A 144179-nucleotide genomic window follows, 5' to 3' on the forward strand; every position below is an offset into this window, starting at 1 on the left:
TCAAACCTTTTTATTTTTGCTATATTGCATGTAAAGCCAAACAGCAATTTTGCTTTTGCTTTTTGCTAACACTTTAATGTTATGGACCTTTAAAACCAACAACGCACAAATATTGTAAACCTTTAAAACCAACAACGCACAAATATTATAAACCTTTAAAACCAACAACTCACAAATATTGTAAACCTTTAAAATAGCAACACACAAATATTGTGGACCTTTAAAACCAACAAACCCCAAATATTATAAACCTTTAAAACCAACAACACACAAACATTATGGACCTTAAAACCAACAACACACAAATATTGTGGACCTAAACCAACAACACAAATAATATGAAACTTTCACCATTTTCAGGCAGTGGCATGTTCAATGTCGGTGATGGGTTTTGGGGAGTCAGTGATGGGCCTGACAGGGCTTGATGAGCCATGGCTCGCCAAGGGGATAGCTGTGGGGCTGGTGCTGTTGTTGTTAGGTAAAGTGGCGTTAATGATAAGAGCCTTGAAAACTTGGCTTAATGCATGTGCTATATTGTTGTTCTAGATTTGCCTTTTCAGTCTGCGCAGGCTAATTTGAGATGACACTTTCTGCCTAGTCTGGAGTTTTGTTTTAAAGAGACTTCCTTTGAAGGAAAAATTCCTTAAAAGTGGAAAGTGTCATCTTACACAGGCTTATCTGGGACGACATTTTACACACATGCATTAAGCCCTGTATTTCCAAAACGAGGCTTATACACAGTGACCCCGCGTTTATCCGGATCTCGATAGTCTGGAAATATCGCGATCAGGACGAAAGTCAAGGGGAACGGATGTATTATGCAGTTTTTTGCCCTGTTAAGTCCAGAATCTCTCGTTACGGATCCGAACGTAAATTTCGCAACACTGATCTGTGTATTTAGCTGTAATTATGTCTCGTTAATCCAGATGCTTCTCAGAATGGGGGCTTAATCGCTCACTGGCCATATTAACAAAAGCCCAATCACTGAGGCGTGAAGTATTGTTGTTTTAGGCTTAATTAACAACCCGTTGTTTAAACAAAAGCGCGATCACCGAGGCGTGAATTATTATTTTGTTTAGGGGTGATAGCTAATAGGCGTGTCCAAACATGATTTGACTTTGACTTTAAACTTAAATTGATGTCGGCATAACACAATTCATCTTAAATGACACAATGATTTACTTTAATGTCTTTATTGAGCTGAACACTTGACCAATTTAGACGCTGATTACAATCGGACCATCATCATGCGTGAAAAGTTGTGCTAGGATTATTTTAGCAATCCATTTAAAACACACTGAACGTTACATGTTGCTATTTTAATCTTTTCAACATTCAGTTGTATGAGACAGGTTATAAATAAAGATATTAAAACAGTATCGCATTTTATATTTATGCCCCCCTTCGAAGAAGAGGGGGTATATTGTTTTGCACATCGGTCGGTCCGTCGGTCGGTCCACCGAATGGTTTCTGGATGATAACTCAAGATCGCTTACGCCTAGGATCATGAAACTTCATAGGTACATGAATCATGTCTCGCAGATGACCCCTATTGATTTTCAGGTCACTAGGTCAAAGATCAAGGTCACAGTGACTCAAAACAGTAAAACGGTTTCCGGATGATAACTCAAGAATGCTTAAGCCTAGGATCATGAAACTTCATAGTTACATTGATAATGACTAGCAGATGACTCCTATTGATTTTCAGGTCACTAGGTCAAAGGTCAAGGTCACAGTGACTCGAAATAGTAAAATAATTTCCGGATGATAACTCAAGAATGTTTACGCCTAGGATCATGAACTTCATTGGTACATTTATCATGACTGGCAGATGACCCCTATTGATTTTCAGGTCACTAGGTCAAAGGTCAAGGTCACAGTGACAAAAAACGTATTTACACAATGACTGCCACTACAACTGACAGCCCATATTTCATTCATTGTATGTGTGTGTCCAAAAACTTTAACCTTGGTTAAAGTTTGATAACTTTTGCAATATTGAAGATAGCAACTTCATATTTGGCATGCATGTGTATCTCACTGAGCTGCACATTTTGAGTGGTGGAAAGTCAAGGTCAAGGTCATCCTTCAAGGTCAAAGGTCAAATATCATTGTATTTTTCTTTCCTAAAACTTTAATCCATTTACGCCTAGTGGACTCTCCCATCCATCTAAATTGGATCAATTTATCATGACTGGCATATGACCCTATTTGATTTTCAGGTCACTAGGTCAAAGGTCAAGGTCACAGTGACAAAAAATGTATTAACACAATGGCTTCTACTACAACTGACAGCCCATATGGGGGACATGCATGTTTTACAAACAGCCCTTGTTTATTTTCATTTGCCTTCGACATCCTTGATTTGTAACTCTGTGACGTCACCAGCTTACAGCTGGCTTTCCACCCATGGCAACGTCTTTTCACTGCGGCAGTATCACACAAGATACACGCAGTCCTCATGGAAAGTGTATACAGCAACAAAATATTGACTCAATACTAAGCTATTAATGCTTAACTCAGTGTTTGATTGTAACATGCACAAAGCTTTATGTCATGTGTTTACATGTACATGTACTAAAATTTGGTTACGCATTTTTGTATTTACATTGTTTAACAACATTGGATTTTTTAAACTAAATAAATTTCTGGGCAACAAGAAATTATCATTCTTGATGCGAAATAAGTATTCAAATGTACATAAACATAATGTTTATGTCATAAGGTAAATATTTAACTCTTGAAATGGCACTGGTTCTATAATCCAGAAGATTCGTTAATCCGGAAATTTGTGCCAGAACAGACGTGTCCTGATAAACGCGGGGTCACTGTAAACAGTTTAACATTTGGGTCTGAAAAAACAAACATATTTCTCGAATGGAATATTAAAACATTGATTGCTGGAATCTATAATATCCGTTTTGCTGCTTTCTTTGCTAAGTATAATAATTGTGTTCCTTAAGTAATCTGCTAAAAAACAAGTGTGCTAGGATGTTTCAACCAGGTAAGGTTTTTTAACAGTAAAAGTTACATGTCTACAGACGGTCAAAATGTTTAACTTTATACAAATCTTGGATGTTATCAATAAAGTAAACTAAGTAAGTTTGGTACAGTTATTTCTTGTCGTCTTTTTCCTTTTATTAGACTAGTTATTAGTTCAGGTAACAACTAGATTTGATGACGACTATTATTAGATTTTTATTTATTGGATATTTATTATGTTATCAAATACACTGGTTCCTGGTTATAAAAAGACTGGTATCCTGCTAATAACGTTAATGTTATTTTTTGCACCATTTTGGAAATTTGGCCAAGGCCCTTTATGGTAAAAATACTTCAAAATTGAGAATAAGTGTGTTTGATAATATATTTACTTAAGTTCAACATATAGAGCTGCATATGTAAATTAACTACCCCCGGTAATGTTGCATTTCATTTACAAATTTGTGTGTATGTGTGTGTGTGGAAACCTTCAATTGGGAATTTTAGACAGTAATTTGGGAAATATAATTTTTTTGACATCTAGACTGGGGTAGAATTAATAACAGCCCCAAATATTACCCCCAAAACCTCACTGCACTTTCAGGTATCAATGTTGCTGGTGTGAAGTGGGTGATCCGACTTCAACTGGTTCTGCTGGTCGTGTTGGTCCTGTCAATGCTAGATTTCTTTGTAGGCTCTTTTGTGCACACTAATCCAGGTAAGAATTCTTGTTAAAGTTTTTGTGGAAATGTGAACAAATGTGTTTGTTTTTCAATGAAACAATAACTTCGTGATAAGTATACCATTTGTAGATTGAAATATTCTTATTTTGAACTTAATAATCCTTAGCTCCTTTATTGTCCGCTACCGGTTTCACCGGAGGGGAATTATGGTTTGCGCACTGTGTGTCCGTGAGTCCATCAGTCTGTGAGTCTGTCACACTTTTCTGGATCCTGCGATAACTTTTAAAGTTCTTAATATTTTTTCATGAAACTTGAAACATGGATAGATGGCAATAAGGACATTATGCACGTCATTTCATTTTGTTCCTATTTCAAAAATTCTGGTTGCTATGGTTTATTTTTTTATATATATTTCTGACAATGGTGGAGCCAGTAGGGGACATATATTGCTTGGAAATAGTCTTGTTTTACTTGGGTCTTATGAGAATTCACATATTGACAGAAGATTAGAGGTCTATTTAGTGAAACGACAATACATGTAGCCATGAATTTCGTTGATGTTTGTTTTGATGCTTGTAAGTTTGCAGAAAAAACTATTTTCACTTGATTGGAAATAGATTTGGAGGTTGTATTAAAGGAATAGATATGGTGTCCACATTGCAGCAAGGAGCATCTGGTTTATGTACTCGCTCTGCAGATTTTTCCATAGACTCTGGTTCTTCATAGGAAATGGACTCAATGGAATGCGGATTAGCTTCCTTTGAAAATACATTACATGTATACAGTGCTCCAGATAACATGCGTAAAGGCGTAAAAAGGAATTAAATTTCTTAAATAATGATTTAGATTTAAAATCTTTGCGTTAAGTTACGCATTGAAAAAATAAAACACGAATTCAAAATTTTCGAACGTGCGTAAAACTTCCAGTAGCAAATTATATACGGTAAACATTTCATCCCGGTTCTGACTCGTCTAGGCGCTCAATTAAAACTACAACTATAAGTTAACGTCACTCAAGCGTTTGCTGTGAGGAAGAGCCACACCTAAGAACGGTCAAAAGGCCAAACGGTCTCGATTCTGTTCTCCTAGTATTGCAGGCGAGTCATTACTGTTTATTGTACCTTTTTAATTTCCCTTATCGTAATTTTTATACACAAGTAATATACTGTATACCTATCCAAAATGTCATTAAAATTTAATGTTAAATATAGTTTTTGACATGACTTTAATGGCGACCAAAAGGCCATTATGACCTAAGCCGAAGTGTCAGTGACCCATTCTATACATAGATGGTGACGTCACTTCGTTATTGTCACCTCTATGCTAAGACGCATCACATTCCCCTGATTTTGGGATTTGTGCTCACGCCAAAAAAGTTCTGCGTAGGAATGAATATTTCTCTATAATAAGAAAAACGGTGTTAAATATGTGTTTAAAATGGAATTTTGTTTAAAGAAATGTTATTTAGTATGTTTAAATGCGATTTTGTATCTCAATTAAGACTGCTAGCGATTTTCAGAAGCACGATTACTTGACTTACTTTCGCTTTTACTTTTCACTTGTAAAGGAAGTGCTACCCACAATTCCTTGCGCGTTAGTACACAGGTCAGTAAGACCGGTGTGTACACAATGGTCAGTGACCGTTTTACATAGAAATCAAAATGGCCGACCGAAGCGTGGAAGGCAAAAAAGCCATTTCAGTGTCAAAAGTCCACGCTGCATGCATTCTTTCAATTAGATTCAAATACCCAAAGCATGGTTTCGTCAATAATTGATGAATTTATAAGCTCTTGCGTAAATGACTCAATTTTTTGATGTGTCAAAAACAATGAATAAACAATTATTTTGTAATATATTGTTAAGAATTGATTTTATAAATACACGTAAAATAAGAATTAAGTTTTAAAATAGGGAGTAAATAAGAATTAGACCCAAATTTTATCTGGAGCTCTGCATGTATATACCATTTTGGGGGGCTCAACATGGAATTAAATTGTCTTGAATGGCAAAAATACAAAAATAATCACTTGTAAGCAAAAAATAAAAAAATTAAAAATAAAATTTGTTGGGTTTAGTGGTGTGCCACTCGTGAAAATATCATTTTCTACGATCACTCATGAATTACAATCTAAATTCCACCAAATCCAGCAAATATCCTCAATATAAGGGTCTTTTATGTAATTGGGCCAAAGTACATCGGGTCAAACTTAATTTCAGCTGATGGAGTGACAGGCTACCACGAGATAAATCTACGTAACAATTCTGGGCCCGACTTCCTCCCTGGAGAGTCGTTCTTCTCCATTTTTGGGCTGTTTTTCTCGACTGTTACGGGAATCCTGGCGGGAATCAACATGAGTGGAGATCTACGCGACCCGTACCACAACATTCCACGCGGGACTTTGTCCTCTCTAGGAGTCTGGTAGGCATTTAAATGAGCCTCTTGTTTGCGAATGAGGCCTTTGCAAGTACTTAAAGTGTGTGTTCCCAGATAAGCATGTGCAGTCCATACAGGCTAATGTGGGACAACAGATTCCGCAAAACTCAGGATTTTTATGTCCCCCACTATAGTAGTGGGGGACATATTGTTTTTGCCCTGTCTGTTGGTTGGTCTGTTGGTTGGTTTGCGCCAACTTTAACATTTGCAATAACTTTTGCAATATTGAAGATAGCAACTTGATATTTGGCATGCATATGTATCTCATGGAGCTGCACATTTTGAGTGATGAAAGGTCAAGGTCATCCTTCAAGATCAAAGGTCAAATATATGGGTCAAAAATGCAAATTTAATGTACACTTTTGCAATATTTCAATATTCAAGATAGCAACTTGATATTTGGCATGCATGTGTATCTCATGGAGCTGCACATTTTGAGTGGTGAAAGGTCAAGGTCATCCTTCAAGGTCAGAGGTCAAATATATGTGGCCAAACTCGCTCATTTTATGAGTACTTTTGCAATATTGAAGATAGCAGCTTGATATTTGGCATGCATGTGTATCTCATGGAGCTGCACATTTTGAGTGGTGAAAGGTCAAGGTCATCCTTCAAGGTCAAACGTCATATATGGGGACATAGTGTTTCACAAACACATCTTGTTGTGTAGAAGAAACTTGCTTAAAATAATTTTTTTATGAAGCGGAAAGTGTTGTTTGTGATAAGCCTGTGCAGACTTCACAGGCTTTTGACATGACATTTTACGTACATGCCTTAAGCCCTGTTTTCCCAGAGCAAGGCTCAAATTATTCTAATATTTCTCTGATATATTTTCAAAGATCAATTTTACCAAAGATCTGATAAGGTCTAAAATTATAAACACAGCCAATGTTTTTTTTCACTTATAGGGGAATGGTGGCGGGGCCTGTCCAAAGGGGAAAAAATGCGTCGTTTTTTTGGAAAAGGGGAAAATTAAAAATTCAGTTGTTTATATGTAATGATATTTATTATATTAATACACATGTTTGTATGAATATAATATTCACAACTGAATGTGTTTGTCCTTTTTCTTAAAATAAAAATATATATCAATGATTTTTTCAACATTAGTTTCAGACAGTTCAGCCTTCATGCACAGTCTCAGTTTTCTTAGCCATTTTGAGTCTAATTGGGATCTTTTAAATCGATAAAATGGCAAATTTGAGCATTTTTTATCAATAAAATGGACCAAATTGGAATGATTTTATCAACAAATATTGACACAGTATAGATACATAAGGCCTTTTCCTGGCCATTTTGGGAGAAAAATGCAATTAATGTGAAAAGTCCACTGATTTGGGAAAAACTATTTAATACAACTCTTTATAATAATTCTAATAATTCAAAATAATATAAATTATAGTTATATACTTTGTTAGTTGTTTATGAAATAAATTTGAGATATATTTATCATGATTATGAGACTGTTCTTTCTAAAAAAAAAATAATTTTTTTTTTATTTTTATTTTTATTTCTGGAGGGGATTTTTTTTACAAAATGGGGGGAAAATATATACTCTTTTTTGGGGGGAATGGGGCCGAATATCGGCCCCGAAATTGCCATAAAAAACACTGACAGGCAATGTCATATGACATGCATTATAATTCTCTCATATGTTTTTAACGATCAATTTTACAAAAGATCAGATGAGGCCCATACACCACAGGAAAGGTCACATGACATGTGACTACAAAATTTTGGTGCATGTTTACACTTACAATTTAAAAAATTACCATTGATTCACTTATGTTAGTTGTCAATATGGGCATAAGTATGCGCACTTTATGCTGCTAAACCAGCTTGCCTTGGACAAACGTCGGTAGGTTAATGCATGACGGAAACACAGTTGAATATGGCAAAAAAAGAGAAAATTAACACAAATTGCTAAACTTCTATCCATAAAAATGCAGCTGTTAATAGGTTTGTTTTTGTTTTTCAGTACAATGCTGTATATCTTTATGGCGATGGTTCTAGGGGCAACCTGTACACGTTCATACCTCCAGACAGACTACATGATATCTGAAAAGGTTAGATTATCACTGGGCTTTTATTATAAATATGTCAATCAAATATCAAGCATTCATTTGTCTTAACTTTTTTAAAATGTGCATCATTTTTAGTTTTTATTGTTTGCGCAGAGTTTTAGTTTAAATGACCAACTTATAATTCATGGCAGTGAATTAAGTCGTTTTATGTTTCATCAAATAGACAAATTATGCATAGATAAAAGCCATAATGTCTCTTTTGTTTAGAATGTTTTTAAAACAACTGGTCTTTTTTAGCAAAATTATACATATTTTCACTACTGAAACATTTTAAATTTATGACTGAGTATGTATTTCTTGAAAGGATAATGTCTGCAAAAGATGATTTAATATAGACCTTTGGAATCTAAGATATTTTATACATTTAAATGTTTCCAAGAAAGTTAACATTTGTCTTGAAGATTCTTGGTATTTTATATTAACCCTTTCCCACTCAAAAGCAAAGTGAAAATGGCTATCTGCAACCAGCATAAAACCAGAACAGCCTGCGAGAAGCTTGCAGGCTTTTCAGGTTTTATGCTGTTTGGTGCTCATCATTATCATAGGGTTGGAAATGAAGCCTTTAAAACTTAAATCTAGTAAGAGAGGTCTATAATTGAATTTGGTTTTCTAAGAGACTTTGAACGTGTAAAAGTGCGTCTCTTAGTGGTAAAGGGGTTAAGACAGATTCTAGAACACTTAGTGTTGTGTGCACAAACAATTCTTTTCTTTGATTGGCAGGTGTCTATCACCGGCTTTGTGTGGCTAGCAGGTCTGTACATATCATCAGTATCATCCTGTATGGGTAGCCTGTATGGTCCACCGAGAATTCTTCAGACAATCGCTAATGAAAACGTCATCCCTGTCATTCGTGTGCTAGGCAATGGGGTAAGCATTAAACCTTGGCTAAGTTTTAACCAATATTTTCCTGAAAGCAATCACTAAACTATTTGTCAATGAAAGAAGAAGCAGGGAATATCTCATGTCTTTATTCTTGCCGATTACATAACTGTGAAATTGTTCTTTTAAACTCAACAAGAGCCCTCTAAAGTTGTAATTTTCATGCTCTTTCTTTCAGCGTGGTCCAAACAAAGTTCCCATCTATTCACTGGTCGTGATAACACTAGTGGCCCTTCTCTTCATTCTGATTGGTGACGTGAACTCGCTGGCACCCATTGTCACCACCACCTTCATGATGTCCTACACAGCGGTCAACTACGCCTACTTTGCCCTCGCTATGAGCTATGACCGGCGGCAGGAGCGCGACCTGCGATACCAGGTATGACGAAATTACCTTATATATTCAACTTTTGAGAAAATGTTCTCTTAACGAAACCAACAATTTCTTGGCGTGGCCAAATTATCAATTTATTAATTAATTTATCCAGACGATATTCCTTGTAGTTGCATTGGAAAATTAATCCCAAGGCCCAAATGTCAATTATAAATTAAACCTTCTGGTTAATTGTCTGAACTCTTCCTATTTATTGCATACTTTAGTATTTGATGGGTATATAACCAGTCACTTTTTGTATAAAATTAGTTCGGATAGAACATAATAGACAGTCTAAGATATAGCATTGACAAAATCTTGTTGGCGCAGACTAGGCCGGTTTTGGGTCTCGCATGTATCTTGTTGATTAGAATATTTTGTTAATGTTGAATAGAAAAAACTAAATTCAATGAATAGTTTTTCGAGTTTTGTGTGCTTTATTATTCCATTGAATTACGGTACACAGGAGAAACGGCGCCGTCAGTCTGACCCTGTGTCAGCGCGGTTGCCGGGTTACGGTTCCGTGAACGTCAGGTCAGCGCCATACAGAGACTCATTCCAGACGATGAGGAACGATCTGGATAAACTGTTTCCAGAAAGATTGCGCCATCATGGTTAGATTTTTTTGTAAAATAAATGCGTGAGATAGACTATAAAAATGCATTAAATAAAACGTAGACAAAGTAAAATGAAAAATTAGATATGGTGTAGGTTTCTATTCATCATCATCATTATTGTATATATTAATGCATGTATGTAAGGTATTGTTTTATTTATATGTAAGAGCCCTTCTGCCTAAACTTGATTTTTGGTAAGAAGTGACTTTCTTTAAATGGAAAATATCAAAATAAGAGGAAAGTGTCATCCCTGATTTCCTTGTGCGGGCACAGGCTCATTTGGAACGACACTTTTTCAGGCTTTTAACCCCGTTTTTTCAGAGCGAGGCACACATGCACGTGAGGTATCGCAAAATGTGTATATATTTATTTAAGGCGGAGTAGAGCAAATCCCTCAGCCCCAGCAAGTGTCACTGACGGAGCCTGATTTTGACGCCAGAAAAAGGTCAAAGTCGTTGGACAACAACTCAGAGGCTGGTGATGCCTCGCAGGTGCTATTGGGAAAAGAGGGTGGTATGTAACCTTTTTGTATATGGAAGACTGATTGTCTAATTAATCTGTCCTGGTTAACCAGCATATTACAGAAAAAGGGTAAATAGGTTAACTGACTGTTGCAATAAGACTGAGATACTTTAGAATGTGGGAAAATTTCCACTAAAAAAACAATCAAGATTTATGCACAACTCTCTTGATTTAATTTCTTAGAATCTCAAAATAGTTGGCAATAAGACAGGCCAATAGACCATACTGAATAGTATTAGCTCACCTTATGTTTATACGTATAAAAATAGTGTTTAAAAAATCTCCCAAAGCATTAGTTGTATTTGAGCCAAGATATTTGGTCATTAGCATCATGTACGGGTTCTGTACCAAGGTTGTTTCAATTATGCCTCTGGAATCAAGACTTTCCACACCACAGAGGCTCATATTCTATTTATAGATTTTTTGTAGAAAAAAAGACAAAATTTGGTCAAAGTAAAAATAATAGGAAAAAAAATCAGCTAAGATCAATCTAGTATGTGAATTTAGGTGAGTGATTCAGGGCCATGATTACTTCTTGTTTCTTCATTACCATACTTTATCAGGTATGATGCACACTCATTTTTTTTATGCTAAACATGGCATCGTTTTTATATATTTAGGATATCACAATGATTTTTTACAAATAAGCAGTCAGAATAGTGCTCTCAATATATAATGTGCACCAACTTGTGAAATTGAATTTTAGGGGGTTACAACTGCGCGTTATAGGTGTTAAAGTATAGTATTTCTTCATCAGATCCCAGACATGCGCCAAACATGGAGATCACCAAACAGCCAAGGTCCTGGTACAGCTTTCTTTGCAACAGATGGCTGTCACTGTTTGGGGTGAGTTAGTTTAGTTTAATCCTATACATTTAAGCTCGTGACATTGACAGCATAATGCTTATTAAAACACTCTGCTTGTTAAAACACTCTCAAGTCCGTGTCTTGGGTAGAACCAGTACTTGGTGTATTTTTGCTGAGGTCTAAAGAATGCTCCAACAATGGGTATTAGATCGATGACCTCGAAGCGGACACCATATCCACTTATGGTCTCACTCTTTAGTCTAGTGTTTTGGGTGAGTTCTTCGTGAATATTGCCATGTCAGGGCTCCACATTTAATGCCCAGACCACAAACAAGATGGCGACGTCCATGGAGAGACAGGTATTTTAACGCTAATCATTTTCTTGCTTATATGGCTGGAAAGTGAGCGGCGTTTCAACATTTAATAAAAATAATAATGGGTATAACACGGCGAAAATTATTTGTCTCAGCATGAACGTCGCCGTCTGGTTTGTTTATTGATTACCCCCTCTGACAAACACTTTCAAAAAAATCTTTTTGCTGAAACCTTTTCTGAAGAACACCTATCAAACTACAAAAAAGGATCGTTTAAAAAATGCGAGTATTAACTGCATTCTTTCTTGACGCTGGATAAAGTGTGATGCCTCAGTAGTAAATCATGTTAATACACAAGTGTATATATTTCATTCTCACCCTGGAGATTTTATTTGTCCTCTACCGGGTGTTTGCACTCCGTCTGTCTGTCAGACCGTCACACTTTTTCTGGATCCTGCGATAACTTTAAAAGTTCTTCATATTTTTTTATGAAACTTGAAACATGGATTGATGGCAATATGGAGATAATGCACATTATTTCATTTTGTTCCTACGTCAAGAATTCTGGTTGCTATGGCAACAAATAAAAAATATAAAAAAACTGACAATGGTGGAGTTTCACCGTAGGGGACCATATTGCTTGGCAATCTGTTGTTGTTAATATAATTAAATATATTTATCAAGAACGATATGGTTCTCACTTTTCTTTACAGACTGTGGTTTGCCTAGTGATCATGTTTGCAACCCAGTGGATTTACGCCCTTGTGGAATTCGTTGTGGCATTCATCATCTATGTCTATATTGGGCAGGCGAACCCAGGGTATTTTCCAGGTATGTCAGAACTTGCAACAAAGAAAATATGTTGACTTAACATATTTATCCCTGTAAATAGATGCTAAAGGCATACTTAGTTTCAAAATGGTCTTTGCCTATTTATACCATGTTAAAGCGATGCCATTTAAAACCCCTGAAACCTTTTAGTAAATTTGGTGCTGATGCCAGTAAGCTGTGTTGGTAGAGTGCTGGGCTATCAGTCTGGGAATAGCTAGCTCACATTCAGGTCCTGGCAACATACTTGTAGATAGGTGATGACATTATTTCTGCAACATTTCTCCCTCCCCCACCCCCTAAAAAAAACAACAAAAAAACAACAACAACAAACAAACCCAAAACATTCCTATTTTTATAGGCAGTTGTCAATTACTGCCTGGAATGTGTTCTCTTTGAAGGACTTTTTAAGGGCAAGCTTTCTCAGTTGTTTGAGCACAGGACTACATATCAAAGAATAGCAGGTTTGTTTGAGCGCAGGACTGCATATCAAAGAATAGCAGGTTTGTTTGAGCGCAGGACTACATATCAAAGAATAGCAGGTTTGTTTGAACGCAGGACTGCATATCAAAGAATAGCAGGTTTGTTTGAGCGCAGGACTACATATCAAAGAATAGCAGGTTTGTTTGAGCGCAGGACTACATATCAAAGAATAGCAGGTTTGTTTGAACGCAGGACTGCATATCAAAGAATAGCAGGTTTGATCCTTTGCCCGGCCACATACCTTTCATTGGTATTGGTCATTAAATCATTTCTACGGCCATTCTCTCCCTAGCTCCTATACAATTAGGGCAGTTTTTACTTACTGGTATAAGTATGTGCACTGAGTACTGGTAAGCCAGCTCGCCCCGGAGAAGTGTGAGTTGGCTTTAACAGACCGCTGAAAGAAAACTTTCTGCTTTTATGATTTTTTTTGGTTTAAAGAAAGATTCTTCTTCTCTAAAATCCTGTTAAGGTAGAAACTGCACAGGCTAATCTGTGACACACATGCATTAAACCCTATTGTCCCACAACAAAGCTTATAAGAATAAGTATCAAGCATTTCTAGCATTTTTTGGTGCAAAACAAAATGGTCGAGAGCCCACCTTAACAGGATTTTAGTTTCAAGCAGAGTCTTTCTGTACACAAAAAAAATCCATAAAGAGGTATGTTATGTCACTGATTAGCCTGTGCCAACTGCACAGGCCTATCTGGTATGACACTTTATGCACATGCATTAAGCCCCATTTTTCTAGAGTGGGGCTTTTATTGTACTCCTGCTGCAATATTCTTGCTACTCTGTTTCAGGAATTGCTGAATTTAACTTCTATACCTGGATCAAAGGTGGACTACAGCGCTGTATCAGGTACTATAAACCAAGGGAAATCCCTACTTTAGTTGAATTGCTATCTAAATTCTAATCGATTTCTGCTTACACAATGATGGATGTTAATTTTTGTTTTCAAGTTTTTACTTGAATAAAAACAAAATGTTTACAGACTTAAACATTTTATAGAATTAGACTTATGATGATGAAGAATTGTCGTAATATACAATGTAGCAAAATGGAACAAAAAAAGGTAAAAAAATTGCAGAGGTCACCGTGGCGTAGTGTAGATGGTGCCCAGCGATTCAGAGGTCACAGGTTTGAGCCCCACTTGGAGTGTTCTTTCGATTGCGCTCAAAGACACCAAGTACTGGTTAAAGTCCCAGGAAACTTAAGAGCGTTTCAATAAGCCTGAGGCTTTCCATGCAGTTGAGCTAAAAAAAATGGCTTTGACTAAAAAGTAAACTTTGCATATGTATAAATCATTACAAACTCTGTCAAACTCAGAAATGTAACAGCAACACTTAAAGATAGAAATAAACAAGCAAATTCGTTGAATTGATATCCCCCGCCATTATACTTCTGGACACAAACGTTTTCTGGATGGATGGACAACACCAACATGCATCATCCTCTTTTATATACTCATACCAAGTTTTTATGAAATCCTTCAAAGCACTTCCAAGATATGGCTCCGGACACACAAAAAAGCATTTTATAAGATACAAAGGGCCATAACTCTGTTATAATCCGATGGTGTACAATGCAATTTGGCGCGCATCATGGTCTTATCCTTATATATACTCATACCAAGTTTCAAGGAAATCCCCCTAAGCACTTCCAAGACATGGCTCCGGACACAAAAGTGCCGGACAGAAGGACGGACGGACGGATGGACAGACAATGCCAAAACAATATCCCTCCGCCTATGGCAGGGATAATAAATCCATCTTTACTGATTGAAATGGGTGAGATATTTTAAATCTCATGTTATCTTTATTTTCAAACTCCAGTGGGAAGGACAGCCAAGAGGAGATAATCGTGGCTCCGTCTACGCCCGCAGTTACCACCCTTGCAGCTCAGCTGACCGAGGACAACGAGGACTTTGCCACCAGGGGGCGCTACCACCAGTCAGAGGTTGTCAGGGGAGAAAACTTTGACGATTATGAGGATGACGACCATTAATCATGATTTTGTATAGAAAAATAATTAAGTTCCGAAATTGTCCTGAAGCTTTAATGTTTTTAAAGAGGAGGCTGTGCATGGTGACACCTTTGATGATTATGAAGACGACAAGAATTGATAGAGATTATTTAAATTTTTAAAGAAGGAATAATTTTGGTCCTAAAACGCCTTGAAACATGTAAGTTTGAAGTACTTGGTCTAGGTAGATAACTTTGATGATTATTAAGACGATGAGCACTGGTCAAGGTTTTCAATAGAAATAATAATTTTGGTCTTAACCCGTTACCACTTTTCATGCATTTATAGTCCCTAAAAAAGTTATATTTAATTTAAGACCATTCTTACGAAGTTCAAGTTTTTAAGGCTTCATCTCCAAAAATTAGATACTGATGAGCAGCAAACAGCATAAAACCTGAGCAGACTGCGAGTTTTTTGCAGGCTGTTCTGGTTTTATGCTGTTTGCAAATAGCCATTTTTACTTTGCTTCTAAGTGGAAAAGGGTTAAAACATCCTAGAACTTTTATGTTGTAAGAACTTTGTAAACAGACCAGTGTGTGTATGTGACAGGTACAAACAATCTTTATTCAATCATGAATGTGAAGATAACATTTTTACAATGACTTCGATTTCTTTTAATTAATCTTCTATGAGAGAAATATATATATACAATAGAAGGCAATGAATATCGTTTCTGGACTTAAGTTGAGATTGAAAGTTTGAAAGATGAACATTTATCACACTGCTTGTTGTTTTACATGCATTTACAGACATATAAATTGCTGTGTCAGAACCCATGCTGAATGTGTCAATACAAGCTTTGCATATGGTTGCATTTAATTTGGTTGATGAAAAAAGTTATTACCATGTAATGCAAAGTTACATATGAACTTGAAAAGTGATGAAAGTTAGAAGTTTGCCTTTTTGCTGTGTGCTGTAGAGTACTCTGGGTTCTATTGCATATTTTACACAATATTTGGGGTTTTGTTAAGTTGGGAATGATACATTTGATTTCAGGTACATTGACATTATGTTTGCGTATCATTTTGGAATGTTTTCCATTTAGGGCAAAGTATAAATTATTTCATCAATCATACTAAACAACATTGGTGTTGTTTGAAACTGAAATTATTTTAAAATGTAAATATTGTTGTTGTATTAGGGCAATCAAAATGGGTTATTTGTTTAAGGTTTACTGAGACTTCAACAGACTTGTTTTGTAAAATAAGAATTATTATATATCAAATCTGTTTGAGGATAAGCTACGGATCATTTATGGTGTATTTGTGCAATAGAAGCTTTTGCAATGTATGCTTTTACCGTACATTTAAGAAATAATCCACGGGTAACCGTTGGTTATTGCGGTAATAACCAACGGTATGGAGTTCCGATGCGTAGGAATTAAACCACGAGGGCGTAGCCGTGGATTATTTCGATTCTAACAGGATTTCATTAATAAGTTATCCGCAATTAAAGGTTATAAATGAGAATTATATTAACCGAACGTCCTCCACTTTTCCGCGAAAACGTGACGTCACCACAACAATGACAATCAAATGACGTCCTCTTCATTCATAAAATGTGCACGGACAATCAAAGTGATGTCACTTTAAACAACTGTTGGTATATCGGGGTAATAACCAACGGTAGTTTTTCATCTTTGTATATAGAAAACAAGTCACGTGCCGTGGTAGAATCTATAATAAATGACCCAAGGGACCATACATTTTCCTAAGGGGGGCGTTTATTAGAAGTTAAAAGGATGACATCATTTTATATATACATTCACCCCAATTAGAAAATTATAAGAATTTGACTGTGTAGCTCATTATTAAAACATTTCAGTCCAAGATTTACCTTGTGTTTGTGTTTGCATTGACTTTTAATGCACAGAAATGCATAAAGTAATTTGAATGTATTTTTGAAAAATAAATGGAGGGGTCCGTTTATGAGAGAGTATATGGTATATTACGAGACATGAGCTTTAATCTAATGTATGTTTATGTTTATCAAAAACATTACAGTTTTTGTTCTTGGACACTGTGCATTTTCATGTGCAGCAAAACATTCAGATTTGATTCACTATTTTCTTTAAAGGTTTATGATCAAAATTCAGAACTATTTTCATAAGTGTTGTGAGCATGTTTTGTGTGCAAACTTCACACGCTTGGAGTTGATGACTTACTATTTTTGATAGTTTGCATGCAAATCCACTTATGGAGCAAAACATACACACACATGATACAAATGAATCTATATTTTGTCAATAGTCTTAACTAATTAAAATAGCTAGTAAAAAAGTAGATAATATATTTTGGTTTATCTGGGATTAAAACCCAGGACCTTTGGAAGAAAAAGCAATCACAGCAAACACTTCTTTATCATTTAAAAGTGAAACTGATACCCATTTTTGTACTCGACACATTTTCAAAATAATCCATGCAAAGGCTTGGTCGGAAGTAATCTTTCACTTGCTTTGATGATAATTATTTTGAAAATCGGCATTGTACCATATTGTAAAGAACTCCCTTTTTTGGAATATAAATTGATTCCCAAATTTACTTTTTTAGCTTATATCTGTTAAAGATTTAATTATTTCATTTACTTAGAAAGAGAAAATAAATTACGATTAACTCACAACATAGCTGAATACCAGAATGTTATATTGACAAATCAACATTAATACAGTGAACATATTTTTTTAATAAAGATTTAAGAATATCATGTAGATATTAAGTATTACAGAAGTGTAGGTTTCTTTTCAATTTAAATTGTGTATATTACTATTTTAAACATTGTGTTGTGCGGGTCTGTGCAATTTGCCATTGTGTTGTGTTCATTGATGATTATATTTGCATTTAACCATAACTTCAATTCCAGCATTTAATGTGATAAACTGTTTGGTTGACAACATAGCCATCAACGTTTTAGACGTGTAACTTGTCAAGTAGTAAATGCTGTAATTTTCTAGAAGTTGAAGCATATAGCTATAAGAAGAGTTATTTTCCTTTGGAAATCCCAAAGAACTACCAGTTTCCATATGCCTTTAATGATTGTTTAAAAAAAAATCTTGTTATACCTCTTAATAGATATTATAATCTTAAAGCATTTTTCCATGTTAAACATCCATATACTATCCAATCAACAATTTGCAGTAACATCTTCCCTGGCTTGTTAACATTATTTTATCTGCTGTTTACACTGAATTGAATATATTTTAGCCGCGCTCTGGGAAAAGGGGGTTTAATGCATTTGAGTAAAGTGTCGTCCAAGATTAGCCTGTGCAGTCCACACAGGCTTATTAGGGACGACACTTTCCGCCTTTATGGTATTTTTTGTTAAAAGATCTAGTTTAGGTGGAAATGTGTCGTCCCTGATTAGCCTTTTGCCGACTGCCCAGGCTTATCTGAAACGACACTTTATGCACATGCATGAAACCCTCTTTTTACAGAGCACAGCCCAGTTTTAGCTCCTCTGTTTTTCGTAGAAAACCCGAGGTATTGTCATAGCTAGCTGGTCCGCCGTCCACGTCGTGCTAAAACCTTAACATCGGCTCTAAAATCAAAGTGCTTCCACCTACAACTTTGAAACTTCATAAGTAGCTGCACCTTGACGAGTTCTACATGCCACACCCATTTTTTGGTCACTAGGTCAAAGGTCAAGGTCACTTTCACCTCTAAAAAAAAAAAAAAATTAAAACTGCACCCGCAGCCGCGCGTTGGCACCTGCTTTGCAATGCTCTTGTTATATTTTAGCGCAATTCTCATAATGTCAGTGAATGAATTTACAATTCCAATATCAAACATCATATTCATTCCTGTTAAAAATTCAGCGTTCTAGTGATTATATTTCATTATTTCTTTTTTAAATGTGGACGTAGAGGTATGATAAATAGAACATGAGATGCGTTTGTCAGAAACACAATGCCTCCTAATGCGCCGCTTTGATTTTATTTTTTTTACCTTGAAGAATGTCCTTGACCTTTCACCACTCAAAATGTGCAGCTCTATGAGATACACATGCATGCCAAATATCAAGTTGCTATCATAAAAATTGCAAAAGTTATGACCAAGGTTAAAGTTTTGTGACACATACAATTAAAGACACATACAATGACAGACAGGCCAAAAACAATATACCCCCGATCATTCGATCCGGGGGCATAAAAACAGGTTAATGCATTATCTCTGTGTAGTATATAAGGCTGTGCATGAATCAATCAACAGTCAGCAAGCCTCTCTGATCTTTTATTATAAGCCTCAACTGATATATTACACAACAGGGAAGTAACCTGATATTCTCTATCCCTTTCGCTCTCAGAGGCAAAGTGAAAATGGCCATGTGCAAACATCATAAAACCAAACAGTCTGCGAGTAACTCGCAGTCTGTTCAGGTTTTGTGCTGTTTGTTGCTCATCAGTATCTAAGGGTTGAAAATAAGCTTTTAAAACTTGAATCTGGTCAGAAAGGTCTTTAATTAAATTGAACTTTCTACATGTACGCGACTAAATACACGAAAATATGCGTATCTAAGTGGTAAAGGGCTATGAATTAGTCTGCATAATCAGTCACTGTTTCAATACTACTGGGTTTATCCTTGTGCTAAAATGTTATGATTGTGTTGATATGAATTGAATTCTATTTATGCATCTATATTTAAAGTTAGTCTGGGTATATTCAGTTTCAATATCCCATGTTTTTGTCTTTTGAAACTTGGTGATTTAATAAAAGCAACCTTTTTACAAGAGTTTTTGTCTCTGATTGCATGGTTAACATTTTGCCACATTGCTCAATGGGGTATATTTAATTAAATGTACATTGTGGGGAATTGAATTGTAATTAATTATTAATTAACCCTTTACCACTGAGATACTTATTTTCCGCATTTGTAGACCCTTAGAAAGCTATATTTAATTTAACCTTTCTTACAAGATTTTTAAGTTTCTAAGGCTTCATCTCCAAACTTTGCATCTGCTTTTTACCAGATCTGATTATAAGTATGATGGCCCATTGTTATCATTATCTATTGCCAGTATAATTCACTTGTTCTTACATACCAGTAAATGTGAATGTAAATTTCAATATTTCATTCAAACAGTGTCAGAAACGCTATAAGTGGTATTAGAATCAATACAAATTGTAGTCCTTCTAACCAAAGTCCCATTTCATAGTTGTTGTATCATGTTATTATGGTTTTAGTTGTTTGATAAGTTGTTGTTATTGTTGTTACTATATTAAACATAAAATGACAATTACAAAAAATTACAATTTTATTTTACAAAGTTTTATGTATGTTGGACATTATTTTAGAATAAAAATGGACAAAATCATGATTTGCACTTTTTTCATTCATTTTCGAAAGTCCATAGCTTTGTAAATGGTCTGACAATATTTATCACAAATCTAACATCAACATTCATATAGCACATTACACTATCTGACAATCGCATACAACTGAAGCACTAACATGTTAAAATGTTACCTTTTAAATTTTTTACATTGTGTAGGTTGAATCAAGTTACAGCAATAGATAGCCAAAAAATTATGATATATGCAAACCAGAGGCTCATAGAAAGGCTATTATCTCCCTTTTGAGTTGAATTGTGTCTATTTTTGTCTGGTGAATGAAAAAAAAAAGTTACACAGGCACGTTGTTGCTAAGACATGTTTCAGTTTGTCTGGTCTGATCCTAATCCACAACCCTTCGAAAGATATTGAAGCATTGTGATCTGTCATAGAATGATAAAAAATAAACACATTGTCCCGGTCTACTTAAATGGTCGATCCCAATATGCTCTTTCTGCTACGAGTCATCCTTCTTTTCACTGGACCTTAAACAGAAAGAGAATACAGAAATTTATAGAAGCTGGTCTTCTAATCCACGAAATATGGTATGATTGTTTTATATACATGATTATAATTATTATGTTGTGTCTTGTGAAACAATTTATTCATTTATATTCCAGAAATATGTTCAAAAATATTCTTTTTGCAGTGTTCTCCAGAAGCACCAGCTACTTTCCCAAAAAATATTAATTCAAAACGGCTCAAAAACCCTTATTTTAGTGCTTAGTCACTGGCTACTTTGAAAATCTAACTGATTGCTAAAATGTTTATAGAGAACACTGCTTTATTTTTATACTTGAGTCTAAGAATTGGTTGGAGAATACTAGCCCTGTACTGGCCATCATCACTCACCCCGTGGCACCTGTGATGGAAGTCTTGACTTCATTGAAAATCTCTTTCGTTAAATCCACTGTCTCGTTGGGATAGCACAATGCAGCTGCAGTAAGAATTGCAAACGTACTGATACCTAGTTTCTTCACTACACTGCCTGGAACCAAAATCCGAAAATTATGTCAATTCAGTTATCCAGTTGGTCCTTAACAAAAGGGTGCAGCATCCTGCTAAATTGGACCCCCACCTATGCCCATGTAAATCAAATATTTTAGCAAAATTTATATAATTCATGCTTAATTAAAAATATGCCCCATGGATGATGTAATAAAGTGCGGTTAGGTGCCCTTTTAACTCTTTCAGTGCTGGAACTGAATTTTGAAGGCCTTTGCAAACAGTTTGGATCAAGATAAGACGCCACAGAATGTGGCGTCTCATCAGGATCAAATCTGTTTGCTATTCTATGTAATAGTATTCTTTGAAAAAAAATGAAGATAATGCTAATTTTAGAAATTCAGCAGACGACATTCTAGCAGACGACAAATTTCCCAGCATGCAAAGGGTTAACATAAGAGCATCCTGCTCATCAAAAATCTTAGTTAAAGCACTCATTCAGTACAGGAGACTTGTTGCAGGTAGTAGTTATAAAAGGTTAAAAACCTACAAGTAACCATCCTTGAAAAAAGCATGTACACAGAAAATTGTTTGCTTGGAATTTCCATGTTTCTTCAAATACTACACTGCCTGAAAATGAGAAATTTATATCCTTATTTACATTTACTGGAGGCATATTGCATTTAATTGTTTTTGTTTAAATGCTATTCATTGCATTCACAAAAGTCTATCCATAGAACTTTAGAAAGATAGATATAATTATTGCAAAATTTACATTATCACATTTGTGCAAAAAAGGGTAAAAAATGTATTTGACAAGTTTAAGAAAAGCAGTGAATTCTTAATGATTTGTTTCTAATGCAACAAAGCATGTTTACACTTTGCATGTAATACACTATTATTTATACTTTTATCAATTGTTTCCCTTGTGTAATACAACCATTTTAAATATTGGTGTCTTAAACGTGTTTAAGCAATGTTATTTTTTGTTTAAGTTTTGGGGCAACATTTGGCCATTTTTCAACTTACAAAAAGTATATATTTTTAACTAATTACTGCCTACATTTCCTAATGGAATGATGACCAAACTGATTTTTATACCAGGGCCCGTATTCACCAACAGATTCTTAGACTTAAGAATAAAGAATAGACTTAGAACCAAGAAAAATGTGTTCAGTGTTTGAATATACACAGGCCTCCACTGGTGATTATGTCATTAACACAATGTTCTATATGAATAATAATATAGATAGAAATGTTAACTGCAAAGTTTGACTCAAAATTAAAGAAATTATTGAATATTTTAATTTAAAGAAATTTCTTTATTCTTAGACTTTAGTCTAAGAATTGTTTGGTGAATACGGACCCGGGCAAATCATAAAGTCAAAGTCAACTCTTATGAACTGAAACTTAAAAAAAAAGTATGCTTAAAACATTTATTCTTAATTTGATAGCATTTGTAAGCAAAAATACTACTAAATTTCTTAATTCAAGTACACAAGACCAAAATGTTTAACAATCTTAAGGGCTCCATCCCCAAACAGTGAAAAAGCACTCTAAAGGTAATATTTTGAATGTTCATCATTTGCCAATTTTTATTTGCATAAAGTCATTAATGTCAAAGATATCACTTCCATCAGCCATGTTCAGGATGCAACATCATTTTTGACTTACTTAAAATATTTTGTGATTTGAAAGGATGCAGTCAGAACTCTTTTTTTGGTTGCAAATTGGAAATCACTCCAATGTTACTTACAAAAGGGACATAACTCTAATGTTACTTACAAAAGGAACATAACTCTTATGTTTCTTACAAAAGGGACATCACTCCAATGTTACTTACAAAAGAGACATCACTCCACTGTTACTTACTTCTGTATCCCAGAAGGATTCCTGCCAGACCTGAGGCTGCTACGACCGATATCTTCGGGACGTTCACACCGTCATCTCCCTTCAATTTGGATATTGTGTCTGTAAATATGAACCAGTTTCATTAACATGGGTATTAAATGTTACTAGTAATAAAAAACTTATATGTTTTCCTTGAAAGGTTAAGAAACTTGTTTTTTAATAACAATGCCAGATTTTTTTCTTCTAAAATCTGTCTTTTTGAATCTCTTGGCATTTGCTTTTCCACCAGGATGTCTTTATAATGCCAATGTTACTACCAAGCATGCTGTTCAACATATATTACATTCTCAAAGGCACTTTGCGTAGAATATAAACAATACCATAGGCATTTGAAGGTATAGTAAATATTGCCCCCAAAGGAGAGTGATTACTACCAAGGAAGAGGGAAGCAATATTTACTATACATTAATACATGTCTAGGATATTTGTTTTATCCTCTGGAACAACCATGTATTTAAAAAAAACATTAGTATTTTTTATAAGAAAATTATAAAGTTATCAACATTGATTTTTTACAAATGTTTAACTAAGGGGCTATCTATTATTCGCTTCAACGGAATTGTCAGAAAACTCGTGTTACTTTTTTAGCCCCAAGCAAGGGGTATAAAAAAAAGTATAGCCAAATCGGAAAAAATCAAATTCAAACGCCACGGTATGTTCAAATTATGCAGCAATTGGTATATGAAAATTTAAAACGGGGAAAGTCATGCGAGGTATAATTAACATAAAACTTTCTTCCCAAGGAAAAAGTTTCTATGACGTTCGATAATCATGACTTATGCCCCTTTAACTTAAATATATGCACCTCGTTTTGGGATAATTCTGGAATAATGGGGCTTTATGCATGTGCACAAAGTGTCCTCCCAGATTTGCCTGTGGATTCTAAGGCTCATCCAAGACGACAATTCCCGCTTTTAAAATGAGTTTAAGCGTAAAGTGTTGTATCAGATTAGCCTAAGCACATGCATTAAATGCTATTTTCCTAGAGCTAGGCTAATATATACATGTATATAATTATCGTAAAGACTGGGCCATAACATTGGCATTTTTACATTCAGTGTGTGCCTTTCCAATATCCATTTTCTCCTTAATCTTGTCTGTGGTTTCCTGAAACATAAAAAAAAAACGATGAATAGAAATTCAGTTTCTCTCCTTTCACTTTTATGGCACACAAGATGCATAATCAAACTACCAGCATAATTTAAAGCCAATCATACACTGATAGCGGGTTTCATATTTTTACATTAAAAAAAATAATAATAAGGGCTTCCACGAGAAAAAAAGTACAGGGATCTTCTGAAATGGGGCAGAGCAGTTAACAATGGGGCAGAGCAGTTAACAAGACTAGGGTAAATGTTTGAGACTGGTTAAATGTTCTAGGGTTAATATCAACTACACGTATATGTCAGGCAGTTTAACTTTGTTTATTTTCATATCTTAATTATCATGATGAGCCGCTCTCTATAAAAGGGGCTTAATGCTTGTGTGTAAAGTGTTGTCCCAGGGAGTACACTTTCTGCCTAGAATGGCTTTTTGTTCAGAAAAGAGTTCCTTTAAATAAAACATTCCATAAAAGTAGAAAATGTCCCCCATGATAAGCCTGAGCTGACTGCACAGGCTAATATCTGACTGCAGAGGCTAATATCAGACAACACTTTCCACGCATGACTGCACAGGCTAATATCGGACAAGACTTTCAACGCATGACTGCACAGGCTAATATCTGACTGCAGAGGCTAATATCGGACAACACTTTCCACGCATGACTGCACAGGCTAATATCGGACAAGACTTTTAATGCATGACTGCACAGGCTAATATCTGACTGCACAGGCTAATATCTGACTGTGCAGGCATAAATCGGACAACACTTTCCACGCATGACTGCACAGGCTAATATCGGACAAGACTTTCATCGCATGACTGCACAGGCTAATATCTGACTGCGCAGGCTAATATCGGACAACACTTTCCACGCATGACTGCACAGGCTAATATCTGACTGCACAGGCTAATATCTGACTGCGCAGGCTAATATCGGACAACACTTTCCACGCATGCATTTAACCCTGTTTTCTCAGACAGCAAATCATATTTAATCATTACCTTCTGTGAATCCAGCCAGCCCCATACAGCTGTTCTTACAGAGGAAATACCACTGCGCAACATGCCAATCTCCTCTGGTACCAGTTGAACCGATGCTGGCTTGGGCACTTGGTATATTGGTAACTGAAAAACATGTTACAATTGAGAATAACTTCAACCAATCAGAAAGTGAACAAAAAAAATGCTTAAAAATCAATTTTAGAAGTTGTTGTTTCGGAGAATAGAAAGGCTGTCTTGTGGCCTGCTGAATTATTATTGATTGCAAATAGCGCCAGTCTTACTTAAGCAACCAAGTGAATCATATCAATAAAATTGGATAGAGCACACTTGTTTTCTTTATAATTCACTCCTGTGAATTAATAAAATATTGATCATCAACAATATCTATATAACAAACAATACAAGAAAACAAAACAATGTCACAAGCAAGTAACTGACTTTTATTGTCATACAAATCTATCTAGAAAGAAACACACACAATAAAAATACATGTGTAGTGCTTATATTGAAAAGAAACAAACAAACAAATAATGCCCTTAGAACCAAAATTAAATAATACAAAAAACAACAAGTTATTTGTAGGAGAGTAAATAAAGATATAAGAACAACTAAAACTAATTACCAATATTTTAAAAAGTTTCATCAAGTTTCATTTCATCATATGTTCACTTCGTTATAGTCTTAGGGAAGATACAAATGTTCAAATACAGCTCTAAACAAGAGCTGTCTCCATTGGATGACATACGCCCCCAAAAAACGCTTTGATAGTTATGTAAACCAGCTAAATATCAGAACAAATTTTTGAAACCTTAATGCCGACCCTAACTTCAATGTCATGGCCACAGGTGTCAAGATTTGTGTGCGTATAGAAAGGCCCTGTCTAAATAAAGATGCATACTAAATATGAAGGTTACATCATGATGTTTGGTGACAATCAGATGACAATTACTAGAGTAATAGAGCGGAAACGCAATTTTTTTTATCATTCAAGAGCCATAACTCAGAAGTGTCTGCGTAAATTTGGCTCATTATTGAACTTAACTTAGGTTTAATTGCCTTGCACATTTTCATGAAGTGTGGCAAAGATCCTATGACATATGCTTGAGTTATTGAGCGGAAATGAGAAAAAACGCAATTGTTCGATGATTCAAGGGCCGTAACTCAAGAATGTCTTCGTCAATTTGGCCAATTATTGAACTTGACCTAGATGTTATTGCCTTACACATTTTCATGAAGTATAGTGAAGATCTTATGACATTGGCAAGAGTAATTGAGCGGAAACGAGAAAAAAATTATTTTACGATGATTCAAGGGCCGTAACTCAAGAGTGTCTAGGTCAATTTGGCCGATTATTGAACTTGACCTAGAAGTTATTGCCTTACACATTTTCATAAAGTTTTGTGAAGATCTGATGACAATTGCTTGACTTATTGAGCGGACACTAATCCGGACGGACGGACTAACTAAGTAACTGACGGTGCGATTTTAATATGTCCCCAGAACCTATGTTCTGGGGACATAAAAACCTATTTAAACATATAAAGCCCCACTCTGGGAGAAAAGGGCATTAATGCACTGAGAAAAGTGTCATCCCAGATTAGCCTGTGCAGTCCAGAGGGCTAATCAAGGACAACTATATCCGCTTTAATGGAGATTTTGTTCGTTAAATACAAGTGATTGCTTAACAAAAATCCAGTTAAAGCAGAAAGTGTTGCACAAAGTGTTGTCACTTATTAGCCTTTGCAGACAGCACAAGCAAATCTGGGATGACACTTTATGCATATGTATTAAGCAACATTTTGCCAGAGTACGACTCATAATAAATAGGTAATACCCATGTTGCATAGTGCATACCTCTGATATTTTCACCATTTTTCCAGTGGTAGGCACTTGCTGCGTGTAGGATGCGTACAGAACAGCTGATGGGACGACGACAGCTGTGACTGCCCCTACCCTGCCTGCAGTCAGCTGCAAGATACATTATACTTAGCAGTGTGTTTTTTTAATTTAAATTTGGGTCTGGTAGGAGAACCCATTCCCAATGGAAAAAAGTAAAACCATAGTAAATGTAATATTATTTATATCACTTTTATTCTAAATCTTTAAGTACTTAAACAACAAAAACACTAATATCCAAATTTAAGTAAAAACAACGTGATTTTTCCCCAATCTAAAGGGACTCTGCCCTATTCCCAAAACAGTTGAAAAAAAACGGTGTGTCAGCTCACAATCGATATCAACTCTAGGCTGTAAGAATATGCACATTTTGCTTCTCTGACTCAGAAATTGAGAGAAAATTACAAGTTGAGTCTAGTGAGTTAAGTTTGTTTGTGACACTAGGCCCTTGTTTCTATAACTTTAAATGTTGCTTTGTATATTTTCAGATCTTGTGTGACATGAACATGTACTATTAAACACGAAGTTCCTTAAACAACAACATTCTATCACATATTTAAGATCAGGGCTTTTCTTCATTTCTTTGGGAATGGTACCATGACGAGTAAAATTCCAAAAATATATGTAAGGTCAATTCAACTAGACTGCAAATTAATCATATTTATGATGAATACATAATTTTGCACTGATTATTTGCTTTGATTAGTTTGACAGCTTCTCATCTACTGGTTAATAAAAAAAACTAAATTTTGCGGACAAAAAACAACAACAGAAAATAGCTTAAAATTCATCTTTCTACCTACCAGTTACATTTTATGAGTCTGAGATTAAATAAGGAATTAAATAAGGCTGGACCGACAGTGACCTGATAATAAAGTGTTTGAACACTTTTTATCAATAATGTAGCAAAACCATGTACACATGTATCAACAAGCAGCAATTTTTTCCTTCTTTATAAAGTACCAGAAAACAGCACTTAACCAAATGCTGTAAAAAAATCCTAACTGAAGGTTTCCCAAAAACTTTTTTTTAAATAAATGCAACATTTAGCTAGTGTCCCTATGCAGCTCTTTGGCTTGAACCTAAGTATGTATAATATTGACAACACTTAGTCAGAGCTCCAGATAAGGTTTTGTGAAATTCTTAAATTACTACCAGATTTTCAAAAAGAATTCTTAACTCTGAAATTTTATTCTTAACGTTACTACTAAGTTTTGGAAAATAATTCTTATTTTTTCTGAATGATCTAAAAATAAATGATAACTGTTATTTTCATGCAAAAAAAATCAAAATAAACATACTAGCAACTTTATTTATACGAGTTCAACAGTGTCTTTTCAGTATTATACAGTTTTATTTTTCCAATACCTTCATATGCCCAAACTGTGTTTAGATTGCATGCCTTAGATGAATTTTTACATATTTCACATTTAAAACGGGTCTCTCCTTCAATCTTTTCAACGATTAGCCACGGGACTTGTCCCTTGCACTCGTTCAATGTTTTTTTTTGTGTTTAAGTTTGGATTAGCTTTTCCGACTGTGTCGGCAACTGAACATACAACATCGTATAAGATCTTTTCTATAATGTCTTTCTAAACATTTAACTTCGGCTCACTTTGCGTACAATATGTTAAAAGCGTGTTTTTGGACACTTTGCATTTTTTTAGGACGCTCTCTGGGCGCCGGCATTGCTTTTTGACAGATAGACTGTATATGCCGCTTTTATTGGAAAAAAAGCGCTTTGTTAAACAAACCCGATAACCATTCTATATAAGCACCGCAAAGATCTTTAATACGCGAAAAAACTCAATACGAACCGATGTAAAAATAATATTCGTAACTTGATTTTGTAATTCTTAATGGTATGACAAGATTTTTAAATAAATACGTAACGGACGAAAATAATTCGTAATTACGAAAATACGACCCTTATCTGGAGCTCTGCTTAGTTATCAATTGTAAAGTATTTGTGAGCAAAAAAAAACAAATTTCAGGTTTTTTCGTGCAAATTTTTCCCAATTTGGCTGATACCAGTACTTTTCCCAATTGGGCAAAACAATCGCCGCGTTTAAATTCAAAAGCCTGCGTGGTGTAGTGGTTGCCAAAAACCTTTGCTTCTAGAGCAGTGATTTTTTTCACCATTTTGGGAATGGGGCCGGGTCCCTTTTGATTGGGAAAAATTTGCGGTGCTTTTACTAAAATTGGGAAATTAATTTTGTTGTTGTTTTGCGAACAACAAATGCTTAAAAACTGAGAATACAAGTGTATCCAATATTATATTTACTAAGGTTGATCTTATATGGATGGGAGATCAACAAACTATTGAGATCTAAAAAAAATATAAAAAAATTTAAACCTTCCATTGGGAATGTTTAGCTCCCATTTGGGAAAAATATATACTTTTTTCCATTGGGAATGGGTCCGGTCAGATTTTGAATGAAAAAAAAAACACTGTAGAGGTGTTGGATTCTTACCCAAGGACATGCATATTTTTCATAAAATCCTTTTCCATTGTTTTTTCATTATTTGAAAGACATAAACCTCAAAATCAATGAAGATTTCATACATTAAAAAAGTTAACACATAAAAAATCAGTTTTCCTTATAGCAATAGCCAAAATTTCAACGTTAGATGTGTTATGGTAAAAAATATTAAACGAGATACAAAATGCTCGTTTTTATTTTCTTGTTGCCCAATTTATTCCATTTTCATTTCCCACAACAATATCAATTCATACGAAACACAATCACTAACTTGGTACATAAACATGTTTTGAATATATATTGTCACGCAAAAATTTGTTGAAAAGAGCATTTTGTATCTTGTTTAATGTATGTTACCAGACCACATCTAGCGTGGCAATCTTTTAGGAGTTGAGTAAATAAATTGAAATGTTCTTGGTACAGGGTTAACTTTATTTTACAAAATATTCGGGTTTTTTAGTATTCAGGTTACTTTAAGCTATTTCAAATGTTACAGTTTTGTTGGCAAATTCATTAAATGTTGTTGCAACCATATAAAAATATGATCTTTCTGGTTATAATTGAAATTATATATAATCGGCCTTGCTTTTCAGTGATGTGAATACATTGTAATGAAGTTAACCAGTGTCTGTTGTGATTGTTGTTTTAAAGATTGACTGCAAGTTGCATAAATACTTGTTTGACATTACTTGCATCTAGCTAATATTGAATGCATTGATAATTAATGCATAAATACTTCTCATAAGGTAAGTAGTACTCAAGCTGTAGTGGAGGTTGGATGATTGCAACTCTAGTTGCATCATTGTTTTTTATACGTTTTTTAAACAATAAAATCAACATTTAAAACACTTGCAAGTAATACTCAATTGAAAAATAGCTCAGTTATATAGTTAGTTACTTTCTATGTATTCCCATAATGCCGTTTCGCCGACAACATATGTGTCCGATCCGTTTGTGTCCGAATTGTATATCACATTTTACAATTGTTTGCTTTACACGATAAATACATTGATATATGAATCAAACCGCAAAAGTGTATTGATATTACACTAAAAAATCGTAAGACAATGCAAAATAGTCAAATTCTACTTACAATTGGCATACTTCGTTAATTTTCTGACGATCTTCGCGAATGTCAAAAGTCACGGTCTTACAGAAGCTTTATCATGTTAGTAGGTCAGAATATACTAAATAGTTTCCCTATATAATTCAATGTAAAAGCGACAACTTTGAGCGAAAATAAATGCAACATTTTGCACATAGAGACCCCCATAACCATACCTTTTCTTAAAGGCCATTCTAAGCGGAATCGATTTATGCAATAAAAAAATAGGTCATGTTCAAACCAAGAAAGAACTTGACACGAATCAAAATCGACTGTTTTTGCAACTTTTTTTTCGGCCGTTTCTTAGTGGAATGTAACCGTTTTCATAGCAAGGCTTTACTTTAGTCTCCAAGTTAAGCATATTGCAGGGATTCGTATGGGATACCAAAGGGGTCGAAACTTTAACTTCTGCTCGAGCAGAAAAAAATGCTGCTCGAGCAGCAATTAAATGCTGCTCGACCAGCAAAATACTGCTCGACCAGCAAATTTACTGCTCGACCAGCATTTTTTCTGCTCGAGCAGAAAAATCCTGCTCGACCAGCATTTATTTTTAGATTATGGCATTAGCCAATCAGAACTCTTGTTATATTTGCCATTTGGTGCAAAACTGGTTTGTTTGGAAAAAATGGCTGCCGCCGTGATGGTGCCTTTTTTCGGCGTAAGCTGTATACGCCAGCTTTTCACCTTAGCCTGACCTTTGTTAGCGTCCAACAGAATTCAAATAAAACTTCCCGCGGCCAAGTACAGATGAATACACTTCATTGACTGCATTGGCTGATTTGATAATTCCACTAGAACATTGGAAACATGTCCGCGTCTTTGTAACACTGTATTACTGCGTGTTCAGCATGAAACAGTTTTATCTTTTATAAAAAGGCTTAATAGATAGAACAGTTTTACACTTAATCTCGCCATCAATACAGTTTGTGCGTGCACCTTTATTTTCAGAGGATTTTCAGCGCGAGAACGTTGTGAACTAAAAGGCCATGTTCTCATATTTAGTACTGACTTCCATATTCCTGTCAACATGTTATATGTAAAAGTATAAAGAGCAGTGGAAGCGATGCCTCACTTTAATGTATTGCATTTCAACCCGCGAGGTATAAGGGGTCAGTTCGCGGTTAGTGTGTTTGAATGTCAGAGTTTATATACAGGTCAGACCTTATGTGCTGTTCGGAGTTCGCGGTCAGTAACATAATAGTTATATAATAAAGACAATATAGCGTGAACTAGGTGAACTGGAATTTTCTTTACCACCAGAAAGATGTGAAATGAAGATATCCAGCGATATTATTTTATGGCATGTCAATAATAGATTATTAATGTGTTTTTAACAATACCATGATAAATATTATTTTTAATAAACAAGAATTATTCCATCATATTTACTAATGTATTATTGCAGCATATTGACTTATGTATTGAGTATGAGCGCGATGATTCTCGATACTGTTAATAATCGAATCAAATACACGTAGCAATGCCCGATAAATTACTCAAACAGGTTTGTTCTAAGAACGCGCGTATACATATTTAAAATATGTACGGAGACTTCGCGTGTGGCCGGTTGACTTTGGTTTTCTGTTTTGTATCTATAGCTTTATGACCAGCAATATGTAATAATGTGAAATAAGCCGCGAAAACTCCGCGTAACATCCCGTACTGCGTTTGATGCAGCTAAAAACTGCACAGAAAAAGATATTTGCTGTCCTTGATCTCATTCATTTAAATCTTTACCTTCCATAAACTCCAACCACAATCAACGCCGTATATCTTTTTTAAAGATATTTCTTGTCACATCTTCTGCAAGTTTATGTGACGATCTGTTTAAAGTTTAACATTGACACGCGGTAAGTGCTTTATATTTTGGCTGCAAACTAGTCGATCAAAAAATTGTTGCCATTCGCTTAATGAGAAAATCGATCATAAATGTCTAACGGCTGTTAAAACTTTTGCGAAAATCACGACGATGACTGATAAGAATTGGTCAATGGGTGGGTTCTCTGTTTCTATCGATTTACTTTCTTAATGATGTTTAATTATTGCTTCCGACACAGGTGCCGATTGCCTGTGATTGTGCCTTTCTGGTTAACATTGTTTACGTTTCTCGTTCTCCCCATATATGTATATCTGCTGTCCTAACTTTTACAATTATCCAAAATATCATGTCTGTTAACCAGTTCTCAGTGCCCCAGATAAGCTGCGTATCTGCGTCTTTCACCCTATTAAAATATTTAAAAATGCAAAGAAAAACAATATCATGAGTATTGAAAAGGCAACCAATTTGACTTTTACGCAAATTCATCAAATTAACGATACAAAACTTCGATTAAAAATGCTATGCTCATTTTAGGTATTTTCTCTTTGGAATTATTATCATAACGCGGTGACGCTTACACTCAGTAAGCTTAGCAAACGGTCATAGTTATTCAAACGCTATGCGTTTTCAATCTGACCTAATTCGTCGCTCATTGTGCATGTATTTGTAAAGCGTCTGTAGTTTCAGTTTCTATTACGATGCGAAATAAAAATAGCTAAGAGAGGTCGAAAGACGTCCGAGATTGTTGCGCCAAAATATCAGCCGATCGCAAACTTTTTCGAATCAAGAAAGCAAGAGCCAATAAGTGCCGAATCATTCGTGTTATCGATTTTGTTAGAAACTGTGCATACAGCATTTGAGTTGACATCCAAAAAACATGATGGAAAGTCTGTGACTTAACAAATCTGTCAAAAGTATAAAAAGGCATGTCATTGGTTAGAAATTCTCGACATTTTTTAAAGTTTATATCATGGACAGTTTCAAGGATAAAAGATGTTACAAAACATCAGTTTATTAAAATGTATGATGATAGTTTACAGTTCTATTGAATCAATACAAGAGTGCAGCGTCAACGGAAGTAAATCAGCAATTATTTAAAGGTATGCATTTTTATTACTCATTTCACTCTATATGAAGAATGGAATCACCCTATTTTTTAAAATCAATGGTTGAAAACCCAATTTTCCCAAATAATTATCTGGGGCACTGAGTTCTCGAGGACTTTTCTCAATTTCAATGTAAATTATTTTTCACCGAGGCCTATTAGCTTGTTCAAAGCTAACAACAGGTAAAATGTGAGTTGTGTCTGAATTACAAGTTGTTTAATTTTTCATATTGAAATGTTTACAATTTACTATTTATTGAATAACTTGGCAGTGCATAATTAAGTTCTGGGATGTTATTTTCAGCTCTGAACTGCGAAAAAAATGCATAATAATTACATTGGTGGCACTATACTGTAATGAGTTACCTTTCATCTGTCCTTCCATTATAATGTCCCTAAAGCAGACTTCCCAAACTCTGCAGAAAGAGATTAGGCATTGTATTACACACTCATTTTAACCATGGCATGCTATTGTACAACATGTCTTGACGGAAATAATTTCGCTAAAAAATATTTGCAGGAAATAATTTTTCCATGGCGAATCGTTTGTATCTTTTTATCTTTATTCTGAAATGCCCCTCTTAAGAATAATGTCATGTATAGCTGGTTTAGAATTAAGGATGATGATATGTCCTAACAGGATTTTGTCATGTCATTTACTGTACTTTTTAACCTACATGTTTTTGAATATTCAGTCCCCATGTAACTACGCCCATATGTTGTGGACATTTTCATACAAGAATACAAACAGGAATATGTATTGGAGTTTGCTGTTTAAATTTACAGTCAATCGGAGGGTAACAGGTTTGTTTTTAACCAGAAGTGAGGAACTAAACGCAATTTGCAGGGAAAAAAATATCTCTTTATACCACTTAAGTATATTTGCATCACAGGAGCTCTGGTGTCGTGAGGTTGAGGAAACTAGTGTTGAATCTAAAACATTTAGCATCATGGACTCAAAAGTGAGAAGCCAAGTCAGACACCGCAAAATGTAAAATAATCTGTCAGATGTTTGGTCTGACAGGCTACGAAATTCTGTCAGACTGAAGGATAATTTCTGGATTCCACTTATTAGCATACCTGATAATAGCATATTTCTGTAATTAGCATATAGCAGTGCTCCAGATAACATGTGTAAAGGCGTAAAAACAAATAAAATTTCTTAAATAACGATTTAGATTTAAAATCTTTGCATAAAGTTACGCATTGAAAAAATAAAACACGAATTCGACATTTTCGAACGTGCGTAAAACTTCCAGTAGCAAATTATATATGGTAAACATTTCATCCCGGTTCTGACAAGTCAAGGCGCTCAATTAAAACTACAGCTTTAAGTCAACGTCTCTTTGCTGTTAGGAAGGGCCACACTTAAGAACGGTCGAAAGGCCAAACAGTCTCGATTCTGTTCTCCTGGTATTACAGGCGAGTCATTACTGTTTATTGTACCTTTTTAATTACACTTATCGTAATTTTTATTCACAAGTAATAAACAATATACCTATTCAAAATGTCATTAAAATTAAATGTTAAATATATATTTTTGATATGACTTTAACGGCGCCCAAAATGCCATTATGACCTAAGCCGAATTGACAGTTACTGTTTTAAATAAAAATCAAAATGGCCAACCAAAGCGGTGTATCGAAGCGTGGAAGGCAAAAAAAGCAAGATGAGCAAGATAGATGTGGGGTCTTTTGAGCCAGAAAATCTGTCCGATTATGGGAAAGCAAGAAACAGAAAAGAAAGCCAGGCTTTTCTAAGACTATAAACCAAAATGTTGGATTGTTGATGTGTCAAAAACAATGCATAAAAATTATTTGGTAATATAGTGTTAAGAATTAATTTTATAAATAGGGGGTAAAATAAGAATTAATTTTTGAAATAGGGAGTAAATAAGAATTTGACCAAATTTTTATCTGGAGCTCTGATATAGAATGTCGAAGCACAGATTAATTCTTAAATTTTAATGTATTTTTCTTCTATTAATAGCATAATTTTTAACCCCAATATTCAGAATTCACTTAAAGTCTTTATAGCATAGAACATTCTCAGAATGCCAAGAAAATATGCTTTAAATCTGCAAAAATATGCTCAAATGCAAATACCTTAGAATACAATTCCATTTGATAAATAGTTATCTTAAACATCAATCATATACAATGTTGAATTTAAATTTCACTTTGACGATCAATTATTAACAGATTTGACTTATTGTATGCCCCCAGTTGCTATATTTATGCTAAAATGTGTGTTCCTGTTAATAGCATATTCCTGTTATTAGCATAATTTTTGCTGACATGGTATGCTAAGAACAGGAATCCACTGTAGCAACATATTAATCAAGAATTATGGTTTGAATCCGTGAACTATTATTTTTTATGGTGAAAGAAAATCTCCATGGCGCGTTTTCAAAAATTCCTAATCAAGCTTGGTAAAAGAACACACAGAATAGCAAATTTATTACAGCGCTAACTTCCGGGTAAAAATGATTGATTTTTTTTATATTCCTTAACAGGGCTCGAAATTAACTTTTTTTTCTACTTTCAAAACATTGCGAGCTGCTTTAATACCAACTCGCAAAATCAAAAACAGTCTCGCAAATTTTGCAGGAAACATAAAAAAGTTCGGACATTAATTTAGTACTATTAAAACAAAATAAAAAGTTCTTAACATACACATTTTATTTCTGCAATCATACAAAAATATCAGTTCCTTGGACCATAAGGGCATTGTTTTCGAATATAAGTGTGTCGTGTTCACTCAGAAAACAAAGTTTAAGTGTCAGTTTGGGATATTTTTAATGGGTTTAAAACTTTTCAAATATTGAAAAAAATCAGCTATGATATCGTGTGTTGAGTGCGACGTCACCAAAATACAAATCAACGGTTAACTTTACTTCATCTTTTGTATTTTTTTCCGTCTGTAGGCAAAAAGAAACTAATTATGTTTGGCTTCGACGCCATGTCTGTACAAGTTCAATGACGAATGTGAATAGTCAACTGTTTCACGTTCTTTGTTCCAATACTATCCTTGTATCTGTACTATAAGTATACCCGTCTACATACAAGGTGTGCGCTTCCGCATACAGGTATTCAGACGTTCTATAAATTGACCTACGGTTTAGCGTTCATGACGTCGAGTGCATTTATATTACTAGTTTTTTCCCACTATTTATGTACTCGCAAAAAAATACTAGTGGCTTAAAACTTAACTCGCAATCAGTATTTTTCACTGGCATTTTGCGAGTGTGCGAGTGTTAATTTCGAGCCCTGCTTAAAGACAAGTGCCGCATCATATCCTATGGGTGATTTAAAAAATAATGAAGCCTAAATAAAACATGCATTTATTTTCTTACCATTACAGGGGTTTTTATCTGATTTTGGGGAAAGGGCCTGGCCTTTTTTTAGGGGAAAAAAATCGCGCGAAACGCCAGATTTTTTGGGGAAAAATCACACGAAACGCCGGATTTTGGGCAAAATAAGGAAAGTCTTAAATAATCAATAAAGCATATTTTACTTTTTTTAAAACAAATTCAAGGAAACAGAAAATTTAATTATGCAATATTTTTCTTTTTTCTACACTGGATCAGATTAACTTATATATTGAAAGGTTAAAAAAAAAAAAAATTTTTTTTTGGAGGGGAAAATGAAATCTAGGGGAAAATTTACCAGCTGAGGGGAACAAAAAATCGGAGGGGAAAGGGCCGATGATCGGCGGGTCACAAAGAAGGGGAAAAAAACCTGCATTAAGCATGTTTTGAGTTCTTTTTCTATCTTACAGAAGTGTTTCCATGTGATTAACTTAAATGTGAAAATTCTTCTCAATAACTTGCTTCATTTACAAAATATATTGAAAAATATCCTTAAAAGTGTACTGGTTTTGCGTGACATTTTATGTAAAAGGCAATTTTCAATTCTATACTTCAATAAAACTTTCAGAAATATTAGGTATTGCCATCATTAAATGAATATAAAAATGCATATGCTTTAAGAAAAATAAAACAATGCTTCTAACTTAGGTTGATATCTCTTGTAGCAAGTGTTCAAAGCAATGATGTTTTTGTCAATTTTGTGCCACAATTTTCAACTCTCTTCACGTATATTAAGAGGTGGCATCATAAAGTGCTTCAATATTTATAGGCAAAAAGTGTCCCAAGTGTACATTTTGCAAGAAAGTTATTTTAAATTTTTCATAAGATAGAATTTTCAATGTTTTACATCATTTTCTTCAAACCATTAATGTTTATCACTAGATGTACTGAAAATTTGATGCCAAAACCTTGTGAACTTTTTTTGCAAGACAAATATCGCATTGTCCCAAGTGTACGAAATTTTTATCACGTTTGATAAACAGGTGATAGCTTTTAAAAAATAAACAAAGGCACCAATTTTCTGGAAAGAAGTACACAGAAGGGTGTAATCTCCAACAGAAAAAGGTGGTTTCTTCACTCTGGGGGTGAACTACTCTTATTATATGGGTATGTCTCCATATTTTGTCTTCAGAAGAAAAATATAAGCATATAAATGATAATGTGTGGGAACTTGGGAAGTATATTTGACTTTACCATAACATTATTACAAAAATGCATTTCCTCTTCTCAAATTAATGTCAATTTTAATCAAAATGTTTCTCCAATAATCTTCAATGTTAGCCTGAAGTTGGTTAACAAATGTTGTAAATGTACACTTGGGACACAAAATAAATGTTTTTCTTATAAACCTCCAGAAAGTGAAAACAAACTTACATTATAGCAGAATTAATGATTAAATTTCGATTTAATAAAGCATTCAAAAGCAACTGAAAAAAAAGCCAAAATAAAAGTTGAACATGGTCAAATGTCAAATATGATTGATGACAAAGTCTTTCAGACACTTATAATTAAACCACGCAGACTGTCACCCTTGTGGTACAATTCCTACACATCTAAACTAAAAACCATGTTAAAACCTTCGATAAACAAAGGTACAGCACTTATTATTATTTCATTCATTTTTAATGACACATTACCTAAATATATAGAGGATATATTGTATTACAGAGGAAGGTCAAGTAAGAGGACATCGTGTTTAATGTATAAAGTTTAAAAAGAACAAGGTCTAATTTATAAAGAACAAGGTCCAATATATAGAGAATATAATGTTTAATATATAGAGAGCAAGGTCTAAATATAGAACAGTGAATTATATGTGTGTTGTTATGAGAAAACTGGGCTTAATTCATCTGCGGAAAGTCTAGTCCCTGATTAGCCTGTGCAGATTGCACAGGCTAATCAGGGACGAGACTTTCCGCGTTTACAGTATTTTTAGTTTGAAGGAAGTCCCTTCTTACCGAAAATCAAGTTTAAGCGGAAAGTGTCGTCCCTGATAAGCCGGTGCGGACTGCACAGGCTAATCTGGGACGACACTTTACGCACATGAATTTAGCCCAGTTTTATCAGAACAAGACACATATTATAGAAAACGAGGTCAAATATTATAAAAAAATATAAACATGTATCATAAAAAAGAAACTTCACATATATTTGAAAGCCATCCTATATTTTGATAAATCTGAGTTTTTACTTTAAGATACACTGCTTTGAGGCCAGGAAAAAAACTTTTAAGAGTATAGTTTTGAAAAATATGTGTTAAAAAACATGAAAATTTCAATTTTTTCCATATTTTTTTTTAAAACACTTCTGATTTTTTATTTAAATTTTTCTTAAGAACATACTGCATGTTGACAAAACACACAAAATATTGATAACATGTTTTAATGGGTTTTTATTAAGTGCAAAAGACATGTACATTAATAAAAAAAAATTCAAAACATTTGGTTAACATCTTTATTTGTGAAAAAGTGATCACATCTGACAGAGCGGCCCTACTCATTTATAAAACTTGAACCCTTTCCCTATGCAATACAAACAAAACTGTTGCCATAACTTAACATCTAAAATTTGAGAAAAGCTTTCATTTAGGCTTCATCATCCCCACGCTTTTCGGAGAAAAAGTGGGGATATTGTGGTTATCTCTGTTGTCCGTCCGTCCTGGCCACTTTCTCCTCCTACACTTTAAGCACTAGAACCTTGAAACTTACACACATGGTAGCTATGAGCATCTGTGCGACCCTGCACTATTTGGAATTTTGATCTGACCCCAAGGTCAAAAGTTATGTGGGTTGAGGTGGAGCCGGGTCAGAGATTTTTACTCATTTTTATGCCCCCGGATCGAAAGAAAGGGGGTATATTGTTTTTGGCCTGTCTGTCATTGTGTGTGTGTGTGTGTGTGTGTGTGTGTCCCAAAACTTTAACCTTGGTCATAACTTTTGCAATATTCAAGATAGCAACTTGATATTTGGCATGCATGTGTATCTCATGGAGCTGCACATTTTGAGTGCACCATACTACACTGAATGTCTTCAAATTGATACTGAACCTCTCTTATGGCAATACGGATAATCTCAACTATGCATGGCCCCATTACCAACCCTGGGGTGCCCCGCCCACATTGGCCACGCACACATAGACCACGCCCACCCAAAATTGCCTTTTACTATAATTTCTTCATTTCTACACCGATTCACTTCAAATTGATACTGAACCTCTCTTATGACATTATGGTTAATCTCAACTATGCATGGCCCCATTACCAACCCTGGGGCGCCCCGCCCACATAGGCCACGCCCACCCAAAATTGCCTTTTACTATAATTTCTTCATTTCTACAACGATTCACATCTAATTGATACCGAACTTCTCTTCAATGCGTTCAATTTCAACTATGCATAGCCCCATTACCAACCCTGGGGCACCCCTGGGTCAAACCTGCGGCGTGGGGATACACGTCGGCCTCTGACGCGCCATTTCTAGTTTAATATTTTTGAAATCACCCATTTTTGTGTAAAGTTTGGAGAAAAATCAAGAAAAACATATTTTAACAATGAAATACATTTAAGTTGTATGATGATATTTTCATGTATTTCGACGTTTCCAATGTTCAGATAAATACCCTATTTGTACCCATTGAAAACCTTTAAAACTTTAATTTTGAATTGTTATTTTGTGTTGGGCTTGAAGAAAAAAGATTGATCTGTATGCAAATGTTTACATTATATCTCACAATCATAACAATTTCCAATTTATCGACAGTGGTGACCGGGTTTTATCATTATTATATGATTATTAGTGCTTGTGATCATATTTCAGATGCCCAGGGGCCTTTATGGTTGGGTAAGGGAGGGGTGCTCCCTCCCTTCCTGAATTGATTTTTAGCTCCACTGGCCAAAGGCCAGTGGAGTTTATGTCATGGTCCTGTGTCCGTCATGCGTGCGCCCGTCCGTGCCTGCGTGCGTCCGTCAGTTTATTAACTTTTCCTTTAAACATCTTCTTCTCCTAAACTACTGGTCCAATTCTGATGAAATTTCTCAGTAATGTTCCTTGGGTGAACCTCTTTTAAATTTGTTCAAATTATGCGCCTGGGGTCAAATTTGACCCTGCTCTGGGGTTACAAAATTGAACATATGCTTATATAAGGCCTATTTTGTGAAATCTTTCAAAATCTTCGCATCCATAACCATTTGGCATAGGGCTATCAAATTTGGTATGTAGAGACATCTAATAGTCCTCTACCAAATTTGTTTAAATTATGCCCCTGGGTTCAAATTTGAAACTGCCCCGGGGGTCACAAAATTTAACATATGCTAATATAGGGTCTATTTTGTGAAAACTTTACAACTCTTTTTGTCCATAACCATTGGGCCTAGGGCTACCAAATTTGGAAGATAGTGACATCTTATAGTCCTCTACCAAGTTTGCTCAAATAATGTCCCTGGGGTCAAGTTTGACCCTGCCCCGAGGGTCACAAAATTGAACATATGCTTGTATGAGGCCTATTTTGTGAAAACTTAAAAAATCTACTTGTCCATAACTGTATGGCATAGTGCTACCAAATTTGGTATGTATTGACATGTATTAATTCTCTTCTTAGTTTGTTCAAACTATGCCCCTGGGGTCAAATTTGAAACTGCCCCGGGGGTCACAAAATTGAACATATGCTTATAAATGGCTAATTTAGGGTAAACTTTAAAAATCATTCTTGTCCATAACCATTGGGCCTAGGGCTACCAAATTTGGTATGAAGTGACATCTTATAGTCCTCTACCAAGTTTGTTCAAATTATGCCTCTGGGGTCAACTTTGACCCTGCCCCGGGGGGAGGGGGGTCACAAAATTGAATAAACGCTTATAAAGCGCCTATTTTGTGAAAATTTTAAAAATCTTCTAGTTGAAAACCATTCGGACTATGGCTACCAAATTTGGTTTGCAGTAACATCTTATTGTCCTCTACCAAGTTTGTTCAAATTATGCCCTTTGGGTCAAATTTGACCCTGACCCGCGGGTCACAAAATTGAACATTATATACACTTCTTTCTTGCTTATTTTGTGAAAACTTTTAAAATATTCTTGTCCTTAACTCTCGGATCTAGGGCTACCACATTTTGTATGTAGTGAGATATAGTAGTTCTCTATGTGTCCAATAATTATGTTGATGAAGGTGGCAGTGGTAATGACTTGATATGTCTGTGAGATATGAATGCCAAAGTCTTCGATTTACATAACATGAATTTTTATGTAAAAGTGGTGGTTCTTCATAAATTCTACATGTTCTTTGTAAATGATGACCTCTACAAAGTTGTTCCAGGAGTACCATATTGCCTGACAATCTTTTGTTTTATTGTTAACTTAAACTGTACTTGATTCTAGCATGCCACTATACTTCTTTGAAGTAATTTGAGCAAAGTTCTCACTGTTTAGTAATGTATACATTGTTTAAGGTACATTTTAATTTCACATTTTGTAGGTGGACTTCAATATGTATGATCTACTTATGCTGCCACAATGTAAAGGCAACAATCACTGGGTTTTGCTGGTTGCAAGTGTTATGTCCAGGACTGTAACCATTTACGACTCATTGGGTGGTAACAACAAGGCCTTGTTCGATTTGTTCTGGTAAGGTTTAAAGCTGAAATTCATTTTTTGTCTTACCTGCTTGATATAGCAGTCACAGTAGCAGTTGGTGTATGTGCATTTTATGTGTGTCTCTGAGCTTATCCAAACTGTGATTCGATAATTGAATATGCAATTTTTAATATACACTTCAACACCGTTATTTCGAAGTCGTCGGGACCGTTAAAAAAACTTCGGATTAACGATAATTCGAAATAAACATTTGACAGAAGACTTTTCTGATTCTGTAAAAATAAAACGTTGTGGAATTCGCATGGTTTTGTTACACGCTTACTTAAAAGCGTAAACTAGTCAGATAGCAAATAGATTTCCACTTGTAACAAACGGAGGAATAAAACGATTCTTTTTCTTGTTTTTATATTTGTCTTATTACAGAACATATAAAATATAAAGAATAGCACAAATTATCAGACATACATACATATGAATACATTTTCGGAAATTAAACATTTTTTTTTAACTAATACGCGATGTATCTCTGAACAACGGCGTTCGCGCAGACGACAAAGGTGTAATGATCGGCTTTTTACGTGCCACGACAAAGGTGTGAATTTACGCACCTTATTTTGCAGTTTTGACTTCGTATTTAAGATTGATAATTAGGTGCGAATTATAGTGTTGGGACCGACTGAATCACTTCGAATTAACGATTTCTTCGGTTTAACGAAGTTCGGATTAACAATGAAATTTTACATTAAACAAAGGAGAACCAAAATCGGGACCTGAAAAATACTTCGAAATAACGGTGACTTCGGATTATCGGTGTTCGAAATAACGGTGTTGAAGTGTAGCTTACCACATATGTTCTCCATGTAGAGAAGCTGCAGAGCATGCGTTAACAAGAGATCAAAGGTCACATTTAGGGAGCTTTTTTGGCCAGTTCCAGTTATCATTCATCAGGCAATATAGCAAACAAGATATTCAAAAAACTTTGTAAATCTTATTTGTTTTCTATATTTGGATTTTTATCTTAAATATTAACTTGTAATGAGCACCAACACTTAAAAATGATATAAATATATATAAATTTAAGCTTGCTTTCTTAGTTCATTCTTATTTATTATTGTGTCCTATCTCTCACACTTATGTGTTTCAAATAATGTGTTAATAGATTCACATATATATATATGTTTGAAAACTGATTACCAAAACAATTTGGTATAGATAAAGTACCGCTTAAGTATATAGGCACATGATTTTTGTTGATTTTTACCAACAAAATATTTGTTGCAGCCAGTTCATGTGTCAACGAGGGCAAATTGTGAAAGATGGCTTGGAAAAAATCAGTTCAGAGTTAAAAGCGCCACCTTGCAACAAACAGCGCCACGGAAACAGCTGTGGAGTGTTTGCATTGATGGTAATAAATAAGCTTTATATTTCTATATAGGTGTCACTTTGTCGTACTGTCGGTCGGTCTGTCTCGAAATTTCATCCGATCTTCACCAAACTTGGTCACAAGTTGTATCTTGATGATGTTTAGGCCAAGTTTGAATATGGGTCATGCTGGGTCAAAAACTAGGTCACGGGGTCACTTGGTGTGTTTTAAACCGAAAGTTTGTCCGGACCATAACTATGTCATTTATCGTTAGATTTTAAAATAACTTGGTACATTTGTTCACCATCATGGAACGGTGTGTTGCGTGAAAAAAGTACGTCGATATCCCCAAGATCAAGGTCACACTTGGAGTTCAAGGGTCAAATGCTTGTCCGGGCCATAACTTTATCATTTATTGTGAGATTTTAAAATCATTTAGCAAATTTGTTCACCATCATGGGGCGGTGTGTCGCGCGAAAGAATAACTTCAATATCTCGAAGGTCAAGGTCACACTTTGAGTTCAAAGATTAAAAATGGCCATAAATGAGCTTGTCTGGGCAATAACTATGTCATTCATAGTGAGATTTTAAAATCATTTGGCACATTTGTTCACCATCATTGGACGGTGTGTCGCGCGAAAGAATTACGTCGATAACTCCAAGTTCAAGGTCACACTTTGAGTTCAGAGGTAGAAAAAGGCCATGTTGATAACTCCAAGGTCTTGGTCACACTTGGAGTTCAAAAGTAAAAAAAAATGGCCATACATTTGGACTGCATGTCATGCTAAAGAATTCAAGAGTTCAAAGGTCAAAATGGCCATAAATGATAATGGCATTATCATTCTTAAAAATAGCCATAAATTTGATTCTCTTGTTTTGTGAAGACAGCATGCAAAATAGTCTGTGTCAATTCGGCCGTGGGGGTATTTGTCACGTCTGTGACAAAGCTCTAGTTTGCTTAGTAAAGATCTGCATTAACTTTTATTCAACAAAATAATGGGAGAATGTAGAATATAATCATCGTACCTTTCTGTTGGTGCATTGGTTTTTAGAGCCTTGCATTTTCTTTTAATTTATAAAGGACATGATATTTCATATGTAATATCATAACCTGAGGATCAAACTGTGTTATAGAGTCTTTTGTCAAATAACCCTGAAAAAAGGTTAAACAAGAAGATTACTCATATTTTAATTTATTAATGTGTCATATAATGAAAAAAAGCATTCTCTTTGCTCCAATATATTGTTTTGTATGAAAAGTTGTTTTTCAGTGTCTTAATGTGATTGTATATTTATGATGCATAAAACATGAATACTTTTCACTGTCAAACTATCGTTCTTGCAATTTTATTTTCAGAAATAGTATTTTTTGTGAACACTTAATCTAGTGAATATATATGCTTTTCTTATTGCAAACAACTGTTGTTGTTTTTATGCCCCCCTTCGAAGAAGAGGGGGTATATTGCTTTGCTCATGTCGGTCGGTCTGTCGGTCCGTCCACCAGGTGGTTGTCAGACGATAACTCAAGAACGCTTGGGCCTAGGATCATGAAACTTCATAGGTAGATTGATCATGACTCGCAGATGACCCTTATTGATTTTGAGGTCACTTGGTCAAAGGTGAAGGTCACAGCGACCAGAAATAGTAAAATGGTTTTTGAATGATAACTCAAGAACGCATACGCCTAGGATCATGAAACTTCATGGGTAGATTGATCATGACTTGCAGATGACCCTAATTGATTTTTAGGTCACTAGGTCAAAGGTCCAGGTCACGGTGACCCGAAATAGTAAAATGGTTTCCGGATGATAACTCAAGAACGCATACGCCTAGGATCATGAAACTTCATGGGTAGATTGATCATGACTCGCAGATGACCCCTATAGATTTTGAGGTCACTAGGTCAAAGGTCAAGGTCACAGTGATTCAAAATAGTAAAATGGTTTTCGGATGATAACTCAAGAACGCATACACCTAGGATCATGAAACTTCATAGGTAGATTGATCATGACTTGCAGATGACCCCTATTGATTTTGAGGTCACAAGGTCAAAGGTCAAGGTCACAGTGACCCGAAATAGTAAAATGATTTTCAGATGATAACTCAAGAATGCTTTTGCCTAGGATCATGACACTTCATAGGTACATTGATCGTGACCCGCAGATGACCCCTATTGATTTTCAGGTCACTATTTTAACACAAGTATGAATGACTTTTACTTTATTTCCAGACTGCCAAATGTTTGGTCATTAAAAAGCATCCCACAATGTTGCGACAGGCCTATGATTCAGTTTATCGAGACTAGTCGTGAGAAGCAGACTTCTGATTCCTGGAGTGCGGCAAACATATCTGTGCGACTCGATCACTCCACTGTAAAGACCCGCACGGCATTAAAATGGATATTATCAATATGTGTTGTTGCTCGAAAATATGTTTGTGTAGCAGGAAGTGCTTTGGGCTCGATTAATCTGAGAACTCAACAAAATATTAATAAAATCCTTCTGTGCCTTTTAGTTCTGAAAACAGAAGTAGCCAGTTGGTATTACACATCTCCTAAACAAGTACAGCACGATAAAACTTATAAACCTAGATATTTATTTATGTAGTGGTGTATTTTTCAATGAGTGCCTTATGATTCCAAAAACATATTGACTTAAAATAAATAATCCCGATGGCGTAAATGACTTATCATTTCATGTTCATGAACCGGCTTTAAAATACTTTGTAGACTTATCTGCTAGGCGGTGAGGACTTTTAGACCACCTGATAAACTTCAACTTTATTTGCCCTAGTTCAGTAACCGACTAAACATATGCTAACATTATACTGATGACTGATGAGTCTGTTGTGTCTTATATTCTCATTGCTACTTAAAATATTTAGTCTATTTCAACGTTTAGACTAATAATAAGCAAATTCGTTAAATTGATATCCCCGCCAAATAAATTTTGATTATTGATGGGTGCAGAACTAACAGAAAAGTTTATTTGAAGGGTTGTACCCTTATCTCACTTATTTTATAGTAACAACATAAAAAAACAATTGGCAATAACTCTTATTTAAGAAAGTGTAGGGTTATAGATTTTGTGCATGACACCTCTCCTCATTGATATCTTAACGTCCATTAAATTTCATCTTTAAATCGTGTATAGTATCTGTGATATAGTCCTGTAAAGTAACATCAGACATGTACATATGTACTAGGGTTATGTTTCTTGTGCATGGCACTTATTCTCATTGACAATTATACACCCATGAAATTTCATGTTGAAATCTTGTATTTATAGTTTCTGAGATAAAGCCCTGAAAAGTTACATCATACAAAAACAACAAAGGGCAATAACTCTTATTTAAGAAAGTGAAGGGTTGTGGTTCTTATGCATGGTTCTATAAATGAGATATAGCCCTGAAAAGTTACATCATAAAATAACAATAACAAGAAAGGGCAATAACCGTTATGTAAGAAAGTATACGGTTATGGTTCTCGTGCATTGATAATTATACACCCATGAAGTTTCATGTTAAAATCTTGTATAGTATATGAGATATAGCCCTAGTTACATCATAGAAAAACAACATAGCGCAATAACTCTTATTTCAGAAAGCGACGGGTTATGGTTCTTGTACATGGCACCTCTCCTCAGCTATATTTATACACCCATAAAGTTTCATGTTGAATACTTATATTGAGTTTCTGAGATAGAGCACTGACAAGTTTGTGAGTGACTGCACTGACAGACAGACCAACGGTACGTTTAAGTATATTTAGCGTACCCGGGGTACATTAAAGTATACTTAAGAGTACACGGGGTACTTTAAAGCATTACCCGAGCTGAAGCGACAATTGCCAATCAAGCTTATTGACATATTAAATAAATGATGATAGTGGTAACTATGATTGTATGAAATATAATAAAATAGTTTTCCTGAATTGAGCGTACATGTGAATTAGCTAAAATAATGATAAAAACACCGATTGGGATTATATATATCTGGAACTGAATTTGGTTCATAATAAGTTTTTAACTTTTTTAAGCTAAAATAATATATATATATTATATAATCTGAAAATATTTTCTTCAATCAATGTGATATCTTTGTATTAAATAAGTGCAACACTCATGACTGTAAATTAGGCATTACTATATTTCTTTACAACGTAATGCATGTACATCATCGATATATATAACATTTAAAACGAAAATCGTTTTAAAATTCAAATGTTTGCATTGTGTTAGAACTACTGTTTCGATATCTTTGTTGTGAATAATGTGTTAAGGTTCAACGTCCGAAAAAAGATGTCCGAAAATAACTGCAAGCTGTAAAAACGCGAAATTAAGTTGAATTGAAACAACAATGCGTTAAATATTATTTTTCATCAATCTGACATTTTTCACGGCGACTGATCGGAGCAATATCACGGAGGTACTGTGAAATCGTCAGATCTCACGATCTGACAATATTGACGCTACACCGGTCTATTTCGTTTCCGTAGAGATAGCTAATGTCGTCCGTTTGTAAGCTCAAATTTGATTGGCCGACGGGTTCAATGGTTTATTCTAAAAATAAATGCTGCTCGAGCAGCATATTGCTGCTCGAGCAGGAATTTTGCTGCTCGAGCAGCATTTAAATGCTGCTCGACCAGTAAATTGCTGCTCGAGCAGCAATATGCTGCTCGAGCAGCATTTAAATGCTGCTCGAGCAGCATTTTTTTCTGCTCGAGCAGAAGTTAAAGTTTCGACCCCTTTGGTGCGCCATAGATTCGGTCGTGAACACATATTTATGCCCTACCATTATCTCGAAAGATAAAACCCGAACAATAGTTTAAAGTGTAAAACATGCCTTCGAGTCAACTATGATATTTTTTTAGATAGTACAGCCCTACATGAAACGATTATGAAAAATAATGAAGAAAGAACGTCCAATCCCTTCCTACACAAATATCGTGACAAATTAACTCGCTTGCAAAAACAAGCTGCCCGCTCCATAACTGGAGACTACCAGAGCGACTCTGGTCCCTGGCCGTCTTTACCTTATATGGTAATCATAACCATATATGTCACAACACAAACATCTATAAATAAACGTTGTGAATGAGTGTAATATGACCATATATGAAGAAAGGGTTTCCAGTCAACTCGTACCTAAGTCAACTCGTACCCTAGTCAACTCGTACCCGATTTGGTCAACTCGTACTTTAGTCATTTTTCAGATTGGTCAACTCGTACCTTTTTAATATTTGTTCTTTATGGAAACAAATTGCGATGGGTGTTTGCATGCATTTGATGTTTTTTTTTATGTTTATTGCAGGTACGAGTTGACCAAATAATTCTGTTGTACTGAGCAAGTGTGACACCTAACAAGTATACAAATCGTTCTTATACAAATTTCTTTGTTTCATTTTTTTGTATTGTGGCAAAAATAAGATTAATGACAAATTCTATTATGACAATGCAATTTTATTTTTTTAAATTAACTGTAAGCAATATTGAATTAGTTATTTAAAAACGTAAATTAGTTATATATAATTCACGTTCCATAAATACATCAGTTCTCATTGTATATACATATGGGGCCTGCTTTCTGCTAATCTTGGTATTAGTGTACATAGTACAACACCCCAATGGCGGCTGAGCGCAGAATACTGCAATCGGCCGCCAAAAAAATCTATAGGATTTGCGGACAGAAATACAAAGAAGGAATCTGCGGACGATATATACAATTGTTGCGTTATAACTCGTATACAGATAACTCTATTGATAGTTCTGTGTTCTTTATTCAGTTCTTTACATAATGTTTCAAAGTCCAATACATCCAAGTCCAAAAGTTAATCAACAATATATTACAAAAACCGTTCAAATCCATCCGTATGAAATTCTAATTAAATAATGTATTGAATTAATACATCAAGCAAAGATACTCTTACTCTAACGTACATTTAGTCGTGTTACTATGTCAATTGCGGAAGAGAAACCTATCACCGAAAACGTAATTTATCATATATATCGGTCATTTTGGTTTGCTTATACAATAAATGGTCTTTTTAATTGAAAACGTTTTATCTCTCCATTTGGAGACCGTTTACATAATTTACGAAATTGGCCTTTAAGTTGCGCTGCTTACCATTTTAATATTTATATAATTAAATAATAATAATCTTATACCTTAATGTTTTTATTATAATTGAACATTTTCTTTGAGGCCAATTTCTACAAAATTTAAAATATACTGCTCTGTTTTATTTACATAATTAATGTTTATTTACTTAATCATACGCTAATAATCATATTAAAAATCATATTAAAGATAATTTCTAAAAAAAATAATAATAACAGTTCTGTTTTATAAACATGATTTATGCATGCATCAATATTTAGTATACTCTTAAGGATAATAGTTTCAACTTAATAATCATATTCTACATAACTAATTTCTATATGATTTAGTAATTGTTCTCAATGTTAACTATATTAGGTTAATACGACACTCAATCAATCAATTAACACAGACCGTTATCTCTTTAATCTCTTAATTAATCGACATTGATCAATTTAGGCCAGTTGCTACTTCACACAGCGCAATACACGCGAGAATTATTGGAAGTTGATCAGTATCAGTTTAGTAAATTGAATATTGATGATGTTTTTATTGAGATTTAATGATGTTTATATGAATTTTAAATTTATTTGCCTATGCAGGGATCGACAAGATTACAATAAATTAGATAATCCGACAGAGGGTGGTTATATATTGCTGAATGAAAGAACCATAAACAACGCAAGAAGTTACACTCAAAATCTCATAATCTTAATGATTATAATACACATATTAGTGTACAAATAATTTATAAATTTAATATATACAGCTTATATATAAAATAATAAATGATGCACTTTATATTGTGTACATTACAATTTAGACTTTACATACTCACCAGTTCCAAATAGTTTATTATATCCTTTAACTTCAAAGTGGATCATACCTTTATTTGGTTAAGTCATCATGCGGTGTTTACAATCAAACATTTTATCAAAGAAAATGCCGACAACTACCGCGCGTGTCATTTTAGATGCACGACAAACAAATTGTTTAACAAATCGCCGACAGTCCTGTTGTCATAAAGGTGTTATTAGTCAACATTTTATCAAACAAAACGCCGACAAACACGTCCTTTATAATTATACACGTGTGAAAAATAATGAACTTGTCTACTTTTGAAAAAAAAAACATTTTTTTATAACCTTTATCTATATTCATATCAAAAACATATACAAAAACATATTTCACGTATTTGATATATATAAATAATTTTTAGGAGGGTACGTGTTGACCAATTCGGGTACGAGTTGACTAGTGGGGGTACGAGTTGACCAAAAATCGGGTACGAGTTGACCGAAGGTACGAGTTGACTAAGGTACGAGTTGACTAGCTCCCGAAGAAAGCGTAATCAAATAACGTGCGAGGGGTACCGAATGGAGAAACAAGAAAAAAACATCGTTGGAATAATCTCCCCTTTTGACTGCACACGAGCTTTCAAACGGTTGAGATCCGGTATTGTATACGTTTGTGACATTGTTTTGAGATCAAGAAGTCATTTCGGCGCTTATATATTTCAGTTTTGTTTTTGAACTTGCAATAGCTATCTTTTAATTGTGATTTGGTGTATTTCGACGTTGTAAAGTGTATCTTTACGTTGGCTGCTATGGACCATTCCAGAGGATGTATAATTCCACTAGTGCAATAATTGACACTTTTGACATGTTCATAGTGATATTTGCGCTGAACACTGACCAGTGTATTGCAATTTTGACACTTATTGATTATTGAAAACTAGATCTAGTGCTTTTTAACTTGTGTGACCTTTATTTTTATTAAAGCGTGATTGATCTGTTTTGTTTATATTCTTTTTGTGTAGTTAGATACACATAAGACAAGTTTAGTCGTCCTTATTAGTCTTGTTGCAATAGTATTGTTAAAGGGATCTTTTCACGCTTTGGTAAATTGACAAAATTGAAAAAAGTTGTTTCAGATTCGTAAGTTTTCGTTTTAGCTATGATATTTGTGAGGAAACAGTAATACTGAACATTAACCATGCTCGAATATAGCCATTATATGCATCTTTTGACGATTTTAAAACTTAAAAATTATAAAGCGTTGCAACGCGAAACGATTGAATAATTTGGAGAGTTCTGTTTTTGTCGTTAAATTTTGTGAAACTACGAAGATTGCTTATATAAGGTATAAAATACGTCACGACTGTGTACTCGGCGGAATAGCTCAGTAGGCTAAAGCGTTTTTACCTCAGGACTCGGCAGGACTCCAGGGGTCACTGGTTCGAAACCTGCTCCGGGCAATGTTCTTTTCCTTTTTTTATTTTTTTTCTTGATTTTTTACTGGAGCTTTTACGATCCAATGTTTACATTTATCAATAGAAAGCATTTAATGTATAAGTTAAAAAAATGCCAAAATCTGTGAAAAGGCCCCTTTAAGGTAGTATTTGGGTTGTTAAGACTTGTCTTTTTATAATTAGTAGATTTATTACGCAGGCTCTTTTGAACAGGATGCAGTGTTGTGTCAGGAAGCATTTTCCTTTTATTTTTTCAGGTGCCCAAGACAGGAGAAAAGTGAACCGTATTGCTGGGGACTCCAATGCTCATCGGATTAAGGATATTCTTCCTGATGATATAGCTGTCAAATGCCTGCCAATCTCTGATGAGAATATGTAATGACAATGGTATAGAACAGTAATTACAGTTTCAGGTTTGTTTCTATTAATGGTATCACATGTACACATTTTTCTAAACGTTAAAACGAAATGATTAATTAAATAAACAAAAGGTTACCGTTTAAACGGTATCCATATGTCAGTTATAAAAGCGTCATTGACATCGCATTTCCAAACTGAAAGTAATGATTATTTCCAGAAGTTATATTCAGATCATAACCCATTTGGGCAATGACGTCATATTAAAACCAACTGTTCTTGCCGTTGTTGAGTCATTGGGTACACATTTTCTACTTACATGCCGTAGTATTTTATAACAAAGACAAATAAATATTGATCCCACATTTCTTCAATAAGACTACACCTGTGTAAAATTTTTATTGTTTTCTACCTAACAAGATGTACATAAAAACGAGTATCTGTTTATTAAATTAAAAATGAATGCGGATGAATAAATGTCGGGAAAAATTTCCTCATGCACGTTGTGCTGACGCGCGTCAAATGTTCAAGACAATTCGGGGAATGATCATGCAACAAATAGCTGGAAAATTTTCCCGAGCACTTTGTGCCGACATGTGTCAAATATTCAAGCCGTCTAGGTCGTACATGGTGTTTTGTTATGTTTACGCTGTTGTGAATAAGGGCCATCTGGCACACATGATACAAATGTATACCAGTCTTTTTTTAACAGCTTTTAATAAGTTTTGCAACATTGTAACGTAATGAACTAAAATGGATTATGTTGATATCAACAGTCGTTTAAATGTTTACTGTTTTTGTAAACATTTTTGAGAAAACACGAAATGCCACCATTTAAACGTGATACTCATAGTTTCTATAAATGATGTAATTATTTCATTTCTTTATACTTAAACAGTTCAAATGTCAAGTCCTAAGCTTCGTATGATTACAGTATTTGTCATCAATATAAAGTTAAACTTATTATGCTGATGTGCAATGATTGGCATCATTGCGTTTTCTAACTAATTTGCATGGTTATATATTTTATTTAAGCGTGTGGAATATTTTACAGATTGTAGGGAATTGTAATTGCAAACTTTTCATTTTAATCTTGAGGCAAAGCATGAATTTTCCTTGTGTATTCATTCATGTATATTTGTGATTTATTTACACAGACATTCGCCAACTCTGTTTTCAAAGGTGCCAAATTTTCTTGTGATCGTTTTCGCCATGCATTGTTGAGAGACTTGCGGAAGATGGATGTTCAACAGCTGTATCTTCATCTAGGCTCAAATGACATTCTTACGAATGAAGCGGTGTTTTACCGGTACATATACAATTATAAAAAAAAGCTCTGATATTTAAATTTAATGTAGTTGTTTCCCATAACTATATAAATTTGCAAAACTAACATTTTACATGGTTTATTCCTCAATGAGTCATGGAAACTTGCAATCATTTTAGAAGTGTTATCTAGTTTCTAATTTATAAATAAAGCATTTCACAATATTTTCTATTATCCATGTTAATTTGACATTTTATGCTCCCCCAAAAAATTTGGGGGGGAGCATATAGTCGCCGCTTCGTCAGTCCGTCTGTTCGTCCGTGAACAATTTTTGTCCGGGCTATTTCTCAGCAACTAAAGGCCGGAATTCAATGAAACTTAATGGGAAGCTTCACTATTAAGAGGAAATGTGCATATTATCAGCGGGTTTTGGTCGCATGATTTGTCACAGAGTTATGGCCCTTTTAAATTTTTTATTAACTGTACATATAGTGCAATTCTTGTCAGGGCTATTTCTCAGCAATTAATGACCGGAATTCAATGAAACTTTATGGGAAGATTTACTACCAAGAGGAGATGTGCATATTATCAGCGGGTTCTGGTCGGATGATTTTTCACACAGTTATGGCCCTTTGAAATTTTCCATTTACTGTACATATAGTGCAATTCTTGTCCGGGCTATTTCTCAGCAACTAATGACTGGAATTTAATGAAACTTTATGGGAAGCATCGCTACCAAGAGGAGATGTGCATATTATCAGCGGGTTCTGGTCGGATGATTTTTCACAGAGTTATGGCCCTTTGAAATTTTCCATTGTACATATAGAGCAATTCTTGTTCGAGCAATTTCTCAGCAACTAATGACGGGAATTCAATGAAACTTTATGGGAAGCTTCACTACCAACAGGAGATGTGCATATTATCAGCCGGTTCTCGTCGGATGATTTTCCACAGAGTTATGGCCATTTGAAATTTTCCATTGTACATATAGTGCAATTCTTGTCCGAGCTATTTCTCAGCAACTTATTACATGAATTCAATGAAATTTTATGGGAAGCTTCACTACCAACAGGAGATGTGCATATTATAAGCCGGTTATGGTCGGATGATTTTTCACAGAGTTATGGCCCTTTGAAATTTTCTAATAACTGTACATATAGTGCAATTCTTGTCCGGGCTATTTCTCCCCAACTACTGACTGGAATACAATGAAGCTTTATGGGAAGCTTAACTACCTTGAGGAGATGCGCATGTTATTAGTGGGTTCTGGTTAGATGATTTATTTACAGAGTTATGGCCCTTTGAAATTTTTAAGTTACTAAACCATCCATTGTATTATTTTGTCCAAAGTTATGCCCCTCAAGACGTTTCCTTTTATCTGAATATATAGTGCAATATTGTGACAAAAAAACCTTTGTGGAGCATCACCCGTCTCAAACGGTTTCTTGTTTCATTATTTGCTGTCTACAATTAATTTTACATGAAATAGCAAATGTTTTATTTATGCGCATAATATTAACAATATAATTATACATATTTGTTTATGTAACTATTTTGATAGGTAAGTCTGTCTGCAAAGAAAAAGAACACATTTGTATATATTTTACTCCACATTTTTTATGCCCCCTTTCGAAGAAAAGAGGGTATATAGTTTTCGCACTGTCTGTCTGTCTGTCACACTTTTCTTGTCCGCTCTCTAATTCAAATAGTTTTCATCTGATCTTTACCAAACTTGGTCAGAAGTTGTATCTAGGCAATATCTAGGTCAAGCTCGAATATGGGCCAAGCCGGGTCAAAAACTAGACCATGGGGTCACTTAGTGCATTTTAAGGTTTAAGCATGGTGTCTGCTCTCTAATTGAAGTAGTTTTCATCTGATCTTTACCAAACTTGGTCAGAAGTTGTATCAAGACAACATCTAGGTCATGTTCGAATATGGGTCATGCCGGGTCAAAAACTAGGTCACAGGGTCACTTAATGCATTTCAAGGATTAAGTATGGTGTCCGCTCTCTAGTTTGGGACTTATTTTGCATTTCTAAATTAACGTTTTTTATGCCGCCGAAGGAGGGCATATAGTGATCGCACTGTCCTTCCGTCTGTTTATCCTGATGTCTGTCTGTCCGTCCGTCACACTTTGTGTTTAGGTTTCGAAAAATGCTCATAACTTCTTTTGTCGCTTCAGATGTAACATTCATATTTGATATGCATGTGTACATGGACAAGGCCTTTCCATACGCACACAAATTTTTACCCCTTGACCTTGACCTTAGGGTCCGTGTTTAGGGTTCAAAAAATGCATTCAGATTTCGAAAAATGCTCATAATTTCTATCAAAGCATTTATTGGGGGCATACGTCATCCTATGGAGACAGATCTTGTTTAACAATTTAATTGAAAATAATATGTTGTCAACATGAAGTGTATATATGCAAGATCACATTCCCAGTGACAACAACTCTTTAATTGTTGACTGTATTTTAGCTGGACTATTATATATGAAATATATATAGTGGAGCTATCCTACTCACCCCGGCGTTGGCGTTTCCGTGAGCGTGCAAATGTTAAAGTTTGCGTACTACTTCAAATATTTTCAATGTCCATTGACATATTGCTTTCATATTTTGCATACTTGTTTACCAACATGATCCCAACCTATAAACAAGAGCAGACCACTGTATCAAGCATTTTGACAGAATTATTGCCCCTTTTATACTTAGAATATGCATATTATTGATAAATCTATGTTAAATTGTGTGTACTACCCCAAATATTTCCTATGTCCTTTAACATATTGCTTTGTTATATTGCATACTTGTTTACCAACATGACCTTTAACCTACAAACAAGAGCAGACCACTTAATCAAGCATTTTGATAGAATTACGGCCCCTTTTATACTCAGAATATGCATATCATTGATAAATCTATGTTAAAGTTTGCGTACTACCCCAAATATTTCCTATGTCCTTTGACATATTGCTATTATATTTTGCATACTTGTTTACCAACATGACCCCAACCTATAAACAAGATAAGACCACTGAATCAAGCATTTTGATAGAATTATGGCCCCTTTTTTACTTTGAGAATTGGACATTTTGCTTTAATTCACATAACTTCTTTATTTATGATAAGATTTTATTAATACTTTGACAAAACAACACTTACCTGAATACCACAATGGATTCCACCCGTGCAATACCAGTGCTCCAGCTAGGCCTAAATCGAAGGGCGCCCCGCCCTGCCCTCCCGAACCTCCGCCCTGACCTTCCTAGGGCCCCCCCTGCCCTTAAATTTTTTTTTTTTTTTTTTTAATTTTTTTTTTACATATGATGATTAATAAATCTCTTACTAAAATACATTGTAATTAATTTATTCCTCATTGTAGTAATTAAATTTGAATTGTTTAATGACAATGGGAATAATTTATTCTTACAATTATTGATAACACATAAATTAACATGCATGAGGAAGCATTCTAGAAACGCCCGCGCGCTCGAAAGTGCCCTTTTGACAAAATACTGCGCGTCCAAAGTGCCCTTTTGACAAAAAATCCCCCTGCCCTTTTTAAATCCTAGCTGCAGCACTGCAATACCCCACGCCCCAGCCCAGAATCCCTGCCCCCCCCCCCACCCCCCCAAATTTTTTGTTTTCCTTTTTTTATTTTTGAAAGATCATCAGATCGTCTAATAAATGACCACACCCCATGTTATACCCCCCTCTCAACCCTTCTACCCCCTCCCCAAATTTTTATATTTTTTCCTTTTTTTATTTTTGAAAGATCATCTAATAAATTATTGAATATGAACAATTTCCCCATGATGGCTTACGTTATACTGTCAAGCACTCGAATAGTCGAGGGTGCTGTCCTCTGACAGCTCTTGTTATCTATTTTTATTAATGAAAATGATTGTATTGAAATAATTTCAGAGATGTAGCTGACTTGTGCGATTTGGTGCATCAGGTCAGTCCAGACACTGAGGTTGTCTTTTGCAAAGTTTTCTGAATAAAATACATTGAATTTAGTGGTTTGATAAAAATAGAAAATGCCCAGAGCCAGTAGCACTGACACTTGCAGTGTGATATAAGAAATGGCAAAAATATTTTGAACCTTCTCCCATAACAGATATCTCCCTGTTAGCTAACAAACGTTTTTTTGACTGATAGTTCAGTCACATAAATGTGAGGTGACTGTCAGGATGTTTTTTTTTAAATAATAATTATTGATTAAGTGATAAGAAAATTTTGAAATTGTGTTCATTGTTATTTGAACTAACTTTAAGAAAGTATTGAAATTGTGTACATTGTTATTTGAACTAACTTGCTTACATTACGTGCATTTCAAGGATTAAGTATGGTGTCCGCTCTCTAGTTTGGGACTTATTTTGCATTTCTGGATTAACTTTTTTTATGCCGCCGAAGGAGGGCATATAGTGATCGAACTGTCCTGTCTGTTTGTCTGATGTCTGTCTGTCCGTCACACTTTGTGTTTAGGTTTCGAAAAATGCTCATAACTTCTTTTGTCGCTTCAGATGTAACATTCATATTTGATATGCATGTGTATATGGACAAGGCCTTTCCATACCCACACAAATTTTTACCCCATGACCTTGACCTTAGGGTCCGCGTTTAGGGTTAGAAAAATGCTCATAATTTCTATCAAAGCATTTATTGGGGGCATACGTCATCCTATGGAGACAGCTCTTGTTTAACAATTTAATTGAAAATAATATATATGTTTTCTTATCTAAGTTAATGTCAAAGTTCTTGTTTAGTAGGTATTTATTGGTTAAAATGATGAAAAATAAATGTTTAATATATTTTTATGTTTCACAAAGTTTTATATTTAAAGGAGGCGCACAATCGGTGTCCAGAATGCAGGGTTGTTTGCTCCAACGAAGACGCTTTGCTGAGCCACTTCTGCAGTCGCCACATCAAGCAACCAGAGACTGGAAAAGAGAGTAAAATTAAGCTGATAGGCTCACCAATGGTATGACTTTAAATCACTAACTTGTGTATGCTTGACAAGCATTTTATTTACAAATAAAGTAACAAAAAAAGGAGGTCAACACATGCACTTTCCCATATAAAGCTTTCTGTATCTTTTAGCAACTAATTACACGATTTTGTGTTGACATACTCAATTATATTATGATAGTTATAGCCCTATATAACCCGTATGTTCATTTTAGTTAATCTTTCTATTTTATTAAACCTGTTTGTTTTAGCTAGATTGCTTGAAAGACACAACCAGGATTATTTTTATGCCCCCGGATCGAAAGATCGGGGGTATATTGTTTTTGGCCTGTCTGTCATTGTATGTGTCCATGTGTGTGTGTGTGTGTCCCAAAACTTTAACCAAAACTTTAACCTTCATATTAACTTTTGCAATATTGAACATAGCAACTTGATTTTTGGCATGCATGTGTATCTCATGGAGCTGCACATTTTGAGTGGTGAAAGGTCAAAGTCAAGGTCATCCTTCAAGGTCAAAGGTCAAAAAAAATAATTCAAAAACTTTAACCAAAACTTTAACCTTCTTCATAACTTTTGCAATATTGAACGTAGCAACTTGATATTTGGCATGCATGTGTATCTCATGGATCTGCACATTTTGAGTGGTGAAAGATCAAGGTCATCCTTAAAGGTCAAAGGTAAAAAAAATAATCAAAGTGGCGCATTAGGGGGCATTGTGTTTCTGACAACCACATTTCTTGTTAGCATTGTCTTACCCCTGTTACATGCAATGAACATGTGGCTTATTAAATTGGAAACCCTGGTTTGCATGAGAATATTTTGCAAAACATAGTTGAAAAAACATACATGTATACAAACTTAGTCATTACTGTTAGGATAATGAGCACCTCTATTTCTGAATATTTTGATTGGATGGTTATGGGCCTTTATGCGTGTGTCACATTTATGTATGTGAAAGTGTGTAATTAGACAAAAGAATTTATATTTTTTTATTTTTTGGGTAACAATCACTTATTTTAGAGTTATTTATAAGTAAATCTTACAGATTGCATCTGCTAATCATGAACTCAACGAAGTCAGCTCAAGGAAGTGGAAGGCATGCTTGGAAAATAGAATTTTCCATTATGAAGGCAAATTTTAGTATATTTCAAATTTGTAACCAAATGATCTTGAATGAAAATTTGATTGAACATTTGTTATCTGTCAAGAGAAACAGTTTGAAGTGAATGAATTAAGTATTGCCTATTGTCTATAAGTTAATTGTGTGACCTGAACCCTGTGAGGGATATTACTTATTTTTATACGCCGGTTTTGAAAAAACGGGACGTATTATAGTTTCACCCTTGGCGGGCGGCGGCGTCCATAACAGTGTCCACTCTCTAATTCAAATAGTTTTCATCTGATCTTCACCAAACTTGGTCAGAAGTTGTATCTAGACAATATCTAGGTCAAGTTTGAATATGGGTCATGCCAGGTCAAAAATTAGGTCACGGGGTCACTTAGTGCATTTGAAGGATTTAGCATTGGTGGCTCTCTAATTGGAGTAGTTTTCATCTGATCTTTACCAAATTTGGTCATAAGTTGTGTGTAAATGATATAAAGGTCAAGTTCAAATATGGGTTATGCCGGGTCAAAAACTAGGTCGCGAGGTCACTTAGAGCATTTCATGCATTTCGCATGGTGTCTGCTCTCTAATTGAAGTAGTTTTCATCCAATCTTCACAAACTTTGGTCAGAAGTTTTATCTAGACAATATCTAAGTCAAGTTCAATTATGGGTCATGCCGGGTCAAAAACAAGGTCAGGGGTTCACTGAGTACATTTCAAGGATTAAGCATGGTGTCCGCTCTCAAATTGAAGTAGTTATCATCCGATCTTCACCAAATTTGGTCAGAAATTGTGTCAAAATGTTATCTAGGTCAAGTTCAAATATGGGTCACGCCAGGTCAAAAACTAGGTCACAAGGTTACTTAGTGCATTTCAAGCATTTAGCACGGTGTCCACTCTCTTATTGAAGTAGTTTTCATCTGATCTTCAACAAATGTGGTCAGAAGTTGTATCTAGACAATATCTAGTTCAAGTTCAAATATGGGTCATGCTGGGTCAAAAACTAGTTCACAGGGTGCATTTCAAGGATTTAGCATGGTGTAAGCTCTTTAATTGAAAGAGTTTTCATCCGATCTTCACCAAATTTGGGCAGAAGTTGTGTCTTAATGATATCTAAGTCAAGTTCAGATATAGGTCATGCCGGGTCGAAAACTAGGTCACTTAGTGCATTTTTAGCGTTTAGCATGGTGTCCAAAACCTTCAAACGGGTGTATCTTGTGACAGTTTAGCACTCTTGTTTATTACTTTAAAGCCACACACCTTGAAATGAAATACATGTTACTCAGTACATATAGATGCAATTTGAAAGTGTGCAAAATTGTCATTAAATCTATAGCCTAGTTAGCAAGTAATTTATTTTTTTATATTTTAAAACTGAATGTATGATTTGTATACGTACATGTTCAATTCGAGAAACACAATTATTTTTAAGTTTTAAAGCACAAGAAAGACGGATTTCTACCTTGCAACCACCAGATATATTCTAATTGGCAAAGATAAAATATGTTTCTTATTTATATCCAAATTTACTATGCCAGATATTTCATTTCAAGGTGTGTGGCTTTAAGGAATGTTTTTTAAATGGGTATATTACCAAGATCTGCACAGCCAGGGTGATATTAACCTTCAGATGTTAAAGCTTTCTAATAATTTTAAGGCTTGCCTTTTATACTTGAAATGATAAATCATTAACATGTTTTGTTCTTTAGGAACATACAAACATTTCCCACCCACCATGTGGATCAAGATGTTTGGGCTGATGATTCTGGGTCGTATGTGTGGACAAGGTGGTCTTCATTACATCATGATGCAGCTGTGTATTCAACAACATGTTAACCTGTCCCAGCGGATGTTGATGCTCTTAAATGATGTTGAGAACAATCCAGGACCGGTACTTTATGACAAAATATACATCGTTTATTGAATAACTGTATATATTTATTTTAACATTAAAGTGATTTTTTTCTTGCAGTTTTGTGCCTTTTGTTACTGAGAACTATTTTATCATATGTTGGTGATTGAAACACAGGACCTGTAAGTGCTTCTTAATATTTGCAACAAATGACAAATCATGTTAAGTTTTTGAAACATCTGTTTTTTGTTCAGTTAAAGGACATATTGAACTCACTAATTGCTAAGTTAACTTAGATGCATCAAGTTTTTATTGATGATTTCTACTTTCTGTTGAATCATTATCCTTTCCAAAGCCAGAGAGATATAGTGTTGGCGTTTTCCATCGGTCAGTCTGTCAGTCCATCCATCTGTTTGTTACAAACATTTTAGGGCTTCATATCATGAATTTAATAAGATTTCAACATGGAAAAATAAGTGTATGCCATATTCATACAATAGTGCAAATTTACTTGTTTTCTTTCTTTTTAGATTAGTTATTAACAGAAGAACAGAACAGTAACATACTTTTATAACATTAACAGAGGCTCTGATTAGACGTGTATCTGCGTAAAGAACTCATAGAAAATATCAATATATAGATAAATAAAACAAAAATAGAGTTAAACAAATCATGGTGAAATCCACAATACACACCAAGAGCTATTAGTAGGCTTATCTCCATTGACTTATTTCACAGTAAATCTCTTTTTTTGCCTTTTCATTAACATTTCAATCAAAAATAACATTTGTGAAAAACTTAGTCAATGATTATAACTAAAGTTAAAAATGTGGACACTGTAAGTTAATTGACTTTGGCTTCCAATCTGCAGTTTACAAAGTTGCTTGTTATAGGAGTATTCGTGCAAATGGATATCCTGCAAGGAAGACTTCCACTCCATAGGACAGCAAGATGCACATATCATCTCTCATGTGGTTCAAGAGAAATGCTGTAGATGGGGAGACTGTACCAAAGTCCTGAGCTTTAATAGTCTTGAAATCCATGAACTTAAACATCTCTATGATGTGAGTTTAGCACTGTGTATGAACTGGTGTTGCTTCATTTTCTGCATATCTTTATCTCAGTCTTCTCTAGTTTTGATGGTCAAATACATATTGTCTGCCAGTTTTTTTCCCCCAATACTGCCGTTCATCGTTTGCTTGCATCAAGAGTTTTAAAAGAAATTAAAACTCATTTGTTTAGTTAGAATCTTATGAAAGACTTAAATGGCCATGTTTAATACAATTGTATAACAACATATACGAGCTAAAAAAATAGTTGGAATAATTAATGTATATATGAACATAACAAATTTACTTAAAATCATAGGTCTTGTTTTTGTCTGCCACTATAAGAACCAGAACATATTTCGGACATTCGAGGATTGACTTGCTGTGTTAGAGGATCATCAGGTGATGGAAGAAACCAGGCTTTTTTCGACTCGATGTTGATGAAACCTGATCGACATGCTCATCTTGGTTGAGTAAGCCTGGGTTGAGTGTGTCCAAAAAGTAGGTAACCTGGTGAAATCTTAGGAAAACATTGTAACCAGATCCAGGTTTATTTGACTGACAGACCGATGGACAGTGGGTCAACCGTAAATCCCTTCATGTGAAAACGGTAGGGACAAAATAAATATCACATTGCTCTTCTGAGTTCATTTGTAAACCAAGTTTTATCACAAAATTAAAATGGTCAATGTATTATTTTGTGTATTTAAAAATTATGTGAATATTAAGTTTCATGAAATCTTACTGAGTTTTCTCAATTTTAGCTACTATTCGGACATGGACTGACGGACAAATGGGCAACAATGTCGCAATTTGTATACCAAGTTTTATAAGAATTGTTTCATAAAAGTAACCAATGTGTCTGTTCTATGTCAAGGTAACTACTAGGATGAAATACACAAACAGATTTTGGTTCACAATAGGGTAGGCTCCGCGTGCCGTGAACCGGGCAACAGCTTTTGTCATTTAACATTTGTGTTTTAATGGCATAAGCTGGCAGATACCCTTTAACTTTAACGATGTTTTCCGATAATTTCTCGGAAAATACAATCTAGCAATTTTGATTTAATTTAGATTACTAAAAATTAATATTATATTTATGCCCCCCTTGGAAGAAGAGGGGTATATTGTTTTGCACATGTCAGTTGGTTGGTCCACCAGATGGTTTCCTGATGATAACTCAAGAACGCTTTGGCCTAGGATCATGAAACTTCATAGGTTTATTGATCTCGAAATAGTAAAATGGTTTCCGGATGATAACTCAAGAACGCTTACGCCTAGGATCATGAAACTTCATAGGTACATTGATGATGACTCGCAGATGACCTCTATTGATTTTCAGGTCACTAAGTCAAAAGTCAAGGTCACAGTGACTCGAAATAGAAAAATGGTTTCCGGATGATAACTCATAAATGCTTACGCCTAGGATCATAAAATAAAACGAGAGCGCCGATGGCGTTAAAAGCATAGGTGCAAGATACAGGGAAGAATGGCGTCACGTGGTATAATGTAGTTCGATATCGCCATCCGCGAATTTCTCAAATCAATAATTTCAAACAATTACCGACTATTTGAATAGATAATCTTTCCATTTACATCAGTGTTTGAAACGCTTATGAAAAATAATTACCCAAGCCTTTCAAAATTTAAGCACGGACAGATCTGTATCTTTTCACAAATGAAAATAGACGCTACCCTATTCGTCTGCGTCAAGAATTTGTCGTAAAACTTGTGGTAAGCGTTAGATGCAGACGTGCACAACAGATTGAGTTCTGAATACAGATTTCTGAATGCAGATTTTTATAGAAACTCCTCAAAGCAGTTACTTCCCTTGCTTCGCCCGGTCAGTAACTTCTAGTATAAGGGAGGCCACTGCGTAGGAGATTGAGATTTATAGTGCAGATAGAATTGTTTTACGAACGAAATTTGTTTTAGGTTATAAGAAGATTTTTTGACATAAAACGGTCTTAGAAAAATTCACTAAAAACGGTGTCAGCAATATTCTTGGAAGAAAACGTTAGAAAAACGTTTCCAATTTTTTTTTGTAAGAATGACCATATACTAAATTAAATAGATATTTCGTCTGATTTTTGATCAGGTAAGGCTTCATAATGGGTAACCGAACGATGTGAATTTTTGAAATGTGGTATATACCATAAGCATAGGTGCGTAAACGCACCTATGCTAAAAATCATAGGTACATTGATAATGACTGGCAGATGACCCCCTTCATAGGTACATTGATAATGACTGGCAGAAGACCCCTATTGATTTTCAGGTCACTAGGTCAAAGATTAAGGTCATAGTGACTCAAAACAGTTTAATGGTTTCCTGTTGATAGCTCAAGAATACTTAGGTCTATGATCATGAAACTTCTCAAGTACATTGATCATGACTGGCAGATGACCCCTATTGATTTTCAGGTCACTAGGTCAAAAGTCAAGTTCACAGTGACAAAAACGTATTCACAATGGCTGCCACTACAACTGACAGCCCATAGGGGGGCATGCATGTTTTACAAACAGCCCTTGTTCTGTGTTAAAATTATGTACACGTCTGCGTTAAATAAATATGTTCACATTTGAAATAAAGCTAAAAATGTGTATTGTTGTTATTAGTAATTTGAACCGAATTGCTCTGTGGGAAGTAAAAGTACTTCAACCAGACCTAAATATGTGGGTAATTAAAGAGCACGAGAAAAGATGAAAATTAAGTTAGCTCAACCATTTTAAGCAATATTACTGGGTCACACTTTTTACGATGCGAAACCTGAAGGGTCCCTAGACTATGATGATTACTTACACGAGGAGTGTCCTATTCATTGCTGCCGCATGATCCTATCAGTAACGAATTAACGCTTGTATCGTTAAAGCAAGTCGTATATTCACGTTTATAAATATTTAAATAGAAAATAAAGGTTTAATTGTCGCATATCCACCGCATGATGTGTTTCTTATAAAGTGCACGTATATTCAAACCGAACAATTTTGTCCTTAGATAAAAATATACTACATGTGATCATATGTGGCCTCACAAGGCTTATTTTGAATTTATTATATCGCCATCGCAATGAGATGTAAATAGTTCATACATGCACAGTGTTCTTTCAACACAACCAAATCACACTTATAGTCGCGTCTTGCGAAAATAGGTCTTAATGCGTATGCGGCCAGCGTAAGTCAAACACGGTCTGCGCTATTTCGCAGTGATTGTTGTTAGGTCAAAAACGTGCATGAAGAAGTCCGGATTTCCGCAGTGATTTGGCCAATGCTGTGGGTGATTTCTCTGAAATCAATAATTAAAATATTCTGATTCATTCATTCGGGTCTACAGGCGTGAAATTTCCCCATCATTTAATTGTTTGTTGATAAAGGGTATTTAATGTGAAAAGCTTGGTAAGACAGCTACGCCGAACAACCGAACTAGCATTCATTAATTTGATCAAAATATGCACACAGCAGAATGATTGTGTTTCTTACATGGCTTTTAGAAGAACAGACCATGCAGGCGAGCAGTGAACAATATGATTAGGTTTAGTTGCCCTAACCCTATATACCCTTGGTATGACTTGTGAGTGTTGAACTAATGTGCTACAGCATCACTTAAATACGAACATACGATAGTCAGGTATCCCCGCATAATGACATATAGAATATTACTGGGTAGATACCGCTTGGCAAACTTGAGCCTGGGATAGTCGGTTATACCCGCTTTGTGAAATTAGGAATATAACAGGTTTGATATAGCATTAACAGTACGTACTTGGGGGTTATAGGAAATACCCGCTATATGACTATCCTGTATATAACTAAATGACGTCAAAAATACAACTGATGTGATACGGCATTACTTATACGAGCATAGGGTAGTAAGGTATAACTCGCCTCCTACACAAATGACCTGATTCGATTTGCTTTGAGAGGCCATGTGCCCATTGTGTATTTTCCATACACCCTGAGAAATTTCCATACACCCCGAGTAATCGGTTGAGATATAATGGATACACAGTTAGTAACTGATTGTGTATAGGATATACACCCTCAGTTCCCTTCTCGAGCTTCGCTCTCATACACCATCAGTTACATGTACAAACAGTGTAACTAATACGGTATTACTTATAACAGGATGGGGTAGTAGTATATACCGCTATATAACTCGCTAGTATAGTACAGGCTTGATACGGCATTACTTATATACGAGCATTGGGTAGTAGGATATATCTGGTATATAGCTCGCTAGTATAGTACTGGCTTGATACGGCATTACTTATATACGAGCATGGGGTAGTAGGATATACCCGCTATATAACTCGCTAGTATAGTACTGGCTTGAAACGGCATTACTTATATACGAGCATGGGGTAGTAGGATATACCCGGTATATAACTCGCTAGTATAGTACTGGCTTGATACGGCATTACGTATATACGAGCATGGGGTAGTAGGATATACCCGGTATATGACTCGTTAGTATAGTACCGGCTTGATACGGCATTACTTATATACCAGCATTGGGTAGTAGGATATATCCGGTATATAGCTTGCTAGTACAGTACCGGCTGGATACGGCATTACTTATATACGAGCATGGGGTAGTAGTATATACCCGCTATGACTCTAGTATAGTACCGGTTTGATACGGCATTACTTATATACGAGCATGGGGTAGTAGAATATACCCGCTATATAACTATATAAAACATGCATGCCCCCCATATGGGCTGTCAGTTGTAGTGGCAGCCATTGTGTGAATACGTTTTTGTCACTGTGACCGTTGACCTAGTGACCTGAAAATCAATAGGGGTCATCTGCCAGTCATGATCAATGTTCCTATGAAGTTTCATGATCCTTAGTTTCATGATCCTAGGCCTAAGCATTCTTGAGTTACCTTCTTGAAACCATTTTATTATTTGGAATAACTGTGACCTTGACCTAGTAACCTGAAAATCAAGATGGGTCATCTGCCAGTCATGATCAATGTACCAATGAAGTTTCATGATCCTAGGCCTAAGCGTTCTCAAGTTATCATCCGGAAACCATCTGATGGACGGACCGACCGACCGACATGTGGAAAACAATATACCCCCTCTTCTTCGAAGGGGTGCATAATTAGAGAGCGGACAGCATGCTCAAAGTTTAAAACGCACTAAGTGACCCCTTGGCCTTGATTTTGACCCGGCATTACCCATATTCGAACTTGACCTAGACATCATATAGATACAACATCTGACCAAGTTTGGTGAAGATCGGGTAAAAACAACTTGAATTAGAGAGCGGACACTTAATACGGACCGACAGACAAGACAGGCAGACGGACCGACAAACTTCGTTTGTGGGGGTATAAAAATGTATTAATAATGCTACTGGTATTTCATTTCTGCGTATTTTAGTCTTATATACAATATGTAAAGTTTCTATTAAGTGCATTATTCCAATTTACTATTCATGACACTAACTTCTACGTTATAAACAAATACTTTCAGATCATTTGCTGTTATTTGTAACTGAACGAGCAAAGAAAAAAATCTTACGTTTTGAATAACTTATAAATCCTTCCAACAATAAGCATTTTTCCTTGTGACTTGACTTTCACTGGGAATCAAACCCAGATCTCCGACTTACTTAGTAAGTCGGCATGTTTTCTTTACACCATGAAAGCGATAAGTTGAAGGAAAAAGCTAATCATTATGTACACAAAATATATTTAACGGATAAAATTTTTAGAAGTCTTTTTCCTACAAGTCTGTATTAACCATTTGACCCCCATGGCATGGCCAGTTTTATGCTAACACAATTGTGTTTAGTTTTACACATTTACACGATGCTTTGCTGAATACCAAATATCTATGCAGTCATATTCATAGATAATTTTCCACTTTTTACATATAAGGAAAACAAGATACTACAAAGCAGGGTTAATTAAATTTGGACTTGCTCACATTTTGGCAAAATGACAATTTTCCAAAACAATCAAATTATAGAACAAGAGCCCTAAGGTGCTCAACTGTGACCAGAAGTAACTAAACTATTCTGAGAGGATGTAGTTTAGAATAATAAATGAACTTGATGAAAAATATGTAATTTGTAGACAAATAATTATTTATAAACTTGACTTTGCTTATCATTACAGCAAATGTTTTGACAAACTTTAAACAAGATGTGTTTGTGAAACACAATGTCCCCCTATATTACGTTTGACCTTGTAGGATGACCTTGACCCTTCACCACTCAAAATGTGCAGCTCCATGAGATACACATGCATTTCAAATATAAAATTGCTAGCTTCAATATTGCAGAAGTGACATTACATGATCAATTTTGACCCATATATTTGACCTTGAAGGATGACCTTGACCTTTCACCACTAAAAATGTGCAGCTCAATGAGATACACATGCATGCCAAATATCAAGTTGCTATCTTCAATATAGAAAAAGTATTCATAAAATAAGCGATTTGGGCCACATATATTCGACCTCTGACCTTGAAGGATGACCTTGACCTTTCACCACTCAAAATGTGCAGATCCATGAGATACACATGCATGCCAAATATCAAGTTGCTATCTTCAATATTGCAAAAGTATAATAAAATGAGCGATTTTGGACACATATATTTGACATCTGACCTTGAAGGATGAACTTAACCTTTCACCACTCAAATTGTGCAGCTCAATGAGATACACATGCATGCCAAATATCAAGTTGCTATCTTGAATATTGAAATACTGCAAAAGTGTACATTAAATGAGCGATTTTGACCCATATATTTGTCCTTTGACCTTGAAGGATGACCTTGACCTTTCACCACTCAAAATGTGCAGCTCCATGAGATACATATGCATGCAAAATATCAAGTTCCTATCTTCAATATTGCAAAAGTTATTGCAAATGTTAAAGTTGGCGCAAACCAACCAACCAACAGACCAACCAACAGACAGGGCAAAAACAATATGTCCCCCACTACTATAGTGGGGGACATAAAAAAGGAACACAATTTTAAATGCAACTTCCAGTGTTTACAAGCTTTTTTTAATTTGACATTTTGACCCACTTTTTGACGTTATGTGATCCAGTTTCAAAGTCAGCTGAGATTACATTGGGCCAAATGCTCTGATCATCTTTCATGAAAAATGCACATAAAAAGGGCCAATTGTGTGTTAACAAGGTTCTACTCTAGCACATTAAGAAAAACTGTCATGTCCACTGGCAGCCATGTTAGTCTACAAACCGGAACCAGTTACAAACTCGACAACTGAGCTATCATTAGAATAAATATTCTGACCAAAATTTATGGAGATATGGCTAAAAATGTCACTTCTAGAGAATTTACAAGGTTTCATTATAGCCATATAAAGACAATTGCCTCGTGCTCTAGTGGGTATGTTTTTTGAATAGACATAAAAATTTCGAAACTGGACTGAGCCATCATTTGAACAAATATTCGACCAAAATGCATGAAGATTGGAAAAAAAACAGTGACTTCACTAGTGTTCAAAAGGTTTCACTATAGCTATATAAGGAAAACTGCCCAGCCCTGTTACATACGGTCATTTATGAAGTTCCACAACTGTTGTCGTACGTTAAACAGTTTTCTAGATAGTAATTTCCCACTATTTTTTCCATCAGTGCAGCTTATGATCAACAATTAACTAGTCACTTCCACTTTAAACCTGTCCACTGTAAACACAAGGTTTACTGTTTTGACCTTTTTATACTTTTTATTTCTTATTGCTTTTGAAATATCATCTTATATATAATGTTATAATGTTCGCATGTATCTCCAATTATATTCTACAACACCGGTTCAATACATTGAGCTGTACACTATAAATGTAGGGACTAAAATATGATGATAACATTTCTCATCTCTTCTTCTTCTTGTCAATCACTCAAATGGAAACACTGGCCCCTGTGGTACACATTCTTTTTGATCAGCATGTTTTGTCTGCCAAACTGAAAAAAATAATAATCACAAATAAACATTTTAAAGAGAAGTGTAATGCCACAACACTAATCTTTAGTTTCAAAACAATTGTAATGTCCAAACAAAATTAAACTAAAATACCAAAGTGTGCAAATTCAAATGCTTTTTACTTTGAGCTAATAGAGAGAGTTATACAGACAACAAGACATTTGCACATGGTGAATACTTGTGTTATTTGGATAAGGCATTACCATAATATAGTCTGAGCAGTAGTAGGACGCAATGCATGCCTCTCCAACCGCTCAACTATTGTGACTGCTAGATGATGATTTCAGCTGAGGAGCTAAACAAAAATGAGCAAGGGCCATAGTTCTGCAAAATTTGGGCTCATACATAATTTATTCCTTTAAGATGCCAATGTCTCCAATGTTGACTAGAAATGGCGCGGCAGAGACCGACGCATATCCCCACGCCACATGTTTGACCCAGGGGCGCCCCAGGGTTGGTAATGGGGCCATGCATAGTTGACCGTATTGTCATAAGAGAAGTTCAGTATCAATTAGAAGTGAATCGGTGTAGAAATGAAGAAATTATAGTAAAAGGCAATTTTGGGTGGGCGTGGCCTATGTGGGAGGGGCACCCCAGGGTTAGTAATGGGGCCATACATAGTTGAGATTGACCGTATTGTCATAAGAGAGGTTCAGTATTAATTTGAAGTAAATGGGTGAAGAACTTTTAAAGTTATCGAAGGATCCAGAAAAGTGTCAGACTGACAGACACAGAGCGCAAACCGTAAGTCCCTCTCCTTTTTCAAGGGTAGGAAACTAACAAGTTTTGATAATAATGTAAAAATAATGGTCAAAACAAGAAACTGATTGAAATACAAAGATAGGTCGCCCAAAAGGTGTTCTCATTATGTTATATGCACAAACAGGGATTTCAGATATTAAAGGGATCAGGACCATGGATAATTAATAAACCCTCATGTCAATTTCATGTGAATTGCCAGCATTTAATTCTTACGTTCACCTACCATTACTAACATCAAGAGTGTCTTGGTTTGGGTCAAGCTTTCGTATATTGTTTGGAGGCATAGTGTAATAGCTGTGATATTTTAGGAATAAAATGAACCTAAACACAAAACTGAAGCAAATCTGCACCTTTCTAGGTATATTTTGACCTTTGACCTTGAAGGATGACCTTGACCTTTCACCACTCAAAATGTGCAGCTCCATGAGATACACATGCATGCCAAATATGAAGTTGCTTTCTTCAATATTGCAAAAGTTATGGCAAAATATTAAAGTTGGAGCAAACAAACCAACAGACAGACCAACAGACAGGGCGAAAACAATATGTCCCCCACTATAGTTTATTCCAACGCTCACGGACACTGGAACCCCGGGGAGAGTAGGAAAGCTCCACTATATATATTTCATATATAATAGTCGAGCTAAAAACCCTATTTTACTATGATTCAAGGGCCATAACTCAGGGGTGTCTGGGTCTATTTGGCCCATTATCTAACTTGACCTAGATGTTATTGCCTTACACATTTTCATGAAGTTTGGTGAAGATCTGATGACAATTGCTAGACTTATTGAACGGAAATAATCCGGACGGACTGACAGACGGACTTACTAACTTACAGACGGACGGATGAACTAACAAACTAAAGGACGGAGCGATTTTAATATGCCCTCAAAATCGCTGGTTCGGGGGCATAAAAACGACATTGTATAAAATGTATTGTATTTCTTAAACTGTATGAACTGTTATATCATACATGCCATACGTCCCGGATTTTCCGGGACAGTCCCGGAAATGAAGAACTTGTCCCGCTGTCCCGGAAATCTGTCAAATGTCCCTGAATTTACAAAATCCATATATACATGTACCTTATCTTAGGCTTAACTGCACCTCGAATCTGTGTATATATGCAGCGTCTCCATAACAATGCCTACCCGAATAGGCAGACTACGCTACGTGTCAAAATCAATCAATTAACAGGGGTCCTGTTATCATATTGATTGTCTCACGTTCGCTGTCAAACCGAAAAGGCGGCATTGTTTTGGTTGTTAATTGACTTATATCTAAATCGAAACAAGAGTGTAACTAATGTGTGACTGTACGGATTTTAAGTTGACGATCTACCGGTACTGTTTTGTTGTATTTGTTTTATGTGATTGGTTGTATGTATTGTGAATTGATTTGAGTTGACAATCTAACGGTACTGTATTGTTGTATTTTTTATTATATAAATGTTATAAATGAATAAAGGTGTATCAACAACTACGCGTTACACACCGGTCTTAATAACAATAACGCAGTGACGTCACCATCTATGTTTAGAACGCTTACACTGAAAACACATGGCCTGTATCTAGTAAAGGAACTAGTAATGTTTAATTTGACGTTAATAGATCAAGTATATTTCGGATAGGCTTTCAAACTTTTGCAATTAACGATGCGAAACAGAACAAAACGTACCAAAAATGCATATGTCTATAAATATCGCTACATTTTATACTTGTCCCGGAAAATCGGCAAAAGTCCCGGACAATTTAACACAATGTCCCGGAATTGGTCTGAAAAATTATGGCATGTATGGTTATATGTAATTTCCATTTTACATTATCATTACATCTTCTCACGCTAGATTGGAAGTCTCTGAACTGTTATATACAGACAGATCAATCCCTAGTTTATCTTCCAGGGATCAGAAGATGTCTTGAAATCATTATGAACTGTTCCATCATTTAAAATACTGTATGAAATAAATGACAAAGTTATGGCCCAGACAAACTTCAGGTTTAAAACACAATAAGTGACCCCATGACCTAGTTTCTGACCGGGCATGATCCATATTCAAACTTGACCTATACATCATCTAGATACAATTTGTGACCAAGTTTGGGTGAAGATCTGATGAAATTTCGGGACAGACTGACGGACCGACAAAGTGGTTCCTATATAGCCCCCATTACCAAAAAGATAGTATTACCAGCAGTTGGTTTCAATGGAAATTTCTTACCATACAAGAGGTTTGATGCAAATTGTTGTGAGGGGAAACTGGAAAATATCTGAAACAAAAATAAAGTCTTATATAATTTGAAGCGCTATATTGTTAAGTCAAATTTTAATATTTGATAATCATAATACTGCTAGCTGTCTGATTACAGTGGAGTCATCACAACATAATGCGTTAACAGTTTTCCTGCAATAAGCAAACAGGACAAAATCAACAACACGAGTATTTATAATATATTCATGGACAAAGATGATCCATCCATGTCTTTGGAAATAAACAAAGGGCATTTATTTTGGCCTCATTTTAGCCATGTTGATAAATATAATGGGTCATACTGCTTGGTGTGTTACAAGTGAAACACCATCAAAACCAGTGCTCCAGCTTGGCATGAATGGAAGGGCGCAGCACCCTGCCATTCAAAGATTCCAACCTGTCAACCTTGGACACCCTTCATGCCCTTTGATGAAAATGCCGAGTTGGGAATAGGGAGTTACAGTTGTAAGATCGTACGCGAATATCATTTGCCATTTAAAAGGAATCATGATGTTCAAACTTAACCTTTGACCTAGAAGTTGGCAAAGGGTTTGTTTTTAGTTGGTCGCATTTTAGAATTTACAGAGCATATTTTGCAAATCAGTGTGTGCTTAGAAGCCTTAGCTACGGAAAGAACGGCAACTCAATTTGCTAAGAAGGATCACCACTGCCTGTCTGCAACAGATGACAAATGATTCTGCTCTAGCAGTGAGTGTATATACCAGCTTGTAAGACGACATTGGCCAGACTAGTGTTTATCATTAAAGTCTGTACGTATTTGTACCATTTTTGACCTCATCCAAGATATCATTGGGACAAATCTTCGGACAAAGTTTCATGATGATCAGACAATAAATGTGGCCTCTAGAGTGTTAACAAGGTTTTACTATATAGCCATAAAAGAACAAATGCAGAGCCCACTGGCAGCCATGTTTTTCAACCAATCAGCATCATGTTTGAACTCGTCCAAGATATTATTGGGATGAATCTTCTGACCATTTTTCATGAACATCGGAAATAAAAGTGGCCTCTAAAGTGTTAACAAGACTTTACTATAGCCATATAATGAAAAAAATGCCCCGCCCCCTGGAAGTCGTGTTTTCCAAGCAAATGTACCCATTTTCAAACTCTTTCAAGATATCATTGAGACCAATCTTCTGACCAAATTTCATGAAGCTTGACAATAAATGTGGCCTCTAAAGTGTTAACAAGGTTTTACTAAATTACATATATAATTTAAGGCCCTAAAATCATTCAGGATATAACTTTGAACATTTTTTACAGAAATAAAATGATCTTAAAGTTCTCTGCAATGCAAAGTAATTTTTACACACTAGATATTTAAAAAAAAAAAATTGTTAACTTGTCCATGCTATTCGGGCCAGCTGTGCTCTAACTGCCTATGGAAAATCTTGATTATATATATATTATATATATATACCTGTAGTGACCCTTGAGATCCTTATGAAATGTTCATAATTCACTAATAACTGTATGTAAAAAAAATAGTATTACCAGATAATCGGGTTCAAAATTTATTTCTTTCAAGACAGGATGGTTGGTGGGAAATGTCTTCCGACGAAACTGAAAAACATCTAAAACAAAAAGAAAGCGACTTCTTGTATAATTTGAAGCACTATTCATTTTAATACAATTGTGTTTTGACAGCCATAGTTCTGCTGAGCCTAAAAATTAAAAGTAGGTCAACAAAACACAAAATGAAATCCAATGCATCACCAAATCTTCAACATATCCAATTAATAAAATTAATTTTTATATATAGACGGTTTTGATACATGGCACAACATCAGGGGTGTCAAATGTCCCAAATTTGAAATCCTTATGATAAAGTCTGGAGTCTGAGGCTGTAGGTCCCTTACAGGTAGAGCCCCCCAAAGCCATAGTTCATTGTTCTTTTTATAGTCTTAGTTGCTATTTCTGGTGAGTAAAATGCAAAATATTATAAGCCAGACCACCAGTAACACTCGATGTGTAATTGTCATTTTATATAAATGTTATGAAGAACATCGATAACAAGGGCTGTTTGTAAAACATGCATGCCCCCCATATGGGCTGTCCGTTGTAGTGGCAGCCATTATGTGAATACCTTTTTTGTCACTGTGACCTTGACCTTTGACCTAGTGACCTGAAAATCAATAGGGGTCATCTGCGAGTCATGATCAATGTACCTATGAAGTGTCATGATCCTAGGCAAAAGCATTCTTGAGTTATCATCCGGATTTTTTTTACTGGTTCGGGTCACCGTGACCTTGACCTTTGACCAAGTGACCTGAAAATCAATATGGGTCATCTGCATGTCATGATAAATGTACCCATGAAGTTTCATGATCCTAGGCGTAAGCTTTCGTGAGTTATCATCGGAAACCATTTAACTATTTCGGGTCACCGTGCATTTGGCTTTGACATAGTTACCTCAAAATTAATACGGGTCATCTGCGAGTCATGATCAATCTACCCATAAAGTTTCATGATCCTAGGCATATGTGTTCTTGAGTTATCATCCGGAAACCATTTTACTATTTCGGGTCACCGTGACCTTAACATTTGACCTACTGACCTCAAAATCAATAGGGGGTCATCTGAGAGTCATGATCTATCTACCTATGAAGTTTCATGATCCTAGGCGTATGCGTTTTTGAGTTATCAACCGGAAACCATTTACTATTTCGGGTCACCGTGACCTTGACCTAGTGACCTCAAAATCAATAGGGGTCATCTGCAAGTCATGATCAATCTACCTATGAAGTTTCATGATCCTTGGCATATGCGTTCTTGAGTTATCATCCAGAAACCATTTTACTATTTCGGGTCACCATGACCTAGAGCTTTGACCTAGTGACCTCTAAATGAATAGGGATCATCTGCGAGTCATGATCTATCTTCCTATGAAGTTTCATGATCCTAGGCTTAAGCGTTCTTGAGTTATCATCCGGAAACCACCTGGTGGACGGACCGACAGACCGACCAACCGACATGTGCAAAGCAATATACCCCCTCTTCTTCGAAGGGGGGCATAATAAATGTTAATCCACTAACCATACAGTAAAACAACTGTCCAAAAATATATCCAGATATGTCTTTTGCAAATGAAATAATATATGCACTTAGTTTGACAGCAGAAAATGGAAATTTAATGATGGGGGACATATGCTACATTTTGTAGTATGTAAGATTTCTGGAAAGTAGCCAAAAGGTTAGGTCAGTTACCTTTTATGTCCGTGTCAGCAGATAACCAATCAGACAATAGTAAAACAAGGGACAAAATTGTCACAAAACCAGGTTTTCAATGTAGAAAAAAGTCTGATAGAGGGAGACAACTCAAACTGAACTGATTGTTTATAATTAACCCCCTTTGTTTCAAAATAAATATATTTTTAGTTGTGGCGACCTTGACCTTGGAGATATTGACGTAATTCTAAAGTGCGATACAACGTCCCACGATGGTGAACAAATATGCCAAATCATTTTTAAGTCTCACAATGAATGACATAGTTTTGGCCAGAACAAGCTCTTTTATGGCCATTTTTGACCTTTGAACTCAAAGTATGACCTTGACCTTGGATATATTGACGGTATTCTTTTGAGCGACACACCGTCTAATGATGGTGAACAAATGTGCCAAATGATTTTAAATTCTCACCAAGAACCACAACGTTATGGCCCGGACAAGCTTGTTCCGTCCGCCCGCCAGCCGGCATTTGCCAATCTAATAACCCGTTTTTTTTCTTTGGAAAACCTTGTTAAAAAGACCAGGAAAAATCCATACTAAGCGCACATGCCCGGCATGCCAATGAAGCAATTACAATATTTGTTCACACCCCCTTAAAACAAATCATCGGATTTACACTGATCTAAAATTCAATCCTGAATGGCTCAAATCGGGATTTCCAAATAATCCGGACAATTAACACCCTTGCAACATGCATGGGTTGCTAAGTTACTAAATGTCCTACATATAACAAATTCAGAATTTGTGTACCATCCCACTCACATTGCAAGATGATGTCCATTACAAACCTGTTTGTTATCATTCTGACCTTTTTGTACTTCTATAGTTTTTCAAATTTTAATGTGATTAAAGTGCAAACACCTGATTATAGAAGGTATACCTAAGATCATATTGCTTGCCATGAGTAATAATCCAACAGATTGGCTTTGTTTGTATGCCAATAGATAGAGCTTGCACATTCTTTTTCAATATGTGGTTATGGACAACTGTAAACATTACTTCATGTATTTTAAGGGGTCTTTGCATTTTTTGGTAAATTGACATAATAAAACAAGAGCTGTCACCATAGGATGACTTATGCCCCCTATAAATGCTTGAAAGAAGTTATGAGCTTTTCCGAAACCTAAACACAGATTTCGAAACCTAAACGCAGACCCTAAGTTCAAGGTCACAGGGGTCAAAATTTGTGTGCGTATGGAAAGGCCTTGTCCATATACACATGCATACCAAATATGAATGTTATATCTCAAGGGACATAGAAGTTATGAGCATTTTTCAATATCTAAACGCAGATTTCGAAACCTAAACGCGGACCCTAACTTCAAGGTCAAGGTCACAGGGGTAAAAATTTTTGTGCGTATGGAAAGGCCTTGTTCATATACACATGCATACCAAATATGAAGGTTATATCTCAAGGGACATAAAAGTTATGAGCATTTTTCAAAACCTAAACGCAGATTTCGAAACCTAAACGCGGACCCTAAGTTCAAGGTCACAGGGGTAACAATTTTTGTGCGTATGGAAAGGCCTTGTCCATATACACATGCATACCAAATATGAAGGTTATATCTCAAGGGACATAGAAGTAATGAGCATTTTTCAAAACCTAAACGCAGATATTGAAACCTAAACACGGACCTTAAGTTCAAGGTCAAGGTCACAGGGGTAAAAATTTGTGTTCGTATGGAAAGGCTTTGTCCATATGCACATGCATACCAAATATGAAGGTTATATCTCAAGGGAAATAGAAGTTATGAGCATTTTCCGAAACCTAAACGCAAAGTGTGACAGAAATACGGACCGACAGACGGACAGTCTGATAACTATATGCCCCCTTTTCTTTGAAAGGGGGCATAAAAATTGTTTCAGACTTGCACATTTTTGTTGCAGTTATGATATTTGTGAGAAAACAGTTATACTTAACATTAACAACCTGAAAATGATAAATCGTTGCAAAGCAAAACAATTGAATAATTTGGAGTTCTGTTGTCGTTTTTTGTGACACTACGAGCTTTGCTTATAGAAACTAAAAGTATAAAATATTGTATGAGCATGGATGGCCGTCTTAGCGTTAGACTTTTACTCCAGAGGTCAGTGGTTCGAGCCCAGATGAGGATTACTTTTTCTTTTAATTTGTTCTTGTTTTTTAATTGAGCTTTTTAGATTAAATGTTTACATTTATAAATATAACGCATTTAATGACAAACTTCAATACATGCCATAATCTGTTATAAGGTCCCTTAAATACCAAGATGAGTATCAAGGAACCTGAGTAAAACATTTTATTTTATTTCGGATATATACAGGACTGCTTATTGGAAACAAAAAGTTTGCTGGATTCTTGAATGACTTACAAAAATGTTTATCAAATCAAGTAGGTTCGTTTATTCTTCGTCTGTTGTCCCATCTCGCCAACAGTCAACCAGCTCCCTCCAGGCTTGTCAGTTCCAGGCGAGTCTCTCTAGCTGCCCCCATTTTGGCCCATCTGCTTAGAATCTGCATCCAGGTCACGGCGCCAGGTGTTACTGTATTTGAAATAAAGTAGGTTGGATGCCATTAAATGTGACTTTAAACACCATAATGACAGACAAAATAACAGGTTTATTTCCCTTCAATTAATAACAAGCAAATTCATTGAATTGATATCCCCCGCTAATTAGCTTCTGGACACAAAAGTGTTATATTTGACACTCAGGTTAAAAAGCATTTTTTTAGGTTCGAAGGGCCATAACTCCGTTATTAACAGATAGTGTACAATGCCATTTGGCATGCATCATCCTCTTATCTATACATATACTCATACCAAGTTTCAATGAAATCCACCAAAGCACTTCCAAGATATGGCTCCCAACACAAAAGTGCCGGATGGACGGAAAGACGGGCGGACAAGGCCAAAACAATATCCCTCCGCCTATTGCAGGGTGATAATAACATGAATGTAAATTAAAGCCAGCACATATATGAATTAACTGCCTAGATGGGTGTATTAAATATAATTTAGGGCTGTACAATACTTACTGATATGTGAGCATATATTTACTTTTAGAAAATATAAATAAATGTAACAGTAATACTTACACACTTGTGACTGTGAGTTTATACATGTAACTAAACTTCCTTTATAATTTTATAACAGTTTTTTATTCCTGCCATAGTATAAAGAAGTCACTTGCTCAATAACACATTTAAGCATGAGCTGTTTTTTTAAATCTGCATACATAAGAAAACATCGAAAAAAAACACAAGAGGAGCATGTATCCGAAAGTAAATTACGTCCGAAATCAGGCAAGTTAAGCATGCGCGAAATTCACCAAAACATCGATTAAATATGGTTTAAACAGAATCATATGTAAAACGTGAATGATAAATTAAACATTATCCAACAAAAGCATGCAGCTTTAACAAAAAAAACAACAGCAAAAATCAGCAATATAGCGATGTTGTTGAATAACTCGGCGAAGGCTAGCAAGAAGAGAATTTTCCAGGGGAAACAACTAAAAAAGTAATGCAAACGGATTTAAATGGCTCATGCACGAAAGTTTATAATATAACAACAACACATGATTTAGCTATACAATTAGAATGCGAAAGATTTTTTTTAACTATTACTCGAAGATTCCTTAACTAAATAAAATATCAATAAAAGTTAAAACTTTGAGTTTGACCTACTTAGCAATCAATGGTCAAAACAACCTCGAAATAGCTTTTTCTTCATGTCAACAATACAATTGTGGAGTTACTGTTGACGTAATACTAATAATGATAATACTATCCATATTCTCTACCTAGAATATTCATCATATTAAAATATCCAATAAATGTAGTGTATTTCTTTTCACGCTAACAATTCAAGATGGCTTACAATCGGTTTTGCTTGAGCATGCGCATTGCAAGCCTATTTGGTTTGGTCCCGCCTTTTTCTCCATATATGGTCATTTGAGCTTGTGGACGGCCGTGGACCATCCACCTACAGCCAGAGCTCAGTACAAATCAAGAACGGCAGGCAGCGTTACCAACATGTTAACGCAACTAGAATTACCACCTCTACAAGAACGGCGTAAAATCAACCGTCTAGTGATGCTCTACCGAGGGGCTGGTGCCAGCTATACCAGCAACCGACTACTTGAAACCAGCAAGGGTTAAAAGGCAAATAAAGGCAAAACAATAAAGTGACTGTGTTACATCAAATATAATAGATAAACAAGTGATAAATAACGATAGAGGTTTTGTGGTGAAAAACTCAAACAGTAATCAATACAAAAACTTATTCTTCGTGAAAACCATCATAGAGTGGAATCACCTGGACAGTAGAGTGGTCCACGCAGAGACAGTTGAGGGCTTTAAGTCTGCCCTTCATTTCGACTAGGCGCACTCCCCGGTGTACTATGCCGTAACTGGCCCTTCACCGTACCAAGCAGACGCAGAAGCAGAAATATCCGTGGCACGAACTGGTAGTGGCACGAAACGACCATCACCCGTTTGTAAAACTCTGTGCCGATTTAACGTTTGATACTGAACCATAATCGCGAAAAAAAAATGTCAAGAGCACGGCAGGATGCAGGAATTAAAAAAACCTTCTACAACACACGTCATATATACATAATAAATAGATAATTTGCATAAAGCGATTCAGAGCTGTGAAGTAGTTACGCCATAAACGATTTTTAAAGGGACTCGTTCACAGATTGTCGAAAGGACACTGGGGACTTAGAAAACGGCACTGTTAATATTGGAATCACTCGGAATCTTCCAAATTCTATGTAGATCTATACTATGTAATATACATTTTGTATTAACAGTATGATACTAATTCTCCTAATATTGTATACGTAACGCATATATATCCTGTGCGCTTTCGGTAATGCTATTGCGCTTTCGGTCCCGATAACGTCAATCGTGATACATCGGCTATCTCGGATTCCTCCGTAAGATAGGCCTCGTGGCTAACGGTCGCCATATTGCCTTGTATTACTACTTTACTACCCAAAAGGTTGTCAGTCTATTGTTATGAGGCTGTATACGATGCGCGTTGAACTAGCGCCAAACTTTTTACCGAAACTTTGATATTAAGAGCACTATTAACGTTCATTTGTGTTGCATTTTGACCTATTATCCAAGTGATTTACTTTTCCATTATTATTTAATCACCCTATCATCCAATTTTTAAGATGAAATTACGGTGTTTACAAAACCAACCAAACCGAAAGTGAAACTGGATGCATTACGTTTCGCGATGTAAACATAAAATATTTGTTCAGTTTGAGGAAGCGAATCGATAATAGACGTTGGAATATGTATGCAATACAGACTATATTGCCGATTGTAGTACTGGCTAAAAAATACCCTTTATGACAGGTTATGTATAGAACGTTAATCAAATAGTGACCATAAATCACTACAAATGTCTGGGTTGTTCATTAACCCATTTATGCCCAGTGGACTCTCCCATCCTTCTAAATTGGATCAATTTATTTCCAAAAGTAGGGGTGTCTGGTATATTTATTTCTATATTTAGAATATTTCTTACAGAAATTTCTTTAAGCAAACAGCGCAGACCCAGATGAGACGCCGCATTATGCGGCGTCTCATCTGGGTCTACGCTGTTTGCAATGTCCTTTTTTCAGGACGCTAGGCATGAATGGGTTAATATAATTAATGCACGTTTCTGATCTAATTGCCTGTATCTAGTTGTAATTACCATGATATTGATAAAATTAAAACGTTTTTTTCATAAATTAACATTACATGTTTCATTTTTATCATTTAGGGAATATATAATTGTATCATTATCATCATTAAATATTCTGAAAATGATCTAAATTATCATGATTACTTTAAAGTAGAATTTTTAAATTTTACTCATTATTTTTAATGAATTTGCACATTTGCTTGATTCAAAATAAAATGTATTAATAAGGGTTTCAGTTGTTAGTTTTAACCCATTTTTAGTTCGATTAAATTTAAAGTACTAACTACGTACATGTATGTGAAATGCTCTTGAGTTCGTTTCCTGGGCCTAGAACCAGTACTTGGGTGTCTCTTGGAGATTTCTTAAGGATGCTCCCACACTGGGGATCAAACCAGTGACCTCCAGATCATTAGGTGGACACCACATCCATTACACATCAGCGACCTTTAATTAGTAAATTACTTTAGTATTGCAGCATTATATAATGTAATGTTGCTACATATTTTTGGAAAATGATTAATGTGCAGTACTAAATAAATCTAAATGCAAACAATTTTAATTGTGTATATTGTGTGATTATTAGTTACAAATTCCCTTTTTACAGGTATACTGGATTATGAAAGACTGATAAACATAAAATTGACAACTCATCTCCCCAACGATACTTTGTGTGGCTCATTCTCGGAACAAACCCATAGTCAGTGAGAAAACTACAGTGTAAAAAGACCACTTGATTGTGACAATTATGGCTGACCAAGCAAATGTTATCATTTAAAATAAAGAAAACTTCCAGTTCAATATACATTTTATACCAATTATGACATTGGCCAACACAGAAAATAATTATAAGGTTAATTTTCCAAATATTGACTGTTACAATTGGATACTGTTTTAAGCTTCACTCTACTTTGTCTGAAAATAAAAGTCCTAAATGATGTAATAGAAACATACATATTTAATTTTTAGTTTAACAAGGATATATATATACATACATATAGTATAATATCTTTTTATCGATGGTCAATCAATTTAAGTTTAACTCATATATACATACACATTTTATACATGTGTATGCTTTGATTTTTTTCTATTGAAGCCAAATTAATATCCCATTAGATAGATAGATAATATCACAGCAGTATTCCTATTTTGTCTGCAAGTACTGCAGAAATCATGGATTATTATTTTACTGAGTCAGCCTTAATCTTTATATTGTAATTGTTAAAACAGATTAAGATGTGCATTATACAATTGAGGATGCATCAAGATTAAAAAATGGTACATGTATAAATTAATAAAGAATCAATAACAATCAGAAACTGTGCTTTTTTTTCAGTATTGTGTGAAAGGATTTGAAGTAATGATGTGTTTTTGAAATATGATTTATGTGAATTTGAATAAATATATAAAATTTAGTGATTTTCTCAGACAAAAACTGTTAATTACATACTAAAGTATTCAGAATGTATTATTGTAATATTCATTGGAATTTTTTAGTACAAAAAGCACTTTTCCCTGGCATTTGTATTTATAGTAATTGCATATTTTATAATTCTGACAGCATTTATAAACTGTGTTCATGCAAGCATGAACACGGTTTCATTTTTTGAGTATTTAAACAAGAGGGCCATGATGGCCCTGTATCACTCCACTGCTGAAAAAAGGCTGAAACAAATTTCTCTGCATGTGCAAATACTTAAATATAGGCCCTATTTAAGCACATGTACACTTTTGTGACCTTCTGGGCTGGGTCAAATTTAACCCCAGGGGCATAATTTGAGAAAACTTTGTAGAGGACTACTATATCTCACTACATACAAAATGTGGTAGCCCTAGGTCCTAGAGTTAAGGACAAGAATATTTTTAAAGTTTTCACAAAAAAAAGCAAGTTATATAATGTTAAATTTTGTGACATGCGGGTCAGGATCAAATTTGACCCAAAGGGCATAATTTGAACAAACTTGGTAGAGGACTAAAAGATGTTACTGCATACCAAATTTGGTAGCCATAGTCCAAATGGTTTTCGACAAGAAGATTTTTAAAGATTTCACAAAATAGGCGCTTTAAAAGCATTTATTCAATTTTGTGACCCAAGAGGCATTATTTGAACAAATTTGGTAGAGGTTTATTAGATGTCACTACATACCAAATTTGGTAGCCCTAGGCCCAATGGTTATGGACAACAAGATTTTTAAAGTTTTCACAAAATAGGCCCCATATAAGCGTATGTTCAGTTTTGTGACCCCGGGCAGGGTCAAATTTGACCCAAGGGGCATAATTTGAACAAACTTGGTAGAGAACTATAACATGTCACTACATACCAAATTTGGTAGCGCTATGCCTTATGGTTAAGGACAAGAAGAGTTTTAAAATTTTCACAAAATAGGCACTATATAAGCAAATAATTGATTTTGTGGCCCCCAGGGCAGGGTCAAATTTGAACCCTGGGGCATAATTTGAACAAACTAAGTAGAGGACTATACAATGTCACTACATACCAAATTGTGTAGCCCTAGGCCTAATGGTTATGGACAAGATTTTTTTTAAGTTATCACAATATAGGCATTATATAAGCATATGTTCAATTTTGTGACCCCTGGGGCAGGGTCAAATTTGACCCTAGGGATTAAATTTGAACAAATTTGGTGGAGGACTATTAGATGTCACTATATACCAAATTTGATAGCCGTTGGCCGGATTGTTAGTGACAAGAAATTTTTTGAAGTTTTCACAAAATAGGCCTTATATAAGCATATGTTCAATTTCGTGACCCTCGGGCAGGGTCAAACTTGACCCCAGGGGCATAATTTGAACAAACTTGGTAGAGGACTATAAGATGACACTACATACCAAATTTGGAAGCCCTAGTCCCAATGGTTATGGACGAGAAGATTTGTAAAGTTTTCACAAAATATACCCTATATAAGCATATGTTCAATTTTGTGACCCCCGGGGCAGGGTCAAATTTGACCCCAGGGGTATAATTTGAACAAATTTGGTAGAGGACTATTAGATGTCTCTACATACCAAATTTGATAGCCCTAGGCCCAATGGTTATGGACGGGAGATTTTGAAAGTTTTCACAAAATAGGCCTTATTTAAGCAAATTTTCAATTTTGTGACCCCCAGGGCAGAGTCAAATTTGACCCCAGGGGCATAATTTGAACAAATTTGAAAGAGGTACACCCCAGGAACATTCCTAAGAAATTTCATCAGAATTGGACCAGTAGTTTAGGAGAAGATGTTTAAAGGAAAAGTTTATTCATGGATGCACGATGGACACAGGACCTTTAGCCAGTGGAGCTAAAAATCAAATTAAACATTTAGTTTTGATTTAAAATCAGTTTTTATATGCAAGTGTTTATTTCACTTATAAATTAAAACAGCATATTATTCATTATTGAAAAGATTATTCCAAGCTTGATGTCATATTTCAACTTTGCATAGTGTAGTTAATTGAACATTGTATTGAACTGTATGGGCAGCTATATTTTTTAATTTATGAATGTTGTATTATACAAAATGCATTATTTCTACCACAAGTAGACCATATAAGGCCTACTGCTACTAAATAGGCACTGGTATGAATTTGACACTGTTTTTGATGCTCATACAAAACTTTAATTATTAGTACACTTTAGTATATTAAATATTTTCAAGTTTTTGTTCAACATTTTTTGCAAAAGAAAAGAGTGTCTTAATGCATTTGAAAATATACTTAAAACAAACTAAAAATGCATTTTAACATACTTTTTTCCTGGTAAAGTGTATTTGGGATGATAAAAAATACACTTGAAGAGTATTAATGCTGGAAAAATGCAGAAAAAAATACATTTGTTTCTGTTAGAAGTGTGTCTTGTCTGCATTTTTAAGTGAATTAAATGCACATCAAATGCAGATAAATACAATGCCAATACTGTTACATGTATTGTAATGGACATAAAATGCACTTCCTCTTGTAATTAAATGCTTTAGTGAATTGAAATAACCTTTTATAACGTTTTAACAATTAGTAATACCTTTTTATATAAATTTTCTTTTGAAATGTGACACTTAAATGATTTTTGCACCACAAGTAAGAGATATAATTTGTGCTCATAATGCTTTATCATTACACTACATAATATCATTTGTTGTATGAAAATAACCTGTAAAATTCATGTGAAAGCTCAAGAGATCAATAGCAGCGTGCTATACCCTGCTCCTTTTTACATGACTTGATGGTATTTAGTCCCCAATTCTACATGGCTAAGGGAAAATTAATGTGCAGATTTGACAAATAAGTCTTAACTGGGATCCAATAGGCAGACTTTCTTATTACTTGTATTTAATTTAAATCATGATCTGAATTGCTCTTTGGCAAATCTTTGTTGGTCACAGTATTCAACTGAATTTTGTTCACTTTTTAGTGATTATATTTTCTATATTTATCAGACAACATCTTTCTTCAAAAGTTTAACATGATTGCTTGGTTAATTTAGAAACAAGATCAATGCATCATAACATAAAATGAAAAAATGTGTAATAGTAAAAATGGCAGCAAAAAAGCACTAGATTATCTGCCTTAAATCTGAGACGATATGTTGATGTATTGGAATTTCTCATAAATAATGTGCTCCATAGTTGTATAATTGTATAGTCGCATGCATGAGTGGTGTCAATGTCACAATACCAATTAAAGCCTATAATTTACTAAAACAATTTGAAGTTTGATGTGAGTTTTTTTCAAGATCTGTTATATATATATATATTGTTGAAAAGTTAACATGCAATAAGTTTACTGTAATTAAGTGACGAATAGTTTTACTGATTTGGTTGGAGGCATATATGCAGATATATCATGGTTTGTGCAGAGGACAGTAGCAAAAACAAGAGCTGTCTCCGTAGGATGACATACGCCCCCGATAAACGCTTTAATAGAAGTTATGAGCATTTTTCAAAACCTAAAAGCCGACCCTAAGTTCAAGGTCAAAGGGGTCAAAATTTGTGTGTGTATGGGAAGGCCTTGTCCATATGCACATGCATACCAAATATGAATGTTACATCTGAAGCAACATAGAAGTTATGAGCATTTTTTCGAAACCTAAATGCAAAGTGTGATGGATAGACAGACGGACAGTGCGATCACTATATGCCCTCCTTTGGGGGCACAAAAATGTGTTTCACATTGTTTTGGTAAATGAGTAATGTAGTTAAAAGAACAGAATCATCAATTATACGGGCAAAAGCCCGCGAAGCGGGCGTTGACCGTTCATACATATGGGAATTTAGACATAAAATTACATAAGAATACCACATATGCCATATGATATGGATACGTCTCAAAAAAATTTGCCACGCGACATATATTTTCGCGATGCTATTTATGGCCTTGAACAAATCAAAAACACTTTGACATATGCTAAATCACATGTAAATACATACCTCAGGAAAAGTTATATCAATGACATCATAATTGTGTAGCGAATCGCACTAAATATTCTCGCATTATTTGTTTTTCTTCGCAACCGTTCCAGAATTAAGTCATTACTCAATTATCTCCCCTGAATGCTCTTCTTCAGTGAGTATAAGCCGAAGACTGGTTCACTACATATAGTTACAGTCTTTACCAAACACAATTTAAGTGAACATAACCCGTCTTAAATATATTGCCGAATCTTAGATTTCTGTCGAATTTATTTGCTTTGATCTTTTCGATATCTTAATGTTATTATTATCCTGACAAATCACAAACGCTTGTTAAAAAATTATTTGTTTTAAACATTATAGTTGGCATCTCTATTCTTCCAGTATTCTCGCGGTATTTCAATAACGACACCCTACTGTTTATTTGTCAGAATTGACGCATTTTCATTCGCTCTCAAAAAGCATTCTATACATAGATGGTGACGTCACTTCGTTATTGCGAGTAAGACCGGTGTGTACACAATGTCTCAGAAAGACGTTTTACGTGTGATTATGAGCAATATTCTGGTAAGTTGTCGTTGTTATCCACCAGAAACACATTTATTCACAAAATTTAAAGATATTCCGATCTAACTTTTTAGTCTTTTAGCTTTAATTTTTAACGTATTTACACCTCGTCTGCTCGCACTTTACCGATATCCCGAAAGGTTACATATCACTATAATTAGTTTAGGCCTAAAACCACAAAATCCGATACCGTTGGATTTTCGTACTACAATCTTACGTAAAAAATCTTCCAGATTCGAAATCAACAAAAAACAAGACATTTATAAATTGTCTGCATTATTGATCAAATTTTAAGATATTTGTTGGTTTTCCGTTTTTAGAAGCTGTTCTGCGAAGCCGAAGGCAAGAGCTGAGCATTATACAAGGTGAAGCCATTCTATCCAGCGAAACTGACAGTTTTGGTTTACGGAAATCAACAAAGGAGGGATTCCTGATCTATCAAATTTCCAAGCTATACACACAGTTATTATCTGTGGTGATCTTTATTGGTTCTGCTTGTTTACTTGGATGGAACATGTGTGAACTTTTATAGAACTTTGAAAAGTCTATATATGTCTATCTATAAACAAAAATCAGCTATTGTATAATAAGATCAGATGTGCAAACAATGTCAAAGGGTTGTTAAATTAACAATTTGAAGGCAATTATGCTGAAAAAAAATGGAAGTTCCCATGCAAATTTTGTCTGTATATCAACAAGTGTCTGCCGATAATTGTCAAACTAGTAATACAAAACTTACCACAAGTATGTAAAAGCACTAAGTACCTGTGATCATTTTTAGTAAGATAGTGTAATTCTAAACAGTAGCAAATAGCTTGTTTAGTAAATGCATAATGTAATTAATATGATTTCCGTTCTATTGTGTAATTAATAAATTGGTTGTTACTTGTTAATCCATGATAAATGTTTTATGGCTAGTACAAAACCAGCAATGTTAATTTTGTAAAAGGTAATACAATAACACCACTTAGTAATTTCAATCATATACGTAAATATTCTTGAAATGTAGGTTGATGATTGTGTTTTAGTTTTACTTATTTTGTAACTATTATTTTATGTGCAAATAAATGATGTGAAGTGTTTTGTATCTCCACACAATACCACATACCTTTTTATATATGTACTGTGTTATGTGTTATTTGAATGTTTAAATAAAAAAAAAATGGATGATATAACATGATGCATTCTAATATTTGCATTCATATTGTAACTATAGAGCTAAGTGTATGCAGTTTAGACTGTGATTTTAGAATTGCTACAAAATGGCTAGTTTTTTAGTGGCGACAAAATTTAAACTATTCAACAATAGTTTGCGAAAGAAAATTAGAAACCTGTAAGATACCTGTATTTATTAAATATTTTAATTGAGAATCAAGTATGTTGTTATGCTGTTACACATAATTATACATTGATAATAAATAAGAAGACAATTAGTGGTGTTAACGTTTCCCAACAGTATAAATCATTCTTCTGATGAAGTCAGTGATATACAGACGAAAGCTCCAGGTATGGCTTTCAATACGTAGTGTGTGTTATTTGACAGTCTAAAACTTATTGGATTAAACAAAAATCCTGTCAAATTTGTCAATCAAAATTGATTTGACACATCACATGATTTTGATTATGTTAAATCAGTGTACTGTATGCTAAATGCAACTGCTTTAGCAAGCTGTCAAGTTGAATTGAGACATTTGATGAAACAAACTGTTTCCTGAGTAGGACCAGTACTTAGTGTCTATATGACGTACCATGACGTCGAAAGTCTGCAAGACCTACTAAGTAGATCGAGAAATGTACTTCGACGTACAATTTTCACCGACCCTTGAGTGTTAGCCAATCAGAAGACACCTTACGTCTGTTGCTTTTAGAGATTTTTGACATTGAACATTATTATTATTATTTATACCGAATTATGCCACAATCGACCGCTTACTCATAGATATTGTGCGTATTTATGAAACATTATTATTAATATAATTTATACCAAATTATGCGACTATCGACCGCTAACTCATAGATATTGTGCGTATTTATTGACCTGGCGTGGCGGAATTAACCTCTGACTTATGCAAGTTATGGTTATCACAAAATACCACCAACGGGGAGTTTATAATACATTATTTATCCCATTAATGCTTGGTAACTGGTTAACGTTGGGAATTTCCAACACAGTAATGCACTGGTCGGTCGTGATACTCCGCCCCGCATGATCATTTCAGACACACAATATGCTGAACAATTTTAATTTTAAAAAGGTAACAATCGAATCTTCTTCAAATTTGTATATAATCTATTTCAATGCATTAAATACTTGAAACTTCTATGTGACGTTATTTTGCCATTCTGATATTTTTATTCATTTTGTCCTCAACTAAAGTTTTAAACATTTATTATGAATAAATCTGAAGGAAAAGCGGCTCAAGAGACTAGTGTTTTGATTGGCTGTTCAGAAAATGTGTACGTAGAAGTACAAACATGTATATATACTTTGAAGTGTATTTTATATTCATGTCGACGTACTTATTGTACTTCGACGTACATTTCTCTTTTTAACGTGTAGGTCTTCTTGACTTTCAACCCAAATGGTACGCCATAGTATGTCTTTAGGGTTATCTAAAGAATGCTCCCACTTAAAGGATCAATACAGAGACCTCCCAGTGACTAAGCCAGTTAGCAGACACCCCATCCACTATACCACAAACACCGAACCAGCTATAAATTCCTGTGGCTAGAAAACAAAAAAATATATAAGATGCTAGATCTTCAAGCTTGGAACATGTAACTCGTTTTAAGATTGATTTTTTTGGATGCATTACTAAATTATTGCAACAATTATCATATTTTAAACACAATCATGTCCATATATTTATTAATAATACATGGTTATCAAAAAAACTTAAAAAGCTTTTGCCCGTAAATTAGGTAGCACCTATAATCATATTAATTTGTAAAAAATAAACATTCTGCACAAATTCAATTATTTACTTACCTGTGTGCATGAATCATTTCAGTCTTGATGGTTAGTGAACTATGTCAAAAGCACCATATCTATGAAACACTTGTTTTTTGAATAGTGCAATGTTCCACAGATATGATGCTGATGATTATTCTACACGATGATGAATTATTAGATATATTTCTAAATTCTATTTCCACCAACAATTCGGTTACTCCACTACCAGTTCACATGCTTCATACACAGTTGAAAATAACACTATTTCACTCAACAACCGTGACACATGTACTCAATTTTTCAACTTTTCGCAATTAAAATTGTCTTCTACTGTTATTGTTGTTGTTGTACTTTTGAAAGTAGTTCGAAAGATGGCGACCATTAACCCAGAGATTGATTTATGAAATAAATCGTCTGCTGATTCAGAGTGCGATAACGTAAGCGCGCGCTTTCGGTAAATCTAGTAAACCGTAGAGTTCTTTGGTGACTTGCACCAGCCCTTCGTCAATTTTGAATTCTCGCATAATATGCCATAGGCCATCATGCCACGCGCGGTCGAAAGCTTTCTTAAAGTTCTCAATGATTACTCTGCAATTGGAGATCTGTTTCACTGTACTAAAACCAACTCTGAATCCATCCTACTCTTCGACTGGCTGTTCCTCGGCCTTACTTTTAAATTGATTTTGTATGATGCGTAGCATGACTTTGCCAGGATGACCAAAGATCTATCAATACACTTTTCGATATAACCTTTATAGTTATAGATCTTGGGATGACGTATTAGGTGTGTGGTTCGGTTATTCTCGCACAACTTGAAGTTGCCATTTTTTCTTTTCTTTTTAAATCTATTTATTTAAGCTCGATTGCATAACAAGCCTAAGGCTTCTTTAAAACGCTCTCGAGTCCGTGTCATTGGTTTCTATGGGAGAGATTTGAAGAACGCTCCCACAGTGGGGATCGAACCCGTGACCTCCCGATCGCTAGGCGGACACCATATCCACTACTCCACGGCACTTGCTATGCCCTTTTTCCATATGGGGATTACAAGTGACTGAGTCCATTCCTTTGGCCACTTCTTCTCCTAGATTGTTTGGCATAGTGCCGTCGTTACTGCAGTCGTTACATTAAACTGCTCGGAGGAGACGTTTTCCACTTTTGCTGCCTAAAGACTACGCAATGCCGCATTTCACATGTGCTTTAATTATTGACAGACTTTCGTCGTGCGCTTCTTGTCTGGGATCGCTCTGAAGGAAACTGGAGTCCGGTTGGGTTGAAGCGGGTAGTTGAAGATGCAGTCCACATGTTTAGGACTGCGGCAAACTCGGCAAGGAGATTCCAGTCAGCGTCTGCTATAACACTGGCCTTGAGCTTACTGGTCTTCTTTCTGCTACCTCAGTCCTGGTCTTAATCTCTGTGTCGATGTTAACACATTGCTCCTCAATCCATTCCTCCTTGGCTTCTTTCATCTTCTTCCTCACCTCCCTGTTAGCTTTCTGGTAATTTGTCCTAGTGTCCAGGCTGGTGAACTTCTCATGCCTCGGCTCTCTACTTTTGTCACAAAGGTCCATAAATTCGGAAGTCACACTTGGCTTGTTCTTCCTTCACTCACTCTCCTCTCCCTCAGCGCTCTTCTCTCTCTCCTCCCAAGAAGCCCTCCCTCCCTCCTCCGCCAACACTCCCTCCCTCATCCCCTCCATAACCCCTCCATCCCACCCGCCCTCGCCTGTCCCTCCTCCTCAATAAACGAAAAATAACTCACGCTAAGACGAAAGCAAGCCAGTCCATAAATAGCCTCCCTCCCTCCCCTCCCTCCCTCCCATCACTCCCTCCCCACTACATCACCTACCCTCCCTCCCCCCTCCCCTCTCTCTCTCTCTCTCTCTCTCTACCAAGAACTTAGTTGGCCGATGACAATAAGATATATTTAATGTGTTAGTTATGGGTGACGATTGTAATTGTCCAAGATGTTCTGTGCCTGCAAACTTGCCACCTATCTGTGCTTGAAATACGTCTCCTATCAATGGATCATTCAGTTTTCTTAGTCAAATCTAACGCGATTGTTCTTAGTGATGTACGCTTGCTCTTTAATTTTAGCTTGATCGTGCTTAGCCCTTAGTCATGATCACTGCCGATGTCTGCGCCAGGAAACGTTCTTGTGTTCGCCTTGTTAATGCTGGTCCTGAACCGTCGCGGCGCCAGAATGAAATCGATCTGACTGTGTACTTGCCCGATAGTTTGAAGCATGTCAGGTCGCTGTTCTGGACGGTTTGTGTGGTTGCAGCGTGTTTGCCAGGTTGAGTTGATGCCTTCTGGCGAACACAAGAAGTCTCAACCTTCTGTCGTTGGTATCTCCTAAGCAAATCTACATACTATCCATGACCAGTCTTGGTATGTGTCTGGTCCAACATTGGCGTTGCAGTCGCCTTTGACTATGAGGATGTCTTTCTAGGGAAGCTTGACTATGATGCGCTCTTATTCTAATTCTAAATCTACTCGTCTTCGTAGTCAACTGTTTGTGCGTAGACACGGATGATGGTAATGTTATGAGGGCTCGCTGAGGTACGGATGGAAATTATTCTGCTGGAGACTAGGATGCAACTGATGACGCCGTTGAATACCTCCTTCTTAACGATGAAAGCAAACCCGTGGCAATGTATAGAATTCTCACCCTAAACCATACACATGTACAGTGTATTGTGCCCTTCGTCTGTCGATTTTTCTCCGAAGCCTCGCCACCTGATCTCTGTTAGTCCGATTATGTCTTAGCGGTATTTGGTACCAATGTAAGGGGTGGTCTATAACAAAAAAATATTCAACAACTTTTTGATATATTTGTAGTCGTTCACATGCGATTCGCCAATTGGCTCTTCCAGTTTGGTATGCCAGTTTTTGTGCTCGTACTTATATATCATCGTATTGTACAAATCGCCTTTAGATAACCTAATAGTACTGGTAAAAGAAAATTCTTCTTTAGTGAACACAGAAACATAAATTTCTCACTACATTTAATGAAAAAACTTAATATTTTTCAAAAATCAATCATCGATCAATTATAGGCAATCACTTTCCTTGACAAATCTAAGTGCATTTAAAACAGAATTTTCACAAATACGCGTTTACCAATAAATACAAAAATCAAAACAACTATATAATAATCTATATTATAATAATAGACGGGCGTTGGTGCTTAGCATGTAAAAAGCCTTACACAATATTAAATGCGACCGATCGGAGGTCTTCAAAAAGGCTAACATTGTACATGAAAATTATTATGCATAAAATATGAGAGCAAGTCCTAATTTTATTAATTCCTTATAACCAGGAATGAGAGTTATTTTAGTAGCGGAAAGAGCATTTATTTATAGATTTCACTTGTATTTTTCATCATTTCGATGTATGAACTGTCTGGGAATAAAAACTAATTTACATTCTGTTATTTCAACATTATGACGCAACTTTTGTAAATAAGAAAATTAATCATAGGACAGATAGAAACACATTCTAACACTGTATTGATCATGGGATAGATAGAAACACACTCTAACACTGTTAGGGACAGATAGAAACACACTCTAACACTGTATTTGATCATGGAACAGATAGAAACACACTCTAACACCAGGGGCGTAGCCAGCGATACGCACTTACGCACGTGCGTAACATCATTTAGAAAAATAAAAATGTAAACATGGCAAAAAAGGCAAAAAGGCTTAAAAAAGTACGGCTATGGCCTTAGGAGGTTAACCTTAATGGCCATGATAATTAAAGATCTCTACAAATCTAACAAATGAAAGCAATAATTTACGAGACTTCTTTGAGTCATTTGAATCTGAAGTGATGAGAGGCCAAGGGTACGACGGGGCCGCATACATGTCTAGTTGTCATCGCGGTGCCAAAGCCCGCATTCAACTAGAAGCTCCAAGAGCCCTTTATACACATTGCAAAGCGCATTCCTTGAATCTTGCTATTATTCACGCGTCCAAAGAGCCCTGTGCAAGAAACATGATAACGACCGTCCAGGAAATAGCATTTTGTTTTCAGTACTCAGCCATGAGGTTATTTCGGTTTCAAGAATTCCTTAGCAATAGTGATGAGGATTGGGTTGAGATGAACAGGAGGAACAAACTCAAAACTTTGTGCGAGACCCGGTGGGCGACCAGAGCCGATGCCCTTTTCACATTTAAGGCTTCATTTGAAACGGTCGTGTGCACACTTGAAGATATAGCCCAAAACAATGATGCAAAGGATGGCGCTTTTAAAGCAGCTATTACACAGTTTAGTTTCATTATTACACTGGTGGTTGTAGAGCATTTTCTGTCTGCGTGTGTGTCGCTCTCAAAATTACTTCAGGCTACTGTATGCGATCTTCTGCAAGCAGCAATAGAAGCTGAGGTCGTAAAACACAGGTCGAGGCAGAACGCATCGATCCCCTTTTATGACAGGCATTGTTTGACTTGGCAAGCTCCGTTGATGTTGAACCTACATTTCCACGCGAAGGGCGACAGCAGAACCGCCCTAATGCAGCGGCTGCTACCGCATTTGTCTACTGGATGGTCAATAATATGTATTTACCATTTGCGGACCATGTACGTGCAGAGCTTCAACAACGGCTTTTACAAGGAAATGAAAGATGTGCCATATAGTACCTATTACCAGATCGTGCGCAAGACCTCAATGATCAACGAACAAATGCAATCTTCTCGGCAGCACAGGCGGACCTTGGAGTTAACATGGAAACATTTCATAGAGAATGTATTTGTTGAAAATTCCGCTGTGAACAGACACAGATTTCATCTACGCCTTCTCCGGAAACCACGCTGCTCGCTCTATCGGAAGACTTGTATCCGAATATTGCTAGGTGCTTCCACCTGTTGCTTGCGATGCCAATATCAACTGCTTCAAAAGAACGCTCGTTCAGTACCATGAGATGCCTTAAAACCTACTTGAAGTCAACTATGACTACTGAAAGCATGTCTGGACTTGGTCTCATGAACGTTCACAGGGAAAGGGAACTGAACGTAACTGGAGATGTTGACCTATTTGCACAAAAAATGAAATGGCGTTTGGCACTTATCTTTCATGACAATTGAACTGGTAGATTTATACACAAGCCAAGCTAAATGACAATGACATACAATGTTTATCATTTGGTAAATTAAATCACAAAGTCAAATAGAAGAAATAAAGTTTGAACATACTATTATCATTATTAGTTTATTACGTCTCATGACTTCTTGGTCTGACTGTCACAACAAGTGAAAGCTTTTTTTTCAGATAAATTACATGATGTAATATTTAGTGGTCAATAATTCCTTCAAATACATCTCAGCGCCTACCATTTAAGTTATGATTTTAAAAGTCTCTCGGGGAAGGCCCCCGAACCTCCATAAGCGGGAGGGGGTCACCCCCTCCAACACCCTCCCTCATTTGTGCGTAACATTCATTTATGTCTGGCTACGCCCCTGAACACTGTAATTGATCATGGGACAGATAGAAACACACTCTAACACTGTATTGATCATGGGACAGATAGAAACACACTCTAACACTGTTAGGGACAGATAGAAACACACTCTAACACTGTATTTGATCATGGGACAGATAGAAACACACTCTAACACTGAAATTGATCATGGGACAGATAGAAACACACTCTAACACTGTATGGGACAGATAGAAACACACTGTCTCACTGTATGGGACAGATAGAAACACACTCTAACGCTGTAATTGATCATGACACAGATAGAAACACACTCTAACACTGTAATTGATCATGGGACAGATAGAAGCACACTCTAACACTGTATGGGATAGATAGAAACACACTCTAACACTGTATGGGACAGATAGAAACACACTCTAACACTGTAATTGATCATGGGACAGATAGAAACACACTCTAACACTGTAATTGATCATGGGACAGATAGAAACACACTCTTACACTGTATGGGACAGATAGAAACACACTCTAACACTGTATGTGACAAATAGAAACACACTCTAACACTGTAATTGATCAAGGGACAGATAGAAACACACTCTAGCACTGTAATTGATCATGGGACAGATAGAAACACACTCTAACACTGTATGGGACAGATAGAAACACACTCTAACACTGTATGGGTCAGATAGAAACACACTCTTACACTGTAATTGATCATGGGACAGATAGAAACACACTCTAACACTGTATGGGACAGATAGAAACACACTCTAACACTGTAATTGATCATGGGACAGATAGAAACACACTCTAACATTGTAATTGATCATGGAACAGATAGAAACACACTCTAACACTGTATGGGACAGATAGAAACACACTCTAACACTGTAATTGATCATGGGACAGATCGAAAACACTCTAACACTGTAATTGATCATGGGACAGATAGAAACACACTCTAACACTGTATGGGACAGATAGAAACACACTCTAACACTGTAATTGATCATGGGACAGATAGAAACACACTCTGTAATTGATAATGGGACACAATGATTCATACTAACACGGGGTCACGCATGACTAATTCACAGCTTTGGAGCAGTCAGTAAATATATGGATTATTATACAATTTACAAATCAAACATATTTAACTTAAATTAGGCATGCAACAGAACTAATAAAAATATATAGATTATTAATTTATTATACAATTTACAAATCAAACATATTTAACAATAAAGTAGTCTTAGGTTTACTGAAATGTGCAAATACAAATTGGTTTTTATTTCTGAAAATTTAGAAAAATGAGCTAATGTAAAAAAAGGTTTAATTTTAATAAGTGGGTGTGTTTAAATTAACTTGCACTCAAAAATTATAAGTCTGGAGTTGTTTTAATTTCTGACAGGTTTCTGCACACCGCACAGTAAGGTATGATCATGTTATTTTTGTCAGTAGTTAATTACGGCGCCGTTAATTACAATGGTACTGAACTATTATCGAGCAGATGGTCGTTGAACGTTATAATAAAAATAAAGATTGCTTTTATTTGTTACAAATCTGCAATTTATCGCTTTTATTTTATTTATAAAGTCAATATAGCGGATAGGTAAGGTGTGTATACTGTAGAGCGAATACTGGCAGAACCCCCCCCCCCCCGAACCCTTAATCTCGCGCTATCTCGGCAGTCTCGTTACGCATGATTTAACAATGTCGAAATCGTGAATAAGGTACCTATAAATCGAGCAGTGTAATAGATTAAATCTGATCAATTAATATAGTCGATTAGACGTTGACGTCTTTCGAGTAAATCAAGCACAGTCGGAGCGTCACAGACAATCAATGAAGCTGATTTTGCGGACCAAGTTAGATCGTAAGGCAATATAGATGTTATCGATAAGAGCGCGTGGCGAAATTTGCCTTTGAACAGAAGGGCGCGTGGCAAAATTTGCCTTTGAAAAGGGCAGAGTGGCGATCCGGGAGGGCGGCGTGGCTTATCGCCACGCTAAAATGGCCTGGGAAAAACACTATAACACTGTAATTGATCATGGGACAGATAGAAACACACTCTAACACTGTAATTGATCATGGGACAGATAGAGACACACTCTAACACTGTCATTGATCATGGGACAGATAGAAACACACTCTAACACTGTAATTGATCATGGGACAGATAGAAACACACTCTAACACTGTAATAAATCATAAAAAGTGTATACAACTCTTACGTAGGTATTATAATAAATGACTTCCTTAGTTGGTAGTCTATTATTTTATTTAATATTACGGGTCCTCATAATGTTATAGACGAGTTTTACGTATAAGTCAGTAAGTCATTCAGTCGGTCGGTCGGTCCGTTCGTCGGTCGGTCGGTCGGTCACACGACTCGATAGGCAATATCGGCACTCATAGCGGAGCGAACGAAACCACTCATAATTATCGAAACAACTCGATAGGCGATGTCGAAACACAAGGCGTGGTTATCGAAACCAATCCATAGATGGTGTCGGTTCATAATTCGGAGTTATCGGAACCACCCGATAGGCGATTTCAGTACATATAGCGTAGTTATTGAAACCACTATATATGCTATGTTAGTATACATAGCGGAGTTATCGAAACCACTCGATAGGCGATGTCAGTACATATAGCGGAGTTATCGAAACCACTCGATAATCGATGTAAGTATACATAGCGGAGTAATCGAAACCACTCGACAGGCGATGTATGTATGCATAGCGGAGTTATCGAAACCACTCGATAGGCGATGTTAGTATACATAGAAGAGTTATCGAAACCACTCGATAGGCGATAGTTGGGTGCATCATTCAGGAAATATTAAATTAGTAAGGTGATTTATTTGGAAGTCATGACATTGCAGATAGGAGACTCTGTTCTATTGAATCTTTTCATACTATAACAAAATAATACAATCACTTGCTAAAAGTTTTTTAATCGCTAACAATCTCTCCGCTGTCAGCGTTATGTTTTTAATCTATTCCAAATTCTTTACAGCTTATCAACACCTTAACAATTCAGCGAAATTTGCATGATATGTTTATTTTTATGACACTATCAAAGCTTAATAATGAAAAGACATCTATTCAAATTGTTATAAAAGCAATTTCAATGCAAACAAATGTTTAGAAATTACGATCTTTATTCGCATATATTTAAAAACGATGACGTCACAGCTATACCGCTCCGCACCAGGAAAGCGACCCCTAGCGTCGATCCCCCTGTAAGAACTGTCGGGTCTAGTATCGGGTGTCGGAGCAGACTGAGCAGCACTCGCCAGGTGGTCGGACGTAGTTGGTACAGCTTTGTCTTGGACAATACCGGTACACCGTTTCACAGTTGACTAAAATTCACGAGAAACTTCTGTACAGGTTACAGTATGCTAGTATATACTCTTTACAGGTTACAGTATACTGGTATATACACTTTACAGGTTACAATATACTGGTATATACTCTTTACAGGTTACAGTATACTGGTGTATACTCTTTACAGGTTACAGTTTACTGGTATATATATACTCTTTACAGATTACAGTATACTGGTATATACTCTTTACAGGTTACAGTATACTGGTATATACTCTTTACAGGTTACATTATACTGGTATATACACTTTACAGGTGACATTATACTGGTATATACTCTTTACAGGTTACAGTATACTGGTATATACCCTTTACAGGTTACAGTATACTGGTATATACTCGTTACAGGTTACAGTATACTGGTACATACACTTTACAGGTTACAGTATACTGGTATATACTCTTTACAGGTTACAGTATACTGGTATACACTCTTTACAGGTTACAGCATACTGGTATATACTCTTTACAGGTTACAGTATACTTGTATACACTCTTTACAGGTTACAGTATACTGTTATATACTCTTTACAGGTTACAGTATACTGGTACAGTACATTGGTTTGCAATGCATGCTCTCTAAAATAAATCAACAACATTTATTTGAACAGACCATGCTGTGAGTGGGCGCTTGCCATGGCTTGATTGTTTAATATTTCTGTGTGCATGTGATAGGAAAAATTTGTTGCGTATAACAAATTCACTGTTTTGCTTTAAGTATGGAGTCTACATGATGGGACCTTGGTATTTGGCAATATACCTTTAGCTTGAATGCAGCCAGTAAATTAATGGCCGTAAAATAGTGATCGTTGATTCGTATCGAGTACTTCCTTATATATCGCATGACATTTTTTATTGGTTCAACCAATTGGGCTTGGGATGCTCTTTGAGAAAAGGTATTGTTATGAGGGCCTCTATGTGCAAAGTGTTGACTTTATTTTGGTTAAAGTTATTGCTTTTACATTGAATTTGTTAAGATTAAATGGATCATCCTTAGATCTATTTTAAGCACTTGACGTACTGCCTCAAAAAGGTCAATTTACGGGTTATTCCAATAGACTAACATTGAACTCTATACCCTTTTGCATTCCAAGTCATGTGTCACGCTTAGTAGCTCAACAGTAGTGCCCGATCGGTAATTGTCGACACAGGCACTGCTTAAAAGTACGCAGGGCACTCTTAAGTTAACAACACAGTAACCGGAGTACGGAAACTATACTAAAAAGAACCCTGGAAAATATCCAGATGCCTTTAAGCGTATTGTTCGTACCCGGGGTACACTGTAGTATACTTTTAAGGAACCGGGGTACTTTAAAGTAGTACCTGAGCCGACAATGACCAGTAGATCCTATGTGGGCCTAAAACCAGGTAACACTGACGCGCTTATACATTCTACTTGTGCTCACCTTTGGTAGGCACCTGACAGCTAAGACCACAGTCGTAGCGGCAGCATTTTTCGTTACCAGGGCAACTGTCATCAGAGGAGCAAATATCAGCACAGGGTCTTTCGCTCGCATCTTGTGGGCAGAAGCCGGGCTTGTCTGAAACAAACGGTAACTCTGTTCTGAAATTACTTCCATTAAATAAACAAATACATATCAGCTCAATGTCCGACTCGCTGTGTCGAAAGGCAGTAACCGGACTTTTCTGTAATGACCGAGCCATCACAAGTGTTATATTCTGGGAGCATTTTCACTTTCCGTTTCTATTACATTTTTCGTTTAAATGAAGTCTCCTCTTAGCAAAAATCCAATTTAGGCGGAAAGTGCTCACCTAAATTGGTAGGCTCCTGACAGCTACGACCACAGCTGTTGCTGCAGCACTTTTGTTTACCAGGGCAATTGTTATCAGATGAGCAAGAATATACGCAGAGTCCGACTTCATCATTTGTCATTGGTGGGCAGAAACCGGGCTTGTCTGAAACAAAAGACAACATTTTTCTGCAATTAACTTGTACGATTCCATGAAATTAACGAATACTCAACTCAGCTTAGCTCAATGTCCGATGTTAGTAACGATTTGTACATCAATAAAACATTTTTTGTTTTAACGCCATTTTTAAGAACAGAACAGAATCTTTGTTCACATGAACCACAGTCAAAGGCGGATTTAGAGGGGCGGAAACGACGAACTCCCCTCTAAAATATGCTTAGGTTTGACCTTTCTTTCCCTCTGCATGTGATTGATAGATTTGTGTTACTTAGCATTTCTTTGCATTAATTGCACAGCATAATTATGTTTCTGTATTTCGTAACAATTTTTTTTTAAATCCTCCCAAATCTGGTAGGATTTTCTTGTGATGGCACACATTGTATGTGAACGCATGGGGCGACAACTCTATACATGAAATAATTGCGCTTCGTTTCTATACTTGATTAACTTTTTAAAAGTATTTTATCTTTATGAGCAATGAAAATTTGAACATACTTGGTTTAACCCTATAGTATCGCTAAATATTTGTTAAATCGTAAATCAGTTTAACTTAAAACGTCTTTTTTGTCTAAATAATTGCAAATTTGAATGAATCTTTGGTTATTATTAGAATGTGAGTTTCGCTAGCATGTTAAAAAGCTGAATTGTACGTTACATTTTATAACGCTGTGTTCAAACGTAATTACTTTCTTATTTTGAGTACTTTGTTCTTCACGTTATTTGAAGATTTTAATTAATATGTTATTTTTGTATTTTGATTTTGATTATTATGAATAATTTTTATTATTCTGCTCATTGTTTATAATAATAATAATAATAATTATATTTTTTATTTATTTATTATTATTATTATTATTTATTATTATTATTTATATTATTAGTATTATTAAGTAGTAGTAGTAGTAGTAGTAGTAGTAGTAGTAGGAGTAGGAGTAGTAGTAGTAGTAGTAGTAGTAGTAGTAGTAGGACTAGTAGTAGTAGTAGTAGTAGTAGTAGTAGAAGTAGTAGTAGTAGTAGTAGTAGTAGTAGTAGTAGTAGTAGTAGTAGTAGTAGTAGTAGTAGTAGTAGTAGTAGTAGTAGTAGTAGTAGTAGTAGTAGTAGTAAAAGTAGTACTAGTAGTAGTAGTAGTAGTAGTAGTAGTAGTAGTAGTAGTAGTAGTAGTTGTAGTAATAGTAGTAGTAGAAGTAGTAGTAGTAGTAGTAGTAGTAGTAGTAGTAGTAGTAGTAGTAGTATAATTATTATTATTAACATTATTTCACTAACCTCTTCGATATGTTTGGGCTCCAACGGAAACCAGGATCGAAGCAAAGCACAACACCTTCATTTCTGTTGAAACAATCGACGCCGAAATCTAACGCTGTTATTTAAATACGAAACGTTACTGTGCATGGCCCATCGTAGCGTGATGCGTGCGCTTAAATACTGTCTGGACAACAAAGAATTAGTGTGTACGTTGCACGTCAACACGTAAACAATACAATGAAGAATGATTATGTTGTTAAAACTATCCGGTGAGATTTTAAAGAGGCTGTAACATAAAAGCAAAGTGCGGCCATGCCACTGAATCGTCCATGAGTTGCCTATTTAAATGTCGTGTCAATGAATGTCTTTTTGAGCTTTTGTAATGAACTACATATGTATATGTTTTTAATCTTAGAACTACAATAACTTATTTTTTTATCGTCATTGAATTATTTAGAATTATAAGGGGGTATATTTTCAGCAAATTCAGTGTTTTGCTTGGATTTAATATTCAAAATGATGTAGACCTTTCCCCTTTAAATAAAAATGTTCAGGACATGAACGGAGACAAACAAACACATAAATATGTTTTGTTACATTTTAAACTTAAATTAACGATTTTCTTCGTGGAAACGCAATTGCGGTTATTTCAACCAGTGTATAATAACATGATTTCATCGTAAGTTTTATGTGGTTGTTTAGAAAAAAAGATTAAATATGTTGATGATATTTATGTTTAAGCAACCGTTTTTTTTGTTTAAAAAACGATGGTTTAATCATTTAAGCATTTAAACTTACAGCCGAAAATATATAGAGAATATTTTTTTCCTCAGATTTGCAAGTTTGTATATATGATATCTAACTGCATATTTATTTTCTCAATCAGTTACGGATTTTGAACATCCTCTTAACTTTATTTAAAAGAAATAGTCAAGAGCCTTCTCTTACATAAAACATTCTCACCAAAAAAATATTAAGTAAAATGCATAAACACAATTTTTGTTATTTTGACGCATGCGTATTTATTATTGCTTTATTGTTATTTTGACGATGAGCTGTACATGCTTAAGTCGTAAATAAATCTGATCTGATCTGATCTGTTATAATTGCATACATAATCACGAGACGATGGCACGAGTAAAGAGATGAACTTAGACAACTATATAAGAAATAACTTTAAATAAGGCGATCTTAGATTGGAATGAACAATTTTTGTTCTCAGTTAAATCACTAAATATAGAGATTATTACTGCACGTATTAATTCATCACAAGTCATTCAATTTTGCATTCATCCGTTTATGTATTTTACATATGTCATCATTCATTCGTTTATTTTTTATTTTAAATTGCTAGTAAAAAGATAGATAATTAAATGGCTGCATTCATCATTTCAATATGTTAATGAATAAGTTTACCTTTTTTCAATTCGTTCATTGAGTCATGCATTCAGTCATGTCGATCGGTCGGTCTGTGGGTCGGTCGATCAGCCAGCCAGCCAGCCAGCTCGGTCGTTCGGTCAGTCACTTGGTCGGTCCGTCCGTTCGTTCGTTATTTGTTTATTTATTTTATTCATTTAATGTATTCAACCGGATAAATCCGTCCATTCATTTGTTTGTTAATACATTCGTTTATACTTTCATTTACTTGTTTATGTAATTAGTCGTCAATTCATCTATCTAGGGACCGACTAAAACAAAATTTTGTTTTTTAAGTCCCTTAACCACCCGTCTATTACAAAAATTCGCTCTTCGGGTGTACCTAGAATACTTATAGTGCCCTGATCGACAAAACTAAATCGTCTGCTGATCAGGAGTGTGCGGAACCAGGGTGGATAAAGGTCACACGATACTAATTCTTACCTTATGTAATGTAATGTAAAACATTTAATGAACATTTTGCACATAGGGACTCCATTAACAAACATTTTTAAAGCATTCTAAGCAGATTGCATTAAGAACTAAAATGGTTTGTTGCGAGATACGTAAGAAAGAACCTGGCATGAATCAAAGTTCGCGGTTTTATAAAAAAAAATCCGGCTAATATTTTAGTTGATTGTACCCACATTCACGTAAATTTCCCAATCGTGATACATCGGCTATCACGGATTCCTCCGTAAGATTGATTTATGAAATAAATCGTCTGCTGATCCAGAGTGGTTAGTTTCCCGCAGTAGTTTGCAATCTTAAAACATAACCGTAATTTCCGGCGAACATTTATCCTTTCCCAGCACACAGGTCGAAAACAGAATAACAAAACGAGTGTCATTAACTGAAAACTTGTCTTCCAGTAAATCAAGACGATTTAAAGAGAGTATTCATAGCACATTTCAATTCATGTGTTTACAGTATTAAAAGTACATGTACAAATCGCCACAGAGTTTTACCAACATGATAAGGCGTTTGTTATTGCTGACATTCGTGAAGATCGTCGGAAAATCATAGCACTATTCTAAACGTAAGGAGAACATGATAATTTGCATTGTTTTATTTCTTTCTGTATTTTCAATACATTTTTTATTCATATACCAATTCGTTAATCTCGTCACTCGAACATTTGAACAAATAAAAAAAACTATTCATGTATGACATATTTGTTGTCTGAGCAACGGCATAATGAAATTATGGTTAAATATATCAAAACCAGTTGATAGGCGATGTCGATGTAGGTACACATAGTGGGGCTATTGAAACCACTCGGTAAGCGCTGTCGGTTCATATTGCGGGGTTATCGAAACCACTCGGTAAGCGCTGTCGGTTCATATTGCGGGGTTATCAAAACCACTCGGTAAGCGCTGTCGGTTCATATTGCGGGGTTATCGAAACCACTCGGTAAGCGCTGTCGGTTCATATTGCGGGGTTATCGAAACCACTCGGTAAGCGCTGTCGGTTCATATTGCGGGGTTATCGAAACCACTCGGTAAGCGCTGTCGGTTCATATTGCGGGGCTATTGAAACCACTCGGTAAGCGCTGTCGGTTCATATTGCGGGGTTATCGAAACCACTCGGTAAGCGCTGTCGGTTCATATTGCGGGGTTATCGAAACCACTCGGTAAGCGCTGTCGGTTCATATTGCGGGGTTATCGAAACCACTCGGTAAGCGCTGTCGGTTCATATTGGGGGTTATCGAAACCACTCGGTAAGCGCTGTCGGTTCATATTGCGGGGTTATCGAAACCACTCGGTAAGCGCTGTCGGTTCATATTGCGGGGTTATCGAAACCACTCGGTAAGCGCTGTCGGTTCATATTGCGGGGTTATCGAAACCACTCGGTAAGCGCTGTCGGTTCATATTGCGGGGCTATTGAAACCACTCGGTAAGCGCTGTCGGTTCATATTGCGGGGTTATCGAAACCACTCGGTAAGCGCTGTCGGTTCATATTGCGGGGTTATCGAAACCACTCGGTAAGCGCTGTCGGTTCATATTGCGGGGTTATCGAAACCACTCGGTAAGCGCTGTCGGTTCATATTGCGGGGTTATCGAAACCACTCGGTAAGCGCTGTCGGTTCATATTGCGGGGTTATCGAAACCACTCGGTAAGCGCTGTCGGTACATATTGAGGGGTTATCGAAACCACTCGGTAAGCGCTGTCGGTTCATATTGCGGGGTTATCGAAACCACTCGATAGGTGAGGATGGGGTCCGTCATATATAATATATTTAAGCAGTAAGGACACTTATTTTGAAGACATTACATTGCATTTAGGAGGCTCTATTCAAGTAACCGTTTCAATGTAAAACAAGAGATAACATCCGCTTGTTTTTTAGTGTTTTTTTACCTCAGCAATCTCTTTCATGTGTTTACGGTTTTTTTTGGCAAGTTATTAAACAATTAACTATTCAACAAAATGTACAATATATATTGGTTTGCTATGGGGCAAATTCTTAAAAGTTAAATCGATGGTAAAGCTTCTATTCCAATTGCTACAAAAGCAATTTCATAGAGAATATTTGTTGGATCCGGTGGATTATCGATTTTAATTCACGAGTGATCATAGAAAATAATATTTTCACGAGTGGCGCAGCCACGAGTGAAAATATATGTTTTCTATGATCACGAGTGAATTAAAGTCGATAATCCACCGAATCCAACAAATTTTCTTTTTATTTAATGCATTTTTCACAGTTTATATACATTGTTCAAGAGTTTAACTAACGAATTTTGCTGAGATAATGACGTCATTTCGTCAAAAAAATGACGTCATTTCACAGTAAACAATGAAAATTATCAATAATTCTCACTGATAATTTTCACTGTTTGAAACAGTGAAATTATCAGTTTTAATTCACTGATATTTCTCTATAAACCACCGGAAAGCATTAAATAAAATGCATTTTTTTTAGAATTTCAGAATCGAATATAGTTTTTCGCATATTTGAACAGGGATGACGTCAGCTTTTCCATGCCGCACCACAAAAGCAAACTCCAGCGTCGATATCCCTTGTCAAAACTGTCGGACCTAGTATCGAGGTCCGTAGCAAACTCCACAACACTGGCCCGGGGGTCGGACGGAGTTGTTACAGGTTGGTCTTTGACAAAGCACCGCTGCACAGTTGACTGAAAAACACGAGAAACTTCTGTACATATACCAAACAGCGCCGTCTAGATGTCAGTTAAGTAGGCCTCACATATAAAGTGGGAAATACTTCGACGTGGGAAAGTCGGCGCCAATATTTTTTAGCAGCCGCACCGCGAGAGTTAGTTTTCTGCAGCGTCTGTAAGTACCAACGACCCGTATCTTCACCTGCATAAAAATTATCTTTGCATTCGGTTATCATTATTTTCAATATAACCGGTGTCCTTGATACAGACTCGTTCCTCAGTCGCGATTTTAAGGCTGCAATAAGGTGCGAAAACATGGGTGTGATTGTCAATTAGTCTTTCCTTTAACCCATTTATGCCTAGTGGACTCTCCAATCCTTCTAAATTGGATCAATTTATTTCCAAAATTAGGGATGTCTAGTTTACTTATTTCTATATTTAGAATATTTCTTACAGAAATTCATTTAAGCAAACAGCGCAGACCCTGATGAGACACCGCATCATGCCAAGGCCTTTTTTCTAGACGCTAGGCATAAATGGGTAAATACTACATGCTTCTAAATGAACGAGTTAATGTATTAACGTATGTATTAATTTAAATCCAATAGAAGGGATCGAAGCCGGGACCTTTTGAATCTAGGCGGAAACCATATCCGCAAAGCGACGTCAACTTAGCTAAACATAACAATAAAAACGTTTGGCACCTAATGTTTGGTGCTGACCATAGACCATTGTTTATATTCGAGGCTGAGTGTTCGAATAGTTTTGCTACCTTTGATCATATTTGCAAAGTTAACTTTTAAATATAAAACAGATACAAATGTATGTTACAACGTGCCGCAGATTTCTGTCTTAGCACAAATCTTGTTAAAGCGATAAATTCCTTTTGTTAACAAAAGAAAGTCAACTAAACATACAAAGTACACAGTTTGACGACCTTCTTTCCTTATAGTTTTTGGAGATGCTTTGTTCAAACATGCTACCCATATGTTTTACTTAGTTATACTATTGTGTTGTTCATTCCGAGGTACAATATAGAGGACACGTTTTTTTTTAAGGTTGAAAACTATTGTTTCAATTTTGTTTTTATAGATATTTGGAATACTAATCATAGTTAACTAAAACTAAATTTTCCATCACAATGTTTATAATCTATCTTATTTATTATTTTACATTCAATAGCTTCCATACAAAAAGATCATCCGCAGTAATCCCACAGCTTTCAATTTCAAAACACACTCAGGGAACTAATGATCCCGAGGGGAAATCGTTCCAGTTCAGACTTTTGACTGGACATTACTATTCGATCCACTGAGAAGATGTGTTTTCTATTGTTATATACAATCGATACAAACGAAATAATTAAAGAATCAAAACATATTACAATATGAGATCAACATTTTTGTTTAAAAGTATCTATTGAATTCGCGTCTTCAATTCGCGTCTTCGCGTCTCTTTCCTACTATTGAGTAATTAAATGGTAATTAAATGGAATGTGTTTTAAATCCCTTTTATTATTGTTTAATGTGAGTTGCAATGCTGTGAGATTAAATTTTTATTTACACTTAAATGTATCATGAATAGTGCTGGGCCAAGTGTGAGGTTGAGCGCTCTAAAACCGGTTTAAACCCCCAATGCTTTGCATTGACCGTTCCAATGCGGTTACCCCAGCTTTATTCTTATACATCTATGTGTTTATGTTGTTTTGTATTGAGCTGTTTTGTACTGTTTTGGCAATCGGTCACTTGCCTTTAATAAAGGACCAACTTATTGTTTATAATGAGAATGCAGTACTGCTCCAGCAGCTGGAGTTTCACTTCTTTTTACTCAAAATGGGCAGCTACAGACGCGCGTAAAATAACCGTCTTTATTGACCAAAACACAGATGTTCGCGTTACAGAGTTTAATTTAGAAAATGATAGTGACTAAATTAGTCGACATCGTACGTGGTTTCGTGAACGATATTAGCATAAAGTTAGTTGTTTATTCGCGTATAAATATTTTTTATTATTTCCGCAGCCTAGGAGAAAAAAGTTAATAATTCAATTATATCAACGCTTGTTAAAGCTGCTTTTCATAAATGTACACCCATTTATTTAATCTCGATTACATCAAAAGCCTAATGATTATAGAGACATTCTTGTTCGTTTCCTGGGTAGAACCAGTACTTGGTGGTTTAACAGAGAAGATCTTGAGAACGCTTGATATTGAACCAGTGACCGTTTGATCGCTAGGCTAACACCAAATCTACTACGCCACAATGACTTTGGTGAACCAATATATCGTTGTTGTAATTAAAAAGGTCAATAACGCCAAACCTCCTTCTGATGAGAGATACTGATATGTTTGTTTAGTGAACATTATGTTGGGTCAGTTGACATAATGTTAGGTCAAGTTTGCTTTATGTTTTATTAAGTGGACATTATTTAAGGTCAAGTTTGCTTTATGTTGGATTAAGTTGATATAATATTGGATTAAGTTGACTTTATGTTGGGTTAAGTTGACATTATGTTGAGTCCGGTATTCATTATGTTAAGTCAATGTGTTATTAGGTTAAGTCAAGTTAACGCAACATTTTATCATCTTTCCGAAACATCATGTTACCTGAACCCAACATATTGTTAACTTAACATAATGTCAACTTAACCGAACATAATGTCAACTTAACCGAACATATTGTAAACTTAACCCAACATAGTTTTAACTTTACCCAACGTAATCTGAATGTAACCCAACATAATGTTACCTTAACCCAACATAATGTCAACTTCACCCAGCGTAATGTTACCTTAACTCAACATAATGTTACCCCAAGCGTAATGGTAACTTAGCCGATATAATGTCAAATTGACCCAAAATAATACCAACTAACTAAACTCAGTTTCACTCAACACATGGCAATTTTGGTGTTTCTTACGTGAAAGCATTCTACTTATGCTCACGTTTGGTTGGCACTTGACAGCTTCGACCGCAGCCGTGGCTGCAGCACTTTTGGTTACTAGGGCAACTTTCATCAGAGTTGCAAAGGTTAGCGCAGACTCCAACGTCTTCAGCTGGTGGGCAGAAACCGGGCTTGTCTGCAACAATCAGTAGCATAGTTTTACAATTAACTTTGCCGGTTCCATGCAATAGACATCTAAGCTCAGTATCGGACTTCCTTTGTCAGTGGACAGTAACACGGCTTTTCTGTTATTACCGTGCCAAAATAGGGACGTAATTATTGTGTTATATTCCGAGGGTCGTTTTAAAAGACAATCGTAAGTAAGAAACGTTAATAGTGTGTCATATTCTGAGAACCGTTTTAAATGACAATCGTAATTAAGAAAAGATTCCATTCGTACACCAATAAACTTGTTTTTTTATACGCTTATTACAAAGGACAGAGGAGAACAGAATGTTTATTCACATAATGACGGATTTAGAGGGGGTGGGGCGGAAACGGCGTACTACTCCATAAAATATGCTACGGTTTGACCGTCCAAGCACGCTAATTCTGTAAAAATGATGTGACTTATGTGTGAAGTCATTTTGTATTATTTACATAGCATAATAATGTTTCTGAAGTTCGTAATTTTCAATAAATTGTTTATGTCCACGTAGCTTCGTTAAACATCCAATAACAAATGATTGCAAAATGCCGTCTATGCAAATGCGGGTAAAGTTGTCTCTGAAAAATAAAACGGATACATGTACATAAATATTTGTATTGCTCGTATAAAAGAAAAACAATTTCGTCCTTTCTGTCAAGAGTCTAGTACATTAATCAAAGACCTATAAAATGTCAGGTGACTCTCGTGAAGTAACGCCCGCCGTGAGATTTGATTGAATATAGCTATAGCGAAGAAGACAGTGTGTTATCTGTGTATTGTATAGGTCTTTGCGTTGATTAAATTGAAAAGGTGCGACACACTCTGGGCCCAAAAACAATGTAGCCTCAGCCATATGAGGAAAGGATCTCATCAACTTTGAAATAAAAGCTGTCGATTATGGGAAGAGTTCCGCAAGACCTAGTATGCTCAAACTGACATTGCTAATGAAAGGCGAATATAATAATGAACTGCTTAAGTTAATCCAATAAATATAAACGTCGAACTAGGGCTTAGACGGACAATTGTTATAAGCATTAGTACTAACGTCGCTTCTTGAAAGAAAAGTTTTGTAATAGATAAAAATGTATACCGCTGTTTATCACTGCACTATTTAGAGTCTACCTTATTGTTTAAGTTTATTCGAGTTTCATTTTTAACTTTCTTTGAACGATATTAGTAACCTCCGTACAACGTTCATAAAACGTAATTGTTTAGGGATAATGTTATCATAACATATGCATATAATTCATATATTAATATTATTTCACGAACCTCTTCGATATGGTTGGGCTCCAATGACAACCAGGGTCAATGCAACGCACAACAACACCTTCATTTCTGCTGAAAAAAATCTACGCCGAAATACAATGTACACCGCTATTTATAAGATTATGAACCTGTACACGGATCTTTGTGACGTGATGCGTGCGCTTTAATGCTTTCTTGATAACAAAGACTATGTGTACGTTGAACGTCAACATTGCACAATTGCACGTAAATTATAAACTGAAGAATGATAACGTTGTTCAAACTATTCGGGATGTATTTAAAGGGGCTGTAATATTTAGCAAAGTGACCCGTCCACGTGTTTCCTATAAAACATACTGTCAATTAGTGTAATGCACGTATTCATTCATCACAAGTTATTCAATTCAAGCATTCATCCCTCCATGTATTCTTTAATATTTCATTTTTCATTCGTTTACATTTTTCTAAATTTTCAATGCTGGTAAATATAGAGAAAAATAAATTGTGTTTTATATTCTTATGGTGCTTTTAATTAACCATCGATTCGATTCGTACAGCAATATCATTGAGTTTTTATACGCAAATTATTGAGTAAAGAAGAGAACTTCATGTCTATTCACATTAATCACGGTCGACGGCCGATTTAGAGGGTTGGGGCAGAAACGGCACACGACCCTCTAAAACATGTTATCAAAACCACTCGAAAGGCGATGCAAGTATACATAACGCAGTTACTGGAACCGATCGAAAGGCGGTGTAGGGACATTTATAGGAGTTATCGAAACCTCTCAATAGGCGATGTCTTTATACATAGCGGAGTTATCGACACCTCTCAATAGGCGGTGTCTTTATACAAAGCGGAGTTATCGAAAACAATCGATAGGCGATGTCTTTATACATAGCAGAGTTACCGAAAACAATCGACAGGCGATGTCTTTATACATAGCAGAGTTATCGAACACAATCGACAGGCGATGGCTTTATACATAGCGGAGTTATCGAAAACAATCGGTAGGCGATGTCTGTATACATAGCGGAGCTATCGAAACCACCCGATAGGAGATAACGGAACATATATAGGAGTTTTCGGAACCATTCCATAGGCGACGTCGATACATATAGCGGAGTTATCGAAATCACTCGCTATAGATGACGATTCGGTTCATCATGTATGATCTATTAAAGCCGTTAAGAGATATATTTTGAGGGCATGATATTGCAGATTGGAGGCTCTATTCAAGTGAATGTTTTCATACTATAACCAAATAATACATCCACTTGCTTAAAGTTGTGTTTTTATCGCCATCAATCTCTCCGCTGTCAACGTTTTGTTTTTAATTTATTATGTGGTGTTTGACAACTAACAAACACTTTAACTGAAGGATGCATTGGTTTTCTTTAAAGGGGCCTTTTCACAGATGTGTGCATGTATTGAAGCTTATCATTAATGCTTTATATTGATAAATTAAAACATTGGACCTAAAAATCTCCAGTTAAAAAAATACAATTTAAAAACAGTAACCCTCAACAGGGCTCGAACCACCGACCACTGGAGTCCTGGAGTAAAAAGTCTCCCGCGTAGACCACACGACCATCCGTGCTCATGCTATGAGCTGTTGTATTTTTTACCTATATAAGGAATCCTCGTAGTTTCCCAAAATATAACGACAACAACAAAACTCTCCAAATTATTAATTCGTTTCGCGTTGGAGCGCCTTACAATTTTCAGGTTTTCAAATCGTCAAAAGATGCATAAAATGGATATTTTAGAGCATGATGAGTGTTCAGTATTACTATTTTCTCACAATATCATAACTAAAACGAAAATTTGCGAATCTGAAACAACTTTTTTTAATTTTGTCAATTAACCAAAACGTGAAAAGGCCCCTTAAAGACACTATTAAAAGCTAAATTAATGACAACGCATTTATTCGCATTGTTACAAAAGCAATTCCACTGCAAACAAATACACGGAATTTAAGAATCGAATTTCTTAATACGGAATTATTAAAAAAAACAAACCATGACGTCACAGCTATACCGCTCCGCACCAGGAAAGCGACCTCTAGCGTCGATCCCCCTGTCAGAACTGTAGGCTCTAGTATCGACAGACTGCGCAGCACTGGCCGGGTGGGCGGACGGGGTTGCTACAGCTTGGTCTTGGACAATTCACAGCTGAACAGTCGCCTGAAATTCACGAGAAACTTCTGTACAGGTTAAGGTTTGCAATGCTATACTCTCTTAACATTTATCAACAGCATTTATTTGAAGACACCATTCTCTGTATGGGCACTTGTAATGACTATATTTTATACAAAAAAATGCGAATGTGGTAAATTTATGGGTTATTGCAAAAGGCTAACCTTGAACGTTATAAGTACTTTTTAGCATTCCTAGTCATGCGTCACACTTAGTGGGCTCAACAGTAGGGCTCGATTGGTCATTGTCGGCTCAGGTACTGCTTAAAAGTACACCAGGCACTCTTAAGTATACTACACAGTACCCGGGGTATAGACAATATATTTAAAGTGGCCTTTTCACAGATTTTGGCATATTTTGAAGTTTGTCATACAATGTTTTACATTGATAAATGTAAATATTGGATCTTAAAAGCTCCAGTAAAAAATCAAGAATAAAATTTAAAAAAGGAAAAAAAAGTAGCCGGTACCAGGGCTCGAACCAGTGACCCCCGGAGTCCTGGTGTTAGTCTGAAGTAAAAACGCATTAACCCTCTCGGCTATTCCGCCGTGATCACAGATAAAGTGTTTTATACCTTATATAAGCAATCTTCGTAGTTTCGTAAATTTAAACAACAACAGAACTCTCCAAATTATTCAATCGTTTCGCGTTGCAACGCTTTATAATTTTAAGGTTTTCAAATCGTCAAAAGATACATATAATGGCTATATTGGACTGTGGTAAATGTTCAGTAAAACTGTTACCTCACAAATATCATAACTAAAACGAAAATTTGCGAATCTGAAACAACATTTTTCAATTTTGTCAATTTACCAAACCGTGAAAAGATCCCTTTAAAAGTACCCGGAGTATATCCGGGTGTCTTTAAGCGTATGGTTCGTACCGGGGTACACTGTACTATACTTTAGAGTACCCGGGGTACTTTAAAGTAGTACCTGAGCCAACAATGACACGTTGAGTCTGAGTAGGCTCAAAAGCAGGTGACACTGACGCGCGAAGACATTCTACTTTTGCTCACCTTTGATAGGCTCCATACAGCTACGACCACAGCCACTGCGGCAGCACTTTAAGTTACCAGGGCAACTGTCATCAGAGGAGCACAGATTAATGCAGGGTCCGATGCTATCATTTCGTGGGCAGAAACCGGGCTTGTCTGCAACAAACGGTAACATTTATCTGCAATTAACTTGTACGATTCCATGAAATAAACGAATACTCAACACATCTGAGCCAAAAGTCCGACTCCCTGTGTCGGTGGGCAATAACCGGACTATTCTTTACCCCGTTCAGTTCTGGAACCGAATTTTGAAGGCCTTTGCATACAGTTTGGATCCAGATGAGACGCCACAAAACAAAATGTAAATCTTTATTTACATAAACCAAAGTCAAAGACGGATTTAGATGACAGGAAACGACGTACGCCCCTGTAAAATATGCTGAGGTTTGACCGTACTTTCTCTGTACATGTGATTGAAAGATTTGTGATGATTTGAATTTTTTGCATTAAGTACATAGCATAATTATGAATCTGTAATGCGTTACATTCGCTAAATTACTCATTTTCACTTAGCGATTTGCGTCGTTTAACAAACAATAACAAATCATAATAAAATGCCGTCTGTGACAATTCGAGACAGGTTGTTTCTAAAAATTTAAACAGACACATATCAGAAGATGTGTGCGACTCATATAACAGAAAGTAAAATTCGTCCTAACTGTCGTGAGTGTAGTAAGTTAATTAGGAAGAAATACGGGGACACACTCCGGGTCCTAACATAATGCACCTTTAGGAGCGGAAGGACCTCATCAACTGTAATTACAGCCTTAGGTGACAGCCTATTTCGCTGTTTTCAAACGTTATCACTATCTTAAAATGGGTCTAAATTATTTGTTTACGTTAATTAAAGATTAAAGATTAGATTAATGTTACTTCCACGGTATTAGTAACGTCAATACAACGTTCATTAAAAGTTAGTAATACCTGATGCCTTATATAAATAATAATTAATTATATTTTGCTATTTCCTCGTCGAAAAAGAAATGTTGCAATGTTTTAAACTGTTATCGGTGAATATTTCGAACTGTTGACCGGTCAATAGTTTGAACTGTTGCCCGCAGGAATAATGACCTCATTTTGGCAAAAAATGACGTCATTTTACAGTTAAACAGTGAAAATTATCGATATTATCGATTACTGTTGTTTTTAAATAAAAAATTAATTTGCTCTTTTTTCTATGTTTAATTTGATCAGGTAGAAAAACACTTATTTCATGGATGCTTGGTGAACAGTCAAAACAGTTGTCCCTCGGTATCATGGCTGACATTTGGAACTGTTGCTTTCGGCCTCGGGCAGAAGTTCCAAAGTCATCCCTGATACCTTGGGACAACAGTTTTGACTGTTCAACGCGCATCCATGACATAACTGTATACTGTTTTAGCGATAATTATTGTTATTATTTTTATAATTATAATTAATATTATTTTTATTTCACTCACCTCTTCGATATTGCTGGGCTCCAACGACAACCAGGATAAATGCAACGCATAACACCTTCATTTCTGCTGAAACAATCTACGCCGAAACACAACCTACTTATAAGATTGTGAACCTGAACACGGATCTTCATGACGTGATGCGGGCGCTTATATACAGTCTGGACAACAAAGAATTTATGTGTACGTTGCACGTCAACATTGCACAATTGCATAAAAACGATGAAATCACAAATGATCATGTTGTACAAAAAAACTATCCGGGAAATACTTAAAAAGGCTGTAAAATTACATCAAAGTGAACTGTCGACGTGTAGCATATTTAATCATCGTGTCAATTTACGTCTGTTTGAGCTTTTGTATTGAAATATACTTTTTATCCCACTTTTACAGCGAATTCGGTTGATTAAAGCCTCGTTTATTAAATTTCATCTATAATCAACGGCAAGGCTATAATCAATGGCACGAAATGACGTCATCAACTGCCGAACCTGGATTACTTTTTCCCACGCACCTCGTCACCTATATTTGCCAAGTGCATCAATAATAAAAACAATCTCAAAAGTTTGTCAATCTTAATGACCTTAAAACAAAGAAAAGTAGCAAAAAAAACGTGTTTTTTGTCATTTATTTTTATTAAAACCTCTAGTAATAGGTAAATTTAACACTATGCAAATAGGTTCTGTTGTTGTTGCTCCCCTTTGAAGAAGTCATTTCGAGTTGCTCGCCTTTGACCGTAGAAAACAATCGTCTGGACCAAGATATCCTGTGTTAATTTACAAGCTGTACTCGGATATGCGTCCATCTGATTTTTCTTCAAAGCATCTTTTCAACCTGGCAATACGTACAAATGACACTGCATCCCAGTGGTTCTTGCGTCAACAATTGGGTGTCAACAAGCTAGGTCAGATGCTGAAGGCCATGGCAAAAGACGCCGGCTTTCTCATGCACAAGAGAATAACGAACCACTCAGTTCGCAAATTCCTGGTCCTAAAACTTTGAAATGCAAATATTCCACCCACTGAAACCATGGCCATAACAGGACACAAAAATGTCCAGTCCATAACCAATTATTCCAACATATCTGTTGAACAGCAGCAAAAGTGTTCATTCTTGCTCAGTCCAGTAAATGTAACAAAATCCAACAGCTTCCTCTTGTTCACCTTCATGCACCGAAACTATGGCCGAAATGCAGCCTAGACAACCACTGTCTACCGTCGAACAAGTTGATCTTGATGTTCGCCCCACCCAGTCACTTCACCAGCAAATGTCTTTCTCTAGTTCGAACAACTTTGCCTCACAATTCTTTGGTGCCACTTGCAACATTCAAAATGAATATTATTAGCTTAAATCCAAGGAATCTTTGTTATTTCGTCACGAAATAACCACATATTATAACAAAGAAGAAAATATTGTGCACCTCGTGATCGACTTGATAGTTTGATATCGAAAGTGAATTGTGTGTGTTGTTAGGCTACGTTGTAAACAAATGTCGTTCCTTGTATATAACAACTTAATGTCATATTGATATCATAAAACTTTAAAATTTGCAATTCAATATGATTAAAATTTTAATTAATAACGCTCGACACTTTGTTACAGAACGATAATCTGATCTAAAAAAAAAGATTATTTGATCAGCGGTTATTTTTGGAACGCGGATTAATACACTGACCTTGGTTACACTACAGTCATTATCAAAGTACGACAAACACTCATGAAAACTTATTTTGTTTAAATAAAAAAAGTTAATGGAATAAAAAGTGGGATAAATAGAATAATAGGTCTGTATTGATTATAGATCAGGTTTATCATGCTCGGCACGAAAACGAAAAAGCACTCGCCAAGGCTCGTGCTTTTTGTTTTCTAAGCCTCGCATGATAAAGCTGATCTATAATCAACACTAACCTATTATTCTCTATTTATACCACTTCTACAGCGAATTCGGTTGATTAAAGCCCCGTTTATTAAATTTCATCTATAATCAACGGCAAGGCTATAATCAATGGCACGAAATGACGTCATCAACTGCCGAACCGGGACTACTTTTTCACACGCACCTCGTCACCTGTATTTGCCAAGTGCATCAATAATAAAAACAATCTCAAATGTTTGTCAATCTTAATGACATTAAAAAAATACAAGTAGAAAAAACGTGTTTGTTGTCATTTATTGTCACTAAACTTCTAGTATTAGGTAAATTTAACACTATGTTGCAAATTGGTTCTGTTGTTGTTGCTCCCCTTTGACGGAGTCAGCTCGAGTTGCTCCCCTTTGACTATAGAACACAATCGTCTGCGAAATTGTAAACCCCTCAAAATGTCTGACGAATTTGACAAAGTCAATTTCTCATTAACTTGGGATGAATTAAATAATGAACATGAGCAACAAGCAACTAAAATGGAATTAACACTAAGCCAGTTCCAGGAACAATATGGGTTTCATCCATCTATTTTGTTCACAAATGAAATTGAATTGACCATTGAAAATGAAACCAGCCCCAGTAATAGCGCACCATCCAGTAGCAATGCCCCCCCCCCCCCAAAAAAAAAAAAAAAATTAAATAAAAAGACTGTAGCGAAGACCTTGTCTGACATAAACAAATTTAAAAGGTTTCTAATGTCAAAAGCTGAATCAAAAGAAATCCACCACATAGAACCAACTCTTCTTGATGAGTATTTGACCACTTTCCTGTTGTCCCTTAAAAAGTCAAATGGCAAAGATTTTGAACCAAGCTCCCTCCGTGGCATCATTGCTAGTGTTGACAGGTACCTGAAACGACATCGCTATGGATGTTCAGTCATGACAGGGACTGGAGCCCAATTTGCATTCACAAGGGACACCTACAATGCAAAGAAAAAAAGTCTTAAGAAACAGGTAAAATTGAGATGAACGGTTATAACTAAAAGAAATTTGGCAAAATAACATATTCAACAGAAAACGTATCATTTATGACAAAATTGGGAAAAAATCCCAAGTGTAGTCTGTAAGAAACTAATACCCTGTCGACATAAAGTTTCAGTTAATAAATAAAGTCGAAAAGTAACATTAAAAGTAATACTGTAAGCCTACGAAAGATAGAATACTAAAACAAAATATATTTTTAAATAAAAAAATATAGTCGAAAGTTAAATGAACAGTATTATAAATATAAATCACCAATTTAGGGTATGGGAAACCGTCCTAGGGAGGCCCATCCGCTGAGTGATACCGACATCGATCTGCTCTGGGAGAAGGGGATCCTTGGCACCGAGTCTCCGAAGGCCTTGTTAAATACAATCTGGTTGAACAACTGCCTTCATTTTGGCTTGCGAGGAACAACGGAGCAATACAATTTGCGGTAAGAAACATTTTTAACACACAAACGCACAAAATATGTATCAATTTTTCTCATTATTTTTTCACCCCATTCACAAAGTACATCCGCTTCAACTTAAATGCTGTATTTTATTATTGTTTATATCTGACATTAAATTAAGATTCTTGTATTTTGTTAGGTGGGAAGACGTCCGCCTCCGTGTAGACTCGAATGGTGTCGAGTATCTCGAGTTGAACGAGCGGCAAACAAAAACGCGCAAAGGAGAGAACATCGCTGACATAAGAAAAGTGTCTCCCAAGATGTTCGGCACTTCTGAACCAAGAAATCCCGTGTTAATTTACAAGCTGTACTCGAATATGCGTCCACCTGATTTTTCTTCAGATCAGCACCCTTTCTACCTGGCAACACGCACAATTGACACTGCATTCCAGTGGTTCTTGCGTCAACAATTGGGTGTCAACAAGCTAGGTCAGATGCTGAAGGCCATGGCAAAAGACGCCGGCTTTCCCGAGCACAAGAGAATAACCAACTACTCAGTTCGCAAATTCCTGGTCCAAAAACTTCGAAATGCAAACATTCCACCCACTGAAATCATGGCCATAACAGGGCACAAAAATGTCCAGTCCATAACCAATTATTCCACCATATCTGTTGAACAGCAGCAAAAGTGTTCAAACATTCTTGCTCAGTCCAGTAAATGTAACAAACAAACAGCTTCCTCTTGTTCACCTTCATGCACTGTAACTATGGTCGAAATGCAGCCTACACAACCACTGTCTACCGTTGAACAAGTTGATCTTGATGTTCGTCCCACCCAGTCACTTCACCAGCAAATGTCTTTCTCTCGTTCGAACAACTTTGCCTCACAATTCTTTGGTGCCACTTTCCACATTCAAAATTTTAATGTGAATAATTATATTAAATCCAAGTTGTTATTGTTATTTCGTCACGAAATAACCACATATTACAACAAAGAAGCAAATGTTTTGCACCTCGTGTTCTAGTTGATAGTTTGAACATCGAAAGTGAATTGTGTGTGGTGTTAGGCTACGTTGTATACAAATGTAGTTCCTTGTATATAACAACTAAATGTTATATTAATGTTATAAAACTTTTAGATTTGCAATTTAATATGAATAAAATTGTTATAAGTAACGCACGACTCTTTGTCACAGGACGATATTCTGATTTTTTTAAATGACAATTTGATCAGCGGTTATTTTGGAACGCGGAGTAATACACTGACCTTGGTTACACTACAGTCATTATCAAAGTACGACAAACACTCATGAAAACTAATTTTGTTAAAATAAAAAGGTTTACTAAATAAAAAAGTGGGATAAATAGAATAATAGGTTAGTGTTGATTATAGATCAGGTTTATCCTGCGAGGCTTAGAAAACAAAAAGCACGAGCCTTGGCGGAGTTATTGGAACCGTTCGATCGGCGATTTCGGGACATATAAAGGAGTTATCGAATCCACTCGATAGGCGATGTCGGTAAACATAGCGAAGTTAACGAAGCGACTTGATAGGCGATGTAGGTACACATAGCGGAGATATCAAAACCAACAGATAGGCGATGAAGGTACATAGAGCGGGGGTATCGAAACCTGTCGATAGACGATGTAGGTACATATAACGGAATTAACGTAACTACTTAATAGGCGATCTAGGTATACATGTCGGAGTTCTTGGAATCACTTGATACATCATGTTAAAGGTAAAAGGTAAAGGCATGCTTTTATAGTCTGATTACGTACTATGGTTCAATCGACTTTGACATTTTCCCCGATCAGTGGGATTTAAGTCGTCCGTTTACATATGGCGCACAAGGCAGCCACGGCATATATATAGGAGTTATCGAAACAACTCGACAAGCGATGTCAGTACATATAGCGGAGATATCAAGACCATTCGATATGCGATGTCGGTACATAGCGGAGTTATCGAAACCACTCGATAGGCGATGTCGGAACATATATAGGAGTAATAAAAAAAATCTATAAGCGATTACGGGACATATAAAGGAGTTATCGAAACCAGTTGTAAGGCGACGTCGATGACGGTTCAGATAGTGGAGTTATTGAAACTACTCGATATAAGATGTATATGTAACGCTGTTTATCACTGCATTACTTAGAGTCTAACTAATTGTTTAAATTCATTCAAGTTTGATTTTTAACTTTCTTTAAGCGATAATAGAAACATCCGTACAACGTTCATAAAACGATATTGTTTAAGGTTATCATAACATATACATACTTGAACGAAAGCACACACATCCCCATACAACGTTTACCTCAAACATAACGTAAATACTGAGTTTAAAAGTTTTGTAATAGATGAAACATGTATAATGATGTTTATCACTGCATTATTTAGAGTCTATTTTTTAAGTTATTGCAAGTTTGATTTTTAACTTTCTTTGAACGATATTAGTAACCTCCGTACAACGTTCATTGTTTAAGGATAATGTAATCATAACGTACACATATAATTCATATATTATTATTATTAAACGAACCTCTTCGATATGGTTGGGCTCCAACGACAACCAGGGTCAACGCAAAGCACAACACCTTCTTTTCTAATGACACAATCTACGCCGAAATACAGCGCTATTAACTCTTTCAGTGCTGGAACCGAGTTTTGAAGGCCTTTGCAAACAGTTTGGATCCAGATGAGACGCCACAGAACGTGGCGTCTCATTAGGATGCAAACTGTTTGCTATTCTGATAGTATTCTTTGAAAAAATCGAAGAAAATGCTTATTTTAGAAATTCAGCAGACGACATTTTAGCAGACCGCATATTACCCAGCATGCAAAGGATTAATTTGATTGTGAACCTGTATACGGATCTTCGTGACGTGATGCGGGCGCTTTAATACAGTCTGGACAACAAAGACTTTATGTTTACGTTGAACGTCAACATTGCACAATTGCACGTAAATTATGAACTGAAGAATGACAATGTTGTATAAACTATTTGGGAAGTATTTAAAGGGGCTGTAATATTTAAACAAAGTGAACCGTCAACGTGTTGCCTATTTAAACATCGTGTAAATCAACGACTTTTTTTAGCTTTTGTATTGAAATATACTTTTTAAATCTTATAACAATGTGATTTGTTTAATTACGATTGAATCATTTATAAAAATAAGTGGATGCATTTTCAGTAAAGTCGACGTCATGCTTGGAGGGAATGAACACAATTTTGCAGAACTATTCCCTTTAAAGGTAAATGTGAAGCACATGAATTGAGAACAATAAAAATATATATTAATATGGTTTTTTTTCCTTATAAGGATCGTCATATCTCTTTGCACATCATGAAGTATTAATGCTGCAGTATTTTCGATGTTTTGTTTGCCATTTATCTCTGTTATACTCGCAGATTCCTCAAAATATTCGTCCAATCTATGTTCATTGTATTGAGCTCTATAAGCTTTATCACCACACATTTTCTTCATTTTGTCTGTAAAGTCATAAATAGTTATTTGTTTATCCCCATTTCCATTCTAAAAGTCAACTGTTTTCATGCGTCTCCTGCATTAGCGTCTCTTTGTCTCCCTGAGGATGTCTTACTTTTTTTCAGGCGTTCTTTTTGGAATTGGACAGGAATTGCCTTATTGGTTCTGAAATTGATATTGCACATTTGACGGTACACGGCATCAGCAGCTGCTGCTGGCAAGTCAGATACAATTTCCAAACGTGAACGAAAGGCAGCAGCCCAATTATCTTTGTTTCACAGATGTCTTGAAATGTCCTCTGAAAGTCAAGAGTCCTAACAGCCAATACAGCATGACCGCTTTTTCCTTAATACATTTTGTCGGCTAAACAAAACAAGCAGTGTTCTTGAAAAAAATAAATGAATCAAGTTTGGATCTTGATGCCCTTCATTCAGATTGTTGGTTCTTCTGTTATTCATCCTGGATTATTATATTTTGATAACAATACTATGTTTTACATTCCACATGAACAAACTGACCGGGTCTGTCAAATATGACATTACTTTGTTTTTTTTGTTGCTCCGTTTATCGAACTGCACCATTTCTCTGTAAGCGTTCCTTGTTACTGGACATGCTGAAATGAGACAAAAACGTGTATTCATATAATACTCAAACTTTTAATTATAATAATTTAGAGCCAGTTTTGTCAATTTTGCTCTAGCGAAAGTTAAATAACAAAAGATTTTATGGCTTGAATAGGCTTCCGTAGTTTTTGTTTTTCTCGCCACCGCTATGAATCGGTTTTTAAATAGAGGAAAATAGCTTTATCAATCAAAAACCAAATATTATGACACGTGAAGAAGAAATATGACACAAAACACAAAAGGAAAGATTGAAGCTTCTGTTTTGAAACGATACATTCTTTTTATTATTATTTTTTAGATTGTATTCACTGTGAAAACTCGAAAACACATTACATTTTTTCATTTAAGGACATTCTGCACTGTTAAAATTTGTATGCGCTACAATATAAATTATTTAATAAAATAAATTGATTGGCTTACCTTTCTCATTCGAATAAGTCCATTATATACAATTTTCCGGCTTTTAAGAAATTATCGAAACCCACGGCGTATCGATCAAATGCAGACGATGCTATTTGTGTGTAGATCTACGGTAGTCGAGAGTTGTCACAAAATATCTTTTAAAATAATTAAAATAAAATCATAAATTTTACAACTTTCCCCCACATGGATTTTCTAGACTTTTAATATGATTAATATAATGCTTTAATCAACATATGTACGCACTCAGAAATTATGTTGCAATTTGTTTGAGGTCTAAGTGTAGATTGACTGGACTAGAATGCCGAAGACTTAGGTCAGACGAACGAGAGAACTTATTCATCAAATTATAGTCACTATCCACTTAAGAGATGACACACAGTGGCACTGAAAGATTGTAGAGTAACACAACCAAATCAAACATTGTATTATATACCTCTTTGACAAAGAGCTAAACCTGGAACTTCTAAATTTCGCTATATTTTTTTTTGTTCGTGAAGTGCAAAGGACGCTGATAAGGGTATCAAAACGACGCGTTCAAAGAATTGCGAAATAAATTACACCCTTACGATAAACAAGGGTCAAGCTGAAAACTATGTATTTATGTATATAACCATTTAACTTAATCTCTACTTATTTACATTGACTGTTTTTTGTATTTGTGCTATGTTTGTATCGTTTGTTTGTATCATGTACATCTTCAGAAAAATGGGGGCAATAAAAATAAAAATATTATAAATAATTACAAAATCACAATAATAATTATAATAATAATAATTATTACTATTACTAAGTTTCTTATCATATTATCATATCATATTAAGAGGCAGTGACGTACATTATAATCAAACTGCATGTTGATCTTTCCTTGCAAATTGCTATGTGATACGTCAGAAACCCAAAATGTGTATGTGGATTGTTTTCCTGTCAGTCATGCCTTTTGTTGTCAAGCCGCTCTTCTTGTCTCACAGCTTTTGTCCTTCGCGCCCTGACGCGCTCGTATCAGGTTTTCCTGATTAAGCTCTGCTGCCTTAGAACTCAATAGGTATGTATACTTTAACGTGTTTTTTGTATTTATATAAGTTACAAGTTGTATTTACCTATGTACAACATAAGTTCCTCATTCAGCAAATCGGCTGTATCAACCTCCTGTTAGTCTGAAGGGCGTTGACAGTCCGTTTCATTTTTGGCATGCATTTAACGTTTTAGCTATGTACACTAAAATCTAGGTTGCAACTTCGAGATCCGATTTCAGAATGATGGAATCTCTTTTAAGCAAGTTAGTGTCAGTCCGTGGCAGGTCGTCTTTGGTCTGTACCACTGCCGTGTTTTTCCGTGTCCTTGTCGTGTAGATCCGGAAAGGTCCGTGAAAATGCCGTGTTGGTCCGTGTTTACCCGTGTGTATGCGTGTCTCTGTCGTGTTGGTCCGTAGCGCTACCTGAACTGTCCGGGGCAGTTCGTGTGAGCGTCGTGTTGATTGTGTCTTTCTCCCTGGCATATTCGTGTTGGTGCCGAGTTTACACCGTGGTGACCGTCGACGCTCAAACATCCAAACAGTCCACGGATGGTCCTGGACCTTGATCCGGGGTATTTATGGGCGATCCGGGACTTACGTATCCATCCGTGCATCCGTATATGGGACGTGGAATTAATAGACATGTTCCTTGTTTTAATTGTATTTTAAGTTAATCATTAACTTTTTTAATGTATGTTCATCAAGAAAAATATTTTGTAACATCACACTTGATATATAAACGTCACATTACATTTGCAATCACAGATATATGCAGAAGTTAAATACATTCCGGTAGTTTCTCAATAGCCTATATTGTGTAAACCAAACCAAATCTATTCATATCAGCACATTCTGCTTATTCTATTTTCATAAAAAATGCGTGTCGATAGCTTTACGACGTAAAGTGTGTCAACAACAAAATATCCAGAATTACTGTTTTCTTTCATTTTATGGCCGGATTGATCAAATTTATCAAAATTGGTATTTTAGACGAAAATCATAACAAAGTGTTCTAGACAATATTCGTTTCATGCGTGCGCATGCGCATGTATGCTATCTTTAAGCGCCCTTTTAGGTTCCGGATGACAAGTCAAACTGGAAGTGTGAATATTCCTTTATTTAACTAACCAACACTCTTATTTACTGTAAACGTATATCGTTTTGAAATCAGACAATGACGATTTGTTCAACTAGGTCACTAGATTAAGTGAACAACAGGAAATGCGATTTTGAAAGGATTTGGTTATTACTTTAATTTAAGTAATTGTCCAATTCCCTCATACAATGCGTGTGTGACCTACGGATACAATGTCAATACAATTAGGTTTATTCAAACTCAAGTTATTTAGGAAAAAATCGCTTTTTTTTTATTTTAGTAACAGTAAACAATACTTTGAGCCAAAAATTATAAATTGCATTCCCAAGTTAGGTTTCCATACTCGCTGTGTATTTCCCAAGTTTCATCAACATATATGAATCACACTCATATTTAAGTGCAATAACTCCATCAAAACTCGAGTTAGTGACCGGAAACAGTGTTATTGTTTTATTTTAAACACAAAATGACTTTCAAATTCAAACTATTAGCCCTAAAAATAACCAAAAGTAAGCTCTCAATGCATGCAATTACTTATATTTAGGCTTGAATCTGAATTGAACAAACAACAACATATATACAATAAGTTTTCTGAAATATTAACGTGTGCAAGATGACAACGATAATATACCGCGGCATACAAAATTTTAAGGCCAAAAACAAAAATAATATTATTGAAATACTATTGAAAACGACGAAACATCCTAATAAACAAACCAAAAATAAACTGATTCATGAATTATATGTTTGTTTCAGCATTTGCTATAATAACACTGTAACACGTAGTAGCAGTAGTAGTTGTTGATGTTGTGGTAGTAGTAATAGTAGTTGTAGGGAGTAGAAGTAGAAGAAGTAGTAAAATTAAGTTTGGAAGTAGTAGTAGAAGAAATAGTAGCAGTAGGAGTAGTAGTATTAGTACTGTACGTAGTAGTAGTAGCACTAGTATTGGTAGAAGCAGTAGTAGTAGTACTATTAGTTGCAGAAGTTGTAGAGCAAGTGTCTTCTTCTTCTTATAAGTATTGTTATTATTAGTAGAAGTAGTGCTAGTCTACTCCCTAGCCGAACATATTTTCATAATTCAAAAGCAAGAATATTGCTTTGAATAGATCACTGAAAAGTTCCGTATTTAGTTGAATCCAATACTCTTAATTACATAGACTGTAAGTTTCTTTGGTCGAACTGAACGGCTTCGTGGTGGTGTGTTGAGAATTATATATTGTGCATACCTCTACATGAAGCATCGAGCCTTTCAACTTCCAACCGGTTCCGGACACCGTTGTCAATATTTGAACAGTTTGAAAAAGTAAATAAAATAAACCAATGATTCGTTAAAAGAACCCTTCTGGCAAGTTTTAAAACATTTATTTCGTATTCACAACCGTTCGGTGCAGAGCTGATCTTGATGTAGTGCCATCGTAATTTGAGGCGCTGGGATTGTTGTTCAAACAGTATACTAAGAACATTTCACACAATTTAAGATGGGTCGTTCCTTAATATTTAAGTGTATGAGTAAAAAGATTGTCTTGAGAACTTATCACGTGATAAGACTTAATCGTTTCATTTTAGTAACTACGCACTTAGTACTTTAATGCAATTAATTAAACATGCAACCATCATCGCAAGCAGAAGTATTAGGACTAGGGTTTATTTGTTATTTAACTAATGAAATTCAGCTCAATCCCATCGACCAATTATACAACTGATATTTGCGTTGTGTTGACGTTAACTCAGTTTATCTGTGCTAACTGCGTTAACTGTTGTTTGAATCTCACATGTGTCCTTTGACCTTAATTATTGTAAGCCTGTAACGAGTCAGTTGTTTTCTCAGATATGTATACTGTGCTTATAACAAGCTACCTGTCTAAAAGGGTTTTCATTAAGGATACACTAGATATTCGACTTAATGCTCACTGACTTTTTTGAATTTAAGGTTTAAGTGTATTATAAAATATTTAGAAGAAACATCAGAAAAAAGCGTCTAATTAAAACGTTAGCATTTTATCTGACTTCGAAAAACGTTATACATGGTGGTTCATCATACAGTAAACACTGCTTGCTTAACATCTTAAATCTGTTGTTTTGATACATTCCAATGTATATGGCCATTGTTTTAAGTTATTTACGATTCAGTTACCAAAATAGAAAATAACGTCTAAAAGGCGAATATAATTGTGCATAAGCACAGATATGATATCTATTGACGCTAAATACCTCAATGTTTGATTGCGATTGTGTTTACTATGCACTGGTCGTTTTCAACAAAACAAGACATGCAAATATTTATAATCGCGATAATCTAGTTTTAACAAAACTTTGTCATGCTATCAAATACTCGAACTCAACCTATAAGGTTACTTCAACAAAAATGGAATACGGATGATAACGTAATCGAATGAGTTCACGAGAAGACCTTAATTTGAACTAAGATATTGTGACAATAACCGACTTGATTTCGATCACTAGGACGTCTGCTGATTCTTCGGGACGAAAATGACCTGTCATAATTAGAGTAACGCTTTTCCAAATTTGCTCACCGGAAACCGTTGTATATGATGCGCGACTATGTAAACGCCATCATCGGATACCCACGTTAGGCCCATTCCGCTACTTTCCATTTATCTAATGCTGGAGAGTAACGGAATGCATTAGTCGTGGGTATCCGACGATATGTAAACATATGAAAGCTCACATTGCTATCGTAAGTGTTGTTAGTGAAGTTAAACATAGTGCGATACAGATACTTTTGATAATAGAGTAATTACCAACTGTTTATATCAATCGTAGTGCATTTATTTTGTTATAATTATTATTCCCCAGGATCGTATGATCGGGGGTATATTGTTTTGGGCCTTTCTGTCTGTCATTCTGTCCCAAAACTTGAACCTTGGTCAAAACTTTGCATTTTTGAAGATGGCAACTTGATATTTGGCATGCATGTGTATCTCATAGAGCTGCACATTTTGAGTGGTGAAAGGTAAAGGTCATCATTGAAGGTCAAAGGTCAAATATATTGATTTTAAACGGCGCATTAGAAACATTGTGTTTCTGACAAACACATCTCTTGTTTTTTTTTTATTATTATTATTATAGTATTATTAATAGTAGTAATATATGAAGCACTTTTAATACTAATTAAAGTACGAGTTGAAGTAGTTAAACTAGTTGTAGTGGAAGACAATGAAAAGTAGTTGTAATAAAAGTATAAGTAGTTGCAGTTGTAGCAATTGTTGAAATACTAGATTTTGGGGTCTGAAAATCCTTTGCACTTTTACGCCGGAGACGTGCTGTGTACAGGCTGTTTGTTGAAAAAGTGAAGAGTCGAATTAACTATGGTATTTACGGAAAAAAAGCCAATGCAACAAACCGATAAAATGTTACCGCAATGGCGTTAAGCTCAGAAAGACTGCGTGTTTTCTTGTTTTGTTGTTTAAAGGCGCAATCTTCTACACTGAAATCTTTCTTTTTCAGATCAATTAAACTCGCTCTATACTTAACAATTAATTAAACCCTCAAATCACATCATAAATCAATCCAAACATGTTTCGTCACAGATTTTTGTTATTCTCTTAAAATGGCATGGTCACTTGACTTGTGTATTGATGTTTTTATATATCGTTAACATACCGATCGTCCCCTCTGCAAAATGAATATTATGTCGTGCGTGTATGTCATTTTTATTGTTTATGCTTATTTTGAGGATGTTTAACTAGCCGATACAAAATACACGCAGCTAGTATTTCGTCGAATCTTTTTCATATATTTTTTTCTAAATAGTAGATAAGGTTTCTTGTTCACTGTTTTGTGTGCGTTTCTTTTATTTAATGACACAAAACTGTTATGTAATACTTGCCGCCTTTGGCCTTTGTAGGATGTGTAAATTCCTGTCAATAAATTCAACTCAAAAAGTATGTAAATATACAATCTTTCTAAAAGGAGAAGGAAGATGTTATATATTGAGGGTATAGAATAAATAGTTATGTAACAACGCACGGGTAGTAATTTTTAACAAGTGTGTTATTGGAGAACGCTTTCCGATGAATAGGGACATTACTGTAAATGTTATATGTATCTTCGAACGCATAAGTAGTGTAACAAAATATAACCTTCTACAATACATTTGCACATTACTTGTTTAATTCTCCTTCTTAAAACCATTTACGAAAGAAAGTCTAAAAGTATTGTGAGCAGGCTTTATTCTTCGTCCGGCGTCGTGTGTCGTACTGTATGCGTCGTATGTCGTGAACATTTAGCTCTTCAAAAGTAGAGAAGCCAAATGGTTCACCCACTGTGATTAAATCTCGGTCATGGTATTGACATTGAAAATATCTTAACCATATTTGAATATGGGTCAAATAAAGAAGACCAGTTGAAATCCTCAGATAAATGTTGGTTGGAATATTTATAATCACAATATCATGTATTAAAAAATAAACTCCACAAACTGTATAAAGAGATCAATTATCGGTTTTATCAAACACTTTAAATCCAAATCATGTAGCCCTTTTCGGAGTGAAGATGTATGTTGATAAGATTCTTTATTGACTTTTGAAAGATGTATTGTGCGTCGACATCAAATTCCTATAACAGTTTCATTGCTCAAATAGAAGAGTCAATATTACTTTCATACATGTATGCTTTCGGGTTAAAACACAGTTGAGCGATTTACTCAACAATAGTCTTAGATAAAGTTGTTTTAACGCTCTCAATTTGTCACATATTTGAACCAACATCCTAATCAACAATATTTTTTTCTATGCAATGTTTCTTTCTATTGTTGTCTAAATAAATAAATATAATAGACATCAATGCATGGCAATGTTAGTAGAAGTGTTGGCAAATTATAATGTGATGAATATATGTGAACTGAAATAGTATTCATTAAACTGACTTTTTATTGTTAACTTTCCTTTGGTGCATGTCTGAAGCTTGTAAAAAAGGCGCGACTAAGTTGATAGTTTCATACTTGTTCCTTTTTTACCTTAGCATATCTCACAAAGTCACAGTTCTGTTATTTAAAAGCCAATCATGTTTCTCATTATATGGAAGCTGGACACTGTAAAGTAGATGGACACTTAAGATTAAAAGAATAACAACTAGCAGATGCAAAAGAAAAGTCACGTGTTACATAAAAGCCGCAATGCCTTTTACAACAACACAATCATACTCTCTTTGTGTGTTCATCAAAAAGATGACCTTTAATTTTTTAAAGAAAGATGTTCTTGTTCACTGAAATTGAAGAGCTGACGAAAATTATAATCTCATTCTAATAAAACAATGATAACATGCGTAACGCTATCAGCAATAGTGTTTGAACTTAGTTTAGATACGGCCTCAGATGACATTAGAAATAACCACATTCATTGCGATCAACTGCAAGGTTCTTACCACCAAATATAACCCGCATGGGTGATAACCGACTAAATGGTTTTGCTATGAACAGAAGAATTATATTTCAATTAATAAATAAGGACACTAACCAAGTATATATCAAACCCCATGCGCTTTTTTATTCTGAAGGGTGCGACCGATGAAAATCAAAGAATGTTCACGAACTTGTCGAGAACACAGAGCGTGATGAAGATGTAAGAGAAATATTTGCACTATTAGAGATACAAACTGTACTGATGATGTTGAGTGTATCAACGGGGCAGAAGCAGCTGTTGTGATAGCAAAATCGTTACCCCTGAAAACCGAGTTCCGCTTTTCATGGAGTGGCATTAGTTTTTTTCTTATTTAACAATAAACCACCAACAACAAGTTGAATAATTGCATGTCATACTTTCGACCAGTAAATTAAACATATCGAAAGAACAATTCATCGAATGGACAGATGAAAACGATATTATTTCAAGAAGGTCATGTCTTGTGTTCGGAAAAATTCGCGAAATAAGGTGGCGCAAGGCGGACAATCAATCAGCTTAAAACCAAAGGAAATAAAGTTTAAACGTCTCATCGCAGTACATGATTTGTACACAATTAAGTTTTCATCCGCGCGGTAGATGCCTAACACTATATGCGGGCCTTGATGCTTTATAAGCTATCAACTATAAACATATTCGTGAAATAAAGCCTTTTCAGCAAACTATCTGCAGTGAACACACTCAACAATGCATGCGTGGAATGCATCTAATTAAGACACACGCAGAGAACATGCTGAAAGTGAAATCCATCATTACAAGCTTATCGCAATAAAGTACAACTATTTTGCCAATTTTGAAATGTTATCAATTCAATCAAATCATGAAACACACAATAAACAGAACCCATAAATACACATGAAGTAACTTTGGAACAAAACCAGTTATCTACACACACATTAATTGTGAAGCATAACCACTTTTTAACGGTTATAATAACGGTTGTAATAATATTACAATGAACAGACTCCAACCGGCAGGAGGTAATATTGTCATGAATTAGTAAACAAAATGCAGTTTAGATCGTTAAAACAATAAACCATATCGAGTAAAATCGTCTTCTGAACCAATAAATGATCAGCCTTACAGATGCAGCCGCGTTTTGAATTTGCCAATAATGCAACTACTAGGTGTCCCGGAAGCATAATCTTAACGGTGTACTATGCGGTCGGCCCTTAATGTCAACCACATTTAAAATACTTTGTATAACAGGTATTGTACTGGGTGATACAAATATCTCTCCCCTTTTGAAATGCGCATCTGTTTCGCCGGTCAACTCACCTCCTTCATCTTCAAAGAACAGTACTTTACTGTAAATAGGTTTAAATTAATTAACTTGAAAGTGCTGTGAGCAACATCACGCTGCTTGAACCAGAGTATGCATTATGGAAAATAACTTTTTGTTACTAGCAAATAAATTGAACAGGAAGTCCACTGACCCTATACGGAAGCACACACACTATCCCGGATTCTGCTATCGTCCCGAAGCATCACGAATCAACACGTCAGATCAACACTTCCCAAACTTGCCGTGTTGGCCTCCCGGAGCCCCAAGGATATTCCTGGACGTTCCAGGACCAACAGGGATCCCCACGGCGGCTCTATAGCTAACTAACGTCCGAATATGATCCACATTTACTCGGCATCTATAGGAGATGGGACTAAAGGTTCAATACGAATTCCTAAAGTACTAACGCACCATTAAAATAAATATACCGAATCACATGGTATATGGTAAGACGGAAGGTTCCAAAGTATTGAACTTAAAACGAAAAAAGAACACATAATTATTTTGGATAAAAATGTTTTTACATAATAACATAATAATACTGATAATAATATTAGTACTGAGAAACACATATTTGTATCATAATTATAAAACTTATCTCACTGTTTGTGTAACATTTATACTTATTAACTCAAATTTTGATTCTTCCGTCTTTGTTAAACACAATCATAAGCAAAAAATTGAGCTTAACACTATTGTTCTAAAAATGTATACGTTTAGGCTATGGAATATATTAATACGCTACATTCTGCGTTGCAACAGTCCTTACAAATAGTCCAAACAAAATTAACAATGAACCTGAGTGTAGCACAAAAATCAAATAAAATAAAAAGGAAGTAACATTAAACAACGTGTGGGTGTCAGATGTGTTTGATTCCTGTACGAATATGGCGGTACTAGGGATACAACCCAGACGTTTACTGTTGCAAAAACATCAATGACATCTTCCTTACCCTATGAGGTATGAACATAAGAAGGCACTTGCTATCAATATCACTAATATGAATAATGCTATCAATATCAGTGGTTCCCTGCAAACATATGCATGCCATATGACTTTATAGTTGCGATAACAAAGATAAACTAGCGATACAACTTACAGATCAAAAATATGATGGTTGTGCCCAAATATTTTGGTGTTAATGAACATTACTGGTTTATATTTTAATAATTTTGATTCTCATTTGATTAATAGGTAATTACAAGGCTGATAAACTCGAAATATGCAAGCTATTCTTTCGTTTTGCATATATCTGTCGATACATCTGTACAATCGGTAATTTCCGTAACCACTCGTGAAATTGTAGCAGACACAAGTTGAAATAAAACAATTTATGTTTTACACTAATATTCTTCCACTTGCTAAAAACTAATGCATGAATGATTTACAAGTAATATTGCATCGTTTTCAGTCAGGAACACTGTCTATGACCGCGAAAAAAAAAACAACAAACATTTTGATTTACGATATTTACTTTATAAATAGCTTGCATGCGGCATGGCATTGCATGTCGTCGCTGTTCTTCAAAACCGCGTAAGTCAATTTTTACAACTTTTCAATAGGCAAAAAAAAAACATTTTTTAAAATATAATAATTTAGATAGTCTAAAAAAGGAACCAAATATTAAAGAGAAAACTGCGTAAGTCAATTTTTAGAATTAAAATGACAACTACAGGCTTTTATATTTTCATAAATAAAAAAATATGCCCATTTTAATTAAGACTATCTAAATTAATATATTTTAAAACTTAAAAAAAATATTTAAAAAATGTTTTTGAAAAGTTGTAAAAATTGACTCACGCAGTTTTTGCAGAAACAATTAGTGCACCAATGAGTGTTCAGGATTTTCTCACGTGCTCATAACTCAACAACGTTTATGCCTAGGATCATGAAACTTTAAAGGTACATTGATCATGTCTCGCGGATGACCCCTAATCATTTTCAGGTCACTAGGTCAAAGGTCAAGGTCACAGTGACTCAACTTTGAAAAATGGCTTCCGGATGCTAACTCAAGAATGCTTACGCCTATGATCATGAAACTTTTTTGGTACATTGATCATGACTCGCAGATAATCCCTATTGACTTTCAGGTCACTAGGTCAAAGGTCACAGTGACTTGACACAGTAAAATTGTTTCCGGATGATAACACAAGAAAGCTTACGCCTAGGATCATGAAACTTCATAGGTACATTGATCATGACTCGCAGATGACCTCTATTGATTTTCAGGTCACAAGGTCAAAGGTCAATGTCTCAGTGCCAAAAAACGTATTCACACAATGGCTGCTTCAACAACTGACAGCCCATATAGGGGGGAATGCATGTTTTACAAACAGCCCTTGTTTCAAAAATGTTTTCATGTAGTATACTTATATTGATATTTACAAAATTGATGCATATGAATGATAGACTTTAATTAAATCATTTTAATGATACTGAAATCATGATAGTGAATTAATACTGATAATTTTTAACATATTTTGCTTGATACAATGATGTACATCTATATCAAATGAGATCATACTGTAACTTCAGTAATGAATTTCAGTGAATTAAATTAAATCCAAAATATAAGTAACTCCTATATCTGTCCCGCAGCGCGCACACCAAAACATCCTGCTATGTACCTATCCAGATCCAGATAAAAAGATATGATACATAATTATGTATCATATTGTTCAGAGGGGATGATTTTACCTCCGTTGTATTAATATATTGTTTTACTTCTTTAATCAGTGTGTTTAAAGATATAAAACATAACTCCAGGGTCTTTGCTTCAGGCAATGAATATTTCATATCCTGATCACTTTTTCTAATGGATATTTTAACTAGTTCCGACATTCAATACAGTCAAATATATGTTAAGTAGTATATGTAGACATTGGTAGATTAAATGTGTACATCAAATATTATATTTTAATTGTTTTAAAAAGATATAGTTCAAATGTTCATACTAGATTAATTTAGAACCTTAGTCATATCACGGAGATCCAGAGTCCGTGGTCATGCGGTAATTAATCATTTTAAATTTAACCACTTTTTTATGGAGTCCTAACCAGATCTCAAATGCATATCCCTTTTCTCTGTCACCCTGGTCATCTCCTAACAAAATGGCACATTATATGCAGACCCGTTCTTTATACACAATGGTTACATGAAAAAATGGACATCCTTTTCACATGGAAATTTCACTTTGACAGTCATGGAAAAAGAGCCTGCACATCACAGATCAAAACTACTTTTTATTTGTGGATAATCCCATATCTTGAAACTCTATGTGCATAAATATCTCAAGTCTTCATGAAATCAGGACAACAAAAATGTTTTTAAGTCCTTAATTGACCTGGCTATAGTAATCGGATTATTATAAGCTCAATTAGTTTATTTCTGTCATATGCTTTGTGTATTGTAAACATATACACAATATTGCAGGTACATGATAGCAATAAATAATAACAAAGCCATCCATACTATAAAGGTCAATGGCAAAGCCTGTGAGAAAAATTTGATTGCATTGAGTGTAATCACACAACGTGCTCATGGTGAGCTTTTGTCATCGCTTTATGGCCGTCGTGCGCCGTCAACATTTGCCTTGTTAACTCTGTGAATGCCACGTTTTTATTCCAATCTTCATAAAATTTGGCAAGAATATAAGTCTCAAAGATATCTTGGATCAGTTCGAAAATGGTAACAATTGGTTGAAAAACATGGCTGCCAGGGGGTTGGGCATATTTCCTTATATTGCTATTGTAAAAATTTGTTTTCACTCGAGAGGTCACATTTATTTTCCGATCTTCATGAATTTTGGTCACAATATTTGTCCCAATAATATCTGGTTATCTCAGGTGAACGACTTTGGGCCTTTCAGGCCCTCTTGTTTGTTCATCTTACCATTTGAAGAAAAAATATCATTGCACAGATGTCTTTTACTTTCAGAATGTGTTATGCTGCATTTCGTATGTGGCTTGTTCGGGGTATATTGTTTAGCACATTTCGGTCAGTCCGTCAGTCGGTCCTTTCACCAGATGGTTTCCAGATGATAACTCAAGAACGCTTAGGCCTAGGATCATGAAACTTAATAGGTACAACTATCATGACTGGCAGATGAACCCTATTGATTTTCAGGTCACTAGATAAAAGGGTAAGGTCACAGTGACTAGAATGCTTAGGCCTAGGATCATGAAACTACATAGGTACTTTGGTCATGACTGGCATATGACCCCTATTGATGTTCAGGTCATTAGGTCAAAGGTCAAGGTCACAGTGAGTCAAAACAGTTTAATGATTTTCGGATGATAACTCAAGAATGCTTACGTCTAGGATCATGAAACTTCATAGGTACATTGATCATGACTTGCAGATTACCCCTGTTGATGTTAAGGTAACTAGGTCAAAGGTCAAGGTCAAAGTGACTCAAAACAGTAAAATAGTATCCGGATGATATCTCAAAAATGCTAACGCCTAGGACCATTAAACTTCATAGGTACATTGATCATGAGTGGTATATAACTCTTATTGATTTTTAGGTCACTTGGTCAAAGGTCAAGGTCACAGTGACTAATAACAGTTAACCGGTTTCCTGATGATAACTCAAGAATAGTAATGCCTAGGATCATGAAACTTCATAGGTAAATTTATCATGACTGGCAGATGATCCCAATTGATTTTCAGGTCACTAGGTCAAAGGTCAAGGTCACAGTGACATAAATGTATTCACACAATGGCTACCACTACAACTGACAGCCCATATGGGGGACATGCATGTTTTACAAACAGCCCTTGTTTGTCTTATGTTGGTAAATGTTCATCTCGGTCAATTCTAGGTTAAGTTTGAAAGTAGGTCATATGTGGTCCAAACTAGGTCAACAAACCAAATCACAGAAAAGGTTAGTGAACACTCTAGAGGTCACATTTTCTTCCAGATCTTCATAAAAATTGGACAGAATGTTATCTTGATGAAATAAAGTTTCAGTTTGAAAGTTGGTAGTTTGTCAAAAACGAGGTCATTAGGTTAAAATATAGAAAACTTCCTTTACCTTTCTACAGGTCACATTATCTTCCTGATTTTCATGAAAATTGCTTTCAATGTCCATCTTAATCAAATCAAAAGCTGAATTTGCAAGTTGGTCATATGCAGGCTAAAGCTAGGTTACAACTTAGTAAAATCATACACAAGTTTTTGACACTATAGAAGGAGTTTTGGGTGAGCGATACAGGGCTATCTTGTTTTAGAACAGCCTATAGTAAGAAAGGTAAGGTATTGTATTTGTTTCAAAAGTAACATTTTATTGTTATTGGAAGTAACTGAGTAATTATATGATGTCATAGTTTTGGTCATTTTGCTCACTTGTTATGATGTGACAAGGTGAGCTTATGTTATCACTCTTTGTCTGTTGTATTTATCCAAAGTTTATTGTGAACACATAAGATATCACTTTACAATGTTTAAATTTGAGTGTCACCTCTTTGCCAGATTCTTATGAAACTAGTCACCCCTATGGCATTTTGGGTTTCATATTCTATCAAAAATTAGGGCACTAGTTCAAATATAAGAAAAGGACTGTTAATACTTTAGTGGTCACATTCTCTCTCTGTTCCACTTGTTAATTGGTTAGAACATTATTTTAAATGATTTCAAAGTCAAGCTTGAAAGTAGCATATTCAACATTTAGGTCAAAAGGTCTAGTCTCAGTGATTAACAGGTCACGTTCCAAAGTGGGTCATGTGCTTCAAAGCATTTGATCAATAACTGAAATCATTAAAATCTATGTTTACACTTACATTTTTTTACCTGATCTTCATGGCAGTTGATCAGAATGTTCAATTAAATAAAATTAGGAACTCGGTAACAAGGCTAAACTAGATCGGATAGACGCAAATAGTTTGTTCATATTCACAATGCCTTTTTTTCTAGATCTTAATGAAAAATTAGTTAACACCACAAGGAAACAATCAGTTTCAGGTGAGCCACATTGTGCTGTTAAAGCTATCTATGTATAGTATAGATTGTTACAAAACCTTGTTTATCAATAAAAATAAATGAAAAAAATGGCTTTCTATAAGTTGTAGTCTTGGATGATATATTCCTCAACTTATAATCTACGACAATATTTTGAGAACAAAAACAAAATTTGACTATTATTATACCCCAACATACTGTGATTGGGGGCTAGCACAGGAATTCTCAATTATGTACCTCGAAAAATAATGGGTTAGCATATTGTTGCTCTTTTATCCAGTTGTCTGGACCATTACTCCCAAAAGAATTGTAAGTTCAAATATGAGATATTTAGGTAAATAAATCTCATTGAAGGGATGCAGTATCCAAGAACGAAAACGATTGCACCAAAACCATTAACTATTGACCTGCGGATAAATGACAAACAATAAAAATTACACAATTGCGGTGATGTAGATTAACTCAAATGGATGCTTATTTATTTTATGCTTTCTGGTGATATATACAGAAATATCAGTGAAATAAACTGGTATTTCACTGTTTTAAACAGTGAAAAATAACAGTGAAAATATCGATATCTTTCGCTGTTTTTCTGGGAAAATCGATATTCCACCGAATCCAACAAATATCCTCTATATATCCACCCTCTTCAAAAGCATCGACAAACCAGTCCTTTCAGTACTTTGATTTATATACTAGGTTCCCATTCAATGCAAGTTCAAATCAAATTATTTTCGTGTTACCAAATAAGCTATTTGTTTAGTTAGTGATAAATGTCTCCCACATACACTTCTGATCTTTTTCAAAGAGATAACATAATATGCTGTCATTTAACAAATCAAATTCGATGTTGTATGAGCAGAGAATAACCGCATGACCTTCCGATTGATTCAACTGAAACAACGATCCAATCTTTTATAACCACGATAAGGTTGTTAAACAAATCATATATGTGCATGATCGCCGATTTTGGTCTTCAAATCGTCGGTGTGCCAAACTGTCTAAGAGTGACATTCTTCCTGCATATACGGCTATTGTAATCAAAAACAACTTTCAAAACTAATATATCTTATTTCTGACTTGGATTAAACCATGCGTATATGTGACGTCGTCAGCGAAAATCAGTCTTGTGTACGCTGACGTTTATGTCGGGAAATCGCGAGATAAAAATCTTGTACGAAAATGCGTTGGATATTTCGTCTTTTTCATACAATTTCTTGGCTCATAATTTATGACATGCTTTGAAAATTTCCACAATATAGCATGAATATGTCCTTTAAACACTAGCACAATTGGTGGTTTGTAATCCGCTTATTTAATTCAAATTATTCCCCTTGAAAGACACTGTTGTCAGTGGGGCCCCCTGGTCTGTGCCCTGTGACGACGCCACGGACGGGCAAGGGCTGACAAGCTACCCAGTAAAACATCAACAACACTCTCTTACTAAAACGACGGAAGGGATTACGGTACCGAATATAACTGTCAACCAAATCATGTAATATATCGGCCGCCTGTCTCGTTAACAACCGCGACCGTACAACATAAACGCAACTTAACGCTAAGGGCACGCTACCAGAATCAATGACGGATAGGTACGCTTGATAAAAATAAAAACGAACATCTGTAACCACTATGTAAAGATATGGACAAATCTAAAATCCCCCCCCCCCTTTTGTAAACCAAAAAATCGGGCTAACAGTATCCGGGTTCCGCGAGACCCTCCCCCCCCTGTGCTGGTCCTCGGTATTTTAAATTTTTGTCGCTGCACCCAGCACGCAGCAGCCGACGACGACGGTAGTGGGGTAAGCACGCAGACACTACACTTCCGCACAGAGACGGAAGCCGCATCAAGTGCGCACTCAGGTAACTCAATAGAGAAACCTTCAGTACAACCCCTTTAAATGTAGATATCACAACCATTTTATATATGCATTATATTTAAAAACAAAAAATGTTGGATGGAGCGTGTCGGCTGGGGTGGTGAGGCGCCCCCTCCTCGCACTGCGGCTCTGTCGACACGACCCACCCAAGATTACCAAAAAAAGAAAAGTGATGATAACTAGTATATTTGTTTCTCAGTGTATAGATAGAATAACTCATTGCAGTCCATTTATTTACTAACCATTGAAATAGCCACAATAGCACATAGAACTGCTGCCTCTGATATCATACATAACCCGAACCAGTAAAGCGCTCACTCTCCTAATACCAAACTACCATAACCACAGCCCATCTCTTCTATCATCTAATAAATGATCTATCAAAAACAAAGTCTGGCCCTCACAACACCACAGTGACACAGGCAATCACCTCAGAAAGAAGAAAGAAAATCTCGAAATTGTCAAAGCCCACAAAACAAAATAGTCATCTTGGTCCATTTACACACACTCAGTCCCTCTCTTCTGTCATCTAATACATGATCTGTCAAAAATCTAGTCTGACCCTCAAATCAACATACAACCATTACCCAAAAAAGCAACAGAGAGTGCCCAAGCTAATATAACATATGACACAAGGCAGCAGATCTCTATATGTACCATTACTAACACTATATACTAATATGTCCTCAGCGAGAAACGCTACATGCCGTCCCTCTTGAAAAATACTGAAAAGAATTACTGTTTGCAGTTCATTGGTACACTAACCTTTATATACTCCTATGTAGCCGGCTCGAGCCCTTAGCTCGACATGCCCCAGACCAGACCACAATACTAAACCTGGCATATTACACAAACACATAGGAATGCTGTCTTTGCTTGTATAACCAGAAACACTAACGTGTGCGCTCTCCCTTATACCAAATTTACTCAAACTCAGCCCCTCTCTTCTTTCATCAAATAAATGACCTATCAAAACTAGTCTGGCCCTTACAACACCACAGTCTCACAAGACACTTAACACATCAATAAGAAAGAATTTACAAAAAGATTGTCTGCCCCCAACGAACTAGTCATCTCGGCCCAATCAAACAAACATAGTCCCCTTCTTCTATCATCGTATACATGATCTTTCAAAATCTAGCCTACCCTACGCAATAACATCCAAACTACATACCAAATAACAACAGAGAGAGCCTACGTTACCGCAAGCTATGGCACAAAACAGCAGAACTACACATGTATATAAACACCAATACTAACACTATGTACTAATATGTCCTCCGCGAGGGACGTTAAACGGGGGTGCAGTGTATCGGTGCTATACACCGGGCACTTAAAAGAACCAGGGGCGCCTCTGGAATCGGGGCGTTTCCTGTATCCTGCTCGAACCCCCACTAACACCTCTCATGGGGCGGAGAGCACAACAACCACACTTGGGTAAATGAAAGCTAGAGCACAGGACATAATCTATAATACCATGAGTTTTACAAATTAAAATCAAACATAAATAAATCATATGATATATCAACGGAGTTTTTAGATCATTTATTTACTTTACCTATCCAAATATAAAAGCAAATACAACATAACAGCAAAATTAATACATCCCAGCTTGATACACGGTCTGGATGTTTGGCAGGCGGGTGGGAAGGAACGATGGTGACTCTGGATAGGGCTTTGGATGGCTCCATGGTTGGTTCTCGACTGATCTGTTGTCGCGCGCAGCAAGTGGGTGGATGAGGGTGCTTGTCTCGGGGGTCTTCGGCGGTTGGGTGCTCGGGCCGGGGCAGTATGCGGGCGCGAGGGGGGGCTCGGGCTCGCTCGGCGTGGGTGCGCTTGTGCGGGGCGGCGGGTTCTGCGATCTGGGAACTGCAACAATATACAACCCTTCACGACTGACCGACGACCGTAAATTACTGACAGACACCTCCTCTTCCGCTCCAGACAAATGCACAACAATCACATACCACACACTATACACAACCATACACATCACCACCAAGGAACCCGGAACGCACGGGCGTGGCGCTCTCATACGCGCCACCCGTAATGAGTGGGAGTGTGAGAGCGATACGTGTGTGTGTTCCGGGTCCTATGTACCGGGTGGTGTTGGGTTGTGGATCGCGTTGAGTGTCTTGTACATTAGTAATGTGCGGGACACTCGGCGGGATCCGCTCCTCATCACCACCTTTAGGTAGCTAGCACATTAAGGTCTCATTGGCCAACGTGCAACAAACCAAACTCTTTTAAAAATTAA

At 35.7% G+C, this 144179-nt stretch overlaps 6 protein-coding genes and 5 long non-coding RNA genes across 19 annotated transcripts in view; 6 read left to right on the top strand and 5 right to left on the bottom strand.

Annotated features, from left to right (window-relative positions):
• LOC127841593 (solute carrier family 12 member 8-like) overlaps window positions 1–16545 on the top strand; it is a 19011-nt gene extending 2466 nt beyond the window's left edge. The window contains exons 5-16 of the mRNA XM_052370514.1: window positions 361–478; window positions 3587–3700; window positions 5883–6084; window positions 8075–8162; window positions 8901–9047; window positions 9238–9438; window positions 9899–10046; window positions 10425–10562; window positions 11329–11417; window positions 12406–12523; window positions 13808–13865; window positions 14840–16545. Of these exons, the coding sequence (XP_052226474.1) occupies window positions 361–478; window positions 3587–3700; window positions 5883–6084; window positions 8075–8162; window positions 8901–9047; window positions 9238–9438; window positions 9899–10046; window positions 10425–10562; window positions 11329–11417; window positions 12406–12523; window positions 13808–13865; window positions 14840–15011 (1593 nt within the window). The 3' untranslated portion in view covers window positions 15012–16545. The remainder of the gene's footprint in view (window positions 1–360; window positions 479–3586; window positions 3701–5882; window positions 6085–8074; window positions 8163–8900; window positions 9048–9237; window positions 9439–9898; window positions 10047–10424; window positions 10563–11328; window positions 11418–12405; window positions 12524–13807; window positions 13866–14839) is intronic.
• Window positions 16546–20264: 3719 nt separating this feature from the next.
• LOC127841596 (MICOS complex subunit MIC27-like) lies at window positions 20265–81670 on the bottom strand. Of its 3 annotated transcripts, none has more exons than XM_052370523.1 (7): window positions 81534–81670; window positions 27170–27283; window positions 25316–25438; window positions 24262–24316; window positions 23171–23269; window positions 21206–21290; window positions 20265–20838 (listed from the first exon to the last, which is right to left on the bottom strand). In XM_052370523.1, exons 1-7 carry the CDS (start codon window positions 81588–81590, stop codon window positions 20811–20813), a joined length of 561 nt encoding a protein of 186 aa, XP_052226483.1. In that variant the 5' UTR covers window positions 81591–81670; the 3' UTR covers window positions 20265–20810. The 3 variants fall into 3 exon arrangements, with proteins under 3 accessions (XP_052226483.1, XP_052226481.1, XP_052226482.1); XM_052370521.1 differs by having other exon boundaries at window positions 21206–21341; window positions 81534–81658; XM_052370522.1 differs by lacking the exon at window positions 81534–81670 and adding an exon at window positions 30788–30885 and having other exon boundaries at window positions 21206–21341.
• On the top strand, window positions 32594–46883 carry LOC127841603 (uncharacterized). Of its 3 annotated transcripts, none has more exons than XR_008031170.1 (4): window positions 32594–32649; window positions 42562–42710; window positions 43962–44085; window positions 46274–46883. It is a non-coding gene; the product is annotated as an uncharacterized LOC127841603 (long non-coding RNA). The 3 variants fall into 3 exon arrangements; XR_008031169.1 differs by lacking the exon at window positions 32594–32649 and adding an exon at window positions 32664–33718; XR_008031171.1 differs by lacking the exon at window positions 32594–32649 and adding an exon at window positions 32695–32793.
• Window positions 51508–60145, top strand: LOC127841597 (uncharacterized). 5 transcript variants are annotated; one of them, XM_052370527.1, is made up of 6 exons: window positions 51508–51594; window positions 52648–52803; window positions 53905–54056; window positions 57943–57976; window positions 58865–59002; window positions 60035–60145. In XM_052370527.1, exons 3-6 carry the CDS (start codon window positions 53986–53988, stop codon window positions 60128–60130), a joined length of 339 nt encoding a protein of 112 aa, XP_052226487.1. In that variant the 5' UTR covers window positions 51508–51594; window positions 52648–52803; window positions 53905–53985; the 3' UTR covers window positions 60131–60145. The 5 variants fall into 5 exon arrangements, with proteins under 5 accessions (XP_052226487.1, XP_052226488.1, XP_052226485.1 ...); XM_052370528.1 differs by having other exon boundaries at window positions 53930–54056; XM_052370525.1 differs by having other exon boundaries at window positions 52648–52777.
• Window positions 58717–65998, bottom strand: LOC127841611 (uncharacterized). The gene is made up of 2 exons (XR_008031179.1): window positions 65798–65998; window positions 58717–58961 (listed from the first exon to the last, which is right to left on the bottom strand). It is a non-coding gene; the product is annotated as an uncharacterized LOC127841611 (long non-coding RNA).
• LOC127841606 (uncharacterized) lies at window positions 60958–63311 on the top strand. Its single transcript, XR_008031173.1, has 2 exons — window positions 60958–61985; window positions 62840–63311. It is a non-coding gene; the product is annotated as an uncharacterized LOC127841606 (long non-coding RNA).
• A 797-nt stretch (window positions 81671–82467) lies between the features above and the next one.
• Window positions 82468–84337, top strand: LOC127841608 (uncharacterized). Its single transcript, XR_008031175.1, has 2 exons — window positions 82468–82588; window positions 83527–84337. It is a non-coding gene; the product is annotated as an uncharacterized LOC127841608 (long non-coding RNA).
• A 16009-nt stretch (window positions 84338–100346) lies between these two features.
• Window positions 100347–104048, bottom strand: LOC127841599 (WAP four-disulfide core domain protein 2-like). The gene is made up of 4 exons (XM_052370530.1): window positions 103888–104048; window positions 102466–102609; window positions 102099–102233; window positions 100347–100667 (listed from the first exon to the last, which is right to left on the bottom strand). Exons 1-4 carry the CDS (start codon window positions 103946–103948, stop codon window positions 100564–100566), a joined length of 444 nt encoding a protein of 147 aa, XP_052226490.1. The 5' UTR covers window positions 103949–104048; the 3' UTR covers window positions 100347–100563.
• Window positions 104049–108174: 4126 nt separating this feature from the next.
• On the bottom strand, window positions 108175–112898 carry LOC127841600 (WAP four-disulfide core domain protein 18-like). The gene is made up of 3 exons (XM_052370531.1): window positions 112766–112898; window positions 111347–111481; window positions 108175–108419 (listed from the first exon to the last, which is right to left on the bottom strand). The coding sequence occupies exons 1-3, from the start codon at window positions 112827–112829 to the stop codon at window positions 108322–108324; spliced, it is 297 nt and encodes a 98-aa protein (XP_052226491.1). The 5' UTR covers window positions 112830–112898; the 3' UTR covers window positions 108175–108321.
• Window positions 112899–114715: 1817 nt separating this feature from the next.
• LOC127841601 (waprin-Thr1-like) lies at window positions 114716–117556 on the bottom strand. The gene is made up of 3 exons (XM_052370532.1): window positions 117437–117556; window positions 115959–116093; window positions 114716–114928 (listed from the first exon to the last, which is right to left on the bottom strand). Exons 1-3 carry the CDS (start codon window positions 117495–117497, stop codon window positions 114840–114842), a joined length of 285 nt encoding a protein of 94 aa, XP_052226492.1. The 5' UTR covers window positions 117498–117556; the 3' UTR covers window positions 114716–114839.
• A 4540-nt stretch (window positions 117557–122096) lies between these two features.
• Window positions 122097–124710, top strand: LOC127841607 (uncharacterized). Its single transcript, XR_008031174.1, has 3 exons — window positions 122097–122480; window positions 123930–123990; window positions 124349–124710. It is a non-coding gene; the product is annotated as an uncharacterized LOC127841607 (long non-coding RNA).
• The last annotated feature ends 19469 nt before the right edge of the window (window positions 124711–144179 follow it).

This window comes from Dreissena polymorpha, chromosome 8, assembly GCF_020536995.1.
Source record: "Dreissena polymorpha isolate Duluth1 chromosome 8, UMN_Dpol_1.0, whole genome shotgun sequence".
NCBI classification, from domain to species: domain Eukaryota; kingdom Metazoa; phylum Mollusca; class Bivalvia; order Myida; family Dreissenidae; genus Dreissena; species Dreissena polymorpha.

Excerpts from the sequence above, each read along its gene's own strand:
- LOC127841601 (XM_052370532.1), bottom strand. The coding sequence starts at position 117,497 with ATGAAGGTGTTATGCGTTGCATTTATCCTGGTTGTCGTTGGAGCCCAG. Across the intron at positions 116,094-117,436 it reads AGCCCAGCAATATCGAAGAG|ACAAGCCCGGTTTCTGCCCA; the intron begins GTGAGTGAAATA and ends CGTTTGTTGCAG. Across the intron at positions 114,929-115,958 it reads CTGTATGGAGCCTATCAAAG|GCGACTGTTCAGCTGTGAAT; the intron begins GTGAGCAAAAGT and ends CGTGAATTTCAG.
- LOC127841596 (XM_052370521.1), bottom strand. The coding sequence starts at position 81,590 with ATGAAGGGCAGACTTAAAGCCCTCAACTGTCTCTGCGTGGACCACTCT. Across the intron at positions 23,270-24,261 it reads TGGAAAGGCACACACTGAAT|ACACAATATCCAAATTGAAG; the intron begins GTAAAAATGCCA and ends TCATATTTACAG. Across the intron at positions 20,839-21,205 it reads TCCATCACAGGTGCCACGGG|GTCCAGTGAAAAGAAGGATG; the intron begins GTGAGTGATGAT and ends TTTCTGTTTAAG.
- LOC127841597 (XM_052370524.1), top strand. The coding sequence starts at position 53,878 with ATGTATATTTGTGATTTATTTACACAGACATTCGCCAACTCTGTTTTC. Across the intron at positions 57,977-58,864 it reads TGTGCGATTTGGTGCATCAG|GAGGCGCACAATCGGTGTCC; the intron begins GTCAGTCCAGAC and ends TTATATTTAAAG. Across the intron at positions 59,003-60,034 it reads AGCTGATAGGCTCACCAATG|ATTGCATCTGCTAATCATGA; the intron begins GTATGACTTTAA and ends TAAATCTTACAG.
- LOC127841599 (XM_052370530.1), bottom strand. The coding sequence starts at position 103,948 with ATGAAGGTGTTGTGCTTTGCTTCGATCCTGGTTTCCGTTGGAGCCCAA. Across the intron at positions 102,610-103,887 it reads AGCCCAAACATATCGAAGAG|ACAAGCCCGGTTTCTGCCCA; the intron begins GTTAGTGAAATA and ends CTTTTGTTTCAG. Across the intron at positions 102,234-102,465 it reads TCAGGAGCCTACCAATTTAG|ACAAGCCCGGCTTCTGCCCA; the intron begins GTGAGCACTTTC and ends CGTTTGTTTCAG.
- LOC127841600 (XM_052370531.1), bottom strand. The coding sequence starts at position 112,829 with ATGAAGGTGTTGTTGTGCGTTGCATTGACCCTGGTTGTCATTGGAGCC. Across the intron at positions 111,482-112,765 it reads AGCCCAACCATATCGAAGAG|ACAAGCCCGGTTTCTGCCCA; the intron begins GTTCGTGAAATA and ends TGATTGTTGCAG. Across the intron at positions 108,420-111,346 it reads CTGTCAAGTGCCAACCAAAC|TCAACTGTGCAGCGGTGCTT; the intron begins GTGAGCATAAGT and ends CGTGTTTTTCAG.